Source organism: Pygocentrus nattereri, chromosome 21, assembly GCF_015220715.1.
Source record: "Pygocentrus nattereri isolate fPygNat1 chromosome 21, fPygNat1.pri, whole genome shotgun sequence".
Taxonomy (NCBI): Eukaryota; Metazoa; Chordata; class Actinopteri; order Characiformes; family Serrasalmidae; genus Pygocentrus; species Pygocentrus nattereri.
This window is the reverse complement of record NC_051231.1, coordinates 7022991-7125000: the sequence shown is the minus strand read 5'-3', so window position 1 is coordinate 7125000 and position 102010 is coordinate 7022991. Positions and strand designations below refer to the sequence as shown.

General features: G+C 39.2%; 11 protein-coding genes across 13 annotated transcripts in view; 4 read left to right on the top strand and 7 right to left on the bottom strand.

Moving 5' to 3' along the window:
* il17rd (interleukin 17 receptor D) overlaps nt 1-446 on the bottom strand; it is a 45046-nt gene extending 44600 nt beyond the window's left edge. The window contains exon 1 of the mRNA XM_017704870.2: nt 269-446. Within this exon, the coding sequence (XP_017560359.1) occupies nt 269-388 (120 nt within the window). The 5' untranslated portion in view covers nt 389-446. The remainder of the gene's footprint in view (nt 1-268) is intronic.
* Nucleotides 447-10947: 10501 nt separating this feature from the next.
* Nucleotides 10948-15653, bottom strand: hesx1 (HESX homeobox 1). The gene is made up of 4 exons (XM_017704873.2): nt 15223-15653; nt 12673-12836; nt 12393-12494; nt 10948-11232 (listed from the first exon to the last, which is right to left on the bottom strand). Exons 1-4 carry the CDS (start codon nt 15329-15331, stop codon nt 11125-11127), a joined length of 483 nt encoding a protein of 160 aa, XP_017560362.1. The 5' UTR covers nt 15332-15653; the 3' UTR covers nt 10948-11124.
* Nucleotides 15654-19132: 3479 nt separating this feature from the next.
* On the bottom strand, nt 19133-31526 carry appl1 (adaptor protein, phosphotyrosine interaction, PH domain and leucine zipper containing 1). 2 transcript variants are annotated; one of them, XM_017704871.2, is made up of 22 exons: nt 31323-31526; nt 29665-29763; nt 29526-29585; nt 29333-29404; nt 29141-29228; nt 27980-28021; nt 27811-27869; nt 25968-26114; nt 25741-25823; nt 25169-25327; nt 24588-24776; nt 24157-24199; nt 24007-24063; nt 23652-23743; nt 23355-23534; nt 22693-22745; nt 22404-22578; nt 22215-22251; nt 21840-21986; nt 21246-21296; nt 20915-21004; nt 19133-19599 (listed from the first exon to the last, which is right to left on the bottom strand). In XM_017704871.2, the coding sequence occupies exons 1-22, from the start codon at nt 31374-31376 to the stop codon at nt 19450-19452; spliced, it is 2127 nt and encodes a 708-aa protein (XP_017560360.1). In that variant the 5' UTR covers nt 31377-31526; the 3' UTR covers nt 19133-19449. The 2 variants fall into 2 exon arrangements, with proteins under 2 accessions (XP_017560360.1, XP_017560361.1); XM_017704872.2 differs by having other exon boundaries at nt 22693-22742.
* A 1079-nt stretch (nt 31527-32605) lies between these two features.
* Nucleotides 32606-41668, bottom strand: asb14a (ankyrin repeat and SOCS box containing 14a). 2 transcript variants are annotated; one of them, XM_017704828.2, is made up of 10 exons: nt 41555-41668; nt 40879-41167; nt 40705-40757; nt 40483-40614; nt 38993-39151; nt 37035-37280; nt 36076-36247; nt 35233-35776; nt 33672-33825; nt 32606-33094 (listed from the first exon to the last, which is right to left on the bottom strand). In XM_017704828.2, exons 2-10 carry the CDS (start codon nt 41004-41006, stop codon nt 32916-32918), a joined length of 1767 nt encoding a protein of 588 aa, XP_017560317.2. In that variant the 5' UTR covers nt 41007-41167; nt 41555-41668; the 3' UTR covers nt 32606-32915. The 2 variants fall into 2 exon arrangements, with proteins under 2 accessions (XP_017560317.2, XP_037388051.1); XM_037532154.1 differs by having other exon boundaries at nt 40879-41105.
* Nucleotides 41669-49783: 8115 nt separating this feature from the next.
* rps23 (ribosomal protein S23) lies at nt 49784-51756 on the bottom strand. The gene is made up of 4 exons (XM_017704829.1): nt 51685-51756; nt 50289-50448; nt 50083-50203; nt 49784-49972 (listed from the first exon to the last, which is right to left on the bottom strand). The coding sequence occupies exons 1-4, from the start codon at nt 51686-51688 to the stop codon at nt 49826-49828; spliced, it is 432 nt and encodes a 143-aa protein (XP_017560318.1). The 5' UTR covers nt 51689-51756; the 3' UTR covers nt 49784-49825.
* Nucleotides 51757-54656: 2900 nt separating this feature from the next.
* On the top strand, nt 54657-68751 carry atp6ap1la (ATPase H+ transporting accessory protein 1 like a). Its single transcript, XM_017704830.2, has 7 exons — nt 54657-54802; nt 61143-61183; nt 62868-62953; nt 63644-63885; nt 64623-64673; nt 64776-65019; nt 66689-68751. The coding sequence occupies exons 1-7, from the start codon at nt 54699-54701 to the stop codon at nt 66923-66925; spliced, it is 1005 nt and encodes a 334-aa protein (XP_017560319.1). The 5' UTR covers nt 54657-54698; the 3' UTR covers nt 66926-68751.
* A 1904-nt stretch (nt 68752-70655) lies between these two features.
* On the top strand, nt 70656-75799 carry pde12 (phosphodiesterase 12). The gene is made up of 3 exons (XM_017704875.2): nt 70656-71962; nt 73588-73666; nt 74418-75799. The coding sequence occupies exons 1-3, from the start codon at nt 70736-70738 to the stop codon at nt 74852-74854; spliced, it is 1743 nt and encodes a 580-aa protein (XP_017560364.1). The 5' UTR covers nt 70656-70735; the 3' UTR covers nt 74855-75799.
* Nucleotides 75585-82177, bottom strand: LOC108431611 (ADP-ribosylation factor 5-like). Its single transcript, XM_017704876.2, has 6 exons — nt 81784-82177; nt 81029-81109; nt 80532-80641; nt 78821-78892; nt 77553-77678; nt 75585-77057 (listed from the first exon to the last, which is right to left on the bottom strand). Exons 1-6 carry the CDS (start codon nt 81848-81850, stop codon nt 76971-76973), a joined length of 543 nt encoding a protein of 180 aa, XP_017560365.1. The 5' UTR covers nt 81851-82177; the 3' UTR covers nt 75585-76970.
* Nucleotides 82178-83257: 1080 nt separating this feature from the next.
* Nucleotides 83258-87191, bottom strand: LOC108431612 (ADP-ribosylation factor 4-like). The gene is made up of 6 exons (XM_017704877.2): nt 87056-87191; nt 86660-86740; nt 85957-86066; nt 85796-85867; nt 83624-83749; nt 83258-83501 (listed from the first exon to the last, which is right to left on the bottom strand). Exons 1-6 carry the CDS (start codon nt 87120-87122, stop codon nt 83415-83417), a joined length of 543 nt encoding a protein of 180 aa, XP_017560366.1. The 5' UTR covers nt 87123-87191; the 3' UTR covers nt 83258-83414.
* A 1317-nt stretch (nt 87192-88508) lies between these two features.
* Nucleotides 88509-91538, top strand: LOC108431583 (ADP-ribosylation factor 4-like). The gene is made up of 6 exons (XM_017704832.2): nt 88509-88607; nt 89796-89876; nt 90191-90300; nt 90780-90851; nt 90938-91063; nt 91330-91538. The coding sequence occupies exons 1-6, from the start codon at nt 88541-88543 to the stop codon at nt 91414-91416; spliced, it is 543 nt and encodes a 180-aa protein (XP_017560321.2). The 5' UTR covers nt 88509-88540; the 3' UTR covers nt 91417-91538.
* Nucleotides 91539-95740: 4202 nt separating this feature from the next.
* On the top strand, nt 95741-99251 carry LOC119261929 (ADP-ribosylation factor 4-like). The gene is made up of 6 exons (XM_037532338.1): nt 95741-95869; nt 97033-97113; nt 97396-97505; nt 98370-98441; nt 98528-98653; nt 98920-99251. Exons 1-6 carry the CDS (start codon nt 95803-95805, stop codon nt 99004-99006), a joined length of 543 nt encoding a protein of 180 aa, XP_037388235.1. The 5' UTR covers nt 95741-95802; the 3' UTR covers nt 99007-99251.
* Nucleotides 99252-102010: the final 2759 nt, after the last annotated feature.

Here is a 102010-nt window from a genome sequence, read left to right as displayed (position 1 = left end):
CTTCTGAATGACAAACAAAACGCTGAACCAGTCCTGAGAAGAAGACTCTACGTCGTCTTTACCCTGTGAGCTACAAACTAGCACAAACTCACCAGCGTGAAGGTTTAGACGCTGTTTAAGCCACAAGTTTCGACTCTTTTAAACACCAAGCAGGACCCAGCTCGACCTCACCAAGCTGAAGCTTGACTGTTTTAAGAAATGCCGCCCTGGTTTCTTCTTCTCGGACACTTTACGCCCTGAAAAGTTCTGGGAGAGGCGTTCTGCTTACCTTGTAAGCGCATTTTTCCAAGTTTCCCTTCTTTCCTCCACTGGCTGCACATTCTGTTCCATCGAAGAAAAGCAGGAGCAGCGTTGTTATGACCTGTGAGAGTCTCACTCGCCTTGCCATCCCTGCTCATCCATGAAGCCCCACTGAACTGCGAATGAACGGCGCTGCTCTTCGGAGTGTGTTGATATCCCAGCAGAGCGGAGCTGATCTCCGACAGGGGGCGCTAAAGGGAGCCACGGTTCTGGGGGAGCCGGGCCAATTTTCATTCGTCCCTCTAGGTCAAAAACACGACTGAGAAACGCCAGAGGGCGCCCGAGAGTGAGACCGAGATGAATGGGGGTGAACAGAGCTAAACGGCAAAAAAGTTAAAATAGTTTCTAATCTCTTGTCCAGGACCTTCCTTTAATTTCAGAAAGTAGAAGGACTTGTTTCACTAGAGGGGCAAAGAAAATGGACCTGTATGTTTCCGTTTTCTACAGCAAACGGATTTGGGGCAGGAGGACGCTAGCAGTACTGCTTCTGAGTACTGATTGGTTGGTAAGAAGAGCCACTGATTGGCTGAGCGAAGGGGCTCGAGGTCACTGGCTTCATGAAGATACATGAGGAGCCTGGCCTCTTTCTGTTTCCCCCATTATATCAAAACATGACTGCAGAATGCTAAAATAGCTTCTAATCACTTGCTAGAGCTTTGTATTTCGTTAAAAACCGAATACAACGTGTTTGCATGTTCCCATTTTATTGACAGCGAACAGCAGGATTATTAGCTTATTATACAGAGGTGCCATTTTAAACTTCTGAACCTGGAGTTCAGAAGCTCGTAAAAGTCTTAAAGTCGGTGCAGAAAATTTTTATACTGTTCTTTGTTCAGAAAATAAATGTACTCTTTTATATTAAAAATACTGAAGCATTTATAAACTATGATGTTGCTCAAATGCTCCATCTTAGCCCTTTGGACTTGCTCGAGAGCGCCCTCTAGAGTTTGACGACCCTGGACGAAATTACTGAGTGGCGCTTCTCCTCTCTACATGTTGTCTGGCACTGCTATAAAGTCCTAATGAACTTCTTCTGCATAAAAATGTTTAAGCATTTGCAAATTATGATTTTGCTCAGATGCTCCATATTAACCCGTTCATTTTGGAGTAGCTTGGAAGCACCCTCAAGAGTTTGAGCACCCCGGAAGATTTTACTGAGAGCAATTCTCCTCTCTGTAAACTCTTTTTTTCAAAATTTCTGCGTAATTCAATCGCTGAAATGTAAACAGAGCAACTCTGAGGAATTTAATGCAAAATATTATATTCATTATAGCAAAACTACGGAGCCCTGCTGGTGACATCCTGTACAAATAACAGTAATGTTATTTAAAATATTTGTAACATGGCCACACCTTATTAACGCATGAGAAGGAGATCCTAATGTGTGGCCATGACATTCCCACGCTTTACTAAGTCGTGGTCTAACTTAATTATCGCATTCCCACGCCTAACTAAGTTGTGGCCATGCATTATTTTTTATTTATACAGGATAACACCAGCGGGGCTCCATACAAAACTTACCGACTGATATCTTTTGTTTAGTAATGTGTACAACACAAATACACACATATAATGTCCTATCCAAAATGATCAGTGAACCTACACTTCTGAGGTTTTACTGTAATGCTTGAAATGCTACATTAAGGATAAATCTGAAAAAATACGTTCTTTGCATATTATTTTGCTTCCCAACTTGTACCGCTCCGGAAAGATTTTAGGCCAAAACCTTGGCTGTGTCTCAAACTACACACTGCTACATTATTCAAACAATACTAATGAATGCACTGCAAAGGACATACTGTCTAGTATGGTAGCATGCAGTTCGAGATGCTGCACTTACAGCAAAACTATCACGAAACAATGTCTAAAACATCAGGTAGCATATTCATAACTCTTCAGACTTCTGGTTCCTATCACCACCACTGTGAACAACCCTGACTCTACTCAGAGCATCTCTAGATCAGCATCTCATATCAAACCAATTAGAATGACTGTTTACATCTTAAATCAATTATGCATAAGCATGAACCCCTTTACAGTAATGTGGGTGGGGACAGGGGAGGGGCTAATGCCATGTAGGAATCCACACTCAATGTCAAACCAGTCTGTGTAGAATACATTTTGACCTCTGTTTTGAAAATGCAATTTACTTATGGAAATAATGTATTGTAAATTAAATCAAATCTTGACCTCAGCATCTGGAACCTGATTATAATGTTGAGTGGTAAACTTTAAAGTGGTACCTAACTACATGGACCTACCTGTGGTTCTCCTGTATTAGGTGGTGAACGGGTAAGACGGTTTCCGTGAGGTCTTGAGACATCTGCACAGATGTGGCTTCAAGAATAAATGTTTACATGCAGTGAGGCTGTAAATTAGGAGGCTGTAAACTTCAACTTCTGGTGATTTTAGCCAAAAATGTCTCTCAGAATATCCGTGGTTGAACATTCCAAGCTTAAACATGCATACAGGAGAGATGGGAATACCACCATAAGTGTTTTTTGCTTGCACTCTTTAAAATGCTGGTTCTTCAAGGGTTCTTTAGTAAAGAAAGTAGTTCTATATACAACCATAAACACTCAAAGAACCCTTTTTGATCATGAGGTTCTTCAGTATGTGCTGTAGATATATATATATATATATATATATACACACACACACACACACACACACACACACACACACACACACACACACACACACACACACATATATATATATATATATATATATATATATATATATATATATATATATATATATACATACATACATATATAGCACCAAAAAAAGGTTCTCCTATTGTTATGATGTCGAGTTTGTAACAACAGAAGAACCCCTTTGGGTGCTATTTAAAAACCTTTTCAAAAAGGTTCTATATAGAACCCCTTTCGGCACATTCTCCATCAGTCTGAAGAACACTATCATGAAGCAAGGACCCCTTTAATCATGCAAAGGGATCTTTGAATGTTCATGATCCTATATATAACCATTTTCCTTACTAAAGAACCCTTGAAGAACCATCTTTTTAAGACTGTACCATAATATATAACATTTTATTATGGACATACACTCTCAGAAATAAAGGTAGTAATCTATTATTGGGGCAGGACCCCTCTTGTTGCTGGAGTGGAACCCTCTCAGTTAGACAGGGAACAGAACTGAACTATAATCCATTGAAATCATATTTTCTACGCTCTACTGACTCTACACACCCCGCCTCGCCTCCAGGCTTTTATTTTACTGTTCTATTTTAAAACACTCGATTATGAAAAGGTACAAATCTGTGCTTTTTGTCTGGAAAAACATAATTAAGGTTCATAATTGGGCCTTAAAGCCATTGCTGTACCTTTGAGGGCACATTTACATTGTTTGTACCTTGATGAACGAAACATGTACCTGCACAGAACCTTTATTGCTAGCATATGAGGTGTCTGGTTCTATCTGTGAGGGTTTGTATGGCAGTTTTAATTCTCTTAGTTCCTGTTTCCTATGTTTGCATTCATTGTTTGATGTGTGTAAGTGATCACAGGGCTGCAGGGTTCTTCTGTTGTTGGAAGCTTGAGATCATAAAAAAGCGGAAGGTTTTGTTGCTATTCGAAACCATTTCTATATAGAACCATATATAACACATTCTCCGTCAATCTGAAGAACCATTTCACCATGTATTGGCCCATTTAATCCTCACAGTTCTATGTAGAACCATCGTATTTCCTAAGACCATCTTTTTCAAGAGTGTACGCCAGCAATGAGTGCCAACAGCATATTTGTTTCTATTAAAGAGGTCAGTAAGTGTTCACTGGATATTGTATTTATGTTTTTCTATCTTTTAAACATATTACAAAATGACAGAAAATACTCTTTTGACGGCTCTAATGATTGAGGCTGTGTAAACACCCAGGGTCCATTAGACTATCTGCAAAGACCACAGAACCTGTTTGGAGGATTTTTGGGGAACTTTCTGAGCCAAACTGTCTGAGCAGGAACACCCAGGTCCTCTTTCAGGTGATCTTATGTTACTATTGATGTGAACATTAAAAGGCTCCTCCTTTTGTCTTCAGCTTGAAAGACAACCAGAGCGCCAAACAGGCCTGAGAACTTGCCCACACAAACATAGCTCAGATCCCAGAATCCAAATGCTCACTTTAACTCTTACAGATACGTTTCTGAATGTATTAACATTGAAAAAAACCTCAGTGAAGACAAGCTGTTTGTGAAGTGTGTTAAAAAATAACATTGACCAAAGTGCAAGATATCAGACAAAAGCCCAGTGAAATAATAACGACATAAAAAAGTATTTTCATCATATATAATGTTTAAAAGTTTGGGATCAGCTGTCATATTAATGCAGGCATATGCAAAATGTAGGCTCCCCAGTCAAATAAATTTTTCTTGATTTTCTAAGCAAAAATAAGTGAACACATCCTCGAGAGCAGAGTTCACTAATAGGCCAGAGTCCAGACCCAGGCTCTGTTTTATATAGATAATTACTTATGGGGACCAATAAACTATGGAGACTTATTTAATCAACATAGTTTTTCTAGTCATTATGGTACCAGTTTAATGTTTACCAGTTTTGCTCTAAAAAGAGAAAACTGACAATAAATGTTGTTGAAATATGACGGATTTGTACTTTATTTGATTTGACATTCAGTTGTTGACTACATAAGATCTTGATAAAACTACTCCAGTTTACAGTATATGGCACTGAATCATGATCAAGTTAGACATTATGGGCCTTTGCTTAAGGAGTTTTCTTTAACTGGACCTTACTGAATTGTAATTAAATAACCTTTCTCCAGAGGGAAAAACTTCTGTAAATTTTAATGCACTATGGCTGAAATATTGGGTAAAAAGTAACACACGAAATGTGGCTTTTTCCCAATATGTTAAACTTTGCAAAAAATAGAAATTAGGAAATAAGGGTTTGAGTCCCCCGGCCGGGCGACCACAGTCCTTTCTGTGTGTATGTTTGCATGTTCTCCCTGTGTCTGCGTTGGTTTCCTCCGGGTTCTCCTGTTTCCTCCCACAGTCCAAAGACATGCTGTCAGGCCATTCGGACATCCTAGGTGTAAGTGGATGTTTATGTCTGTCTGTCTGCCCTGCGATGGACTGGCGGCCTGTCCAGGATAGGCTCCAGCACCCCCCACAACCCAGAAGGAGAAGCGGCTTAGAAGATGTGTGTGTGTGTGTGTGTGTGGGATACATTTGTGTAAATGATGGTACAAACCTCATGTATTTGTACTGGGTTTATTGCTGAAAGTATTATTGAATCTTGTAGTATTTGAAGTCCACACCATCACTGCTGAAGACATTCTCAATAGTGATGCTAAAACATCTGAGGTGCTTGTTATCTACGAAGTTAGATAACATCCATCTCTAGAACAAAGATGCCCAATCCTGGTCCTGCATCTGACCCAGGTAATGAAGTCCTTCACGAACATCTAGTTATTAGAGCCTCTTGTGTTGCATATGTCCTCCTAAGGGTGGTTGATCTCCAGAACCAGGATTGGTGATTGTAGATGGATTATTTACTGTGTCACAACAACTTTTTTCTTCCAAAAAAACTAAAATCTAAACCTTTTGCTGTCTAGATTATGATATTTAAATCTTTATTGTTTACATTATTATTATTATGCATAAAACAACAAACTTTCTTTATATTACAAACTACTCCAAGTTACTCAACAGTTGTGTCGTCTTGAAGACGGGCTGAAGAATCCTGATGAATCTTCTCAGATGAGTAATAAATCGTCTTCAAAACGACACCTCTAGCAGCTTGTTATTTTATACGGCCCCACCTTGTTGGCCACTGCTGTACATGTAGGCGCTGTTGTGTCTGTCCAGGATGACGCCAGTGTTCTGAATCCAGGACACAGATCACCAGCCTAAGGGCTCTGAAGTATCTAATAGTTTCCAGTGTTGCCCCACCAGCACTGATCTGAGAGACGTCCTTAGTTAACAATGACAGCTTTTGTTCTGCTGGTGCTGAAGGTCAGATCATTCACGAGATGTATTTTCAGGACTGGTCTGGTTAGTGTGGTATCAGAAAATTACACGATAAGGGCCCTGACTTTGGAAACAAGCTTAGTGAAAATGATATTAAAAGTACAGCTACAATTAGTTTGGCGGCAACAATTTACACAGTTTTCCACTTACATCAAATGTAGTCAATCTAGACAAGTTTACTATCTTTTGTTTGGTTCTTTACTTTTGTACTGGAGCTATGAAGCAAACATTTGTTACCTACATTAACACATATCATCAGTTAGTATAGTGCAAACTACCTTCCTAAACAATCACAAACTTGTCTCAAACCATGTTTACAAAAACGGATTTAGAATTTAGAATCATGTTATTATAGAATGCCAAGTCATAATTATGAGATAACATCTCATTATTATGAAATAGGACGTCATACATCATAGGACGTATGAGATACGGAGTCATAATTATGAGTTGATATGTCAGATCTATAAGATATTAAGTTATAATAATGAGAACAATGAGAGAACAATGACATATTAAGTCATAACTGTGAGGTGTGTTGACAGAATTATGAGATGCTAAATGATAATTATATGTTATGTAAGAACTATGAGACGTTAAGTGGTAATTATGAGGTGTTACGTCAGGACTATGAGATACTAAGTCAAAATTAGATCCCATGTCTGAACTATTAGATACTACTAAGTCATAATTATGAGATGCTTTGTGAGAACTATGAGATAGTAAGTCCTAACAGGAAACCTTTTCATTATTATTACTAACTAAATGGCTATTCTTTCCAGTTTTAGTTTCCATAGATAACAGTATGTCATTTTCCTTAGCCTAGTAGCTCTAGTGCAAAATTCATAATTATGAGATGCTTTGTCAGAACTATGAGATATTAAGTTATAATTATGAGATGCTTTCTCAGAACTATGAGATACTAAGTGAAAATTATGAGATGCTTCATCAGAACTATGAGATACTAAGCCATAATTATGAGATGCTTCATCAGAACTATGAGATATTAACTCCTAATGGGAAACTTTCTCATTATTACTTACTAAATGGCTATTCTTTCCAGTTTGAGTTCTCATAGATAACAGTATGTCATTTCCTTGTCTAATTGAGATTACGCTGGCCTGGTAGCTCCAGTGCAAATGTAAGAAACAAACTTCAGGCACACTTGGCTCGACTACATTTGGGGCAAAGGGAAAATTATTTAAACTATTCCTTTTGCTTGATCAGGGCCTGAAGCACTGGAGTGTATAGAAATGAAGGACCCTTCAAAATGCAGTTCACAAGGGGAACAGAGCCACAGCACTAAAATGACCCATCACCCGCCTTTCCAAGAACTTATTTGGTCATTTGACCCCCTCAGGAACTGTTTAACCTGGAGATTCCAAAGACAATAATGCTTCTTTAATATGAACAATAAGCTACCCAGACCCCCTGTCCATCAATGGCGAGTGTGTGGAGAGGGTCCGCACCTTCCGGTTCCTTGGAGTCCAAATCTCTACCAACATCACCTGGACAGACAACATCACAGCCGTCATCAAGAAGGCTCAGCAGCGACTACACTTCCTGAGAGTCCTCAGGAAGCACAACCTGGATTCCAACCTGCTGCTGACCTTCTACCGCTCTTCCATCGAGAGCCTGCTGACGTACTGCATCACAGTGTGGTACGGCAGCTGCACCATGGCAGACAGGGAGAGGCTTCAGAGGGTAGTAAAGACAGCACAGAAGATTATTGGCTGCCCTCTCCAATCCCTGATGGACATCTACACCTCCCGCTGCGTCAGCAGAGCGAAACGCATCACAATGGACAGCTCGCACCCCGGATCTGTACTGTTTGACCTGTTGCCCTCAGGAAGGCGGTACAGATGCATCAGATCAAGGACAAACAGACTTAAGTACAGTTTTTTTCCCAAAAGCAATAACACTTCTCAACTCACAGATGCACTGATAGTCTATCCCCAGACTTCCATCACCACCTACATACCAGTCTATTCCCAGACTCCATTACCAGCTACTGTGCAATACTCTGCATACGGAAATGTGCAATCATACTGTACATGTATGTACATTATACAGGAATATGTGCAATACTTAGCAATGTGCAATATTTATTGTACATACAATACAGCTGTAAATATCTCCATATTTATATCTTGTAAAAAACATAGTTTTTATTTTGTTTCTATATTTATTTCATATACATATATATATACAAACGCATAGAACTGTGCACAACCCCTCCCCATTCTATTCCGTGTCATTTGTTTACATTGTGTGTTTGCACTGAGATGGAGTTGCTCTTAATCTCATTGTACTGTGTATAGTGACAATAAAGGCATTCTATTCTATTCTATTCTATCAGTCAACTCTGAGGTAATCCTGTGCTGATTGTAGTGCTGTTCTTGCCATTCATAACTCAGGTTTTAATGTTAAGTGAAGTGTTACAATGCTGGTTTAATAAACCACAGTTAATCAAGGTCAGGGCTGTGAGACGAAGGCCTTGAGTCATACCAAGCTGTCTCCCACGGAGCATCTATAAGCTCACAGAAAGAGTTTCTGACATTGGAATGTGTTTCTTAGTTTGTGCTCCTTCATTGACAGCAGAAGTAACTATTGCTTGTTTCATTCTTAAAAATTTTACATCTTGTAAAAAAAAATGTGATATTTATGTAATAATACATTCTAAAGGTTTTGGTACTGTTATCAGCAGGTCATACTATGGCCATATTTCCTCCTCTGGTGCCCCCTACTGTTGCGCTTCATCATTTCAGTGGCAAATTGTTGCCCAAAGTTAAATATTGTAAAATTTCTGCATAAATAAAAAATTGAGATGCACACTCAGTTGTTCAGAGTAGTCGGACATGAAATGGTTAATGGTAGAGAAACTTACAGATTACTTTACAGTGGTGGTTATAAGAACCAGGGGTCACGATGCCAATGCACGAAGCAATTTTAGTTACTATCCAAAATGTCCAGTGAACCTTCACATATTTTCTGAGTCTTTGTATGTAACGTTGATTACAGTAAAATAGTTGTATAAAAAAGATCAGTGTTCAGTGCCTCTAACATATACTTAAGTGAAACATTATTACACAAAGTTGTTATGAACATGTTGTCCGATGCCTGGTACATTATTTTATGATCATTTAAAGATAAGCTTTTGACCTTAACCTATTTAAAATCCATTGATGGATTTTACAAACATGCACATATACACTATATTTCCAAAACTATTCACTCGTCTGCCTTCACACGCATATGAACTTGAGTGAGATCCCATTCTTAATCCATAAGGTTTAATATGATGTCAGCCCACCCTTTGCAGCTATAACAGCTTCAGTTCTTCTCGGGTTCTTCTTCTAGGCTTTTCACAAGGGTTAGGAGTGTGTTTAAGGGAATTTTTGACCATTCTTCCAGAAGCGCATTTGTGAGGTCAGACATTGATGCTGGATGAGAAGGCCTGGCTCGCAGTCTCCACTCTAATTCATGCCAAAGGTGTTCTATTGGGTTGAGTTCAGGACTCTGTGCAGGCCAATCAATTTCTACCACACCAAACTCGCTCATCCATGTCTTTGCTTTGTGCACTGGTGCGCAGTCATGTTGGAACAGGAAGAGGCCATCCCCATCTCAGGCTGGTGGTATATATATATATATATATATATATATATATATATATATAATTTCAAAATTCTGTCAAGTAAATTAACTAGTTTTTTTCAACCTGAATAAATACTTTGAATGAGCGTTTTTTTCACACACATTTTCTAAGTCGCTTATCCTTCTGGGTCACAGGTGGTGCTGGAGCCTATCCCAGTGGTCATCATTGGGTGGAAGGCAGGATACACAGGACAAGTCGCCAGTCCATCGCAAGGCAGACACTGAACTGATGAGCCATGTTTAACAGTGATTTTAGAGATCTATCTATATCCAAATGTTTGTAGATACACTTGACATCCAGCATTTCTTCTGAAATCAAGAGTGGGGAGTAGAGTTTGTCCCCCTTTGCTGCAGTAACAGCCTCTACTCTTCTATTAAGGCTTTATACTAGATGTTGGAACATTGCTGTGAGGATTTGATTGCATTTAGCAACAAGAACATCAGTGAGGTCAAGTACTGATGTTAGATGATTACTCTGGATCACAGACTCATCCCAAAGGTGTTGGATGGAACTCCACCGCTTCAGAGAACGCAGTCCCACTGCTCCACAGCTCAGTGCTGGGGAGGACTTTATACCCCTCTTGCTGATGGGAATTTGGCACGGTGACCTTATGTGCTGCTGCTCCAGAGTGTCACATTCTACTGGTCAATAATTTTCAGTGAAGACTATACAAGATGTGTGCACAACACACATACCTCCATCAGCAATTGGCTCACTTTAAAGTAGCTGAATTGACTAAATCAGAACTGCAGGCTGGATACTTTCCCAGATGCTTGGGAATAAACTTTGTTTCCCTGCTGCTGTTCTTCACAGTTCAGCTTCTTCCCTCTATAGCAGCTCCTTTGTCTCTCATAATCACCCTCAATTATAGAGAGGGCAAATTGGATTCTTGTGAAGCTCTTTATCTAATGTTAAACGCTTATGGAATTAAGCCTCAGGGAAAGACCAACTGTGAAGTCCACAGAATTGCCACACTCGAAGCGTAATGTCAAACCATGTATTTCTTTAATAATTAGCTGCATAATTAATCCACAAAACAAAAAGAAGCACTTAAGTTATGAAGACAAACAATTTTAAATACACCACTTTGCAGACCGAAGGAGTCACAATAGAATATATTACAATATTATAAGGAACAGTAATGAGGGGAGTTATTATAGTCACTGTTGATCTCTGCCTTGGAGCCCAGAGATGACTTTTTTCACCATGAGGAACTGTGACTCTCGATGCGATCGCTTCAGCTTCGCTCTTCTGTTCTGGAACCAGATCTGACAGGAGACAGAGGAAAACATCACCGCATTTACTTCTGAATTCCACAGGTCATATAAACTGAAACATGTCTAGCGATTCAACATCCTTCATTTAGTGGACTGTCATACATTCATATTTCAAAGCTTTAATATACACATCAAACTTACTAACACTTTGCGGTAAGACTATCCTTAACGGGTTTGTGAATGGCTTAAAGTGGGTTTACTAATGGTTATTAATTATTAACATAACTTTTGTTATTTTTTAATAAGCACTATAACACATAAACAAAAGGGGCATCATTGGCCTGTTTCTTGTCAAATATTGAGCCCATATTAATCTACTGTTAAACCTCATTTCGCTTACTTATCTTACATATCTTACTTATTCTTGTCCTTGGAACCTGTCAGCTTTACCCGATATAACAGCTCATTAAAGCCCTTTTTTTGTGTTAGGACTGCTTATTATTGATTTTGAATGGTGTTCATGATCTAATAACTGTTGATAAAGTCATTTTAAATCATGATTCATTTTTAAGAATTATTTTGGTCACAGACATGAGCACGTGCTTTTGTTCTATTAATAATACATTCTTTTCTAATGAAAAGTTCATCATTGATGTTATAATAGTAGGTTATATCTGCTCATGTTGATATATAAACATTCATAGTTACATAATATATTAAACAATAATTACATCAAATATCAGTTTGAATTTTGGTCAAATTCAATCGTTCATTAATTATCTAAGCAATTATCTGCTGATACAGACAAGATTCTGATGTCATTGTGCTGATAAATAAAAATGTTTTTAAAATTATGCTTGGCATGTTGTTTTTTGTCTTTTGCCAGGCTGTTTTTTTTTTTCGCTTTTAATTTAAAACATTTTAATTGGTGTGTCATGACAAGCAAATAATGTATTTACTTATAGAGAATGGGCAAAGTGGTCAGGCGGGTCAGTGGCACTTGCCAAAGTGCTATTGTGTGAATTGTATGGACCCAACCATCCAGTGAACTTATTTATTTAATATTCTTATTAATAACAGAGCCAACAGTTACAGATTTTCTCTTTCTTTCCTTAAAATACTACAGAACACATCTGAACTGCAGACCCTCTGTTTCAGTCTCAGCCTTTGTTCATCAACACACTTCCTTAGACTGTGGTGATTCACTGTACCTGTATTCTGTCTTCATCAAGATGCAGTTTCTGAGCAAGTTCCTCCCGCAGATCAATTCCAGGGTAGGAGTTCACTTGAAACACACTCTCAAGAATCTCTATCTAGATACCGAAATTAATAGATGAGATAAGACTTGCAGGAAAACTGAGGTGGAGCTGATATCATTGACGTAGGGTATGTAAGGTTTAAACAACTAGGCTTTTTCAATATTAATGAAAACAGAATTACACATAGATATGCTCAAAACACTGAAATCCTATTAATTTCTACTGCATGTACCTGTAGGCTGGAAAAAGCTGTGCGTGGCCTGCGTCCTATATACCAGTTGAGGGTTCGTCTGCAGCTTTCCACCGGAGCTGTGATTGCGCTTTTCTCCTCCTCGGCTGCCACTTCCAGCGACCCGTCAGCCGTTACAGTGTGACAGTTCTGTGTTGATGGAACGTCTGAAGGAATTGAATCACATGTCAGTGAGACGTTTCTACTAATACAGTTCAAAGGCTTTGTCTACACTTACACAGTACACAGCAAAATCCCTAGTGCTCAATAAACATCTACATATATAAGTCCAGAGTGACACAAATGGACATTGTAGGAGGGAACTAAACACTGTGGTCAGGCCACCTGGACATAAATAAAAAGACTAAATTGCAGTGTCAATGGTGAATCACAGGTGAATCATAGCTGTTGACCTAATCCGGGTCTGGTAAAAATGACATTGTGAGTATTAAGTGTGAATTAAGGGACTTAATTCAACATTATATGTGTTCTATGCTCCAGTTGAAGTGTCTAAACTGGGCCTGTTCTGGTCTATACTACTAAGAGTCAGCTCAACACACAAGAGTTAACGGAGCACATCAACAGTTAATTCAACACTGCAGGAGTTAACTTAAAACTGTAAGTGTTCATTCAGCGCTCTGATGACTGAATGGAACACTAACAGTTCAACCCTGCAGCGCAACTAAGCAGTTTAAGGGATGGTTTCCCAGACTGAGATTAAGTTTAATCCTAGACTAAAAAAAGCTTTTCATTGGTAAAAACACCATTCACATTACAATTTAGACCTAGACCAAGCTTGATCCATGTCCACTAAACCAGGCATTTCACAGCAGTATTGGATTTGAATGGCAGGATTACAGGATTTCAGCACTGTGGTAATACAGTAGTGTAAGAGTTAACTTAAACACTAAAAAGAGTTAAATTAAACAATGAATTAAGTTTCAGTTTTCAGCTAATTCAATGCTAATTAACACATTTACAGTACTGTGCGAAAGTCTTAGGCACTCAAGACACATTTTTCAAAATCTTATTATTTATTTGTGTAGTTTGTGGTTATTTGCTGAGAAAAGTGTTAATATTTGAATAAACAAATTTTTTAGAATATTAATTAATAATGATTTATATATATATATATATATATATATATATATATATATATATACACACACTATATATATACACACTATATATATATATATATATATATATATATATATATATATATATATATATATATATATATATATATATAATATAATATAGTTAAAAAGCAGCTCCTTGTTTGACCAATCAGTGCTTCAGTAAACTGTGCTCATGATGTAATTGATGATATTAACGAGTCTCTGTGGCGGCTGTGACGGTGTCAAGGAAAAATATGGATCCAAGAAATTCTTGTTACTTTATTTGAATTATGAATATGACTTTATTCTAATGTATATTGTGATAAACTCACTGCTGAGGTAAATTGTTTAAAATTTGCTTAGATGCCTAAAACCTTCGCACAGTTCTGTATGTCCAACTATTATATTTTATTATGATAAAAATAATCTGTACAGTTGACACTCTTCTGTCAAAACATCACTATATTAAGTTCATTCATATAAATTCAGCCATCACTAAATGAGTTCAATCATCACTACACTGTAAAATATTAATATGTCAAGGTGAAATTTTAAAACCTTCTTTAAAGTCATCTGCATAGCTTTTTCTCCATTTTCTCACCTTCTACACTTTGACTAATCGGGCAGTTAGACGGTTGTCCTGCTCTTAAGTCATGACTTTAGACATTGCATGATGAGAAGACCTTTGTTTTTTTTACTTTTGGCTAAACTGAGCTGAGGAGGAAAAGCTATGCAGAAGACTGACTCAATTTTAAAGAGGAATTACGTAACTTTTTCAAAATTTCGGATTAATTCAGTCACTGAGATGTGGTTTGATGTAAAATAGTTCACCATAGACAAATTTGCCCTCAGAAATCTTTAAAGTGGTGGTCATAGGAACCAGGGGTCACTGTGTCTACAGCACAAAAATAGCCATTTTAATTACTACCCAAAATCATCAGTGAACCTAAATGTCTTGTGAGTTTTCATATGTAATGTTGATGATGGTAAAATAATAGTAGCTGAAAAAATAGGTTTTCTTTGGTGACTATTTTGCCTTACAGTGCATTGCATGCATCCCTCTGCACTGAATGGATTAACATAAATAGGTTAAAATTCATTTTAAGCCAAATTGATCACAGAAAACCCACCCATAAAGCAATGTATCAGACATCAGGGCGCAAATATTAAGCCATTTAATGTAATAACTTTCTGTAGGGAGGTTTTTAGAAGTGGACGTCTGGACGTTCCTATCACCAGCACTGTAAACACTTCTGACTCTGTAAGTTTCTCTAGAACGGAGCATTTCACACCAAACCACTCTGAATGGCTTTGTTTATATATCAACCATTAAATTATGCAGAATTATTTTGGGGAAAAAAGGGTTTCTCTTAAGGTTGAGCTGACTTTTAATTTTATGCAGTGTAAGAGTCCTTTCAGCCACGCTGCCTACCTGCCCACGGTCGGTACGGGATGCTCATGTTGCTCCTCTGCTCTGGTCTGCTCAGCCCCAGGATGCTGGCGATGGTAAAGGCCGAGGGTCCTGAGCGGTGGGCCGCCATGTGTGTGTGTGAGAGAGTGAAGGCGGTCAGTCTGACCTGCTGCCCGGAGCCGCAGCCGGAGCCGCAGCCGGAGCCTTTTAAAACCCAACCTGCGGGATTAGCACCCGGCGCTAATTAAACCAAACCAGCCCTGCAGTGTGAATGGAGCTGAGGGGCTTTACAGGTAATCCCGTGTAAAAACGAAGCCGCAGCCACCCAGGAACCCTAGCAGGGACACGGAGTCATTTAAAACCGGCTTTCAGAGACAAAACCGGCCCTTTATTTTTACCCATCAGGTAGAAAATGAGCTCCATTCCCAGCAAATCCTCTCATTTCCTTCAGCCGAGCGGAGAGCATTGTGGGGGAGCAGTCAGCTAGCGCGTAATCTCGTTTAAAATAATAATAATTAATAATAATGATAATAAAAGACGGGGGTTAAGGCTATTAAAGTTAATCCTCCTGAATATTCCCCCCTCTTGTCATGCACAGGGATGGTGGGGTCCATACAAATCACACAATAGCATTTCGGCGAGTGCCGCCTGATCACTTTTCCCATTCTCTTTAAGTAAATAATCTATTTGTTTGTTTGTTTGTTTACGCCTCGCTCTCTCACAGATCTGGGCTCAGTGCACGAAGCGCTGCACCTTTTTTGTCATGCAAAGTCTGACTAATTACAGCCGTTTAAATGCAAACCTAATGCAGGCCAATTAGGCTTTAGATGGAAATAGCTACAGAGCACAATAAAAAGAGGCCATTATGAGTCAAAAGCCCCCTAAACTAACACTAACATACGCTTAAACTTAAACTAATAGGAGCAAATTGAGTAAGTTTGAGTTTGCAGTGTTCAAATTCAACAGCATTCTACGGGATTTTATTCAGTACCTGCCAGGTGCTGGTACCATACCAGTACCTAAAGGGGAATTCCACCGATTTTTCAGAATTTTTGCATAATCAAACGTTTAGATGTGAACAAAGCCCTTCACAGTTGCTTTGATGCGAAATGATTTGTTCTAGAGAGACTTACTGACTTAGAGCCAGAATTGTTTACAGTGGTGGTGATGGGAACCAGAGGCAAAGCGCTTAAAAGCTCCTTCACAGAAAGTTACTAAATTATAAACAACCCCATTTCCAAAGTTGAAAAAGTTGAGATGCTGTGCAAAATGTAAATAAAAACAAAATGCAACGATGTGCAAATTAATTCAACCCTGTGTTTCATTGAAATACTACAAAGACAACAAATCAAATGCTGAAACTGAGAAATGTAGTTGTTTTTGAAAAATATCCGCTTATTTAATTGAATATAAATAGTACAACATGGCCTTTGTACTATTTTCAATGAAATATAGTTTCAGTGATTCGCACATCATTGCATTTTGGTTTTATTCACATGTTGCACAGCATCCCAACTGTTCTGGAAATGGGATGTAGTTAAGAATACGCTACCTGACAAGCAATTCATGGAGGAGGGGTACATGTAGTCATGTGAGTCAAAATAGTGTAGTCCCCAAACGTTTTCAGAGTTGCCACTATTTTACCGTTATTAACATCACATATATAAACTCACAAGACAATGTAGGTTCACTGATGGGTTTGGATAGTAAATGAAATAGTTATACTTGCGTTGTAGACATTGTGACCCCTGATTCCTATCAGCACCACTGTGAAGAAAACGAAGTTGGCAACTTTCTCTACAATTAATCATTTCACTTCAAACCACTCTCAATGACTTTGTTCACATCTTAATGACTGAATTGTACAGAAATTTTGAAAAATCAGTGAAATTATACTTGAATGAAGGCTTTACTGAAGCCCGATATGGTGATCAAGGTTAATGTAAAATCAATCATATCTTTTACAACCAGTAGTGATTCCAAATCACAAAACCTTTCCAGACTTAAAGGGGAATTCCACCAACTTTTCAACATTTCAGCATAATTAAATTGTGTAGATGTAAGCAAAGTCTTTCAGAGTGGTTTGATTTAAAATGCTATTCTAGAGAAACTTACCAAGCCTGAACTGTAAACAGTGGTGATGATAGGAATCAGGCACCCGAGGCGCTTGTGCCTCACAGAAAATCATAACATGAAATGCATTTTTTAAAAATGCCTTCTTGGCAAAGAGGTATGTGCAGTATGAGAAGTATAGTATTTTATTCTACTATTTTATCTGGATAGTTAATAAAATAGCTATAGCTGAATAGTAGACATGGCAACCTTTGGTTCCCGTCACCACTGCTGTAAATGAATCTCTACAATGAAGAAATTCTCATCAAACTCTGAAAGACTTGCTACTATTGCATTTCTGTAGAATTATACATTCTGAAAAAACAATGGATTTTTTTTTTACTGGTTCTGAAAATCATCAAGGTTAATCTTTATAGATGTGCATTATAGATCCGTTTGTAACCATTCATTCTTTGTAAATATCACCACATTGTGAGTATTGGGTGTCAATCTCCTAAAATGAATAGGCTTAAATGTTACTTATGTCTGTTTATTCATTATTCAAAACCACAGACATTTGGCTGAATTGTTGTGGAAAATTAAATATGTTCACTAGAGGACAGAAATATCCAACCCCATCAACTGGACAAAAAATTAAAAAAAATGACACACCTCAAAGTGGCATCCATCTGAAATATATTTGACAAATGTCCTTTATGTGCCGCCAATCACAATTCAAAAGAAACACCTTCTCCATCATTACAACATAAAACATGTAGCAAATCATACTGTTAAGGACATTATAGACCAGCTTTCACTGGGCCAGCTCTGTTTAAATGCCAATAAAAATGAACAGTCATTTCAAATAGGCATTACATACACAGCTCAGGTGTGCTTCAGGAAAACGTCAGGGACAATTCTTAAAGAAACACATTTACACATGATAAACGTTTCACTCAAGGTCAGAATTATTATATGACACAAAACCAAAACAGACTTGGTTCAGACTCTTAATTGAATGTAAGAGGTGCTTCCATGACACTGGCATCAATACAGCATGATCATTATAAAGGATCGTGTTAACTGGTTAAGGCAAGTGGTCAAACAGGCCAAATTACAAACTAGTTCCACTGAATAACTCTGCATGTTTTCTGGCCTACACCCTCATACTCAAACTGTAATATATGGCCAAAGTGTAGACAGATAAATAAAAGTGCCTGCCTAGTTCTGTAACTCCGACAGTATCGATGCCAACTGACAAGTCATCTGCGGCTCAAAAAACAAAAATATTAAATAATAATAACATAAGAATCATATGAGCTAATGCTCATTTTCAAAATAAAATACACCACATTCCATGTTTTGAAAAATGCCTTTCTATTTTTAATGGCTAAAAAAAACCTAGCAGTTTTTAATCTATGTAAATACGTATCTATGATGATCACAATTTTCCTAAAAAACAATCCTAAAATGCTTAATCAGAGAATTTTGGGCAGTCCTATTTAGACAAATCAAGTGTGTTTCAGCATATTGTTTTTTGAGGGGGAAAAAATGAGACACAGATGAATGACTGTCAACAAAAACATGTCCATAGTGCCAAAATCCTTCTACATGAATGACCGTAAATGGAAAATGACGGTACTTGGTACAATTCAGTTACGGATCTACATGATATGACTTGAAGCACATGCAAGCCTGTTAGAGCATATGACAACACATGTAAAATATACAGTATTAATACAAGTCCGTTATAAATGTTTGTTATTCACATGTGTAATTTCTTCAGGAAAAAAAATCATTCCATACATCCATCCATCTATTTATTAAGCTATTAGTATTACAATGTAGTGCACCAATTTATACCCCCCCCCCCCCCCCCCACACACACACACACACGTGAACAGAACAACTCAAAGTGTGTTTTAGATATAATTCAGTAACGTAAACAGTACAAAATACATGATTCTTACAAATTAAACACAAGCTCCCGGGAGACTCTCCCAATCTGTCTGCATGTAAAACGATTTTGACTCCTTTTCCTGTATTTATGTGTCTTCTTTAATATTTTTGCAGTCATTTTGCACATCTCATTTCCTTCAGTGAATCAGGAAAGGAAATGCTGCTAAGACTTGTAAGTTTTTTGTGTGAAAAGCTGAACTCACATAGAGATCAACTTTATTTTCCTGCTCCTTTCCATCAAGCCTCCGATTCGCCCCTCTTACGCCCTTCCTCCCCAGCATCGCTGTCCTCTGATTGGCTGTTGCTAAGGACTAGGAACTGTCCGTCAGCAGCTGGAGGGTTTGGCCGGCTGGAGGCAGCTATCAGACGGCTTTGTTCCTCAAGATCCTGCAAGCACGGAGTGTAACAATTTATAAACATGTACTGACATGAGAATTAATGGCAGAAATACATTAACAGATCTATTTATTAGGCACAGCTATCTTATGTTTACATTTAATGTCCATTTTATCAGATTCCACCATATAGGTGCATTTTGTAGTTCTACAATTACAGACTGCAGTCCATCTGTTTCTCTGTATAATTTTTCTATACCTTTTACCTTGTTCTTCAGAGGTCAGGACCCCACAGGACCACCACAGGTATTATTTGGGGGATGGACCATTCTCAACGCTGACGTGGTAGTGAAATATTAGTGGATGGAGTTTTCAAACCGCTCAGTGTCACTGCTGGACAGAGAACAGTCACCCAACCAAAAGTGTCCCACCAAGACCATCCTGTGGCCAGAAACTGACCTGAGGGACTAGAGAATGACTAACCCAATCTGAGCAGCAACAGATGAGCTGAAGTTGCTAACTTTACATCTACAAGCTGGAACAACAAGGTAGGCGTTTTTAATAGAGTGGTCAGTCAGTGGATACACTGTTCAAAATTCCACTCCTACCAGCGCAACACACATTAACATGTCACTCCCATGTAAAAGTGACTGCAGTGCTGAGAACGATCCACCACTCAAATAATCCCTCCTTAGTGGTGGTCCTGTGGGGGTCCTGACCATTCATGAAAGGGATAAAGGAGGACAAACACATTATATAGTTGTACCCAACAAATTTGCCAGTGAGGGAATGTTTAAAAATAAAGGGCGCAGAGTTAGCAGTATATTCACCAAAGAATACCCAGAAAAGAGTGGCTCTGTGGTCAGGAACTGCTTATGAACTAAAGGATGACTAACATAAATTGTTACAGATGAGCACTAGTCTCAAACCACGGTCTACAAGAAAATCGTTCATTACAGTTCCAGTAGAGGTGGGCAATATGTCAACAACGTATCTCAATAGACATTAAGTTTTCATGATACACAATATGTCATGATTTTATTTTCCTGACAACTAATAGTCACCAAGAACTAAAATAAAATTGATTTGTATTCAAAATTTCACAAACTGTGTTGCACTAAATCCTATTAACCAGGCTTAATTATTCTGTCTTTGTAATCAACATGCATTTGGTAAGTGTTAAAGTAATAAAAATATCCATGGTATGATCAGAAAAGTGTACTATAACATACTGTGACATAAATGATCATGTTACAGTAAATAATGTCATAGTGACCAAGTCTACATTCCAAAATATTGTAACTACCTACCATTGGAATGTCTACATGGTGTGTTACCTGCAAACCACCATCTAAATTTCACTGTACCTTTTCGATCTGTTTCTGTTTATTCAGCTCCTCTTGTTGCTTCTCCTTGGCCTTGTCCAGCTCCCTCTGCTTCTGTGTGGCTTTGCGATCCTGTCAAGAAACACAGCAGGTTCATAGGAACAAGAATGCATCACCAAGATTAAAAAAAAAAACACTCTACACTGAAATTACAATGAAATGTATATAAAAATTTTTTGCATTACATTTACATTACATTACATTTTTCTTAGAGGCTACAGTTTACTAGGCAGAAAGAGTGGTAAAGTATTTTCCAAGTAGTTTCCAAGTGTGGCAGGGGTTAATAGTCATTATGGACTAGACAGGCTCTTACCATTTCTGAGTGGAGGGCTATCTGTTTTGCCAGTCCTACACTATCACAGATCTGAAAAGGAAAAGAGGCAACTTAAGCTGATAACAGACACTGGGACTATTGTATGGCTTGAATGTGTACAAGTTAAAATTCATGTTATATTCAAAACTCTGAGAGCAACTGTGTACACACTAGTTCTTAAACCCATAACAATGTTTCAGAGCTAAATTATATGTAAACGGTTCAACTCAGCCTACTCAATCTAAAGTTTAGTTCCAACACACCTGGCCCTAATATTCAAATGCTAATGAAGGCCTTGATTAGTCAGATCAGGTGGGTGAGATTAGGGCTGGAAGTCTGCAGGGCCATATAACTCTAGGAGCAGGGCTACCGTACATAAGTAAATGTTACATTTCTATCCAATGTTAATCCAGGTTGGATTCAGTACAAATTTCCACATTATAAATGTGTTGTGAATATGGATGACGAGGACTACATATGGAATGTCCTTTCTGTACATTTATATGCAAGATTCATCCTAATGCTGTTTACATATGTGCATCTGCATACACGTAATACAGATCATGTATATCCCTCAAACTGTTTTATTTATACCTTCTCCCCATCGTTATTGGACTCGAAGATATAGCAGACAGTGACTGGGCGCCCATCTACCCGGCCTCCGGCTGTCTGCAGCACGAAGCCAAACAGCCGCTTGTTCTCCTGATGAGTTGCACACAGTACCACGCTGGAGAGAGGGAACTGCAGATAGTGGAAGAGAGCTGTTAAGTTTTTGCATCACACTTCATATTTTATTTAGAATATGAATTCTGATCTAGGGTCAGTTTATAAATAATGATCGACATCAACAAGAAGCTTGGTACTGTATTTATGGGCCCTGTGTTCTTATGGTGGAACTACATATGGACAGAGTACTGAGGGAAAAAAAAAAATCAACAGCTGTGCTGTACTGTTTATAATGAAACCTACCCTTAATCTTGTGACTTGCGTTTGAGGGTCAATGAGCCTGAAAACAACACAATAACAGAACTTGGTAAGAAACATGGACACGATAGGGGTACAATTCACTCTTGATGACGGAAAACTACAAGAAAGAAGTGAGAACAGTAACAATATACTGAGCTGCTTTACACACAGAATTTGAAGGCTGTATCTTACTTCAGACATTCGCAGGTAACAAGCAGGTGGGACTCAGTCATCCTGAAGATATTGTGGATGGCTCGGGCGGCCAGGATCTGTCTCATAGTCTCGTAGATTACATCTGTGTTCTCTGTGGCCTTCACTTCCATGGATCCCAGGAAGCGCACAATGAAGAGCTGATGCAAGATGGACTCTGGAAAATCAAGTTATGTTTCACACTCAGATATTTGGGCTTATGATGGTCATAGAATAAACACAATCTTTAAATGCCTTCTATAAGAGACTAACGTTTTTATGGTAGACGTACCTTCACTATCACCAGAATGCGACTCTCCAGACTCCCCAAATGGGTTGGTCCTTCTTTCAAGAAAAGCACAAAGAAGCAAAGCTATTATTTCAGTAGTAAAGGCAAAACAGTTTAACTCTGTGATCCTTAGAGACTTGCGATCTGACAAAAGACCTGGGTGTGAACAATAAAGCTTAACTTTTGAGACCTGTTGCCAAACGGTACGTGCTTAATCCTTAGACATCTAGAGTTATTATTGTGATTTTATGTATTTGATTTGCATTACATAATTATTTAAATATAATTACACGATTAGATAACTAATCTCATAGTTAATTACATAAGTAATTACATGTAGATATGGTTAACATTCTGTATTGATGGATTTGAGTATGCAAGTGCCAACCTTTTTACATTTATCCAATGTCAAGAAATGATACAGATGTTGTTACACATTTGTTACAGCAAAAGAAAAGTACATACAACAGGAAATTTTTATCACTCACAGAAAAATACATAATTTGGAAGTCTAAAATAAGCACTTTTGAAAGAAATCTTTGCTTGTTCCAATGAGTGAGGAGTAAGAAAGAAATCTTATAAAAAGACATCACCAGCAATAACTTCATCTACTGAAGGTTAAAACTCTCATAATGTGGCACCATTTGAAATATTAAAATACTGACCTGCCCTGGCTGGCACTTTTTGCCTGGGTTGCATATTCCTCACTGACTGGTGAGATTATATCAAACTGGATGGGGGTGTCTGGAGCCACCAGAGAGTCCAGAGAGAGGGAGGAGAGAGCTGGAGACTCAGAACCTGCTGAGCTCTGGCTGCTGGTCCGGCCAGCTCTGGGTCGCCCTTGTCTATAACCATCAGTATCACATCACCATTATTTCCTTAGTAAGGAATAAGAATTCTGGTCTGATTTGAGAACAAAACCATGCAAGTATATCAACTTGTGCAGCAGGGTAGATACTAACGTGCTGGGTCTAAAACTCTCATGCCGCTGCTGGAATGAAGGGGAAGGCGTCACAGCCTCCAGAGCAGACTGGTTGACTCTGGCAGCAGTTTCCTATAAACAGGAAAAAAAATTTCCATTATACAGCATTTGAGAATTTTCTACTGAAATTGAGAACAATGGCATAATTTGTTAGAATCAGATTAAGCCTAAGCATAGATAAAAAAATAAATAAAAAACCAATGGTAATTCTCTACTACCACTGTAATTTAATCTATTAGGCTCAAAACATGTCTGGGAAGCCTGTACGATGCATTTTAGTCTTGTGATAGAACTTGCAAAACAGGGTAACTGTACTGTTTTAATCTTAGACGTACCTCAGGGTTCTCACTAAGGTATATCCTTTTTGAGATGTTATTTATTGTTGCAATCCACTGAAAGAAAAGATCATATGTGAAATACATTTGTAGTTATTATTTATTCTCAAATATGGAAAATTAAGGATTTCTTTTTAGAAGTTCCACTACCTCTTCACAGTCCTTCCTGCTTTCTGCTTGCAAAATAGCAATCCTGTGGTGAAGAGACGAAATTACAGCACAGAGTAAGTACTGAAAGGGGCTTTTGTAGAGCAAGTGACTAGAAATGAGTTACTGCTCAGCACTCGAGCTCAGGAAGGATGCGTGAATTGTCTATCCAGTTGTAAACAAAACACTGTTAAAAAATAACCTCCAGGAATACTTCAGATTCAGAGACAACATGACACGATCCGTTAACATAATTCCCCAGGGTACACAAATTTAATGAATGTTCTTATGTAAGGTTCTTATTTGAGATCTACAAATCCTTAACTTCAGTACTACATGAATGAAACTGGAGCTTTTGATAATCCCTTCTGTAGAGAAAAAGCACATATAGAGTTTCTAATATGTGACCCAGGCATTGATGTTAACAAACATACTTTTTGCCATCAAAGGCAGAGATCTGGAAGCAGAAGCGCCGGTCCTCACAGTCCACTGCCATGACGGAACAGTTGTCTATGTCCATGACCAGCCCTCCTGCAACATCTCCTCGGGATTGGCTCATGAGGTTCCCTCCCTGGGTGAAGAAATATTGCCGGTCCCAGGTGGATGACACCAACCCTGTTTTACTGAACAGAAGACGTAACATAAGAAACATGGCATAGTGCAACGCTCATGCAGAAAAATAATGCATTGTTGTGGACCGACCAATATCAGATTTGGTGACTAATACCGATACCCATTGTAAGGATGACACCTGACAATATTTTTTTTTCTTTTTTCTTATATTACAATTAAAGGGACATTATTTGTGCTTTCTAGGTGAGAAATCCAACTGAAGCCAATAAGTTAAAACCACAATATTATCAAATTTATCAGAGAAACAATATATCAGTCAGGTTTTGCTTGTATTCATCAGCTACAGACCAGTACAAGTCTTCATAATGCTTTTATTTCAGCAGAAAGATTATTTCTGAAAGTATTTAGAAGCTTGTATAAACCAGCATTATAGCACCCGTACTTGCGGGTGTTGAGGTAACCAGCCTTGCGGGTCAGGTTTCGGTTGATGGGGATCTTATTGGGGTCAGGGTCTGGCATATATAACAGGTCACTGGCTTGCTCTAGATCCTGTATGGTCTGCTGCATTACGTCCACTTCACTGTCCATCTCCCTGCGGACACTGCAAACACACGTGTACGCATATTAATAACCACTCTTGATACTCAGTCCGGCAGAGCTACTCTTTGCATGAAGGCCAACAGTGCACAAGCACTCCAACACACAAGGGCTTGCAGAGTTTCTTATCACTGCTGCCTCTGGTTAAACATTAAAAGAGAAAATGCTAATTCTCATGTGACTTAAAGTCAACATTGTAAAGAAGCAGTCATGTATGTCATTTAATCTGATAATATCAACATGAATCTGCATAAACAAACTATGTCTAGTTCTCTCTTAATTCCAGGAGCAGCTAAATAATACGCAACAACTGGGGAAGAAACAAATGATTACTAATCAACATACTACTACCAGGAGAGAACAACACCAAAAGCAATGCGTGCTAGTATGCAGGACAAATCAAATCATAATACCTACTTCTGTACACTGGTCCCAATGTTAGTGAGAAAGTCTTCCCATTGTTGTGTTAAGTTCTCTGATCCAAGCTTGAAGAAACTGATCTAATAAAGAGAAAAAAAAAAAAACATAAATATAACCATTCAAACAGATCTCTAGTTAAGCTTTGTGACAGCTGTCTCCAAACACTAGTTGAATTCAAACCAGCATTCAGAAGCTAAAAAAGGCAGAGACCTTGTTATCCCTACCTGTGCCTGCATGTACCCCAGCAGTGGCTCCAACAGGGCAATCTTCTTCTTGTATTGCAGTGTATTAAGTGCTGAGAAATAGTGCATCATGGTCTGGTGCTGCTTCTTCCTGGAAGTGTAGACATCTTCCATCACCTCACTCTTTACCTGTAGTAGAGGTAAGAATTACAGCAGGTTTCTCATAACAGAATTTGATAATATTACCTTGGACTAGTACGTCATTACATTTTAGCTTTAGTCTGAAAATCAAAACACAGTGTTACACTCATTATCATTAACTATTACAAGTACACAACAATCTCTAGCATAACTATTTGATTTTATTTGACTCTGTGCATCTTGACATTTTTTATATTCCTGTATGTGTTAAAGAGCCCATATCTTACACTGTTCTTCTCTTTTCTTCTTACTTTAGAATTAAACAGGCTGTTAGTTAAGGCTGATGTATGTGAATGAGCTTCGAGCGGCTTGCCCAGTGTTTCCTTTTAACTTTATTGTAAATGGGCAAGGACGAACTGCTGTAAGGTGAATAGGCAGATATATGTTAACATGTTAAGTTTTTCTGACATCACAAAAATAATGAGATCAAAACGGGCTGTATTTACAGCTCAGTTTATATATACTGACTGGGAAATTAATCTTACCTTTGAAACTTTAACAATGTTTACATGCCCCACCAAACTTTTTATTTGAAGAAAAGAGAGGAAAATTATCATGAATTCTGTTCTTTTGTGCATTTTTATAGGTAATATGTTGTAAACACATGAGCAATCTTAATGAAGATTATTCATAAACTTGATGCAGTTTGAAGCATATGCTTTGCACAGCATTAACTGGTGGTATAAGTTTTCGTTACTTGTGTCACGCCTCAGGCGGAGTCGGACTCCATTTCCCAGAAGTCGGGAGATCACATGACGGTGGACAATCGCTCACGCACCTATCAGTGCTCGCAAGCCCCTGATTATTGATTACATGCACCTGTGTTTGTTGACCTACTTAGCCTAGTATTTAAGCCCGGGTTTTAGTGATAGTCATCGCGAGGTACTGCTTATTCCAGGACATACTGAGCGTTTTCTAATCTGTTTGCTTTCGCCTGTTATGAACCCATCTTTGTTTCTCGGACCTTGTCTATTGCTTAACCCTTTTTGTACCTTTGCCGGCTTGTTTTTTGGCTTTGTTTTTGACCTTTTTGGCTTGTTTTTATGACCACGATTTCTGTCTACTCCCTTGGTTTTGGCTACCTAGTGTGTTAATCACTTTGGTGATCCTCTTATGTTTTTTGATAACGACCATCTCTTGTTTTTGACCACGCCCTTTGCTGTACATTAATAAACCCTGTTTGCCTTTTTTTATCCGCAAGTGTCTGAATTCTGTTGAATCGTCACAATTTGTTACTTACATTAGCCTCATGAATCCATTGCAAACATCAAGGAGCAAGCTTCAGACAGCAAATATATCTTGGCTGATCAACCACATTTGGGGTCCGGGAAAGGTGTATAAATTTCATTTCTTGCTAAACTATCACTTTAATGCATTTCCTCAATCCCTTTTTGTTCTTCTCAAAATCAGATCTGGAGTAATTTCCTGTCCCACACAAGGAGTTTAGACTGAAGCCAACCAAAACCGTGTAACATATGTTCCTCTGGCACTGGCTGAGCCAACTCTCAGTATGTGTTTCATTAAATGAAGACAATCGCTGAGGTGTATGATTGGAGCACATTAGGAGATAACCTGAATTAGGTCCAATAGAATGAGCGAGAGAATACATGAGATAACAGTATAAGATTATAGCAAGTTTGCACCATATAATTCATCCCATACCATGCGAAAGGGAACACCTCACCTTCTCGTTTTCTTTCTTTTTAGACAGCCGACTGTATCTGTTGATGGCCATGTCGTGATCTGAGATCATTAAAAAAGAAACCGTGAGTGCTATATCCATGAATGTTGCTCAGAAAAGTACTGCCTCTCTGAGGAAATAATATGTCACATGACTCAAAACCGATTCTTACCATCACTGGATATCTGGAACACCTCCTTCAGGGTGAGAATTTCTAGGAAAGAACAACAGAAAATTAATTAATCAAGGCGAATAGGACGAACACTGACTGTCCACTTTATTAGAAACCCCTGTCCTGTACCTGCACTCAATGGCCACTTCAACAAGTTCCATTTACCTAAGAGGTTCACTATTTATGGTGCTGTGCTAGTCAATGACCACACTTCATTTATTTAATTTCCTGTCAAAACTGGCATTAAGTTCAAATTATTAATATTTCAGTGTTATAAAAAACTATATATTTAATTGAAAATGACACAGAATCCTCAACAGTCAAATATAATACAAAATCTTAAGGTATTTAGGGTGTTCCCCATTGACCTTTATTACAGCTTTCATTCTTTCTGAGAGGCTTGCTTTTTTATTATATTGTTTCCACACCTCCAAAGCTCAGTCGTAGACGTTGGTTGCATTTTCTGCTTTTCATGATGCAAGACTGGTCTCTTAATGAAGGTGTACAATTACAGACTGTAGCCCATCTGTTGCTGCAGTTTATCAGCTACCCTCTACAAAGTACCCTGTGTGTGGTGCTGGTACGACCGCATAAGAGACAGTGGTGTTGCAGGGGCTTCTAAAAGTGGTACACCATCCCAAAAATATCCAGCCAAGAGTGGCTCTGTGGTCAAAGGTTGAGCAATGATGAAGGCCAACTAGACAAAGGCTAACACATGCTATGCATTACCCCACTTATCTGATTGTTACTTCATTGATCCCTATCTCTGCCACTGTACACCCTTTAACTGCTGCTGCACTCAGCACTTTAACTCATGCTTTGCACATTGTCAGGTTTACAGGTATGACTGTGTGTGTGTCTCTGAGTGAGTGATGGTAGGAATGTATGTTTTATATTATTTTATTTTATCTTGTTATATTTTATATTATCTTATTCTCTACATGTGAATGTCAGTCTGATACTGTGCAATGTGAGCCCCTGTAATCAAAACCAAATTCCTTGTATGCGTAGCACACCTGGCCAATAAAGCTTGATTCTAATTCTGATTAACCATACTTTGGAAAGTCAGACTTACAAGATAGGGGTTTCTAATAAAGTAGCAGGTGACTGTGTAGGCACTTATATGAGGCAGGCAAGACTCCAAGATAAGCTCCCTCTCACCTTTCAAGTCCCTCTCTTTGAACTGAGTGATGGGAAACATCATGGCATCTGCTAGCTGAGTAGACAGGACTGCATGACAGGAGCTGAGCTGTGGAGAAAAGAGAGTCAGAGATGGGAGATCCACAAGTCTAAAAATATCAAAACACATTTTCACAGGATGAGACGGAGCTCAAAGATTAGCACTGTTCTCACCTCATCGATGACTTTGGCAAACTGCTGCAAAGTTGAGCTCATGACTTCATCATCGCCACCCAGAGGGAAACGCTGCAAGAGAAATGCAGTTTTAAGCATAAAGGACGATAAACTCAATGCAAATGTTGCAGCTGCAATCTTACAGTCTTCACAAATGTCAACTGAAGAGCACCAGCTATTGAAGAGTGGTTACCTGTTTCTCATATTCCTTCAGTAGCTTGGAAGTTAGATGTGTAGCAGCACTCAGTTCATTCTGTAAACCACATAAGCTGCATTTTAAAATAACATATAGGAATACTTCAAAACTCTCTCAGGGTATTACTGCACATTACCTGTGCATCATATATTCTCTGCATGGCCTGGAAGAGCTGATTGTAGTAGCTAGATATTGTAGCTGTGTCCTCCTCAAACACACTAAGCAAAGAGCGTGTCTAGAAGGAAAACAGAGAATATGAATTTAGAAAGGAGGTAACAGTGTTAATACAGCACTGAGAAAATGAATGTTTAAGACAGTTTAATGGAATTTAATACTGCATCACCAATAAGGCCATCAGTCTCATTGTGGAAACCACTGTCAATGATCAAAACTAGGCATGAGAGACCATCTTATCAGAGTATCAGAGCATCCCATAAGAATGCTTGTAATTCGGATGTAAAAAAAATCCCATTTTATATCATTATATTATTTACTAGGGGTGAACGATAAATTATATTTTCATTGATACTGAAATATGGGTTTCAGCAAAAAACACATTGTTAAGGGCTGAGACGACAGACCTGATCAAATTATTTCAGACATGCAATGTCATAATTAGAAAGGTGGGAAGGTCACATTATAAGATAACTAAGTGCTTCGCTGCCCTGGTCTTGAATCCTGCTCTCCCATGAGGAAAAAAAGTAACTTAACCATTCAGATATACAGCCAATGACAATACACTCATACACATACACACAATACACTCAGCACCCACTCTATCCTGAACTACTGACCTGTCAAAAATGCTTAAAACGTGAAGACGTGTAAAATGCATAGACTGTATGGTAAAATGTATGAAGCTACTATCACAACAAATCTGCATTATCATTAAGGAATGAAATATACATCTATTCCTATACTGAACACAAAATTATACATATTTATGGATGTTTGTAGCCTGACTTCCAATACATACTTAAAAAGCAATTCAGTGAATCCTGAATGTTTTACACCGAAACACCTCATGGAACTCACGTTTTGCAGGCTACAGAGGAAGGGATATTAGCAGTATCTATCTATCTATCTATCTATCTATCTATCTATCTATCTATCTATCTATCCCCATAGAGTTTACCCTGTCTTCAGTTTTCACAACAGATATAACACAATCATTGTGAACCAAGAAAGATAACAAAAGGAAAAAGGGAATTCAGTGATTCAGCATCTGTGCCAAGATAAGAAATTAAATGTAAACCTAAAAAAACTGTTTAACTATTCAGTTGTGTTGGGTTTTATTTGGCAATTCTGACAAAAATAATAAGAGTAGCTCACTGGACTTTATACCAAAACGAGGCAGCCAGAAGGAATAAAACATTCCAGCTTTCTTCACAACCAAATCAGACAGGCTCACAAATTTCTCAGTAAATAAGCCTTTTTTTAATACGCGCTTCAGCACCTGCAACCATCTGACAGCAGAGTTGTTTACATGAAGAGCCAAGATACCGCGTTAGCCTGCCTGCTGAGGCGCTACGTTTCTCGGCTTGTAAACACTGAGGGTGCGCGCTGCACGGATGTCAACACCAAGCACAGCTTTCCCTCACACTCAGGACACAGCCCACACAGCAATAACTGACATGCTCTGTAAACGCGCTATATTCCAAGGATTTTAAGGCCATTTCCTGACTGACAGCGATGACTGATAACAGAGAAAAGCTGCCGTTTTCAAACGGAGAGGCGCTTTTATTCGCAAAGGCAGCCAGCTTGTCCGCTAGCCGGCTAAGCTAACGTGTTTACCTGAGGACTGTCCTCCAGCGTTTCCTCTATCGGCAATTTGTCAATTCCAGGCATGTCTGTAGGTGTAATTTCAAGGAAAAGGTGTGAATTATGAGTTTGTCTGGCGCCGGGCAGTTGATAGGGTTTTGGAAAAAATCTCTTCGGTGGCTTTATTCCCGACAAAACCGACACCCAGACAGATTAACCAACCCTCCCACAAACACGGATATTCCGCCGTTTCTTTGGCTTTCATTGGGGGAGACTTGTGACGAGGAGTCACAGCATCAACATTTTAATAAAATAAAAGCCTTTTTATTTTCTCACTGTACAAATTTTAATCTAAAAATGTCATCATTTGGTAAACGGAAAAGTATGTGTCCTTTTATCGTGTTATTGTGTTCTTTATTGGTGGGAACATTTTATTTTTAGCCTATTTTTAATAATATTGGTTAACTTAATTAAAGTTATGTCCCATAATGTGCATGAAACTCTGGTGCTGAAACCTGTTTTTTTTTGTTTGTTTGTTGTTAGGAGTTAATCCATAGGGTTTTGATGATTTCCAGGTTATCACAGGGCTGATTTTCCTCTGCCGTTAGAAGGATTCATTTTGGTAACAGAAATCCACACAAACTGGAACATGAGTCTATAAATATATGTCACATAAATTGTATGCCGTATGTCATATGAACTGCAGTCCCGCAGTAAAAAAAAATATTTTAAATAAAAACAATGATGAATTCAGACATCAGATATTATGTTATGATAGATTTAAACCCCATCACATTAATAGAGATGGCAAGAATATAGAAATAGCTAAATATATACAAAATCATAATTATATATAGGGGGAAATACAGATATACAGAAATGGTAAGTAAAAATCAACTACCACCATGAGGAAGGTGTCAGGCCCAAAAAGTCCTCATGCACTGAGCCACCCATAAAACGTCCTAAAAAGAGTGTAATTTCTTAAAGGAGAATTCCACCACTTTTTCAAAATTTCCTATCAAACCACTCTGAATGACTGTATTTATATCTTAACAATACATTTATGCAATACATTTTAATACAGCCAGTCAGTATCTACCAGCATGGGAAGTAAAGCTTGTGATATGTTGTTCTTCTCTTTTTCTTCTTCTCTTAAAGAATTAGGAAAAAAACATGAATGACTAAAGTGGCATTTCCTCATAAACCTGACTGTTTCCTGCACCACAAATATAGTAATAATATTCTTTTTAATTAATTTTTGCTCTCAGGATGTCCACTCTTCGTATTCAGGTTAAAACATGAACCACACAGTGACGTTACACACAAGCAGACTTTTTATTATTTTGCCAAAGTTGCGAAGTTAACTACACACAACTTCGCAAGGTACAAAACATATACATACAAACATTTATGCCATTAATTCAGCAAAGCTGTGTAACAATTTGTGACATAAATATCTTGATATAATACAAAGTGGATGTCAATGACGTTTGAGTTTGTACTAACAGCCAGGCTAAATCAATCACTCAGTCAAACCAATCACTCACTCATTTCACTCATTTGTAAGAACAGAGAACAGTCCATTCCAGCCTGTCACTCTTAACTGTGATTTGTTTTATAGCCATGTCACTTAGACTGACCTTGGCACTTCTGACTATAGAGGTCATACTCCTTGTATAAGATGTATTCCTTCAGGCGGTTTGGTAGAGGCAGGAAGCTCATGAAGACTGGGGCCCTGAGGCGCAGACGGCCCATGCAACGCCTGATCTTCAGCCGGCTGAGGTGCTGCAAGGAGCGGGTGTTCTCTAAAGGATTCATGACTTGTGTTACAATCCATAAGTGTTTGGACAACAGGACCATTTTTTGTTGTTTTGACTTCATAATCAACCAATTTGGGCTTGAAGTGAAGCAATGACTATAAGATTAAAGTTATAATTTGGTTAAAAATAAATGTTACAAAATTTTGCCTTTACCCCGAATGTAATCAGTCTGCCAAGACGTGTTTGGTATCCTAAGGATGCTAATTGGTTGCCATAAGCTTCCATTACATGTTAGCTACATTGGCCTTTTAGCTCCAGTACAAAAACAAAGAAGCAAACTAAAAAAATCAAACATGCCTGATTAGCTATACTAAAATATTGCTGGTTAGCACTTTAATTCAATAGTATGCACATCTATGCTGAATAAAATTATGCCCAGTTCAAGCACTTTCAGAGAACAGAAGTGCAGATAAACCAATGTTCAGTACTTCTTTGGTGGGTTTTTGCTTTGTCTTCGTAAGTAAAATGTGAAACAGTGATTCAGGCTCATGCACTCCAAACAGTGACTCAAAAATACCATAATAATACTTTAATAAACAGGTAAATATGTTGTGCTGCTCACCTTGAATCTTACAGATTTCTGGCCACTGTTTCTGCTCCATCAGAGTTGCCTTCATTTTGGAGCAGAACTTGACATGATCGACATAATCTAACATGATGCGCACTGTGTTTCCGGCAAGATGCTTCAGCCAGCTGACAGTAATCACTTCACAGAACTGCAGAGTAGAAACGAGTGAAAGAAAGCAATAATCAAATATATTTCCAAAGACAGTATAAAGGCAAAGAGTGCACATGCAAAATACCAAAGCATGCATTTAGTTGTTGCAGCTTCTGTGTAACTTTATCTATGTTTTTTTTCTCAGACACTGAAAAATCAATACCTTGTACTTAACAGCCATTTTATAATTACAATTCTTACATTTTTTTCAGTGCTTTTTAAAAAAGACTAATTGATTTCTTTTAAAGAGAAGTTTAATGATTTAATTTTATAATTTGTTTAATTTAAAAAATTCATGTCACTACTGAAACACAAAGCTTTAGTCCATAGGAGGAGCCTTATTTTAGCCATGCCCCTGCATTTTAGAGCTGGAAGTTAGTTGTATCTCTGTCCCTTATGGCCACATGGTGAGCAGTTAGATCCCTTTGTTTTGAAGTAAATGTGTCCCAAATATGAAAGTCAATATGTAACATCAAAAATTGTCACTACTGAAATATATTTTGTGTAAAAAGTCAACTTTTATGGAAAAAAAAATGATTTAATGTGTGTACAGCTGTTCAAAGCTGTGCTTGCTAGTAATGTACTGGCTCATCAGGATAGGGTTTAAACCCCGACATAGGATTTGATAACTACCCATGTTATGATTACAAAAGGGGGCATTACTGCTTTGTTTATTGTTTTGTTAAGCTTTTGCGTTTGTCTGTCCTGTATGTCCAGTTTGTCCATTGTTACGCGTTACTGTTATCATTCTTCTTATGCTTATTACCATTATTGTTATTTCATCCTCTCTCTTTACTTCTTCTTTTTTGTTTGTTGTTTTGTTTTTTGTTTTGCTCAAATCAGGGGTGGCATTTGGAGGGGTATTGGGTGGTTGTGCTGCCACATCACCTTATATCTGTTTGCTCATTAATTAATGATGAGCTGTGACATTAATAACAAAGTGAAAAAGAAATAAAAATATGTCCCCTGGAAAAGGGGGGTGGTGGTGTGGCCAAGGAATGTTGGCCCAGGAATTAAGAAAAATAAATAAATAAAATAAAATAATGTACTGGCTAGCATTTTGAAGCAATGCACAAAAAAAGCCACAACTGTCACCACCAAAACAGTCACTACCAAAACATTTGGTACAAGTTTTCGAGGTATTTTGTCATGTTAGTAGAGATAGTGGATTGTTCATTCAATGTTCCATCATTTACTTTACTAAAATAAATGTAAGTCAGGCATAGGGTCACTCAAAGCAAAAGTATGTATACAAGAATGTTAAAAGTCCAAAATAGTTTCTTTTTAACTTTGATTTTGAACTAAATCTGTAGAATGATCCATATAACACATACATGGTGGTAGTAAAGTTATTCTATTGGAGGTATGTCTTATCTCATTAGACAAACAGCATTTTGACTCTCACCGTGGTATCCTTGATGACGGAAGTGGTCCAGCCCTCATAATCATTTGGCACATGTGATTTATCCCCGTACGGGCAATTAAAGCAGAGCAGCACATCATAGCCGTAGTTACAGAGCATCCTCAGCACAATCTCATCTTTTAAGGCATACTGCAGAGCGGAGGGGAAGTGTGTGGTGTTCACCCTGCAGAAGTAATTGACGTTGGCGCCATACCTCAGCAGGGTGTCTATCAGCTCATAGTTGCCCAGACGCAGCGCCACCTGCAGGCACTTGACAGGGTCCTGGTTGGGCATGGCTCCAGCCTCCAGCAGTAACTTAGTAGAGCGCAGGTCCTCATTACACACAGCGAAATACAGAGCCGACTTGCGCTGGTCGTCATAATTACGACGCACCCAGGGGTACAGCATGAAGTTGGGATCATAGTCAGCGTCTAGCAGCATCTCCAGGCACTGGAAGTGTCCGCCAGCAGCTGCAGAGTGAAGAGGGCTCATCCCGCTCTCATCCACGGCTTCCCAGGTGGTCACAGGGATTAGCAGAGCCAAAGCTCTAATGAAAGAAAAGCAAAATTATTAAATTATTCTGAGGTTGCTAACCCCCTCTAGAATCGCCATGTAATAAATGGCATGAAATGCCTCTTCTTAATGTATGTTTGACCATTTCAAACTTGTACCTCCTTGAAACAAGTGAAGAAATTCTGTCAAAACAAAATATATTTATTTTTGATGAAAAGTTATTGTGGAGCTTGTAAGAGTCAAATAAGTTGAATATTGACTGCGTGAAGTACCACCATTTGCTAAAGGACCACCATTATTGGATCTAGGAACTAAGTGATTGTCAGAAATTACTTCACATGTCCACGGTGGGCCACTCTGTGAATGGGCAGGTGGCCAGTGTGTTTAGGTACGTTGGCATCTGCACCATACTCCAGCAGCACAGAAATGACATCGGGGTTCCCGGATGCAGATGCCTCAAATAGGATTGTAGCGCTGTCCTGAGCCTGTGACATCACGTCAGCACCTGCAGGTCAAATACAACTACTATTACATCCAACATTATAACTCTAAAATATACCTATGTTCTTGGTAGAGATGGCACAAAACCACTTTTTCTTTACCAACACTAAATCTGAGTATTGATGGGTACCTTTGCCAATTTGATATTTTTCTATAAGCTATAAAATTAAATATTTTATATAATATTTGTATATTTACATATCATGCTCATCAGGTGGCTATTGATCTAATGTTCTAATGTGACATTCTTCACTTTGCATTTTGTGGCACTTACAAGTAATTATGTACTATTTCAGGCTGTATTTCTGACAAAGTCAGACCAAATTGATCAATTCTGCTGATATTGGCCCAGGACCAAAGATCCACCACCATACCTCACCATGGGCAAGTACCATCTATACCATCTATAGAGATGGTATGGATTGGTACCAATTCTATAATGGCTATAAATAAAAGGTTAATAAGCCTTACTTTTGAACCCAGACCCATAATGTACAATTATTAGATACTTAGTGGCTGCTTTTGTCCAATATCTAATTGCTGAGTCCTTGAATTGTTTTGTTGTGCTTGGTAGTAATTATAGTAGTACAAACAAAAGTTCCTTGAAATAACTAATATAGCTTTGAATTGGTTCCTTGAAGCACCCCGAGTGTTTCAAAACTTTGACAGATAGATCATTTCGCCAAGGAACCTTCTCATAGATGCAGCGTCTCAGAGAACTGCCTTTTTTAAAAAAAGGGTTCCTGAAGGTTCTCTTAAGAGTTCTACCAGTGTGGTAACTTATTTCTGACCTTTGCGGAGAAGGGCATTCACTATCTCCAGGTGTCCAGCTTGTGCGGCCAGGGCCAGTGGAGTGAGGCCGTAGGTGCTCCTGGGGTCAGGGTCAGCTCCGGATTTCAACAGCAAGTTCACAATGTCAGTCAAACCCAGGCGGGCGGCCTCGTGGAGCGCCGTCCTACGGTTGGCCCCCTCCTGGTTCATGCGGACATTGAAGAAAAGAAGGAGCTTCACCATGTCATAGTGGTTGTTTCTTATGGCTGCGGAAGTGAAAGGATATGGTGAGGAAAAGGACAAGGGAAGTCAATCTCTTGAAGCACAAAATCACATGCACAGAGTTTTTTATTGTACAATATGTTTGTACAATATATTTGTTGATATATGTATATACAGTGCCCTCCACAAATATTGGCACCCCGGTAATCATGAGCCAAATGAGATGTAGAAATATTCTTAATTACTTATTCTTTTGATCTTCTTCAAAATATTTTTTAAATTCTAACATTTATTTAAGGTATAATGACAAAAAAAACCTACATCTTGTCATGAAAAAAATATTTTTCTTAAATCACAATTTTTGGCACACCTAGAAATTCTTAAGAGTGAAATCTGACTGGAGTATATTTACATTCATATTTTATGTTTTTAAGTTCACCTGAATGATTAGGAACATTTAAATGCTCAGCCATGATTTCCTGTTTCACTGGGGAATATATATGAGATGAAACACAGGCCAAATTTCCTCAGTCATCCACCATTATGAGAAAAACCAGAGAAAACAGCAGTTATGTGCAACAAAAGGTTTTTCGAGCTGCACAAATCAGGAAATGGCTACAAGAAAATAGCTAAACCATTGTAAATGGCCATTTCCATTCCAAGGTTAATAATGAAGAAGCTTAAAACAACTAGAGATGTAAAGAATCTGTCTGGAAAAGGACGTATGTCTATACAGACCCCACGCACTTAAAGGAGGATGGTTTGAGTGGACAAAGAATCTCCAAGGATCACAGATGAGGAATTACAGAAATTGCTTAGGTCTTGGGGCCAGAACATCTCCCAAACAATCAAACATCACCTGTATAACCACAAGTTGTTCCAGGTGTTTACCAGAAGAAAGACTCTGCTGTCAAAGACCAACAAACTCAAACGTCAAACATTTCTGGAACTTTCAGTGGGACTGGGTTCTCTGGTCAGATGAGACCAAAATTAAAATTTTTGGGAACAAACACCAGAGTTTAAGTTTGGTGTGGACACAAAGATGGCCATGCAGAAAAGTACCTCATCCCCACTGTGACAAATGGTGGTAGCTTTGTGGTACTATGAGGCTGCTTTTCTTCCAAAGGCCCTGGACAATTCATTCGGATATATGGTATCAAAGACACCATTAAATACCAGCAGAAATAAAATCAAAACCTGACTGCCTCAGCCAGGAAGCTTAAACTGAGGCATAGTTTAGATCTTCCAGCAGGAAAGTGATCCAAAGCACACCTCAGAATCAACACAAGAACGGTTTATAGACCACAGAATTAAAGGTTTTGCTGTGGCCACCCCAGTCCCCTGATCTACACCCCAAAGATAACCTGTGGGGTGAGCTGAAGAGGAGAGTCCACAGTGTGGACCTCAGAATCTGAAGGATCTGGAGAGGTTCTGTATGGAGGCATGGTCTCAGATCCTTTGCCATGTGATTTCCAGTCTCAGTAAGCATCACAGGAGAAGACTCAGAGCTGTTATCTTTGTAACTGCTATTGTTCTGTTATTTTGAATGAAAGATTAGGAGATAAGGAACAGCAACAAAAAACATTTTCCTCATGTTTTCCAGAGGTCCCAGTCTTTTTGGAGGGTACTCTATCATTTGAAATTGCCTGTTGTTTTTCACATTATGTGTAACTTTCATGATAAATGGACTAAAAGAAAAATGTGATTAAAGTGACAGTTCCTTCAAAGTATAACTCAGAGTAACTATTTTACTGACCGATGACAAGAGGTGTCTCCTCTTCACCATCCAGGCAATCTGGACTGCTCCCATTATCCAACAGATAGCAGGCATTGTCCAGGAGACCCTTCTCAACAGCCAAGAAGAGGGCTGTCTTACCCCGAAACGTTTTTCTGTGCTTAGCGTCTGGAGGAGATGCTGTAGTAAAGCAGAGCCTAAATGAGTTAGAAGAACTTAGAAACTGTTAACATAACTACTACTCAAAAATTTGAAATCACCTTTTTGTTTGAATAATTATATTATAATAATTTTATCATTATTATTCACATAAAACTAGATTTACATATTAGAAACAGGCATCAGAAAGTATTTTTAGATGTTTCATTCAATATTTCAAAAGAGGACAACACGAATTTATGCTATAATGATATCATTATTTATAATTATTTACATCAATCTGTCTTGAGGTTTCATCACCACTTTCCAAATGAGGTATTCTGCATTTTAATTTTTTAAAAATTATTTTATCCACATATTAGAAATATATTAAGGATCCATTATATCGCTGTATCAGATCAAAACCTTGTATCTCCAAATTGAGAACTTTACAGGAGAAGGAAAAAACCTACTTTACTTTTACTGTAAGTCATTGGAACCAGACTTTCTTTCCAAGTAATTTTGGGCTGTTCCTTTTGGTCCATTCATCTTGAAAAATGACTACTATGGAGATACGAGGTTTTGTTTCAACAGCAGCGATATGTTAAATATATCAATATATTAGAGATATCTATATCCAGTAAATCATTTTAGATCCATTTTGCGAACATATCTGTATGATTTATTATTATTGAAAACAATTATTTCAAACTATAGCTGAACTCTAAAAGACTTGTATGTTTGAAGGCCTGAAACACTCTACATGCTGAAAAGTTTGTAGACCCCTGCTCCTTCCTTCTGAAATCAGGGGCATTAATAAAGACTTTGCCCCCCTTTTTGCTGCAGTAACAGCTTCTACTCTTTGTAGAATGTTGGAACATTGCTGTAAGCATTTGATTGCAGAAAGGCACAAGTGCATTGTGAGCTCAGGTCCTGATGATGGATGGTCAGTTCTGGATCACTCGTTTCCAAAGCTACTGGATGGAGCTCCATCACTCCAGAGAAAGCAGTTCCACTGCTCCCCAGACCTTAGTCCCAATGTTGGGGGACTTTATACCCCTCTAGCTGATGCTTGCTATTGTGGATTGTGACCTGCTCCAGAGTGTCCAATTCTATTGGTCAATGCTTTTCTAAGCAGATTATGCTATTATATTATAAGCTGTGTGTAAGAATTTAATGCCTACGCCAGCAATGGCTGCAAAGTAACTGAATTCACTTATGAGAAGTGTCAGAATACTTTTGGACATACAGTGTGTTAAATGAATTATGTCATTGAACAGTTGCATTAAATGAATATGGGCAAAACCTGAGCCAAATTGCCATACCGCAGGTAAGTAGAGATCAGTGAAAGAACAGGTGATGTCATTCCAGACCTTTGAAAATGATCTCCAGTATGAACTGGTTGTTCTGCATGGCAGCCTCATGTAAGGGAATATGGCCAGTATTGTCCTCCTCAGAGAAAGCATGCTGATGAACTGTGAGCTTGTGGAGCGAGGCCTCATCACCTGGCATTCAAAAAGCAATACAAACCCACTCAGTAGAGTAGATAGCATGAGTACTTATTGCAGAAAGAGAGTTTCTCCAAAGATTCTCACCTCGGCTGATGGCGCTGGAGATTTTGTCTCTTTCTGGACTGGTCTGTAAAATTCTATGAACAAGCATGTAGCATTTTAATGCAGACAGACAGTAAACTATTCAATAACAATTGCAAATAGTTATCACTGTCAATTAGCAAGCAGACGAGGCAATTACTCCATTCGAAAGTCTACCTGCATTTGTCTTCCGAAAAGATGTCCTTAAACTCGATCTGTTTATTGTTTGTCAGAATGCTCTGTTCTATCATGTACTGGGTTGCCACATCCTCATCAAAAACTCCTTCTGATGTCTCAAAATCCATACTGGTGTCTCAAAACTCCAGCCAACGGTGGTCAATCAGCCCTCTGCGGTGAGAATCCTAATGCCAAAACACCTTCTCCGCTTTCAACAAAGAGATCACCTGACCAGTCGACAAGCATGCCATCAAACTTCAAAACCATGTGCTTCCCTCTGACCTGTAAACTTAAGTCAAAATTAGGCAAACGGGTTGAAAATAAGTATGAAATAGACATTTAGCTGCATCTCTGGATGGGTTTTATTTATTTTTTTCTTTCAGTCTTTACAATTCAGTTTAACAATTCAGCATAAAACTGGAAGGATGTACAGAAAATGAGATAAAAACATTTAGATAGTATTAAGATTATATGCAAGCAATGACACCCTGTAGTATATAATGAACAGTTAGCTATTTAGCACAGAGGTTCTACAGCTTTTTACCCAGCGGTAAACATGCTTAGATCCACAAAGTAAACAAGCATCCATTAAACACAGCTTTAAGACCCACTTTAATACTTTGCATTAGCAGAGGTTGTCCATTGGCCAACACCTGCAAAATAAAGTAGTACTCACCCACTTCACACAACTGTCATCAGTGGCGATCCCCAGTGACGAATATTTATATTAACCTAAAAATCTCTACTCCTATCATGACCCACAACATGGTTTAGGGGCTGACTCCTGCATGGTAGGTTATTTATGTCACGGCCCTGCTATAAATATCTGATCACGGGACAGACCAAGGCCGCTTGCGTGGACCTGGCCCAGTGATCTCTCTTCCCTGCTCCTCAGAATGGGCTCCTGTGGCCAAGAATGATTAAATTACACCACATAAGTGCAAAGGCTCCACCATTTACTGCTCGAACAGCAGGTTCAACTAGCATTTAACCACCAGCCTTTACCATCTTAAAAATAAAGGTTTCATTTGCAGTGATGCCATAGACACTAGATACTAAACACTTTTGGTTCCTTACACCACAAAAATGATGTCTAAGCAAGTGAAAACCTGAAATCTAGCATGTATATATGATATATATATATAACCCATAACCTTGTATTTCTGTTGGTTCCGATGGTTTTATAATGTGTGCTGGCTTTTTAATAATAATGTAAATGCATTTGATGGATCTAAATACAAGCAAAGGAATTCAAGAAGGAAGTCACCATTGTCAAACTATGAGTTGGACAAGGCCGTATACTCTCTATACTTGTTAAACCGGTATGCTAAACATACAATAAAAGAGGCAGGACTGCAGGAAGATGATCAAAGTTTCAAGACTGGTGGAAGACTCTCATTGCAGAAAATTGCATCGTTCCTTTATAAGGAATGATAAAGATTCAAGTGAACTTAATATGAAGAAAACAAAGGTTCTTACAACAGGAAAGACTGCTAACTTCGACTAACTTGATGGTTACCCAACAAATGTAAATCACTACAGTGAATATAATTCATCAACCATGTCCAATTGTTGCTTCACCAGTGCATTGTTCTATGCACAGAATATCACAGCCACAGTACTAGTATTTTATACATAGTGTGTAGCTTTAGTTCTTCTGAGAGGCAGCATATTTATGGCCAGTCAAGAACCACAAACCATGAGTAACTCTCTCAGAGAAGGTGAGCCTGGTAGCTACCAGATGTTTGGCCATGAACACCAAGCAGCTGGGTGAAGGTCACTGAGAATGAGTGGTTTAATGAATGGCTTGTGTTGATATAGCTGCTGGAGGCTGGCCTCAGGCTGTCAGAGCGCTCTCAGCTATCCTCAGGCACCTCTGGGAAAAAGAATCCCGAAGCATGTGATGGACAGACAGTTGAAATGGCTTCTGAAAGGTTGAAAGGCCATTAGCTTTTTACCTTCTGACCACTAGATGGCAGTGTCAAATGTGTTGCAAGATGAGGACACTCTTGGCACCTGGATGACTGAAGGTTCTGCCTCCAGAAGATACACATAATACACATTTATACTAAAACCAAACCTATAATGCCACCCTGTAAGGTATATGTGGCCTCAAAGGATACCATTATATAGTTATATGGGTTTGCGATGGCTGAGGGTGCAGTAGAACAATCTTGTTGTGTGAAATAGGTTAATCCCAAATGTCTATTACTCCAGGCTTTTGGCAAGGAGTGAAAAATACATAAATATGGAGTCCAGCTGTTAGGAGATGATTGAATTATAGTTCAGGTCAAACTAGGCCATCACTAGCCTCCAACCAGCTTGCATCACATTTCTCATCATTTTTTTATCTTACCTCCTGTGTTCCTGCTCTAATCTCCTGTGAATCCTCTTACATCCCACCATTTCATTTGTCTTTTTGCACCATTCTGCTTCTCTGCATATGTGTGTCTTCAGCAGTGTCTCAATTGGGTCTCGCAAACCCATTACATTTTACGGCAATAAGTGGTCTGTCAGTTACTGCATCACTAAGTATTTAAATTAAGGAATTATATGTTTTGGGGCTGTTGAGGGCATCCCTCTTCATGAGATACATTTTATGGCTGATAAAGAATATGAGGCTTGGTCTCTCTTTTGTTCTCATGCCACCTTTGACTGGCTTCAACCATTTACATTAATTAAAGAAGCAATGACCAGCCAAAGACAGTTTTTTGTTCCTAAAGTAATGGTTTGGCAAAACAATAAAATAAATAAAATGCTCAAATGTAGTCAAACACAAATAAGCTGTTTAAACATGCTGTTTGCACTGTGCTGACTGGCTAAGCCTCCACTACCTGTTAGCTACATCAGCCTCATAGCACCAGCGCAAAACTCAAGAAGTAAACTTCAAACCCCAGCCATGTCTAGACTGATCAACGACATTTGGGATAAGTGAAAAAAGGTTAATTTTGTAATTGATTGTATCAACACAAAAGTGAAAAGGGTCCTCGTCTTCATTTACATGACGTGATTTCCTTCTACTAGATATGCTATGACCAGACAAAAAGACACACAACCCTAATCAGCTGGCCCAAAGCTGAACTCAGGGAGGGCAGCGCTTGTGATTATTCCAGTCTGACTGCTGTGAGAGGCTGAGGCAACAGCTCAGTGACCCACTGAGTGTGACAGTGAACATACCAGCATTGCTGAACAGGGACCACAACATAGATGTTATTCCAGTCCAGCTGACTGTTATTCTAAAAACAAATTATATTGATTATGAGCAGAGCAGACTGAGCAGCGGCACAAGTAGGGTCTTATTTGGGCCTATGCAAAAAAGTTTCCCTTCATATAAGACCTACTTAATATACAAGGACAGTCATTTGCTTGGTTAGTCATCTTGTTGTGTGTCAAACAAGATGATGTTCCCAAGACAAACCACTAGATTTTAGTGATAAGCAATACATGTACAGTACTGTGCGAAAGACTTTCAAAATCTATTTATTTGTGTAGTTTGTGTTTTATTTGCTGAGAAAAGTGTTAATATTTGAATAAACAAAATGTATAGAATATTAATTAATAATGATTATATATATATATATATATATATATATATATATATATATATATATATATATATATATATATATATATATATATATATATACATAAAATCACATAATAATAAACAGTGATTTTCTGGATGTCAGTGTGATTGCTAACCCATTCCAAACCTCTCCTCCAGGAGGCCCAGTATTTTATGTAGTTAAAAAGCAGCTCCTGGTTTGACCAATCAGTGCTTCAGTAAATTGTGCTCATGATGTAATTGATGATATTAGTCTCTGTGGCGGCTGTGAAGGTGTCAAGCAAAAAACGGACCCAAGAAATTCTTGTTGCTTTTTATTGTTTCTATGTTTATTTGAATTATGAATATGACTTTATTCTAATGTATATTGTGAGAAACTCACTGCTGAGGTAAATAGTTTAAAAATGGCCTACTACTGTGCCTAAAACTTTCGCACAGTGGTGTATCATGTTGCAGGTTGTGAAAACGCAATCTGTGAGTCACAGGTGTACAACTACATCAGTAAATGAGAAGCCCAATTTATTTTAGGGGGCCATCTCAGTACATTGCATAATTTGCTTACTGCCTTTGCATATTGTCCCCTTTCAAATCGTTGATGTTTGGTGGCCCATATTCTGAGAAACGGAGGAAGCTTTGGCAGGCAGTGGGAAAATCATGGCTATTAATGCGCACAAAGTGCAATGAATGCAATCAAGCAGACGACTGCCTTTTCACACCCATGTGCACTCGATGTGTAATGTTCCAGAAACAGCAGCTGCCCCTGAAACAGCGAAACCCAAAAACTTGAACATAGTCCAAACAACAAGGTCTATTAACTCAACATCCTGTTTACAACAGTGGACAATAAGACTACATGATATAGTCACACACTCCACTCCAGAGAAACGTTACCAAGCCAGAATTTTAAGTAGTTATGAATAGGCAGTAAATAGTTACATGCAGGGTGTTTTACACACTCAGAAAAAAGGTTCTAAACTGTCACTGGGGTGGTCATCTCAGTACCTTTAGTCAGGGAACGTAACTGTACCATAATCCATTGAAATCATGTGTTCTAAGATGTATTGATTCCACACACCCCATCTCGTCTCCAAGCTTTTTATCCTAGTGTTTAGTTTTAAAACATTAAATTATGAAAAGGTACGAATATGTACTTTTCACCTGGAAAAAATAATTAAGGTTCACATTTGGACCTTAAAACCACTGCTGTGCTTTGAGGGAAAACTTAGTTTGCACCATGATGAATGAAAAATACACCTGCACTGAATGTTTTTCTTACAGTGCAAAGCAAAAATGTTCTCAACAAAAACCTTTTCCCCTCAGATTTATCTCTATTACACAATTACTAACATTACACATACAACTTGCAACGCATATGTAGGTCCACTGGTCTGTTTGGACAGTAAATAAAATGGCTACAATCATTTTTCTTACGTTTTCTTATGTTCTTGAGAAAGGTCCAAAGAAAGTCTCAATCAGATTCATGATGTCATTGTAAACCGCAGAACTATTCACACCTTTGTGCTGTTGAGTGGGTGTAGATTCTGTTCTTACCTAAGAACAAATGCCAAATAAGAAAACACTGGTGATTGTCAGAATCTTTGTAAAACCACATAAATGGGTTTCAACCATTTTTTTCTTAAAAGTGGTTAGTGAATGAGGTCCATTGTCTTTAGGGTCAAATGTAATCATAACAGCTACCAGATAAACCTTCAAAACACAATTTTCCACACCCTGCTCAGACTGCATTAAAATAAATGGGCAAATAGACGGACCAACAAATTTCGATCTTTAAACTCCTTTGATGCTACAAATGTGTCCTCAATCCCACTTGGTTGATTTCTATTATTAAACTGGCTCTGTTCTGGCTCCACCTTTAAAGCCAACACAGCCCCGTCTGGACTTTATAATGAAGCACAGCAGGGGCTATTGCGGTCAGTTGGCTTCACACAAACAGCGGGGAATCCGGCCAACACGGCTGTTGCCACTGAATCTCTGCTGTCACTTCACCAATCAAACACTATCATTCTCAACTCCACCAGTGGACATTATATGTTTTTTTCCCACAGAATGTGTTTTTGCTTAAGTATTTCTCACCAGCAACATTTCTCCTCTAATTACCCAAGAGCTTAAATCAACCCAACATACCGTCAGTGTTTTAGGTGGGGCTCAGTGAGCAATTCTTCCTGAACACCATCAGTGAGATGAATTTTTGCTTGTTTTCCATTTTTTAAATTCTAAATAAACCAGCAGAGCATTAATACATTAGATAGCATTGGCCAAGCTAGCTAAGAGCACACCATCTCTTCTAGCACATAGTAAAATAAGATATAGGTGGTTCAAGTGAGTTCCCAAACGTGTTAATCTCATTATTTCACTTTGTGCTTTTTTTCTTTTTAGTTAAACCAAGTTATCTGAATACCACTACACTAATAATGCTAAATTTAGGTAGCTACAAGCTGAAAAATGCATTTTGCAGTTATTTACTGCTAATAAGTCATTTCCTAATATGAGAGCAGGAATGTGTGTGTGTGTGTATGAATGTATATGTATGTATGTATATATACTTTATTATGTACACCTTTATTAGGTACACCTGTTCAATTGCTTGTTAACACAAATAGCTAATCAGCGAATCACACGGCCACAACTCAATGCATTTAGGCATGTAGAGGTGGTCAAGACAACTGGCTGAAGTGCAGACCGAGCATCAGAACGGGGAAGAAAGGGGATTTAAGGGGCTTTGAACGTGGCGTGGTTGTTGGTGCCAGACGGGCTGGTCTGAGTATTTCAGACACTGCTGATCTACTGGGATTTTCACGCACAACCATCTCTAGGGTTTACAGAGAACGGTCCGAAAAAGAGGAAATATCCAGGGAGCGGCAGTTGTGTGGACGAAAACGCCTTGTTGATGTGAGAGGTCAGAGGAGAATTGGCAGACTGGCTCGAGATGATAGAAAGGCAACAGTAACTCAAATAACCACTTGTCACAACCAAGGAATGCAGAATACCATCTGTGAATGCACCACATGTCGAACCTGGAAGAAGATGGGCTACAGCAGCAGAAGACCACACTGGGTGCCACTCCTGTCTGCTAAGAACAGGAAACTGGGACTACAATTCGCACGGGCTCACTGAAATTGGACAATAGATGACTGGAAAAATGTTGCCTGGTCTGACGAGTCTCGGTTTCAGCTGCGACATTCAGACGGTAGAGTGAGAATTTGGCGTCAACAACATGAAAGCATGGATCCATCCTGCGTATCAATCAACGGCTCAGGCTGGTGGTGGTGGTGTAATGGTGTGGGGAATATTTTCTTGGCACACTTTGGGCCCCTTAGTACCAATTGAGCATCGTTTAAATGCCGCAGCTTGCCTGAATATTGTTGCTGACCATGTCCGTCCCTTTATGACCAGCGTATCCATCTTCTGATGGCTACTTCCAGCAGGATAATGCACCATGTCACGAAGCTCAGATCATTTCAAACTGGTTTCTTGAACATGGCAATGAGTTCACTGTACTCCAATGGTCTCCAGTCACCAGATCTCAATCCAACAGAGCACCTTTAGGATGTGGTAGAGCGGGATATTCGCATCATAGATGTGCAGCCGACAAATCTGCAGCTACTGCGTGATGCTATCATATCAATATGGACCAAAATCTCTGAGGAATGAGGAAAACACCTTGTTGAAAGTGTGCCACAAAGAATAAAGGCAGTTCTGAAGGCAAAAGGAGGTCCAACCTTTTACTAGCGACGTGTACCTACCTAATAAAATGGCCTGTGTGTGTGTGTGTGTATCATGCATACACACACACAGTTTGTACACTTGTCATTAAGTAACCTTGTAGTTTTGTGCTGCATTTAAACACAGTACAACATATGCAAATGGATACTTTTCAAGACACAAGACTGAAGAAAGTATACTTGGACTAGAGGGATGAAGATATTTAAGGAGTAAACCTCATCACTTAAGATGGTGCTGAATGAAACATTAAAAGTACCAAATACATTGTTACCAAAGACATCTTTCAAGGCCCAGCTCAAAACCGTACCACTACAAACACATTCAACAAAACCCTTGAATGTTGTAAAAAGACCAGACTGAACGTCATGATCTCTTACTTCCCTTCCCCCTGTAAACAGATGGTACCACAGGCAAGTCTAAGATGCGTTTGTCATTGCAGTGTGCAACAAAATTGAGCAGCAATCCAACAGCACTTCCTACATACAAAACAATTTAAACATAAGGCTAAAATATATAAAAAGTGCAGATTTAAGGGGAAAAAAAAACCACAAAAATATTAAATATAAAGAAAAAGGACTATAAAACTATTCTAAAACAGTCAATAGACAATAGGTGAGGTAGCAGTTGTAGTTGCACATTCCTCAGATAGCTTATAGAGTTACATAATATTGCACATCTAAGAATTATTGCACAGAAAGAATACAGATTGCACTCTCGAGAACAAATGAATAACAAATAGAACAGAGGTGGAGTGGAGCACTGGAACAGTGTAAAGTGTCTTATGAAATCAGTGCCAGTAAAGAGCAGTAGTGGTGTTCAGTCGGTTCTACTGAGCAGTGTTCTATAGAAAGTCCTTGTCACTGTGTGTGTTTGGAAGTGTTCAGTTCCCGTACAGCTCTGGGGTAAAAGCTCTTTTTGAGCCTGTTTGTCCAGGAAAGTTGGACCTAAAGCGTTTACCAGAGGGCAGCAGGTCGAACAGATGATGTCCTGGGTGAAGTGTACAAAACCTAAAATTTGATGCAACTCAGAAGGCCCCAGTGCTGTAATATGCGGATGACGTGCTGGTACGCACAGGCTTAGATTTAACCAGGTTAAATCAACTAAATTTACCAGCTGGATCAGTCCTTTATTGCTTCAACTTAACTCTGAACACATCTGATCCAGGTCATTTACAACACAGCAAAGGCAGCATATATTAAGAAAAAGAAAAGAAAAGAAAAAAAAAAAAAAAAAAAAAAAAAAAAAAAAAAAAAATCAGTGTGACAGCAGACAGTTTGCTGGGCTCCAAGTACTACACTGAGAACTCCTGAACTGAACAACTGAACCAGTGAAATACTCCCCATACAGGAGTGTCCAGTTCTGGTCCTGGAGGGCCTGAGCCCATCTACACACAGCTACTAAAGTATGAAACAAACTGCCGAGTTAAAATCAGGTGTGTTTGAGCATCAATTACAAACCCCCCAGCACCACAACAGTATCCTGTTGACAAAGCAAGTCATTACATAAGGCTTTATCTGTGGACATGAGATTCAAAAAATAAAGTTCCCATCAGGAATTTTATAATTCAGAAGTTATTAAACAAGACAAGACAGTTAATGTATTTGAAAAGTTTCCATTTATTGTTTAATGGGCATGTATTTACGACCTAGGTCTCTCCTTCTTGCCTTTGTAGAGGGCCAGGAGGGAAACGTTGGCCACCTTCACCACCTTGAAACGTACACCAGGGATATCACCGACGGCATGTCCCTTACGACCAAATCCTGCCACCAGAACTTCATCGTTCTCCTGTAGGGTGAAGATAAAGCACGTACATTCAGAACAAAGTACCGTTAATTAATGCAATACATTTACAGCACTGCTGAACAGTCCAACACAGGCCATCAAAACCGATCTACCTCAATGAAATTCAGGCAACCGTCATTGGGGACGAAAGCGGTAATCTTCTTGCCGTTCTTGATCAGCTGGACCCTGACGCACTTCCTAATAGCAGAGTTAGGCTGCTTGGCTTCAACACCACTGCGAAGGCGCAAAGGAAGATGGTAAGTGCGCGATAATGAGCATCAGTAAGAAAACATCACACCAGTATTAAGATGTTACGTACACTTTCTCAAGGACAATTCCTTTGGCATGTGAAGCTCCTCCAAAGGGGTTAGCCTTCAGGGCGGTGCCCAAATTGGCCTTCTTGTACTGCTTGTCGTGCCATTTCTGCTCACGGCGGTGGTCCCGCAGCTTTCTGGCGGTACGAAGTCCACGACACTTGCCTATAGCAACATAAGATTTAAGTCATAAGAATCAGAACCAGAATCAGAAGAAGTTTTATTGCCATTGTCAATGAACAGGATTCACAGTAGTAATAGGCATGCAAAATTAAGTCCACATAAATAAATACTCTATGCAAATATATAGATAGAATGAATAAAAATAAAAATACATAAGGCATGTACAACAGTACTATATACAACAGTGCAGGTGGAGTAGTGCAATCCAAGTAAAGTGACCATGGCAGGGTTATAAAGAGGTAAGTGACGTGATTACAAGCAGTGTCATCAATATTCAGTTCCTAACCCTAACGACTGACTTTGCCATCCACGAACCTAAATGTGAAATCCGTTACAACAGAAGAGGCTTCATTTATGTCAATATATTTTGCTAGACATTGATTACATACATAATGCTCAAAATATCAGTACCCCTCCTTTTTATATATTCTTAAAATTAATTCAAATTAAACGAAGTGTGCTTTCTGGAAAAAGTAGTATTAGTTTGTGTCTGTTTACATTTAAAATGCTCCAAGATTTACTTTAATGTAATTTTTCTTAGATTAGTCCAAATCAAGCGTTAGGTTTGTAGGTTAATTCCTACATTATTTTTGGGCAGAGAGACAAAAACATCCATCACTAACTACTTGCCCTACTCGATGCCGATCCTTCTTCTGGAACAAACGTTTCTCCTCCAATTCCTTAAGTGCTTAATTTTTTAAGAACCGTCATATTCCCGACTGTGTTCGTTTGTCCTACAGAACACTCGTGAAGTTTCTTGCACCGTTTTAGTTACCAAGAACGGCCGCGGCCTTCGGGCAGCGGCGCAGGCGGAGCCGGCAGGAGTCGCGGGCCTCGGCGGTTAAACTGAAGACGCCTCGGGAAGCAGCTTAATCAACGAGACCCTCACTCTGGACACTCACACAAGTCCCGCTATGATAATCCTGCCATCGCCAAGCCTCGTCTTCTACCTTTATCGTTTATCTGCTCCGCTGTCGGGATTTTTCAACACACACTCCGCCACCTCGCCGCTGCATCTCAACATGGCGCTGCTGCGCCCCACGCCGAGGTAACCGCGACTAAACACATGAAAAACGGCCGAAATACGACGGAACTACACGATTTACTTGCACAACCCGCTGCATTAGGCTTTTAGCTTCGTGACCATGTGAGCACAAGTGTTCAGCTGTGCCTTAAACCGCTATTTTAATCAGTTTTCTGAGAAGCTGAAGCTCGTACCCATGCTGGAGGATCCGAGTCCGGGGAGGAAAGAGCGAGACCAGCATGCTTCGCGCTTATGGCTTCTCTCAAGACCCCCATAGGTGACCACACGAACGCCCGATCGTAGTCACACAAAATTGTCTCAATTTAAAACACATTTTTTCATTTCCCATATCAAATGTACGTACTTCACAATGACTCGTACGCTGTGAGTTTGATTTCTGGTTACAGGAGCTACGCTGCGCTTCAAATGTGAAAAAAAGGTTTACGAAAAAAAAATTCCACCTGATCTTTACGCCATACCCAAAGCAAATTTAAGGGAGACGATGATTTGAACATCAGCGCATTTCTTTTCCACGTCTTTTACGTCTTCTTGCGCAGTTTTGTTCAAAGTAATTTCATCAAAAAACGGAAAAATCGCTTATAGTGAAAGAAATAATTAAGAAAACATAGAACCAAAGTAACTATGGATGCTGAGGTGCTACATACAGGATTTTGTCATTTGTAATATGACACTGTAAACGTTGAGTTTACACCAGCTGTACTACTACTACTACTACTACTACTACTGTTATTCTTCTTATTATTATTATCATCATTAATAATAATAATAATAATGTGGTATTGTTGTCAATATTTGCATACAATAATTAATCTTATATAAAACCAAATGAACTAAAGAGACTCTACAATCTAAAAGGAGTTTAAGTCTAAGACAGTGTTTCCCAGACACGGTCAAGTCTAAACCAAATTATGATTCTAGTAGTGGTTTTGTATTGAAAATCCATTTTTGTCTGTGTTAAGACTTAATCTGTCTGAAGATGTAGGCCAAAAACAGCTTAATGTTGTACTTAATAAATGGTAAACTCAGATGGTTTTACTGTACTTTTTCTAAACATTGTCGTCATATCAAGCTGTTCTCCTGTCTGTTGCAGGATGTTTCCCCTGCAGATATTGCATACTAATTTACACACTATTGTGGTGGGGGAGGTGTGCAGTGCAAATCTGGGTCATTGCCTCTCTGAACAGCAGGTGAGTCCAAACATATTAAATTACTTTTCTCATAAAATCATTTTTATGATGGTTTCATGATTAATTAGCACATTTATTTCACCGACATTACAGATTGATCGTGTTCATAGGAGGAGCAAGAGGAAGAGAAATTTTGTTATTAACTATTGACTATTAATGTGTTGATGGCAACGTTGAACCAGTTCTTCTGCATAAACGGGTCGAACCAGCCCAAACTGAATCAAATCTTTTGGGGCAGCATCTATGCAATGTCTTTGTTTATGTTATAGGCAGACACCGACTTATACAATTTATATAAGAATGTGTAATTTAACGTAATAACATCTCAGTGTGTAATAACACATTCTTTCACATAAACCATACTGTTTTGGGGGCCCTAAGCAAAAAAAAAACAAAAACCCTTTATCTTTCCACATGTTCATTGTCTCCGTGTGTTCATTGTGTCATTTTCTCCCATGCTCTGAGAATATAGATAATATTTGTACTGCAACACTAAATTGTCCAGGTGTATGACCCTAACCAGCAACTTGAGAAAGTGAATTGGCAGGAGTACAAGAGAGAAAATTCGACAAACCAGTCAGGAGTCAGAACTCGCCAGTAATAGAGCAGGAGGCAAATTCCTCTAATCAATCACAGCCATGCTGATGTTATCACTACCAATTAGATCACTAGGATTAATAATTTCTTCAGACAACATTGCTAGCTTTATTCCAGCCTCAGACACCCCACACATACACAGAGTGTCTGATATCTATTGCAGTGCATTAAAAAAAAGGTTGTGAATATTATGGCATCACTTGCTTAAAAGGTATTGAAGACGTTTTGTAGCTTGTAAATGAGATATGCTTGCATGTTTACCTGCTCCTATACATTACAGAAGACAATGCCTTGTGGTTGGATATGTGGCATGTCAGTCAAATGCCCTTTCCTGTCAAAGTAGGTGGTTTGGGGCCATGTTAATGACAAAATGCACCAGACTCTCTTAAAAGGCAGAAGTCTGTCAGATGATTCTCAGCTTGATGTCAGTTGTCCAGGACCCCTTTGACCAGGACCCCAATCAGTTGTAAACCAGTGTTTCTTAATCCTGTTCCTGGGGACCTTTTGGCACAGTTTCAACTATAACTTGCCTCAGCAGAGCTGCCTCAGCTCATGAAGACCTTGATAATGAGCTGATGATTTGGATCAGTGTGTTAAGGCATGGAAAGTCAGGCACTAGGTCCCCAAGTGCAGGATTAAAAATAACCCTTCTGTAGACGGTAGCTTTCCTTTTTCAGTTGCATATTTTGTCCCAAACTTGCACTCATGACAATTAGCAGCAGTGGGTATCAGAGTCATTTACTGAATAGAAAGTCACAGTAGGGATGAGAACAAAGTGGCTTAAATACCACAGTGGGCTTCCATGTACGAAAGTGAATTAAATCGTCTCGAAATAAAAGTTTTGGTTGAAAAGATTCGAACTTCCCATCATGGAAACGACGTTCAATGCATTAAAATGAAATGACTCGTATGTCTCATCAATAAAACCACATTCAATTCATGGAAAAGTACAGTTTGAAAGAATCGGCTCGGTGAAATAACTCGTACTGGCCATCACTAAGAATACACTCGGTTCACTGAAAAGGACAGTTCAAAAGAATCGGATTAGAGACGTGAATCGAACTTCCCTTCGTGCAACGACGTTATTTTTTTCGAAACGGACAGTTCGAAAGAATCGGTTCGGTTACGTGACTCGAACTACCTTCAGGTAACCGCCGTTTGATGTTTTGAAACGGACAGTTCGAAAGAATCGATTCGGTGAAGTGAATCTTACTTCCCGTCACAACTGTGTCAGCACGTTCCTCGAGAAAGGCTGGGCGGGGTCGTGCGCTCGGCGATGGGCGCATCCGAGCTTTCATTGGCTGCCGCCTACGTCGATCGCCGGGGGGGCGGGGCATTCATTGGCCGTTGCTGGAGTGAAAACGGTCAGTCGGCGTCTGTGGCGAGCGCGCGCGGACGTACACATGGCAACGCGGGGGCGCGCGATGGCTCTGGCTTTGTTTTCATTTATTTTTCTCCAGATTTTTCCTTCGTCTTACCAACACACTCCTGCGCTTGTCGACAAGAGGTGAGCTTTTATTTTATTGAAAGAGGACTCTACAGTGTCGGTAAAGATTCAGCTTCAATGATGCTGGAGCGGTGGGAGCACCCTGAAGCTACACTCGTAAAATAGGATGGTTTTTCAAGGGTTCTCTGTTTAGAACCACGAGTTCGGCACAGACAATTTTAATGATTAAATACCTCTTTACATGGTAAAAGGATTCTCCAGATTCATGGAGAATGTGTTGTGTATGGTTCTATATAGAACCTTTTTAAAAATGGTTCTGTATAGCATCAAAAAGGGTTCTACTATCTTTACAAGCTTAACACTGTGAAGAACCATTTCACCACGCAAAGAACAGTTTAAGCACGAAATGGTTCTATATAGCGCTTATGGTTCTAAATAGAACCATTGCTTTGCATAGAGAACCCTTGAAGAACCATATTTTTAAGGGTGTGAAACAAAAAGAGTTTTGTGTTTAGTGTTTCCTCAGCAGGGTGTTTTAAGCTGGTCTGCTAGGTTGAGCAGCGCCTGCTCTGCTTGTCTTTGTGTGTTGGACTTGCACACTGGATCTGCAGTGAAACTGAACGAGCCTCTGTCAGTGAAACCCAAGAGAAAAATCCATCGCTGGCTGCTCTGAAGGCATCGGTTTACAGGGCCAATCCATAGCTGCTCCTTAAAATAAGCTTTCTGGGGCAGGTGGGAGCCTTTCTGGTGTTCTAATGTTTGGTGCACATGTAATCCAGGGGGGAGAACGATGATGCACAGAAGACAATAGACTGGTGTAGGAACTGAAGGTGGAGCAGGGAACATGCCATTAGTGCAGAGATGCTGAGGGGCATCATGTGAGAGGGGCTCGTTTTCTGATTTCTAGCCTGTTTCAAGCCCACATTGTTTTCTTGAGCTGCTTTATGAGGGATCATCTAGATCTTGATGAGTGCATCTCCATACAGGCCTGTGCAGCTTTATAAATGCATGTTAAGGGAGTCAATACATGATGATCTTGGCCATGTATGGAACACGTACAGAGTGATTCCTTTAATGATGCAGTATATTGCTGACCTGCAAGCCGTGATGGAGGAACTTTTAGCAGAGAGAGCTCAGACGATTTCTAGACAAACACAATAGATAACAGGTATGGTGTGTGAGCTGTATGAAAACATCGGCCACGTTCAACTTTCGGTGGAGAAAACTGTCCATACGGTGATCAATTCAGATGTTTCAACAAGATGGCAGAATGTTGTTTCCCCTATATCCACCAGATGGTGCCTGAAGTGGATGTAAATGTACATTCCTTTGATTTGTAGCCCAAATCTCTCAGTTAAAGCTGAACGATTGTTTTTAAGTGATTCAAATCTGGTCAGGCATCGATCACCCCCTGGTCACAGCCTGTATGGAGCAGAGCGCATACCCTGAACAGGATTTTCTCGATTCCAACCAACAACATTACTTGGAGGTTTTTACTATGAAGCAAGTAAATTGAAAATGCGAAGATGCAGATTTACATTATATTTATGTAAAAAAGTACACGAAAAGCAGAAAAAACACGGTAATGTGTGTAAAAAGGAACTAAACGCATAGAGAAATGCTGTGATGAGTATTAAAATGCATATACGGTACGGCAAAAGTCAGAGAACAGTCTTCTTTTAAGTTGTTAATCATCAGGAAAGAAAGGAAATATATATTTGACATGAAATTCAACAAAAGCCCCGACAGCTAAATATCAATTTTTCAAAGAAATCTGCAGGGATATTTTCCCACACCTTCAAAGTTTAGTCGTAGAAGTTGTTTCTTTCATTTTCTACTACTCAGGTATTCCAAACACATTCAGTGGTGATGAGGTCTGGACCATGGGGTGGTCAGTCCGTTGTTTCGCGTCTTTGATGTGTCCGTCTCCTTTTCTCAGTGAGGTTCTTCTTGATCAGCTACACATCCTTTCAGACTCACAGTGCAGAGTTGTCTTCTCACAGTGGACAGAAACACCTGTGGAGGTTTTCAGTTCTGAAGCAGCTTGATTTTCTCCTCTCTCTCAGAGATGTAAGCTTAAAGTGCTGTTTATCTGATGGGGGCAGTTTTGGTGGTCTTCCATGTCTTGCACGGGTGTTAGGAGTCCTTATTTTTCTGTGTCTTTTTAATCATTTTTGAACTCTCATTTTAAAAACTCCTGCCTTTTCACTTATTTTCCTTTGACTGTCTCCGTTTTATATAAGCGGATAATCTTATCTGTAATCTTTCCAGAAATTTCGCCTTAAAAAATGAACTAAGTGATGGGTGTTTTGACTAGAAATTATGTAAATGAATAAATGGAGCTTCTCTGACTTTTGCACTGTACTGTACCTTTTAAATAAGACCCCATCTCTTCAGCCTTAAGCCTTTCCATTTCCATTTACAGCATTTAGCAGACACTCTTATCCAGAGCGACTTACAAGAAGTGCTTTGTCTATCTAGAGAAAGTATCTTTGCTAGTTACCAATAAATTAGGGAGAAAGCTGGTCTTGAGTTCAGATACTGCTAGAAACAAAAAGTCACTGTTAATACAGAGAGAAAAGGAACAGAGTTGAGCAGAGAGCACTGCAATACAATACAATACAATACATGACATACAAGACAATCAATACTTAATACTTAATTTTCCCAGTGCAGCTGTCTGAATCCAAACAGTATTTGAACCTTCATCACAAATAAGCAGTTCTAGTAAGCAATCAGTGAAGTAGAGAGCGTTAGACCGGTCATTTATCAGTATGTTTGCTGTTTACCTGTCCACATCTTTTCATTTATATCGAAATATTAGACTCTATACAGACTAATAGACCTTACTGCTACCATATGTCAGACTTTAACCCCCCTCCCCAATTAAATTACCTACTTTTGCTGTTTGTGACTTCCTATTTTGCTTTTCTTGTATCTTGTTCATGCAAACCCCAAAGTATTAATGATATGGCAGCTGCTTTTGTATTGCATCTAAATTCAATAAAAACAACATATTGAAGTCATCAGGCTCTTTCAGCTGGAGCATCCCGAGATGAAGGAGGTTTACAACATGTAGGCCACGGCAGGCTTTAATGCTGCATTAAGAGATTTTATTTGGTGAAGAGCTGAGGTGCAGGCACAACTTTAAAGATATGCGCACTAATCTTCTCCCATAGGCGCGCTCCCTCCACGCACAGCCTGGTGAATAAAGCGGGACTGGTCAGCGGATTCCATCGATTATATAATTGCACCGCCGCCAGCCCAACTGGCCCACATGTTCAGGTGCTGTGACGCAGGCACATCCCTTAAGCCGTTGTTGGAGCTGAGAGAACGAGGGATTTGGGCTCCCCCCCCCACTTTTATCTACGTCCTCATCATTCCCAATGTTTGAAAAGCCCTGTTTTGCTTAGGGTTGGTTTTTGGGGATGCTTATTTTGCCAAGTGATTTTGTCGCATAGGGCTCAGATAAATGATTACTCACTGTTGGGCTAAATATAGTTATATAACAATGGCATCTGCCCGCAACAATAACACAGAAGCCCCGCTGCTCCTCTGTTTGCAGCTGAGACGCAACGCAGACGAGTCACGAACACCATTCATCCTCAAATCACGGCTGAATACTCATACGATAAGATGGTTCATTCATAATTCTTGTCATGCTGCAGCGCCTGCTACCATCCAGGGATATAAAAGTCATGCTGTTATTTGTTAATATATAACATAAAGGTCTTGTTTGAGAGCACAGTTGACTTGTGTGCCCAAGGACAAAAGGGGTTGCGATAGCTTAGGCCATTAGAGGACTTCAGTACAACACACCGACCCTCAGACACTTAATGCTTCCCCTGGGCTCTGATTAGTTGAAACAGGGATATTTGAGTCCCAGTACACAGTTTAGGACCCGTCTCTGCCTTTGGATGGTTGAGTTAATAAGACGCCTACAACATCAGTGACCACCCTTCGGTCAAGTTCAAGATATTCATTTTCACCAACAGGAAATGGAGCAGGACACGTATATTTCACATAAAATGAAACTGAAGCCTTAACAGATAAACTGTCCACACTGTGCCTTTATTACAGTTTCCATTCTTTTACAGTTCCTTATTCATTACTTATATTTGCTATGTTGGTCTTGTATGGCCTTTCAGTGATGCTGAGGTCTGGACTCAGTCCGCTGGGTGGTCAGTCCATTGTTCTGATAACACCGGCACTTTCTTTGTTTGAGTTGCAAATGGTCTGTTTCCTTTTTCAGGAGGGCCTTCTCGATTTACCTCAAATCCTTTCAGACTCTAGTTTTTTCACTTCTCTCCCTTTGACTTTCCTCTCTTTTTTGGGTTATTTTACATCAGATCTCTTCAGAAATATCTCCTGGAAAATTAATAACTGGCTGTTTTTACTGGACATAAATAAATGCGGGATGTTTTCTGACTTTTGCATGGTGATATAGGTTGGGGTACGACAATGTAGAGATTTTGATGTTGTGCTGAAGAGGAGAAACAGCATGAGCACCGACTCCTATAAAAACAGGTGCCAAAAAGAGTTCTTCAGAGCAGTACCAGAAGAACTACTTTTGGTCCCCTGAACCTTTGAATAGATGGTTCTTTAAAGAAGCATTTTTGTAAACATGCAAATTTTTTTAAAGGTTCCACATAATGTAAAGGTTCTGTACTTTCTAAAGGTTTTTCCTAGGACTACATGTCCAAGCCTGGAACCATTCGGAAACCACAACGGTGCGAAAAGTTCTGTGATTAAAGACCACGTCATTAATCTGACGTAGATCTTCTTAGGACTTTTCTCAAGAACACATTTAAGAAAAAACTTAGGAACATATTGGAGAATGAGGCCCACTGACTTTACTAAAGATTGGTTAGAGAACCATCTTGTTTAAGAGAGCTGTAACAAAACCTCATAGCTCCAAAATGACTATAGAGGAGAAGGAAAAACATTCTTGCATTAATTGTATGTAACAAAGTGTCATTCAAAATCACTGTGAACCGTTTCTCTCGGCAGATTCATCGTGGAACATTCTCATGATCTATAATATGATAAGGTTAAAGGGGAATTTCAGTGATTTTTGCGTAATCAAAAGGTTAAAATGAAAACAGTCATTCAGAGTGGTTTGAAGTGAAATGCTCCTTTATAGAGAAACTTCCACAATCAGAATTGTTCGTAGTGATGGTGATAGGAACCAGACATCTCTCTTAAAGCTCCATCACAGAAAGTTGCTGCATGAAATGGTTGTGAATATACTGCATGATGTCCGACACATTGTTTTAAATAGTTTGGAGAAGATTTTGGCCTAAAACATATTAAAATTAACTCATTCAACACATGCAAGTCATTGTGAGGCAAAATAGTCGAATTATAATATAATAAAATAATAATAACATGGCTATATTTGTGCTATAGACAGTGTGACCCCTGGTTCCTATCACCACCACTATAAACAAAATATCAATCTGGAAGTTCCTCCACAACAAACCATTTCACATGAAAACATGCTGCTTGACTTTGTTTAAATCTTAGTGAGTGAATTATGCAGAAATGTAGAAAAATCTGTGGAAGTACTGTTTACATCGTGCTTGTTAACAACCAAGCACTCCTGTACGTCGCACAGGATGAGTATCTACCCTATACTGTCAGTGTAAATCGTGGCTGTCTTAAAACCTCATATCTCTGAAATGGTCAAGTGGATCAAAAATGTTCTTAACTTTTAATTCATATTCATATAAAGTTACAAGGATTTGATAAGTGAGAAAACGTGAATAGAGCCTCGATATTGGTTATATTAGTGTGACAGATGCAAGGAATTGGTTTGGATCAGTGATCGACTCACCCACTGTCCCGATTCCCACAAGCTGCTCCACTGACACAGCATGGACATTCTTTATCCTCCAAAGACAGGTGGTCAAGTCTTAACCTGTGCCCTCCTCAGACCTCCTCGCTTGCCAGAGCTGGTCTTTGCTGCTTGATCCCGCTGACCCTTAATCACGTCTTAGAAGGCCTCTCGGCTAAACTCCCTTTATCTGGCATTATGGTGGCGATTAGGATGTTTCAGCAGTTCATCTTAGGATAATCCCAGGCACCGCTGATAAAAACAGAACAGCAAAGTGCAAAAATGTTCTCAATGAGCTGTTTATTTCACCTGAATGTGATGATGTTTTGATCCTTTCACACCATCAAAGACGAAACTCCGTCAGGCGCGGTGTTCTGCTAATGCTTAAATCCAATCTGCTTCAGCAATCCTTGAAGACTGGATCAAAGCGGATGAAATGGATTTAGTTGAATGTGCTGTAAAGTGACGTTATTATATTGGAGTTTCCATAATCCTTAAGAAAACAGTTGAAGGACCTCAAACTCAGCATCATTTTAATAATTTGTTTCTTATTCCATTTTACAGTTCAGATGACTCCACATCCCAAGACCACAGAGTAAGAGAAAGTGAGTTATTTTGATATGCACAACACATCATCTAGTGTTTTTGGCCATTTACACAGATTCCATTTTATTCAGTAGTATTTTGTAAGTTATTATAATGTTCTTATGCATTGTATGCACTGTATATGGGTCAATGACATGACATGCATTTTTGTGTACATGTTCTCCAATTTCTTCTTAGATAATTTAATGAATAAATGACATTTCACAATTATTGAGTGAACACATTGTCAGTGCATCATTTTGCCTCAGTACATTTATGCCTCCCAAAGTCTGAAAATGTCAGATGGTGCGACCATTCAACCATATACACAGATTAAGTAAACTATTTAAAAGGATAATTTAGCTCTTTAATCCTAAAACATAGTTTGGCATAGTTTTATACTATAAATATTGAAAATGATTACATGTTGCAATATGTGGCCATTTTAACAGTAGTCAACTCACAAAACTTTGGTCCATAAATTCTGATTCTCTCAAATGTCATGCACAACAACCAACAACAGAGACTTTTATTCTAACATGCTTTTTGCATCATTAAGAATAAAAATGAATTTTATCACAAATATTGAAAGTCATTTTAGAGGTATGGCAAATCAGTGAAAGGAAAATCAATGAAAATATGTGGTTGTTATTATTGTAATAATGTTTATTAAAAAAAGTAATGTATAACACTGAGTTCAAGGACAAAAAATATATAGGCGTGAAAGTACAACATTTAGTTTATACACATTTTCAGCAATGGTAAATATATTTTTATTAATGCATGGTTGTGCCACTTGACATATTGTGGGTAGTAAAATAATGACCCTATTTTAAAATGAATTTATTCCATTTGATAAGCCGTGAAACAATTTCACACCTTGTAGATTCATGCCGATACAAAAACGAGCACAATATCCTTTTTGATAGGAATTGTAAACGTTTGATTTGTCATTGACTCATATATGGATAGAAATGCATATCACTGTTACTATGGTCGGTACTATGTTTCTATTCTATTCTATTTAATTCTATTCTATATAATATTATAAAATATATTACATTCTACATTTTTTACTTTGTGTGTTTTCAAAAAATCACTGACATCTGTAAATGAACTCTGTTCTGACTGTATGACCCCGTTTTAAGTAAGATTTAGTATGTTAAAAAAGCAGTCCTGGTTGAAATGTACAAAGCAAACTCTTAAATTTCGATCCTCAGGGGCTTTGGACCCCAAACACTGTTTTCAAAAGTCTGGATCTGGGGCTGAAATGCTACATTTGTTAACCCATTAAAATCACTCAATCCTTTTCATTACATACTAAGGCCTCTTATCATGTAACTGCAGGGACTTCAGTGCAAACTGGCTAAGCGATTCTTAGGTTATAGAAGTTCATGATAAAGTTTTGGGCCTGCTGATGGGCCCTGGCCGTTTAAGGAGTTAACCCTCTCTAGCCTAAATGAGTTGTCTTTTGTGACATCACAAACATGATGAATTCAAAACTTGCTTAGCTTAGTTTCCATGTGTGGACTGGATGGACTGGGGAGTAAAGGATGTGTTTTGTCAGTCAAACTTTTTTTTTTTTAAAGCAAGGTTTTGTCCATGATATGGGCCTTTTAAATCATATCAGCAAGACATATATGCTACTCGATGACCTTATTATTATTATTATGCCTCATATTCCGCATCTGTAATAACCCACAGATGGAGTGGCTGGTGAGAGCCGGGGTGGCTCATATGGGGACGGCTCATTGTTCACGGCGGAGAAGCTGCTCAGACAGGCGCTGCAGGTGAGGCGTGGTGTGTTCTGCCAGCGCACCAATGTGACCTTGGACTGGCACTGGAGTGCAACTTTTGCTCCAGACCAGATGAAATTAATGCCACACAGATTGCACCGTCTCTCTGGAAGACAGATTAGCAGACTCTAGACATTTTTAATCACAAATTCCCTGGTCTGGGCTTTTGTCTGATCGAGTCTGAAATACTGCTTCTTTAGGAAACATTATACTTGCACAGAAGCCTCTGATTAATTGTGTCATATTTATCAAACACTTTAAAGTAAGAATTCTATTCAGTGTAAAAGGCATAAGCTGATCCCAGATCAGCATTCTTACCCTAGGAGGTTGATAAATTTGGTCAAATGTCCTTAAGTGAACATTGCGTGTATAAACTGCAGTGATGCATCAGTATGAAGGTATAAAGAAAGTATGTTAGGAAGGAGTATGTGCTAAATTTTCCCCCTAAAAAGGGTTTTATTGACTATATTCCGATACTGTGTAAGTATTTCCTACAGTCACCTTTCAATTCAATGTATTTTTGCTGGTAGTTCTGAATCTATTCTGAAATTATTGAAGCAAAATGTAAAATGCAGATTCCATGCTGCACTGAATCATTTCTATAATTAGTCAGAGGCTTCCAGCCTTAATATACATGTTAAGCAGGCGATTGTGTGTGCATTCAGATCTGTTTATCTCTTTCAGCTTCACGACTGGCGGCCACAGTCTCCTCCTCGGAGCAGGCGAAAGTTGCTGCAGTCAGCAGGAATTATGCCCTACTCTCCTCTGAATGTAGCTTACAATGGCAAAACCTGCATTCTCTTTAGGGCCAGGAAGCTGGCCATCAGATACAGAAACCACACTTTAGTAGACCTGACCGAGAGGGCTTTTGGCCCTGATGCACTGGTGGACACCAAAGGATCGTTCTGCGGCAAAGATAAAGCCACGTAAGTCAAATAAATTTTTTTTCTCAGGGTGAATCTTCTTCACATTACAACCATATTCTTAACTCACCGTCTCAACATGTGCTTAATACTTTTAAGGAATTATATCATTGTGCCCAACAGACCATGAGCACTTTAGATTTGCATCTGCACTCGTCTGTCAGATTTAAGAAGTGGATAGTTGGCGAGGCCTTTGGTGATTTCACATGGATTGACTCTTATGTGAGAATGATGTTGAGAAATTATTCAGAAATTTGTTAGAGATGGACATAAATCTCTGAAAAAAATTCAGAAAAAAAATAAAGGCGGTTTATTTAAAGTTTTGATTTCCTTTCTGATTGGAATACCAGGGAGGTTTTAATGAGTTATTTTCGACAAGTTAAAGGCTGAACCAATACCCATTATCAATATCTCATGTATTATCATACATTACATTTTTGTATTTAAGGTATTTTGCCCATCTTTTATATTTCAGTGTCAACAAATGACAAAAAAATTGAAAAAATGTAAAATGTTTTTCATTTCCACAAAATGAGACTATACACATAACAAGAACTGTCCGTCAAATTCAAATCACCAAAAACATAAATCTCCTCTTTTTTCTACAAATGCTGTCATCGATCTCAGGTTTAGAGTCTGTTTTCACACAGAATTCTTCTCTTTTTCCAAAATTCCATTACAACTCAGGTATAAATCTGAATTTTATATATAACGGCTAAAGTGCTTGTGCTTTTCCTTAGACTCAACCTACGTTTTGGAGATGTGGAGGACCTCAGAGGACTTTCCATCAGGTTAGTATAGTTCTTCAGTGTTACTGTGCTTTAAAATAATGCCGCCAAGGAAACGTCTTCATTCCAAGGAAACGCTTGCATCTCTGCATTGTGTTTCAACAGACTGCAGATGTCCAACACTTTCTACGAGTCAGCAGGACAGAACTGGTTCACTCTGGACAGTGTTCACATCCACTACAACTGGACACACGAGGCCACATTCAACGCAACTGACGTTTATGCTCCGTCCACCAACTCCTATCACTGCCAACATGTCAGCAGCCTCCAGAAATACGACACGCTGCTGGTGCCCAGCTCCAACACTGACAACTCAGCAAACTGGCATATAACATTCACTGATTTTCAGGTAAGCATGCAACAGCATTCATGAACACATACAGTATTTACTTAGGACTAATATAAAATATTTGAGTATGTGCTCTATTAATATTAAAGTAGTTGGTCAGGATGCACTGCAATAATTACACTTCACATAGAAATCTTGTTTTTTTTTTTAAGAGGATTCCCAGCCATGGCATGCAGGATACATGATGTAACATGCAATGCTCTTCTATCTGGGCCACCCCACTAGGGACTACTCTGTTTTCCCAGGGAGATCTACAAAGCATTGCTTACATTGGAAATGAGATTTAAATTGATCTTTGGGGTTTTCCAACTGTGAAATTACATATTTTCTTTGTTGGTATTACAGCATAGGTGTAGATAGCTGCTGTGATATCAAATGTCAAATAGGAAGAATTTGCTCAATAATCAAAGCATAAATGTGTTCTTTTCTGGTTAACGTTGCTAGGTTGACTGGGCCAAAATCCATTTCAACCCAATTGCAAACTGTAAAGCACAACCCAAATTATTGTGTTACTAATTTAACTGTTACACACTGTTAGGATCGATCAGGTTTTTTAGGTAGTTTTTGTTGTGTAATCAGGGTTTTAGTCTGATTCATCGGCCAAGCTGAACGCCAGCATCAGAAACAGCCTTATTGATGATAATTTGCATTTTGTGTTGGGCTCTACAATTTCCCTACAATTTTCCTCAAATTTCTCATAGTTTACAGTGAAGGCTATGACTTTAACACAGCTAACTAGCATACCATAATTCCCTTAAATTCCCAGGCGTATTACATCGTAAAGCTTACTATTTAGTGATTATATGGACAGTTCCACTAACAGTTCCAACCATGCCATTATAGCTTTAAAGAAGAAGCCTGGGTGGCAGGTCCTTAATATTAAAGGGGTTAAAACAGCTTATGTCAACTTTCAGCTTAGCCTTTCAGTTTAGTTAGTCCCTAAAAACCTATCCTATTACGTTATCCCTAAAACCCTCGATTACACATCTACTCTGCTCTACCAGTGTGCCCTTTGTAAGCATACACAGTAAAAAAAAGTCTGTATTTTGACAAAAACTGAATGTAGTGCATCCAGTTTCTCAATGTAGGCTTGTCACAATAACGACATTTTAGCTTATGCTTAATTGCCAAATAAATAACTGTGGTTAACAATTTAATTGTTTTGTTCGCTATAATCAACTACTGAAATTCTTGCAATTCTTGAATTTCACATTATCTTGCTTCCAAGCTATTGATACTTAGTAGCTTGCAACTGACAAGACATTGCTAAAGCTCAAATAAACAAACAGTACTCACCGCTGCCCTCTAAAGGTGTTGGAGCACCAATTCAGAAGCGAGAACTCATGACCTGGCTCAGTAAATGAATTTTCTGATTGCCTGTGTTTATATGCATTTACTTCAATCCAAGAAGTATTTCTGTTCCTATTCTGTTCCTATTCTGTTTGTTGTGAAGAAATTACATGACTGTGAAAGCAAAACATAACTGCAATAATCTCAAATACTTGCAGTCAGGTGATGTGCAATAATTGTTGAATGGGATTTTTGGGATGAATGGGATGTCCTGTCCAGCTTTGAAACAGTAAATATGAAGATGTTTGTGTGCAAAGCATGGGTATATAAATTACTAGACTTTATTTTCACCAAGCACTGCTTCATTTTCTTACACCAGATCCAGGCTTTCAACGTGCAGTCCAGCAAGTTTGCCTCAGCCAGCGACTGTGCCACCTTCTTCACCCCGGCCATCCTCATGGGCCTCATCACCTCCCTCATCCTGCTGCTCGTCCTGGCCTACGCCCTGCACATGGTGGTGCACCTGAAGCACATCGACCGTTACGAAGAACACAAGACCACTGTGTATTTTCCTCGCAATACGGAAGTCGAATGCACAGAGAAGAACAACGTGTAGACCTCCAGGATCCTCCTGAGGACCTCCAAGCAGAGAGAGGGACAGTTTGGCTCTGAAGCCCGTTCAGTGAAAGCCGACGGCAGGCTGGAAGCACATCCTTCAGAGCTTTTCGGCTCTGACTGCACTACTACACTCGCAGCACTGTGGTAGGACAGTGAGAGTCCAAAGCTGATTCCTGTGGGATTTTCAAGCTCTGCTGCATTACGGTGGATTCTGAAATACCGAGATTCATATCTGCCAGCGTTCAACAAAATGTCTTTGATGGAAAATGCCGTTAGAGGCACGTGAGCAGGAGAACTGTGGATGTTTTTTGAATGAAATTCAGATTAGCACAATATCCAGTGTACCTTGAATTTGCATCGTCTGTCTTAGCATATAACTTTCTGGCGAGGACCAGGTTCATTTAGTTATGGACAATTTATTACACTTACAAACTGTGTATAAACCATATTATGTAATTGAGCTACTCCAAATTTTAAGTCCTGACCTGTCTTTATGTGTTAGACACTGATAATATGGAAATACTATGCCTAAATTAATGAATTTCAATTTTTTTTCTTTTTAAGAAGTGTTATCTGTAAAAATAAGTCTAAAAAAAGCCTACAGTACTGTGCAAATGTCCGAGACCACGCCTCATTTATTTAACTCCCAGTCAACATTGTTCTCCGTTTTTCAGGAGATACGTCTGAGGAGATGTAAGATAATCTAATGAGACCGTCAAAGGAAAATGAGTGAGAAACTGGAGTTCAAGACATTAAAAAATATAGAGGAAATTAGACTCCTAACGACCATGCAAGATGCGGAAGACACCAAAACTGTCCCCAACAGATAAACAGCACTTTCCAATTTGAGAGAGAGGAGAAAATCAAGCTCCACTCTTACTTCAGAGCTGAAACAATCCAAAGGTGTTTCTGTCCATCCTTCCACTGTGAGAAGACAACTCGGCACCATGAGTCTGGAAAGAAAACAGACAAAATTTTGCCAATCAAACGAAGAGCGATAGAGTGACCACCCCAGCGTCCAGGCCTCAACATCACTGAATGTGTTTGGAATAATTTGGATTATGAGAAGCAAGAAGTGCAGCCCAACTTCTAAGACTGAACTTTGGAGGTGTGAAGTAAATCTCCTGAAAAGAATGATATTATGTTTAGTTGTTGAGGCTTGTGTATATTTTTTTCAGCTAAACACATTTGGTACCGTTATGACTGTAAATTAAGTGAATAATAATAGGTGGTCTGCGACGTTTGTACAGTACCGTATAAATCAGTGATGTACACTAAGAATGGTTTCTATGCAGTATGTAACGAAACCCAAAGTGTCACCAAATACCAAATCTCCCCCTCGAGGATGTGCAGAGGATGAATTAGGCGGTTTTATTCTTTACTGGGAGATGTGTTTTTGAATAGTTGTGTTAATGCATTTCTGTGTAAACTGTATGTTTACTCCGGTTTTGTAATTTCTTATTTTTTTAATTCGTATGTGTACGCTTTTAAGCTGAGCCTTTGACACCGAGGTGGACATCGACCTCTTATTAAGCAGTTGGATTTTATCTACAGCCAATGAAGCACAAAGGAAGCAACATCAAGTTGTATCATACAGCATGCCAGTGGCTGCAACCATTTCAATACCACAGTCTGGTGGTTGGCATTGTATAACCTATACTGATAATAATCATTATATTCTAATAGAGGGGAAAAAATATACTTTCTTCATTTACACATGTATGAAATGGACGATCGTGTGTTGATGTTAAATTCTACTTGTCCTCTCTGTTTCTGTTGAGTTCAATAAAACCAGCAGCACATTCAGGAGAGCTGTCAGTCATGCTTGAATATTATTGAGATTGTTTGTTGTATCTGTGTATTAAATGTTTACTGCGGGGAAACGGCCAAATATATCAACCTGAATAGGACAAACACAGCCTAAACAGATATTATCCCTAGCTGGCCAAATATTTCAGCCTATTAATGCTCATATCTGAGATTTTGAAGCTTCTCCAAATTTAACCAAACCTTATAGCTAAAAAGTGATTTTTTATGATTTAATATTTTTTTTTCTTTTAAATGAATCCATATATAGAACTATGCTGCAAAAAAAACAGCCTATTTTGAATATTATTTTTGTGATAGCACAGAAACTAACATATTTACATACGTCCACTTGTACAGCAGACTAGCTTCACACATTCACGCTTTAATTTATCATGTGAAATCTAGGCGTGCTATTGAACAAGTCCCAATTTTAGCTTGAATGCAATTATGTAAACCAAACCAAAACATTTAAACTGGTCCTTTTGGCACCAGTTTGTCCAAAAACACGTTCTGGAGCATTTTACATCATCATGCTCAAGTTAGCTGTTGGCAATGAAAGGGTTAATAGCCTCGTCCACTACAACACGAAATCCTAACGGCGGCGAGGCCGTGTATGTGCAACTTCGACAAATTCAAATAAACGTAGGAAACAAACAAATAAACAAACAAAAGCAACGCTGAAACAGACTGCTGAAACTCAGAGAAACCTTCGTGTGTCTGCTACAAAAAAATGAGGTATGAAATATTTTCAAGAACACAGAATCTGTGGATTCTTACTCTTCAATAGCTTTACACAACGGAACGAGGCGGTATCCCAAATCTCCCCCTGTTGAACTTCTTAGCGCACTTTATATGTGTACGCGTAGTGTGCGCTCAGAGCCATTCAGAGGGAGCCTGGTCACTTCCTATTCCTCCCATTAGACCAAAAACTTTACTGTGAAACGCCAGAGGGCGCCAGAGTCATTAATAAATGGGACTGAATGAAGCCAAATATATATGATAAATAAAAGTGTAAATTAATTTTATAGTCTTTTAAGTTGAAATTGATTTCATTTTGTAAAGTAGAGAAATTTATTAAATAAATAGATCTATTAAAAAACTTACCAGTTATTCTGTTTTTTTTTTCTACAGCAAACATTAGGATATTGGATGCTGGCACTGCTGCTGAACGGTATCTGTTTCACGCATTGGCGACATGAATGTACATAAGACAGTTATGAAATACTATAACTGGAGTTAAAAACACCGTAGCAGTTCTGTCTTGAATTTGTCTGTATAGAAAGTATTAACTGCTGACAAACTGCAATTATGTACAAAAGCTCCACAGAAGCCATTCATTTTAGACCAGAGGCAGTTTATCGGGAGCCTGGCTGCTTCCAATTTCTCCCTTTATGTCAAGCAGAGGACAGCAGAACGCCAGAGGGCGCCCGAGAGCAAGTCTTAAAATAATGGGGGAGAACGAATAAAACCGGTTAAAAATGAAAAGTTAAAACAGTTTTAACCGCTTGACCGGGACATGAAGTATAAGGATGCATTTCACTAAAAAGTAAAGAAAACTGGTCATTTTTACATAGGTCATTTTTTTTTACAGGGCGTTGACGTTACTGGTCCTGAGCGCTGATTGGCTGATCAGCTCGTTGGCTGACTGAAACGGCTCGCACTGACGTGGTGAACGTCTACAGAGCCTTATAACTGGAGTTTAAAGGTTTAAATGTTTAAATAAATAAATAAGTTTAAAAATAATGCTTAAGCATTTACAAACTATGATTTTCAAATGCTCCACATCAATCGCTTCATTCTGGACTCGCCCGGGAGTCTACGCTAGCTCCCTCTAGTGTTTTAACAAAACCGGAAGACAGGGTGGCGCTAGGAGTTCTCTGCACTATGTAGGGAGCAGGGCGCTATTTGAGACACAGCCCAACGCTGAAAGCGGAAGCTTCCGGTAGCATGTCGGCTACAAGTCAGCTTTTTCTTTCATGGCTTAACTTGTCAAAGCCTCATGTTACGACGCGCCTTCCTTTCTGGCCTGTTTTATCGACGCGGTTTGCCAGCAGTAGACAATAACACTGCCGTTCGGCGCTTTTATAGGAGGATGGAGCGCGCAGTTGTGCGGTGTGTGCCCTGGGAGTCCAAGCTCACTATTTCCTTCACCCTCGATGGCAGCCACAAACACATGCTGAGGGACCAGACGGAGGAGCTGGGTAAGGTGCTCGCTCGGATATCCAACAGTATTATTAAGGCGCGGGGAAAGGGGAAGAAGGCGAAGGCGAATAAAGCCGGCGAGGCTGCCGCGGACGTGTCGGAGGAGCCGGTGGTTCGGCTTTATTTCAACGGAGACTTCGTGTCTGAGGACTCCCTGAACTCTGACGCATGGCAGGACGGGGCAGTGCTGCAGGTCGGAGAAACCAAGTACAAAATTGACCGGAATCCTCCCACTTTCACCACAGCCGAGCTGCCTGCGTCCCTCCTGGCTGGTTTTCCAGTTTGCCCCAAGCTGGAGGTGGAATTCGGGGATCTGAAGGACTGCACGTTTACATGGTATAGAGAAAGCTCTCCTAATGCGCATGCGCCTGGACAGGACGGCTGCTGGGTGGAAGCTGGCAGTGAGCGGGTCTTCACGCCGTCTAATCTGGACATTGGCTTGAGGGTGAAGCTGAAGTGCACTCCTGGAAATGAGTCCAGATATGGAGTGGCTAAAGAGCTGGTGTCTTCAGGCACTGTGGAGGCAGGACCAGGGGTCTGTACCTTTGACAACAGGCACATGTACACAAAGAAGGTCACAGATGCCTCCACGGTCAGAGTTGTGTCCTACAACATCTTAGCTGACATCTATGCTCAGACCGAGCTTTCCAAGACGGTCTTGTACCCGTACTGTGCTCCATATGCACTGGAGTTAGACTACCGCCAAAGCCTGGTCAAGAAGGAGCTTTCTGGATACAATGCTGACATCATCTGCCTTCAGGAGGTGGACAAGGGAGCTTTCAGTGACAGCCTGTCACCTGCACTTGACGCTTTTGGCATGGACGGTGTCTTCAGGATAAAGGAGAAGCAGCACGAGGGGCTGGCTACCTTTTACAGGAGGTCCAAGTTCAAGTTGATAAGCCAGCATGACATAATGTTAAGCGAGGCCTTAATGAAGGATGCTGTCCATAGCATGTTGCTGGAGAAAGTGTCCAGCAACCCCACTTTGAAAGAGAAAGTGGTGCAGAGATCAACGACTTTGCAGGTATTAGGATGTGCCACCAGTGGGAATGCTCCTCCTTCCTGAAGACCGCCGTGATTACAGGAGGATTCAACAAATTTTTCAAATGTTCTGCATAATTTTATGCATAATACATTTATTTATAATAATAATAATACATTTATGCATAATTTTTTTATAGTGGTGGTGATGGGAATCAGGGGTCTTGATACAACACAAACATAGCCATTTTATTTATTATTCAAAACAGCCAGTAAACACACACAGGGGTATTCTGTGTTTCATGTGTAATATTGATGATCATAAACTAGTCATAAATCGAAACAAAGACTATTTTGCCTTTCAGCGCTCTGCGGGTACCTCCCTGTCACGAATGGGTTACAATAAATGGATTCAAGTACGTTTTAAGCCAAGACCTGATCACCACACTACCATAAAACAACCTGGCAGACATCGCAGAGCGTGTATTTAACCACTTCAAGTAACGACTTTATATGAGAGCGCTTTCTGAGGTGTTCCCGTCACCAAAATTCGTATCATTAAAATAGTGGTAACTCTCTAAAAATAAGCTTTTTTTGGGGACTGTTCTGTCCCACAGTGCCTTGCATGTATCTCAACTATAAACACATTTAAAATGTACATTTTTGGCTAAAATCTATTTTCAAACCTAACTTTGGGGCAGATGTCTGGTTCCTGTCGCCAGCACAACCTACTGTACACAAAATGACTTTGCCTACAGCTTAACCATTTATTTATGCAGAAATTACAAATAATCTGTAATTCCCCATTAGAAGTTTAAAGGAATAGTTTGCCAAAGAATCAGATTTACTCATTTTTCTTCTTGCCCCAAATGTAGTCAGTCAGCCTGAAGTTTGCTTGAGGCTTCTAGGTAACAGTTGTACACATTCTTCCACTGTACACATCTAAATCATCACACGCTTGACTTAAACCGTTTTAAAAATGAAGTAGTCTCAAATGGAGCTTATGGTTCACAGATCCCCTTGGCTGACAGTCCATGACTCATGTGCCCTTGAGCAAGACACCTAACCCCCAACTGCTCCCTGGGCTGCCCACTGCTCCGGGCAAGTGAGCTCACTGCCCCCTAGTGTGTGTGTTCACTAGTGTGCGTGTGTGTGGGTGTTTCACTGCACGGATGGGTTAAATGCAGAGGTCTAATTTCACAGAGTGTGAACACACTGACCAATGGTTGTTAATTCTGTTCTATTCATACAGGAATCAGATTAGACTCAAGATGAACAACAATGAGGGAAGTTTGTGATGGTTTAGACCTGCGGTTTATATAAGGGTCTTTACTGAGTTATAAGCTTCTGATATTTATGAGCTACGTTAGCCCTGTATCTTCTTCAGCACAACGCTGAAAAAACTTCAGCCGAGAAAAGTGTCTTTGCTGATTGGCTACGTTTGAGGTAAGCGGAAAAGCTGTAGGAAAGAGGGCGTACATTTTGTTTATAAAAAAAAACTATACCTTTAAAGTTCATGGTGGACGTGGGTAAAGTCACGTAGGACCTGAGGAGCTGATTGAAGTGTGTTAAATCAGGACTCATTTCTAGTGTATTTGAATGCTGAGTAGAATCGGGTGTGAAATTCTTCAGGAAACCCAAATGCTCTTTTATTTCTTTTTTCATAAGGTTACTGTGCTGCAGTCAGTAAGTGATCCATCAAAGACAGTGTGTGTTGGGAATACGCATCTCTACTGGCACCCTAAAGGTAATGAACTTTGTTTCAGTGGTCACTAGTTAGTTGTTAGAAGGGCATAATTGCCAGGTGGGGTGGGGGCAGCCGTGCTGAGGCCCAATGGCAAAGGAATACATCAAATAATCCAAATTGTATTTCATCAGAATATTCATACTGCACAGTAAGGGCTCTCTGGAATCTGTATACCCTTATTTGTCCACTGTGATGGCAGGCAGCTTCTATAAATATTATAATTATTATTCAAATAGGTAGACTAACCTGAATGTTTAGGTTAATCTTGGGGGTGGAATGGCAATACATTGAGGGCATCATTGTGTTTGAGACAAAACAATACAAGTAAACAGGTTTACTGTCATTTTTATACTTATTGAGAGTAAATGTCGTGTGGTGGGGCTCATAAGATCCCCATATCTTACCACACAACAATTTGATTCAGATACCGGATTTCAGAAATGATTTGGTCTCTCATGAAATCTCACAATCCTCCTGTATCTGATCGTTTTGCTGTGATTCATGATTATTTCTAAAAATACATTAAATACACAAGTGTGACTAAAGAATATGTTTACACAGTAATGAAATATAGACAGTAAAACAATATGGAAAGCTTTTTCAACAGAGCCAGAATTTTTAAAACAAATAAGTACTTACATTGCTGAAAAATATTATTATTACATTCTGAAACTGCAATGCATTTGAACACCCCTAGTTATTACATGTCCAGAGGATACACGTCACAAGCTCTTCTCTTTTTTGTCTTAAGGTGGAAACGTCAGGTTAATACAGATGGCTGTGGCCCTTAAGCACCTGAAGCAAGTCTCAGAAGAACACCCTGGGACGCTACTGTTCTGTGGTGACTTCAATAGCACGCCCTCTTCGGGACTCTTCCAGCTGCTCAGTCAAGGTTCCTTACCAGAGGACCACAGTGACTGGGCATCTAATGGGCCTGAAGAGCTCGTCCAAATGGAGCTTCTCAGCCCCTTTCGGTTGACTAGTGCATGTGGAGAACCAGCCTACACTAACTATGTTGGAGGCTTTCATGGCTGTCTGGACTACATTTTCATGGAACTTGAGGCTTTGCAGGTAGAGCAGGTTATTCCCCTGCCTAGCCATCAAGAGGTCACCACCTACCAGGCTCTACCAAGCGTCTCTCACCCATCTGACCACATAGCTTTAGTCTGTGACCTCAAATGGAAATGAGGTTGCATTACAGTTTTGGCTTTGGTTTTGCTGATGAAGATATCTAGGTCGAGCTTTGATGTGGAGCTCACATTTTCAACAGTACCGTATTCACTTTAGATGTGATGAATGATGAAGTGGCTGCTTGTATATTTGTTAGTTGGGGGTTTTTATTGATGACAGATCAGTATTTAATGTTTCAATACATCTGCTAATGCTAGTACTTAAATTGAATCAACATTACTTCAGATCCTGAATGCTCTGAAATCTTGTACTGACAGCATGCCACCCATTTAGCAATGCATTCACCAAAACTGGCATAACTTCCTAAAATAGTATTTAAACGCTTCATTTTTGTATTTCTTGTTTGCACTACGACAGTGGACACCAACTGTGGTCCTGGAGATCTCCTTTCCTGCAGAGCCTAGCTCCAGCCCCAATCTGCCACCCCTGCTCCAGCAGATTAACTTCTTTAATGACTTCAATGATCTTTTAATGACTGGTTCAGACGCATTAATGGTAGGTGGGATGGTGCAGCGTATAAGATACAGGTTGGAACTAAACTCTCCAGGAAAATACAGCTCCAGGAAGAGGGTTGGTGACCACTGCATTAAAGCCACTGCTCATGAAGAACATTACTTCAGGATGAGGGACGGTTCTTGTTTGTTTTGATTAAGGCAAAAATCAAGTTTCAATCATTACTTGTTCAAAGACTTTCCAAAATATCAAGAAAAATGTCACAATAGCAAAATTTATTTCAATTTTTATTAGAAATTGTACATGGGCTAATGAAAAGCAAAAGTTCATATGTAAGATTGCAAATGCCTGCTCAGACTGACCACTTGGGTATCAAGGTGCTGTTGTCAGCATCCAAGTTTAAAAAAAAAAAAAAAGGAATATTGTGATATGTGATATTTGGCTGACTTCAAATAAGGTACATATTACTAGGAATTAAAACCTAACTGACATACATTCGCACAGCAAGAAAAAGCATATTTTAAGGCAGTTGTTGTAAATACAGATAAAGGCTGTTTATTTACAAAAATGGGCAAACGTGGTCAAGTCAAAAGTGATTCACTGAAAAACACCCTTTATACATAGTCAGCCAAGACATGTTTGGTGCTTTGTTAGTTTTGCACTGTAACTATGAGGCTAACATTGCTAAAAATAATAATGGAAGTCTATGTAAACTCATGCTGTGTTAACTCCACCGTAAAATGGAGTAAACTTTAAACACCAAACATGTTTGGCTGATTGACTGAATGTAAGCTAAGGGAGAAATAGTGTTGATTTGACTTTTCGGTGAACCAGTTCTTTCAAAATTGCTAGTAATCTGTGTTAAGGCTCAGTTAAGACAGAGTATCAATTCTTACTATTTGCCAATCTGATCTGTTCTGAAAGTCCAACTAAAGCCTTTCCCTATGCCACTGTAATACATCAAATTACCTTTCTATTTGCTACAAAGACTCCCTCTACCATTCTGTGATCATTACACAAGTGTGGCTAGGACCACAAAAGCACATATCTGTTCAGGTTAAATAAAAACAAAAATTAAAATCATCTGAGCAATATTGCCGTGTGTCTAAGCACAGCCCGAAAGTGTTTTATGTTCCCAAAACTGCAATGCCTGCTTTTTTTTTTTGCTACAAGACTGTATCTAAATTCCTTTAACGGAAGTGGTCCAGATTAAAAGCCATGCAAATGTAATAATAAGACTACATGAAATAATAAACTGAATAAAGCCAGAGCAGAAATGTGTTTGTGTGTTAAATATAAATATGATCCCATCTTTGACAAAATTCAAGAACCTAACATGCTGAGAATCCATCACTTTTTGCGTATCTCTATCCTTTAACTTTCCTCCCCATGGTGAGCTAACTTACAAGCTTTTGAATCGTTAGTCCACATTAAACTACAACAGGCACAGTTACATACGCCCGGTAGAAATGATCGAGGAAGTTCAAGTTCAGTCAACCCAATGCAGAAAAAAAAGAACAGAAAAAAAAAAACACTGTCAAAATTGCCTCAGTGGTGAATTTGGTACCCAGGTATACTCCAATATGTCCCATGTGTCTATCAGGTCTGCTGGTCATGTCCTTGATTAAAATACACCTCTTGGTCATCCAATCATCGCAGTTTAGCGTTTGGACAGTTGCTCAGAAAGCCAATCCAATCCTTCATACAAACCTGTTCCCTGAGTGGCGCAGGTTGCTTGAACGTACCACTGTCAGAGAGAAATTCAACATTAGATAGGTTAGATCAATAGATTCCTGAACATTTATTTGGCCAGACAACATATAGGCTACATTTCAGACATGGAAGGCTGAAGCTGAAGCGTAATGAAAGCTTTAGTGGTTCTGACATTTGAAACTAAGCTAAAAACAGGTAAAATTTTAATGCTTCAAAAATACATTCCTGAAGATTTTCTACACACTTAAAGATGGTTCTTTAGTTTACGTATCGAACCACAAACACTCAAAGAACCCTTTGTATGATTAAAGGTTTCTTTTCATTGTTAAATGATTCAGATAGAGAATGTGTTTTTTTGATGCTATATAACCCTTTTTTAAAAAGGTTTTACATAAAACCACATAAAACACATTCTCTATCTAAAGAACCATTTCTCAACACAAAGAACCAATTAATCACACAAAGGACCATTTTCATTACTAAAGAACCACTGAAGGACCATCTTTATGAAGTGTGGGGGCATACTTACAGTTCTGCTCCTAAGTGCCTGCAGACCAAGTTTGTCTGTCATCTCACTGATGGGCATGGCATTGGGCAAGTCTTGTTTGTTGGCGAATACCAGTAGAACCGCATCTCTGAGCTCATCCTCCTGAAGCTGTTCAAAGACGTAAAAATGAAGTGAGATTCAACAAACACCTCCGGAAAGTCGTTTCATATGGAGCAACTTTCAGATTTAGGGAGTGCTTTATACATTATTCAAATCTATTCATATTTTTCTCTTTTGATGAAGAGTTACACGCAACTTTCATGGAAATTAACACTCCCACAGAGTTATAACCCAACCCGACAGCGGACTAGAGGTTTCTTACTTGCGTATAAATTACAATTATGACTTATTTTTTAGTTATTATGGTAATCATAACTCTTTCTGGTGCACCCACGGCTGATCTTTCATAGTCTCCACTGAAATGCATTGTCAATAGAACGGCACGCTGTCGTGCAAGTATGGTGCAGTCACACATGAGCATAAGGTCACCATGTTCAACACCAAGCTCACTGACTAAAGTGGTATAAAGCCCCCCCAGCACTGGACTGTGGAGCAGCAGAACTGATGTCTCTGGAGCAAAGGAGCATGACCCAAAACATCCAGGACGAGTGGGAAAGATGTTATGATGCAGAATGAATCATCCATCATCAGCACCTGACCTCATTAAACCTCTCGTAGCTAAATGCAATCAAAACCTCACAGCAATATTGGAACATCTAGTGTAAAGCCTTCAGAGATGAGGCAGCAAAAGTGAACAAAATCCCTATTAATACCCTTGTTTTCAAAAGCAATGTTGGATGAAGATGTGCCTGCAAGCCTTTGGACATGTCGGGTCTGTTTCCTAGACAGAGTTTAGGTCTAGTCCTGGACTACATGGCATTCTGCATAGAGATTTTCCATTGAAAGGAAAATGCAGTCCAGTATATTATATTATTTCTATCTGGGAAAGCAACCAATGGTGTATCCAGGAATTAAAATCTGCCATCACAGGAGATACATAGACTTGGTAGATACATTAAGTGTGTAAAATGTAAATATAAGCCGCCGTTTGATTGGATGCATTTTAGTATTCCACTGAACTACTTTCTAATACTACTACTTGTTTGTTATTTCTACCTACTAATACATACAAAGGCCTCAGCAGCCGTTCTTGTACATTCTAGCGCATAACGGAAAGTTAATATATACGTGGGCGGTAAAGTAACAGTGATGCCCAACAACAAAGTGATGTGTGGGTGTGTCTCACTAACCATCTTCTGCAGCTCCTCAGCAGCTTCCTGTGCACGCTCACGATCATTGCTGTCTACAACAAAGATGAGACCCTGCAACAACCACACAGACAATGGTGAGTGCCAAACCACAAGCATGAAAATGTTCTTGTGGCACACACGAAATATCCACTGGACAATATTAAAGAACTTCAACAAGTCACAAAATAATAACAAAATATTCTTTAACAGCAGATTTCTTTAAAGCATTAGAATGGATGAAAATGTTAGGAATGTGAAAACACAATGTTGGTTCATTTATGGCGTCACAAACATTGTTGAATTGCCCAGGTGCTGTTTCAGGGTTGCACCAGATGTAAGTTAAGCTAGTAAAAATAAGCTAGTCATAATGTAAGTGTTAACATTACAGTTTAGATTTATGCACCACTAGCAGATCTTAGTAGTAACTAAATATTTGCACCTGCCTCTAAGTGATGATAACATGACCCGAATAGAAAACTAGAAAACTGTTCAGGTTTATGCATCACTAAAACAAGCTGTGGTGATCTGGTAGATCTTCGTAGTTACTAAATAATTGCACCTGCCGAAGTAGGTGCTGATTAAACCAGCATAAACCGCACAGAGCACAAACACAACAATATCACCCGACTAGAAAACAGGAAAACGGCCCTGAATGCTGCATACCTTGGTTAAACTTTCAGTTCAAAACATGAAGTTCAGTGAGACAGCTACACCCAGCTGTCACATGGCAGACAGTGAAACTTTCAGACTCATGCTGCCTTTGTGTTGGTTAATCAGGAGCCATTGTATAAAACCTGTACAGACTTACTTAAGATTTTATGTACAAACTTAATCACAAAATTAGTGTAACAAGAGCAGTCCAGGTCAGTGCTGAGTGTAATTTACTATTTTAGTCTCACCCTCTCATCCTGGCCCAAATACTCACACGATGACATACTGATAAGGGCCAGACAGTGCCCTGACACAGATACCATCTTTAAAACCTCATCTATACTATAATTCCTATGGACCATTTCCCTAACATTCTGCGTAGCCAAAGCAACATGAATCTCTAAGTCCACCCCCCCCCCTAACATCCTCATACATGGCATCAGAGATAAGTCAGAGATAAGAAGCACATTATAGTAGCACACAGAGCTGTCCTCCTATATCACAATCATAAAGTGCACAGTATGTGGGCGTCTGGCCAAAACAAAAATACTGGCTGCCTCCCACAGCTGTTTTTTCAGCATGTTAGCAAAGGCTCGGTGACCAAACTGAATAAGAGATGGAAGGCCATGGAATAATGGCTAAATACAAGGACAGCCGGGGCAGACAGAGAGGGTTTTCAGCACTGGAGTTCTACTTTTACTGAAGTTACACCAACTGTACACTGTTTTTTGAACATTGCCTATATAGAAACCTTATATCCAGAGACTATCTACTTTTCATTTATTTATAATTCTCCTTTAAAACAACTGTAAGCACCCAGTAAATGTAATACTTCGCAGTTAACTGTCCTAGGAATCATGAGTAAAGTCCCCTAAACAAATTTAAAAACTTAAAACAAACCTCTTGGAACCAGAAACACTTCTATTTTATGGCCACTGATGTAATTATAATGGAAATTATGTTGCTAATAACACTGCAAAAACTGAAAAGCAGCATCACAAAATACTAATATGCTACATAACAGCCAGAACGATTTTACTGTACCACAGTAAACAATTACCTGCGTATTCTGGAAGTAGTGCCTCCAAAGAGGTCTGATCTTATCCTGGCCACCCACGTCCCAAACGGTGAAACAAATGTTCTTGTACTCGACAGTCTCAACATTGAAGCCTGCAGAACACACAATAAGCACACACTCAATATGTTTTAGAAGGATCCTCCAAACTGTAAAGTAACCCGTTAAACACCAGCCAGGATGAGCCTTCGCTGAAATTGCACCACAGCCAGCTCAGGACTAGCTGTGTGTTTACTGACGGAGAACATGGTAAACATAATGCACTGTATGTTTTAGCAGAGGTGTCGCTGTGGCAGTACTACTAACTGGTCTGTGGGCTTTGCCGATTCCTGATTGAGTGTTTAAAGGCTAGATTTATGTTTTTTAATAGATTTATCTTTAACCTTCTCTAAAGTCTCACAACTATACTTAGTCATTCAGAGCTGCAAAAGAGTATAATCAAGGGCATTAGGTAAGTAAATATAGGTGCAGTCTATACAAACCTATGGTTGGAATTGTTGTGACTATTTCTCCAAGTTTAAGTTTGTACAAGATTGTAGTTTTCCCAGCCGCATCAAGACCAACTGCAAGAACAGAGAAAGACAGCAAAGACTGTTACGTTCATCGTCTTAGACATAAAATAAAAACACTCAAAATCTGAAGATGTCTGAAGAGTTTAATGCCTCTGAAAGCTCCCTCACAGAAATGTCATACATGAAATGGCTAGATATATATGCCCCCTGATGTTTCATGGCAGTTTTGTGATCAATTTTGGCTTAAAATGTGGACAAATACATGCATTGTGTAGTAATGCAAAATAAGCCCCAAAGAACCCCCCCCCCCTCGATTTATGACTATTTTTTACTATCACCATCACATATAAAGCCTGTAGGTTTGGTGGTTTCGTATCATAAATAAAATGACTACATTTGTGTTGAACCACTTCACATCAAACCACTATGCTTACATCTCAATCACTGAATTACTCAGAAATTTTGAAAGACGGTGGAATTCCCCTTTAAGTTCACCTGGCAATGAATGCAACGATGTTTTACACTGAAAAACAGCCCACTAGATATATTAGTGAGTAACTAACACTGGCACAAATCCCATCCATGTAACTGTTACTGGAAGACGGTTAACTTTATTCAGCTAAAGACCTGGTAGACACGGTAACACTAACGTTAGCTAGCTCGCTAGCCGGCTAACGACTTACGAGAAACTTGCCTGCAGGCGCCGAGCTTAGTTTCCAACTCACCCATAAGAATTCTCATCTGTTTCTTGCCGAAAAGACGAGAAAAGACGCCTGAAATGGTCAGCCCCATGTTCACTCACGGCCAACGTGGAGAGCAGCTGAACGACGCTTTTTAATGTAAATCTGGAGGAGCGAGTCGCGCTTCTCAGCAGGGTCGTTAGGCGGCTAACAGGCTAGCTCGGCGGGGTCGTTAGCGAAAACACCACGAAAGACCGGAGAGGCTGTTCAGCTGAGGCGGGAGAGCGGAGAGCAGAACTACGCGGCTCTCTGCATCCACACAGGAAGGCTGGACGTTTTTCTGCTTTCCGGAGAAACAAATGCCCGAGCAGTCCGAGCAGCAGCGGCTACAGCAGCTTTGTTTCTCCGTTTTTTTTTCTCCACGTCACACATTTACTTTGCAGCCCGGGTGACGTCACATGTGCCACATCACAAGACAGCACCGAGCGCGTTTGTGCTGAAGGCAGTTTTGAGAGCATCCTGTTCACCAGGGACGGAGATGGGCGCCACACGTTAAAGTCAACCTGAAATCAAAACAGCATTTTTCTCCTTAGTTAGTGCAGGCGCTCGGTAAAAGGGGGATTCCACCGAATCTTCGAAATTCTGTATAATTCAGTCATTGAGATGGAAATAATGTAACTCAGAGTGTTTAGGTATGACATGGTTCACAGTAGAGAAACCTGGCTGTCTAGATTTCTTTGCAGTGGTGGTGACAGGAACCACAATGTGTAATGATAAAATAGTCTTCTTTAGGAACTACTTTGCCTTACAACGCCCTACATGTATGCCTCCAGTGTAAATGTTTTTTACAAATTATGTATAACAATATACGTATATATATATATATCCTTAATGCTAACCTTTTGTAAAACAATGTCTCTGACCAAGCAGAACATTCATAATCATATAATGCCATAACTTTCTGTGAGGTTCTCTCAAATGAATCATTTCACACCAAACCACTCTGAATGACTGTTTACATTTTAACCAATTAATTACACAGAGCTTTTGAAAAACAGGAGAGATTCGTCAAACTGTGGCCTGTTCAAGGAATGTTTTTGACTTGTTATTTTAGATTATTGGTTTCTCAGGATTTAGTTACAGCTTATTCTGATGAAGATTCTTATTATGAAAGCAGGGCTAGTTTTTCCCAAGGGGATATGTGCTACAGCAGGAAGAACTGAGAGTCAGCCAAGAGCTGACAGCTGAGAGAATAAAGTTGAAATAAGCTTAAGCTTTTAAGGCAAGCTGTTAGAGAAAACTCTGTACATGCACGGCGTAGCTGCGGCCAACGACAGCTGTTCAATAAAGCACCATGACTTGTACAAAAGCTGTGTCTCTTTTAATAGCGATGGGCGCTACATGAACAAGTTTGTTCATGTCATTCACATGAAGGGTATCGAAAAGGAAAGACGACAATATGGGTACTCTGACCACATCATTTTAATAAAAATTCAAAATATATAAATCTTACAGATATAAGAATAACAAAAAACCCAAGATAAATACATCACATTTATGATAATAAAATAACAGACTCAAAGGAGGGGGTCACTGTGGACATGACAATATAGAGATTTAAATTATACAATTATACATACATACAATTTCTAAACAGGTGTAAAAATGACGCAATGTTATCGTTTGGAGATCTGATCAGACAGCCAGTCCAGTCCTTCATATAAACCTGCCCCACTTCTTGCACAAGTTGACTGAACGTACCACTGAAGAGAGAGAAAAGAGACCACCAAGTCACATTGGCTCAAAGGCTTTTGAATGAACTTGCATCTTAGTGACAGTACATTTTATATCAACTTTAGAACTGCAGTGCTAATAGAGAGCTCACAGTTCTTTCAGTCATTGTCCGTAACCCCAGCCTCTCAGTCATCTCGTCGACTGGCATAGCAGTGGGTAAATCCTGTTTGTTAGCGAGAACCAGCACGACAGCGTCCCTCAGCTCGTCTTCCTGAAGCTAAAGACGGAGAAAACGGTAAGTGTGTGATGTATAAAGACGGAACAGCACAGAAAATGTGTGAATCATCTTACTACAATAGTTCAAACTGCTGTCCCACAAAATAAATAACTAAAACAAACAAACATTCAGACCTACAATTACGTTATAATCATGTTATGATTTATTTAAACCCATGGCAATGTTTTGAGATAGTAATAAGCTAAACACATTGAAAAAAAATCATAATTTCTAAGGTGCTTTCTGTTGGGAGGTGTCTGCTCCAAACCTAAACCTCTAAATTTCAACTTGTAAGAATAATACTTTTCTGTATTTTTCAATGCTGTTTTTTAGATCACTTATTTTAAAGTTGAAGTTGAAAGATTTAGATTTATCATGATTTTTTTAAAGTAAAAAAACGCTGTCTTACATTTTCACAACATAAAGCGTTTTAGCCCATAGGCCGAGCCTTATTTCAGCAGCACACCTGCATTTTAGAGCAGGGAGTGAGGCTGCAACCCTGCCCTCGTGGCCACATGGTGTTTTTTGAAGTAAATGTGCCCTGAAGTCTGAAAGTCAGCGTGAAACATTAAGAAGTGTCGCTACTGAAACACATATTAGTGTTTTAATGGAAAATACTATGATTTTATGTGTGTACAACTGTTCAAAGCCGTGTTTGCTTGTCATGTACTGGTGAGTGTTTTTGAGCTCAAAATGAAAGTTTTGGTGGCGTTATGATTGTTTGGGTAGTGACAAAAGTCATTGTTTCTATTTTGTTCTATTTTTTGTTCCCTCAAAGGTACTACTGTTTTTTAAGGTCCAATTTTACCTTAAATAAGTTTTTTTCCAGTGGGAAAGTACATATTTGTGCATTTCCATAACCAAATGTTTTAAAACCAAACAATAAATTGGAAGCCTAGAGATGAGACAGGGTGTGTGGAGTTAATGCAACTTAGAAAATAAGATTTCAATGGATTTTGGTACAATTATGTTCCCTGACTAAAGGCACTGAGATGTACCCTTGAGGAAACCACCCAGTGATAAGAGGGGCACTGCCCCAGTGACAGTTTAGTACCTTTCTTTCTGAGGGTGTACAATGCCCTGCATGTACTGTATCTCTCCACTATGAACTGATGTTAAACTGTGTAAGTTGGGTATTTGGAGACCTCTCTGGTGGAAATGTGTATATACATGCAATGTATGGAAGAACATTTTGTGTTGCTGGCTGTGCTTTGGCCCCCTTCCCTGACTGCAAGCGTGCTTAAAGAGTATTGAAAGTGGTTGCATCATCATCATCATCAGCATAATGTTGATTTTGCATTTGAGACCTAAACATTGAGCCAAGCCTTCTTTTTGAGCCTGTGCATATGCCCGCTTCCATGTCTGCAAAATCTGACTTAATGTCATTATTATTCAGGCCTTACAGGCTTTACTGACTTGCAGCAGCACTCGTCATATTTATAGTGTTTAATATGTATTTAAGATGTTTTAAGCCAAATTCTTTCCTCCGAACTATTATAAAACAATGTCTCATATATCTGACAACATTTATGTGACAACTTCATGTAACTGTCTTTTAGGGCAATTAAACTCTTCAGACGTCTGGTTCCTATCACCACCACTGTAAATATTTCACAAGTTTCTCTAGAAAATTCAAACAATATAATTACGCTGATTTTTTTAAAACACAAAATTGGCATAACTTCTCTTCAACACCTCAACAGTTTGCAATTTGTATTTTAATATCGCAAGGCACACTGCAGTCATGCTACATACCGCTGCTGTTGGGACAAAACCTTCTATCTCCAAAAGGGTAACTTTACAGGAGAAGGAAAAACCTCCTCTACTTTTAATGTAAGTGAATGGAACCAGAGCTTTTTCCAAGTCATTTTGGGTCATTTCTTTTGGTCCATTCATCTTGAAATTTACACACAATGTAAAGGGCAACATGCATTTTCAAATCATGGCAAAAACTAAAAAAAAAAAAAATCTAAATGGAGATACAAGGTTTTGTTCCAACAACACCAATATGATATTTTGTCCATACTGAGGAGCCCTGACACCTACTAGTGTCTGCAGCTCAGACGAGGCTTCCTCAATCCGCTCTCGATCACTGCTGTCCACCACAAAAATGAGGCCCTGCAGTAACACGAGGTTCAAATTTAGTAAGAGACAATTTGACCCTCCAATCAAGCCATTTCTAATCTTCATTCAAAGATGAAAACAACCTTGGTATTCTGGTAGTAGTGCTTCCACAGCCGTCTGATCTGACCTTGTCCACCCACGTCCCACACGGTGAAAGAGATGTTGTTGTACTCAACCGACTCAACGTTAAAGCCTGTGTATCAAAGAGAAGATAGATGACCCAGACAGGTAAGAAAACAGGAAGAGTGGTGGAGAAAATCTTACCTCAGAGAGAACTTTAACGGTACCAAATAAAGAAAGATCACTAAACGAAGCTATTTTAAGATGTACTTTAATGTGTTGAACCTGACTATCAAACAGAGCATAAAACAACATTAAACAAACTAGCATCACTGAGCTGAACTACCTTAAACTACTGAGTGCAGGTTTGCACACAGCCTAACCTGCTCTGGCTGCAACAGGATTACTGTAACAAAGAAACAAAGAAAGAAGGAAATTTTAAAACAGAGAAAAAAATAAAGAAGGAATAAAAAAGAATGAAGAAAAGAGTGAAGAGAGACAGAGAGTGAAGAAAGAGAGTGGAGAGGGAGAGAGATATAGAGAGATAGAGAGACTGAAGCAAGAGAGAGAGTAAGGATAGAGAGAGAGTGAGGAGAGAGATAAGAGAGAGTGAAGAGAGAAAGAGTGAGAGAGATGAGATAAGAGAGAGAGAAAACGAGAGAGGGGGTGGTGAACGAATGGTCCATACATTTAAAAATCAGGTCAACACTGTCTCTCAAATCTCACCAAGAGTCGGGATGGTCGTGACGACCTCCCCCAGTTTGAGTTTGTAGAGGATGGTGGTCTTTCCTGCTGCATCCAGACCAACTGTGAGGAGAAAGATTTGAACTCGTTTGTTAGATTTGTCTTCCTGCATTCCTCCCATGTATTTATCCTATAATACATACACTTCCATTTCCAGAAGCTTGGAACTACTTTTCATATTAATAATTGATGTTTAATAACAACAAGCTTAATTAATGGCATAGGGCTTCCTTAATTATTATGAAGTCTTCTACAGCTCAAGAAACATTTCTAAAGTTTTACAGCTTTCCTCAGCTGCGACTGAACTGCTTCTACATGAATGAGCACAGCGACCGGACCGCCGCGCAGCAGTGAATCGGATCAGTGAAATAAACTCACCAATTAAAAGTCTCGTTTGTTTTTGCTGTGAGAGGCGCGTGAAGACGTTAGAGATGACCAGGCCCATGTTTAGAGCTGTGCCCGGCAGAACGGGCTGAACCGGACACTGGGCGCTCCTCCCTCGTCGCTCCCAGGTCCCGTCCCGCGGCTTTATACTGGCAGCGCGGCGCGCGGCGCGCGTCACGTCCGCTCTGCGCCGGTGGACACGCGCTCCCGCGGACTGCAGGAAAAAGTTTCGCTCTAAAATCCAACGCGATCGAGATGACGTCACGGGAGACGCACGCGACAGATTTGAGTTAAAGTAACAACAACAACAACAACAACCGAGTTGGAGTAATAATAATAAGAACTCGTAAAAAACCTGTTTAACCAACTTGTGCTCATGTGGATGAAACATGATCGGATCTCTAAATCAGTATTTTAAGCGCACTACATAAGGAACAGGGAGCCACGTGAAACTGCTCAGTCAAACTCACAGTATACAACAGGCGAATATACTTTAAACCTTGTGTCTTATTATAATGATAATTATACTTAAACACAGTGTCTCATTATAATGATGATGATAATAATAATAATAATAATAATAATAACAACACTAATAACAATAATAATAATAATGAGAACAACAACAACAAGAATAATAACAATAAACAGAATAATAATAACAACAATAACAACAACAATAATAATAATAAGAAGAAGAACAATAATAACAATAACAACAACAACAGTAATAATAATAATAACAATAATAGTAATAATAATTACTACACTGCTGATTTTGCCTATAGGCCATTATTTCTGTTAACTTTAAAAGATTAGATTTGATTAGATTACCAGATTAGAGCTTATTCGATTTTTATTATTAGATTCCACACGTGTTGCTTCGCTACTGTGCAGCATGAATGTCCTTGGTCTCTCATTCTACTGGCTACAAGCTTTAAACCTCTTAGGTTACGATGCTGCAGTAAACACTTTGCAGTGGTTGTTGTTGTGGTTGTTTATTTGTTATTATTTGTTTGTATACGAGTTTGATATTACTGTTAGTGCCATTGCTGCTGTTGTTATTGACATAACGTATATTATAAATGATATAATATTATATTATATATTATTATGTTGTCATCAATGCTGTAGTAACTTGTTTTTGTCAACATTTGTCATTGTTCATCATTAGTATTGCTGTTATAACATTGTTATTACCGGGGCTCTTGTGTGTTAATATTGTGATTGCTGGTTTTGTAACTTCAAAATTCCTGAGCCACGTCACACCTCGCGCGCTGGAGTTGATAGTGAAACCTCTTCCAACCGGGCAGCGCGCGCGTGTACTAACCTGAACAAAGCGGTAGTGAAGTCACCCACTGCCTTTATAAGAGCAGCCGAGCGGCGGACTGAGCAGAAGAGCGCGAGCCGCTGAGAACAAAAGTCCTGCGGAGCTGCGAGTGAACAGAGTTCATCACTCCTCACCTCCAATCTCTCAGCATGGGGAACATCATCGCCTACATCCTCTCCCGGCTCACTGAGAAGAAGCAGATGAGGATACTGATGGGTGAGTCAATCTGCTTTAACATCACCATTAACCCTCTACTGCAGGATGTTGCCTCAGGGCAACAAACTCATTTTCCTCTCTCTACAATAACATTACACACATTTAAGGCAGTATTAGGGGTAACAATGAAGGGAAGAGTTTGAGTAAGTCAACAGATAGCATGCGCTTGGTCATGCTCTCTCTTAGCGACTGCTTTAAAACCTCTTTTTAAACATTCTTTCATTATTTTTGTTATGAGTTTTTACAGAAATATGCTTGTTGCCTAGAAGCAACAGTGTACAACAGCAGAATGCATTTAGCCAGTCACAGGCCAGATCTAACCTATTCAGAGAACCTGGCTCTATGTCATTTTTTCACATTGTCGTGCAATGCTGCCTCAAGGAAAAAGGGCCCCTACACACATACTCCAAAACGGCCCCTGCACACATATTCCAAAAGGACCCCAGCACACATACTCCAAAAGGGCCCCTGCACACATACTCCAAAAGGACCCCAGCACACATACTCCAAAAGGGCCCCTGCACACATACTTCAAAAGGGCCCCTGCACACCTGCACACATACTCCAAAAGGACCCCTGCACACATACTCCAAAAGGGCCCCTGCACACATACTCCAAAAGGACCCCTGCACACATACTCCAAAAGGGCCCCTGCACACATACTTCAAAAGGGCCCCTGCACACCTGCACACATACTCCAAAAGGACCTCTGCACACCTGCACACATACTCCAAATGGACCCCTGCACACATACTCCAAAAGGGCCCCTGCACACATACTCCAAAAGGGCCCCTGCACACATTATCATTATTATTTTTATGGTTATTCTCTAAAGATAAAGAACCTGCTGTAAATTGTTTTATAAAGAACCCTTAAAAATACATTCATAGCACCAAAAAGGATTCCACTGTCCCGCTGTGCAAGTCAAACAGTCTGTAGTCTGTGAGTAAACTTATTTGATACCTGTGACGATGCCAAGAATTAACGTTAGAATCATTTTATTGTGTATTTTTCCAACCAAACTTCCGAAGAATTGTGTACATTCTGTTAGCTGATTATCTGACTTTCAGTAAAATCAAAATTTGAAGGTAACTTACTTTTTAAAGTTAAAAGAACAAGTATTTTATACAGTGCACTAAACTGATTTATTGTGTAGTGTTAATATTACTGATCTCTTTCTCCTCACAGTTGGTCTGGATGCAGCAGGAAAGACCACCATCCTCTACAAACTCAAACTGGGGGAAGTCGTCACAACCATTCCGACTCTTGGTGAGATTTGTTGACCAAATGTTTTCAAAACACACATGAAGAAACCTTATCAACCTAATATTCTCGCTTTCCAAGGAAAAAAAATATGTATCTCCATTTCTTTCATTTTTTTATCTTATTTTTCGGAGTCATTTGAGCTCAGCAGCCGCTTTTCACATTGTGAGAAAATGTATCAAATCTTAATGCTCCAAAATTACTCTCTAAAACTTTTCATTAACTTAACTCAAACGTAAAGAAAGTTTTGTCCTCTTCTGTAAAGTTAATGACATGTTTTTGTTAAACAACATCAGTGAACACATCTTTTATGAATGCAGGCTTCAACGTTGAGACTGTGGAGTACAAGAACATCTCCTTCACCGTGTGGGACGTAGGTGGACAGGATGTTATCAGACGTCTCTGGAGACACTACTATCAGAATACCAGTGTAAGTGAACAATCCTGAACATTCAGCCACATTATAGCTCAAGAAGGAAAAAAACTTGAAACAGTTGGCTACCATGTAGAATGTTAGTTAGCCCAAGAGTTGATCTAGCTTGAGTTTTAGTGAGTTACAGAGCACATTCCTTTAAAACTGAATAAACTTTGTGTGAGTTAGCTGTGATGGAGTGATGGAGCTCCATCCAATACCTTTGAGAAGAGTTGGAGTGGCGTTTGTGATCCAGAACTATTTACCCAACATCAATACCTGACCACACTAGTGCTCTTGTGGCTGAAAGCACATCTAGTGTAAATCCTTCCCAGAAGATCAGACGCTTTTAACTGTGGAAAAGGAGGACAAACTTTCTATTTTTACCCTTGATTTCAGAAGAAGTGTTGGATGAGCAGGTGTTTATAACCCACTGGACAACGATTTCATGACATCCAGTTTAAATAAACCTTGTCATGTGTTCCCTGTTTCTGTAGGGCCTCATCTTTGTGGTGGACAGCAACGACAGTGAGCGCATAGAAGAAGCCTCAGCAGAGCTGCATACCATGGTAGATATAATTCCTGTTGATTTGATAGAAAATGTGTTTCTCCAGTTTGTCCAGGAACATCTTTTTATATTCTTCTTCATCTTTAGCTTCAAGAAGACGAGTTGAGGGACGCTGTTGTGCTGGTTCTCGCTAACAAACAGGATTTACCCAACGCTGTGCCGGTGCAAAAGATAACTGAGAGGCTGGGTTTGCACACAGTGAAAGGAAGAAATGTGAGTAGATCATAATTACAGCAGTATCATCTGATGAGTTGAACTGCAACATTGCGGAGCATCTTCTAAAACCCTTAGGGCTGCTTTTGGGGACATGGATTAAGCGTAGTATTGGACTAAACTGATGGTGTTTCACTATTAAAATGGTTATTTAATCTTAATATTGGCTTAATCTGGGTCTGGGAAACTGGCCCTTAGGGTTTACATCCATGTACACCTACAGCAGTTTGTGTTCACTCTCGTTTCTCTCATTTCTCTCTCTTCAGTGGCACGTCCAGCCGGCCTGTGCAGTAAATGGATCAGGTTTATATGAAGGACTGGACTGGCTATCTAATCAGCTCTCCAGAAGATGAAAATGTTTATGTTTTTAAGGGCACTTCTTAAACAATGATACATTGCACTTTGTTTTACATTCAAATGTAAGCCTATACATTATGGCATAGCTCATATCGTTGCCTCCTCCTTATGCACTTTTTCTATCAATGTTTTATTTACAACTGACATATTTATACTCATTTGCCAATATTCTCTCAGGAATGTATTGTTTGATTGTACATGAATGCCTGTGACTGTAAATAATTATTAAATTATACATTACTGTGCAAAATCTGAGACCATCCATCATTTACTTTAGTTTTTCTTGATTGCTGAAACACATTGAATGAAACTGGAGTCAACGTAATTTTCACTTTCACTGTAACGTACCAGAAGGAGTCTGACACGGTTAAAAGGGCTTTACGGATGAAGACAATATCCAAGTACATAGTCACAAAACAAGCGATGGTCAAACTCAGGAAGTATGACCAATGCACAGAGACAAACATAACACTAGGCAATCAGTCCAAAAAGGGGCAGGCAGTGGTCAAACGATAATTATTAGCAAACAATCCAAGGGTTAAGGCAAAAAGCAGTTGAAAAACAGGAAACAACAGTCAAATCCCACAGACAACATAACGCTCAGTAGATCAATGATGCCCGGGCTTATAAACCTAACTAATAAGATCATATGACATCACACAGGTGCATAGAATCAGTATTCTGGTGAGCGAGAGCGCTGATTGGAGTGTGAAGGGAGATCAGGAATCATGTGATCTCCTAGAGGCGTCTGGGAGATGGAGTCCATATGTGGTTCACGGCCTGAGGGATGCATGACATTTACTTTCTTATCAAAGTAGACGTCAAATATGCAAATATGTGAACACATTCTCATTTCACTCATTTGTCACACAATCTTTCATAACAGTTAATACACATCTCTTAAAAAAACACAAATGGTTACTGGATATCTCTGTAAAACTGAAGCAAAACATGTAGTGAGAGCGGATAGAAAATATTCATATGTACATTCATCACCTGAGTGAACCACATAGTGCACACTTGTTGACTCAGCAATCGGTTGTCATCAGTTCCTGACTGTAAGTATGGATAAAGAGACGGTAGACAGTCAGATGAGAAATAGATAAAAGGTTAATATTAAGTGACCCTTGTTAGTTCCACAACAAGGAAATTTCATCTCCACATTTAACCCATCCATACAGTGAAACACCACATACACACCAGTAAGCACACACACTAGGGGCAGTGAGCACACATGCCCGGAAGGGTGCCCCTATCTGCAGTGCCTGGGAAGCAGTTGGGGGTTAGGTGCCTTGCTAAAGGACATCTCAGTCACATACTGTCAGCTCTGGGGATCGAACCAGTGACCTTCATGTCACAGGGCTGGTTCCCTAACCTCCAGCCCATGACTACCCATTATATATAAGTCTATCATTATACAACATGAGATTAAGGAACATTGACAATGTCTTCCTCCAGAGATACTAAAACCATGTGTTACAAGACCAGTGTGTGTGTGTGTGTGTGTGTGTGTGTGTGTGTGTATGGCCAAACTATAACTCTCTTAATTGCTAGCATATGTATAAAGTCCAGTTCCATAAGCAATTATTGGCAGCAGAATGATTCGTACTTAAGAACTTAATGACTTTGAGTGTGTTACTGTCGTTAGATGACACCTTTTATCCTGATAGATCTCCCCCAGTCAACTGTAAGTGCTATTATTTTGAAATGGAAGCAAAAGAGCTCAGTCACGAACACACAACCACTCGCAAACTAACAGAGCAGACCTGCCGAGTGAGGAAGTGTGTAAAATCACTGATCCTTTGAGGAACCAAACTGGCTCTTAAGCAACATGAGCATTAGAACTGTGTGCTGGGAGCTTTGTGAAACGAGTTTCCATGACCAAACAACTGCACACAAGACAAACATCGCTGCACAGTGCCAAGTGTCACCTTGAGTGTAAAGCACACCACCACTGGTCTTTATAACAGTGGAAAAAGGTTCTTGTGAGTGATGAATGGGGACAGACCAGTGGCACTAACACTGCATCTGATGAAGGCTCTGGAAAGAATTGTTCTTGCCCATCTTCGTCCACTAATGGGACCAGCTATGGATCCTCTGCAATTTGTCTACCAGCCAGGCATTGGAGTGGAGGATGCAATAACTTACCTACTCCACAGATCCCTCGCTCATCTTGAAAAGGCGGGAAGCACTGTTAGAATCATGTTCTTTGATCTATCAAGTGCTTTCAACACCATCAAGCCCACTCTACTAGGGAGCAAGATGGAGAGAGCAGGGGTGGATCATCATCTTATCACATGGACTATGGACTCTCACAAACAGACTGCAGACAGTTTGCGACTTAAGGACTGTGTATCAGAAACACTGCTCTGCAGCACAGGGGCCCCACAAGGAACAGTCCTGGCCCCATTCCTCTTCACCCTCTACACTGTGAACTTCATCCAGAACACCTCAACCTGTCACCTCCAGAAATTCTCTGATGACTCTGCCATTGTTGGCTACATCTCAGACGATGATGAAAGGGAATACAAAGAAGTTACAAGGGATTTTGTGGATTGGTGCCAGCAAAATCAAAGAGCTGGTGGTGGACTTCCGCAGGACTAAGTTCTCCCCACCCACTCCAGTGAACATCCAGGGAAGGGACATTGAGATTGTCAAGACATACAAGTACCTGTGTGTTAATCTAAAAAACAAACTGGACTAGTTTGACAACACACACACCCTATATAAGAAAGGCCAGAGCAGACTCCACCTGCTGAGGAGGCTCTGGTCCTTTGGAATACAGGGTGGCCTTCTCCACTCTTTTTATGACTCTGTAGTGGCATCAGCCATCTTCTATGGCATTGTCTGCTGGGGAGGTGGCATTACAGCAGCAGATAGGAAGAAACTGGACAAGCTTATCAGGAAGGCTAGTTCTGTCCTGGGCTGTGTGCTGGACCCAGTGGGGGAGGTGGTGGACAGGAGGATGTTGGCCAAGCTTGCATCCATAATGGACAACCCCTCTTACCCACTACAGGAGGCAGTTGCAGCACTGGGCAGCTCCTTCAGTGAAAGGCTCCTCCACCTGCGATGTGGAAAAGAGAGATGCCACAGCTCCTTTCTCCCCACTGCTGTTCGGCCCTACAATCAGAACCTCCCCAAGCAGAGACTCAGACACTCTCCCTCATAAATACACTATGGATTCACACGTCACTCTATCATAGTGCACTCTATCACAAGCACACCACATAGACCTATATCTTATCCTACTTCTAATTAATGTGCAATATCTGCTGCTGACAAATTGGTACAAGTGCAATGTATAAACAAGTTCTGGGCAATATCTGTAATCATTACTGTGAAATATCTACAATTTCTGTGCAATATCCAGTCATTACCTGCTCAGAAATGTGCAATATCCATACAACTGCATGTGCAAACTGTAAATTTGTACAGTTTCTAAATTCTATTTTCATCTTTTAAATTTTTCTGCTAACAGACACCTTGTTTATTTATTTATTTCTATAATATATCTTATATGTTGTATTTTTTTATGATGCACATCTTTCTCTACTTACTGCTCTTTATCTGCTTACTGTGTATTCTGCTGTAACAATGCAAATTTCCCCCAGTGGGATAATAGAAGTCTATCTTACCTTATCTTATCTTATGAATCATGGTTCTGGCAGTCTGATGGAAGAATCTGAGCATGGCAGATGCCGCGAGAACGTTACCCCCCAGAAAGCCTAATGACAACAGCAAAGTTTGGTGGAGGAGGGATAATGGACTGGTGCTACTTTTCATGTTGCAGTGGTTGTAGTTGTCATTGCACTTTATTTGTTCCTCTTTGGTTGTATATGAGTTTGATATTGCTGATCTTAATAATAATTGATATTGCTAATGTTAATAATAATAATAATAATAATAATAATCATCATCATCATCATCATCATCATTGTTATTATTGCTGTTGCTGTTGTTATTGTTTTTGATTGTTGTTTGCATAATGTCATAATTATAAATGATATAATATTATATTATATATTATTATGTTGTCATCAATGCTGTGATAACTTCTTTTTGTCAACATTTGTCATTGTTCAGCATTAGTATTGCTGTTATAACATTGTTATTACTGGGGCTCCTGTGTGTTAATATTGTTGTGATTGCTGGTTTTGTAACTCCAAAATTCCTGAGCCACGTCACTCCTCGCGCGCTGGAGTTCATAGTGAAACCTCTTCCAACCGGGCAGCGCTGAACAAAGCGGTAGTGACATCACCCACTGCCTTTATAAGAGCAGCCGAGCGGCGGACTGAGCAGAAGAGCGCGAGCCGCTTAGAACAAAAGTCCTGCGGAGCTGCGAGTGAACAGAGTTCATCACTCCTCACCTCCAGTCTCTCAGCATGGGGAACATCATCGCCTACATCCTCTCCCGGCTCACTGAGAAGAAGCAGATGAGGATACTGATGGGTGAGTCAATCTGCTCAGATTATCTTTGTTTGTTATGAAATATTATTAAACATTATATTCATGTTTTATTTTCTTTGATCATTTTTAGAATAAATATTCAGCAAGTAGGTTTGAAATAACAAACCTAAGACAGCGATGCTTTCAACGATAAGACAGAATGAATTATTACAAAACCAAAGAAAGTTTTGTTGTTTTAACTTTGAGAAGTAAGTTGTCTGGCTCAATTATAGGCATTGTGTTTTATTTTATTGCACTGACCGCAACCCTATCTGGACTAAGCGGTTAACGATGATGATGATGATGATATATTGCACGCTTCTGTGTTCAACTCTGTTCCTTTTCTCTCGGTATCTAGAGTGACTTTTTGTTTCTAGCAGTATCTGAGCTCAGGACCGTCTTTCTCTCTAACCTGTTGGTAACTAGCAAAGATACTTTCTCTAGACAGACAAAGCAGTTCTTGTAAGTCGCTCTGGATAAGAGCGTCTGCTAAATGCTGTAAATGTAAATGTATCTGGCTTTATTGACCCTGTTAACCTCTAATCTGTGTACACTACGACTCATTCTGTGAAATAGGAGTGAATGAAATTATTTATTGTAAATTTATATTTATTATTATATTTATATTTTCATTTCTTTGTCAATTTATCTGCTTTGAGATTTTATCTCCATTTTTAAAATAAGTTAAAACAATGAATTCTGAAGTTTATAACTTCATTTTATATCATCATTTTAGAATCATCTGAACTTTCATTCATCATTCTGGACACCCTTAAAAAAGTGCTTCTTCAGGGTTTTAGTAAAGCAGTTTGTATACATAGGACCGTGAAAACCCAAAGATGCATGCAAAAGTTCAAATGGGTCTTTGCTCAGTTAAATGATTGTCTTTAAAGATAAAGAACATGTTGTGAATTGATTTTTTAAAGAACCCTTCAATACATTTATTTATAGCACCAAAAAGGGTTCCGCTGTCCCGCTGTGCAAGTCAAAGAGCCTGTAGTCTAAAAGTACACCTATTTGAAACCTATGATGATGCATAGAATTAACATGTTAGAATCATTTTCTTGTGTATTTTTCCAAAGTTAAAAGAACAAGTACTTCATACAGTGTACTGAACTAATGATTTATCATTACTAATTACTGTACTGATCTCTTTCTCCTCACAGTTGGTCTGGATGGAGCAGGAAAGACCACCATCCTCTACAAACTCAAACTGGGGGACGTCGTCATAACCATTCCGACTCTTGGTGAGATTTGTTGACCAAATGTTGTCAAGCTTCACGTTAAGAAACCTTAATATTGTTACTGTGCAAAGAAAAACATGTACGTCCACTTTTGTTCAGTTTCATTTTTCGGCGTCAATTGAGCTCAGCAGCCTTTTACATTGTGTGAGAACTTCATTCTTATCATGTGTCAAATTTTAAAGCTCATTAGCTTAAATCAAAAGTAAAGAAAGTTTTGTCCTCTTCTGTAAAGTTAGTGACGTTTTTGTTAAACAACATCAGTGAACACATCTTTTATGAATGCAGGCTTCAACGTTGAGACTGTGGAGTACAAGAACATCTCCTTCACCGTGTGGGACGTAGGTGGACAGGATGTTATCAGACGTCTCTGGAGACACTACTATCAGAATACCAGTGTGAGTGGACAGTCCTGAACATTCAGCCACATTATAGCTCATATAGGTGGAAGCAGAATCCTGAGCATGATGACTTCACTAAATGTTCTAATGTATTCAGAAACCTAATCAGTGATGGTGCACCTATTGCCAGAGAAGAGGACTCGTATGCTGACCAAGTCAACTCAGACATTTTAGTCTAAGAAAAACGCAAACACCTGATTAAATAAGCACAATCTACTGTAAAGTGATGAATGAATATAAGACTTTTCCAGTTACTTTTGCTACTGTGATGCACAGTCATTACAGCAGTGCTGCTTTCCTGCAGCTCGCAGCAGCGTCAGGTTCTTATATTAGAAAAACCTTCAGTCTGATGGACAGAATGAAGCACTACATGCAGTGAGTGCAGTGTTTAAATGAAAGAGGGAAAACAACTTGAAACAATTGGCTACCATGTAGAATGTTGGTTAGCCCAAGAGTTGATCTAGCTTGAGTTTTAGTGAGTTACAGAGCACATTCCTTTAAAACTGAATAAACTTTGTGTGAGTTAGCTGTGATGGAGTGATGGAGCTCCATCCAATACCTTTGAGAAGAGTTGGAGTGGCGTTTGTGATCCAGAACTATTTACCCAACATCAGTACCTGACCACACTAGTGCTCTTGTGGCTGAAAGCAATGAAATCCTCACAGCAGAGTTTCTAACATCTAGTGTAAAGCCTTCCCAGAAGATCAGAAGCTTTTACTGTGGAAAAGGAGGACAAACTTTCTATTTTTACCCTTGATTTCAGAAGAAGTGTTGGATGAGCAGGTGTTTATAACCCACTGGACAACGATTTCATGACATCCAGTTTAAATAAACCTTGTCATGTGTTCCATGTTTCTGTAGGGCCTCATCTTTGTGGTGGACAGCAACGACAGTGAGCGCATAGAAGAAGCCTCAGCAGAGCTGCATACCATGGTAGATATAATTCCTGTTGATTTGATAGAAAATGTGTTTCTCCAGTTTGTCCAGGAACATCTTTTTATATTCTTCTTCCTCTTTAGCTTCAAGAAGACGAGCTGAGGGACGCTGTCGTGCTGGTTCTCGCTAACAAACAGGATTTACCCAACGCTGTGCCGGTGCAAAAGATAACTGAGAGGCTGGGTTTGCACACAGTGAAAGGAAGAAATGTGAGTAGATCATAATTACAGCAGTATCATCTGATGAGTTGAACTGCAACATTGCGGAGCATCTTCTAAAACCCTTAAGGCTGCTTTTGGGGACATGGATTAAGCGTAGTATTGGACTAAACTGATGGTGTTTCACTATTAAAATGGTCATTTAATCTTAATATTGGCTTAATCTGGGTCTGGGAAACTGGCCCTTAGGGTTTACATCCATGTACACCTACAGCAGTTTGTGTTCACTCTCGTTTCTCTCATTTCTCTCTCTTCAGTGGCACGTCCAGCCGGCCTGTGCAGTAAATGGATCAGGTTTATATGAAGGACTGGACTGGCTATCTAATCAGCTCTCCAGAAGATGAAAATGTTTATGTTTTTAAGGGCACTTCTTAAACAATGATACATTGCACTGTGTTTAATATTCAAATGTAAGCCTATACATTATGGTATTGGTTATATAATTGTCTCCCTATGCACTGTCTGTCAATATTTTATTCCCAATTCACGTATTTATACTCATTTGTCAATATTCTGTCAGGAATGTTGTTTAATTGTTGTACATGTATGCCTGTGACTGTAAATAATTATTAAAATACACTGTGTAAAAGTTTGGGACCCATTATTTACTAAAACACATTTCATGAAACTAAAATCAACAATCTTCACTTTCACTTTCTTAGCAACGTATAAGTCAGACATGCAGGTATGTTAACACCATTTCAGTCATTTGTTACAGTCTTTCAGAACATTAATACACATCTCATAGAAGAACACAGAAGACAGTGACAGATGACAGAAGATAATCTTATATCTACATTCATCACCTGAGTGAACTACAGTGTACATTTGTTAACTTAGCAATCGGTTGTCATCAGTTCCTGAATGTAAGCATGGATAAAGAGACTGTCGACAGTCAGATAAGAAACAGGTAAAAGGTCTGTCATTAAATAAAATAAGACCAAGAAACATACAGATGATAGAGTCTTCCAGAGATACTACAAGGCAATTTACTGTACACCCTCTCTGTACTATATATACATAGATATACAGCATATCACTGCTTTAGAGACAAAACCTCATATTACCATTTACAATTTTTTTTTTACATAATTTGGAAAAGGCAATTGCCCTTTACATTGTCTGAGAATTTAATGATGAATTGACCAACAGAAATGGCCCAAAATTACTTGGAAGAAAATATTTCTTCATTTACTTCCAACAGAAGTCTTATATAAGAATAAAGAATATTCTCCCTTGTTGTGTAAAGGTACCTTTTTAGGGTTACGTGGTAGAGCCAAGCTCCATAGGTAATTATTGGTGGTATAATGGTTCATACCAGCTTAGTGACTTTAAACATAGCACTGTCATTAGATTCCACCTTTGCCACAAATGAGCTGAATTTTTTAACCCTGCCAGATCTGCCCTGGCCAACTGCAAAATGGGTTTCAATGGTGCACACCAGCTGCACACAAGCCTAATATCATTGCATGATGCCAAGCGTTGGCTGGCACGGTGGAAAGCACACTGCCACTGGGCTCTGGAGCAGTGGAAATGTGTTCTCTGGAGTGATAAATCATGTTTCACTATATGGCAGTCCAACAGAGTTTGGCAGATGCCAGGAGGTTGCAACCTACCAGAATGCTTAATGCTAACAGTAAAGTTTGGTGGAGGAGGGATAATGGGCTGGGGCTGTTTTTCAGGGTTTGGGCCCCTTAGTTCCAGTGAAGGGTGATGTTAAATGCTATAGCACACAAAGACATTTACAGTCAATTATATGCTTCCAACTTCGTGGCAACAGTTTGGTGAAGGAGTCCATAAGCACAAAGCGAGCTCCATTAATACAATGGCATGACACGCTTACCGTGGAGGAACTCCACTGGCCTGCACAGAGCCCTGACCTCAATCCTGCTAAACATCTTTGGGATGAATTGGAACGTTGAATGGGCACTAATTCCCAGATATTCTACTCTTCAAATCCTTGTGGAAAGCTGTCCCAGAACAGTGGAGGCTGCTATAGCTGCAAAAGAGGGCGGAATTCATATTAATGTCCTCGGCTTTGGAATGGGGTGTCAAACAAGCTCATATAAGTGTGAGTTCAGTCTTAAGTTTTTTTTTTCTGTCTCTTACAGTTCCATGCAAAATTTCAAGCGGACTAATAATAGACAATATAAAGATGTGAAAAAATGATCAGGCTGCTAAATCACTAATAAGCTCCAACAGTAGCATAGAAATAAAGATAAAACACGGCAGTTAAATTCTGAATATTTATTTACAGTTAAAACAAAGCAAAAAACCGAACAACCTTTATGAGAGATGTAATGTATATGAAACACTACAGCACAGATTTACAGACTTCAGTAAAGCATTAGTGGTTATGGCTTTGATAGAAAAAAAAAAAATGTAAAAATAAAAGTATTAATGCTAAAATATATAACATGGCGCAATATGTATTACACCTGTGCTTCTTTAAATGTTGTTTCCAGAATCATATTTGCCCTTTTATGACATAATTATTACACAACAATGAACTGTACATCAATTTCCTATAGAAACTGTCAGGATCAAAAATACATGTGATACAAAATACTGTTAGGTGGCCATTCTGGTGACGCGCAACAGTGAGTAGTTTCTTGAGTAGTAGAATAACAGAATATACCTTTATATAAAATTCAAGCATGTTAAAATAAGTTCCTCTTTAAGTATAAAACAAGAGGTTGTCCAACAACCAGTTATTACAGATCTACACTGACTGCTAGTGACTGGCTCAGTTTTACGGCCCCTTACAAGTTGCTGAGTTGGACTTAAAGGCAACAGTAACTTTGTCTCTACTAAGTCTTTGGCCTAGTCTGAGTCTTTTGAACCAGCCAAAGGGTTTCAGGCCATAACCAACCATAAACTTCATAAACTGCACTGACAGGGTTCATGTGTACTCTACAGAAAAGTGATGGCATAAAAACATACATTTCAGGTGTCAGTCAATGACTGCGTAATTTAAAAAGAAATTCTGCTGATTAACAAAAATTAATCAACTTTTTTTTAGGTGTAAACAAAGCAATTCAGAGCAGTTTAACATGAAATGGTTTACTGTAAATTTCCGTCTAAGATTTCTTTACAGCGGTGGTAATAGGAACCAGGAGTCACCATGTCTACAACCCAAATGGAGCTCTCTTATTTAGTAAACCTACAGTTTTTAATGTAGCTGACTTCAAAAAAAAAAAAAAGTTCTTTAGATACTACTTTGCCTTTTGTCTTAAATTTGTCCAAGAACATGTTTTTGATAAAAAATTACTGTAGGGTGCTGTTTATAAGGCTACATAAGCTTGTCATGACAACTGACAAAACCCTACATAAATGCTTATTTCAATA

What these genes read in the sequence shown, in the direction of transcription:
- hesx1 (XM_017704873.2), bottom strand. Translation starts at nt 15,331, where the DNA reads ATGGCGGCCCACCGCTCAGGACCCTCGGCCTTTACCATCGCCAGCATC. An exon ending in CCCGTACCGACCGTGGGCAG is followed by an intron (nt 12,837 to 15,222) that starts GTAGGCAGCGTG and finishes CAATTCCTTCAG; the next exon opens with ACGTTCCATCAACACAGAAC. An exon ending in TTGATGAAGACAGAATACAG is followed by an intron (nt 11,233 to 12,392) that starts GTACAGTGAATC and finishes GTCTCCTGTCAG; the next exon opens with ATCTGGTTCCAGAACAGAAG.
- appl1 (XM_017704871.2), bottom strand. Translation starts at nt 31,376, where the DNA reads ATGCCTGGAATTGACAAATTGCCGATAGAGGAAACGCTGGAGGACAGT. An exon ending in AGAGAATATATGATGCACAG is followed by an intron (nt 29,586 to 29,664) that starts GTAATGTGCAGT and finishes TGTGGTTTACAG; the next exon opens with AATGAACTGAGTGCTGCTAC. An exon ending in GCATTCTGGTGATAGTGAAG is followed by an intron (nt 22,579 to 22,692) that starts GTACGTCTACCA and finishes TTGATTTTCCAG; the next exon opens with AGTCCATCTTGCATCAGCTC.
- asb14a (XM_017704828.2), bottom strand. Translation starts at nt 41,006, where the DNA reads ATGGATTTTGAGACATCAGAAGGAGTTTTTGATGAGGATGTGGCAACC. An exon ending in GAATGCCCTTCTCCGCAAAG is followed by an intron (nt 36,248 to 37,034) that starts GTCAGAAATAAG and finishes TTTGACCTGCAG; the next exon opens with GTGCTGACGTGATGTCACAG. An exon ending in CCGTCATCAAGGATACCACG is followed by an intron (nt 33,826 to 35,232) that starts GTGAGAGTCAAA and finishes TCTACTCTGCAG; the next exon opens with TTCTGTGAAGTGATTACTGT.
- rps23 (XM_017704829.1), bottom strand. An exon ending in GGAATTGTCCTTGAGAAAGT is followed by an intron (nt 50,204 to 50,288) that starts GTACGTAACATC and finishes GCGCCTTCGCAG; the next exon opens with TGGTGTTGAAGCCAAGCAGC. An exon ending in GTTGCCTGAATTTCATTGAG is followed by an intron (nt 49,973 to 50,082) that starts GTAGATCGGTTT and finishes TTCACCCTACAG; the next exon opens with GAGAACGATGAAGTTCTGGT.
- atp6ap1la (XM_017704830.2), top strand. Translation starts at nt 54,699, where the DNA reads ATGGCAACGCGGGGGCGCGCGATGGCTCTGGCTTTGTTTTCATTTATT. An exon ending in TGCGGCAAAGATAAAGCCAC is followed by an intron (nt 63,886 to 64,622) that starts GTAAGTCAAATA and finishes GCTTTTCCTTAG; the next exon opens with ACTCAACCTACGTTTTGGAG. An exon ending in TAACATTCACTGATTTTCAG is followed by an intron (nt 65,020 to 66,688) that starts GTAAGCATGCAA and finishes TTCTTACACCAG; the next exon opens with ATCCAGGCTTTCAACGTGCA.
- pde12 (XM_017704875.2), top strand. Translation starts at nt 70,736, where the DNA reads ATGTTACGACGCGCCTTCCTTTCTGGCCTGTTTTATCGACGCGGTTTG. An exon ending in AGAGATCAACGACTTTGCAG is followed by an intron (nt 71,963 to 73,587) that starts GTATTAGGATGT and finishes TTTTTTCATAAG; the next exon opens with GTTACTGTGCTGCAGTCAGT. An exon ending in TCTCTACTGGCACCCTAAAG is followed by an intron (nt 73,667 to 74,417) that starts GTAATGAACTTT and finishes TTTTGTCTTAAG; the next exon opens with GTGGAAACGTCAGGTTAATA.
- LOC108431611 (XM_017704876.2), bottom strand. Translation starts at nt 81,850, where the DNA reads ATGGGGCTGACCATTTCAGGCGTCTTTTCTCGTCTTTTCGGCAAGAAA. An exon ending in CACAACAATTCCAACCATAG is followed by an intron (nt 80,642 to 81,028) that starts GTTTGTATAGAC and finishes TGTGTTCTGCAG; the next exon opens with GCTTCAATGTTGAGACTGTC. An exon ending in ACTACTTCCAGAATACGCAG is followed by an intron (nt 78,893 to 80,531) that starts GTAATTGTTTAC and finishes TGGTTGTTGCAG; the next exon opens with GGTCTCATCTTTGTTGTAGA.
- LOC108431612 (XM_017704877.2), bottom strand. Translation starts at nt 87,122, where the DNA reads ATGGGCCTGGTCATCTCTAACGTCTTCACGCGCCTCTCACAGCAAAAA. An exon ending in ACAAACGAGACTTTTAATTG is followed by an intron (nt 86,741 to 87,055) that starts GTGAGTTTATTT and finishes TTCTCCTCACAG; the next exon opens with TTGGTCTGGATGCAGCAGGA. An exon ending in ACTACTACCAGAATACCAAG is followed by an intron (nt 85,868 to 85,956) that starts GTTGTTTTCATC and finishes GTGTTACTGCAG; the next exon opens with GGCCTCATTTTTGTGGTGGA.
- LOC108431583 (XM_017704832.2), top strand. Translation starts at nt 88,541, where the DNA reads ATGGGGAACATCATCGCCTACATCCTCTCCCGGCTCACTGAGAAGAAG. An exon ending in GCAGATGAGGATACTGATGG is followed by an intron (nt 88,608 to 89,795) that starts GTGAGTCAATCT and finishes TTCTCCTCACAG; the next exon opens with TTGGTCTGGATGCAGCAGGA. An exon ending in ACTACTATCAGAATACCAGT is followed by an intron (nt 90,301 to 90,779) that starts GTAAGTGAACAA and finishes CTGTTTCTGTAG; the next exon opens with GGCCTCATCTTTGTGGTGGA.
- LOC119261929 (XM_037532338.1), top strand. Translation starts at nt 95,803, where the DNA reads ATGGGGAACATCATCGCCTACATCCTCTCCCGGCTCACTGAGAAGAAG. An exon ending in ACTACTATCAGAATACCAGT is followed by an intron (nt 97,506 to 98,369) that starts GTGAGTGGACAG and finishes ATGTTTCTGTAG; the next exon opens with GGCCTCATCTTTGTGGTGGA. An exon ending in CAGCAGAGCTGCATACCATG is followed by an intron (nt 98,442 to 98,527) that starts GTAGATATAATT and finishes CTTCCTCTTTAG; the next exon opens with CTTCAAGAAGACGAGCTGAG.